Here is a 121,332-nt window from a genome sequence, read left to right as displayed (position 1 = left end):
GGGCGCAGACCCCCTGGCATCCCCATCCCACCCGAGCCGACAGCCCGCCTCCGCCACAGGGCAGGCGGGACGGCGGGGTGGCGGCCCACGGGGTGCCCGGAAGGGGTGGTGGGAACCGGCCGAGGCCGGAGCCGGCCAGCTCGTGGCCACGCCCCCCGCCGGGCCCGCCCTCGGCGCCTGGGGTCCCGGCTCCAGAACCACTTCCTGCGCCCCGGTGCGCGCTCCCGGGGAAGGGAAGGAGCAGGGCCGAGGGGCGGGAGGGCTGGGCTGGCACCGGCCTCCAGGATCGCAGCCTTCCGGCCCGACGCGCCCGGCCGTTCCGGACCCTTCTCCGGCCGTCACGGCGGACGGGCTGTGCGGAGGCCGCCGGTGCTGCAGAGAGGAGCATTCAGGCTGTGTGTGTGGTGCTGCCCGAGGTGCCACGCGTGTGCTGGGCACGGGCTGGGAGGCTGCGAGGCCGGAGGACCGAGCCTGCCCGCTACCCGCAGGCAGAACCCAGCCCGCGCCGAGGGCCGAGGCAGAACCCGCCGGAGGCGATCAGAGCGCGGGGGGAAAGCGGGTGATGCCGCAGCCCCGGGGGGAAAGGGAGAAAGAAAGGGCCTCACAGAGGCGGGTGGTGCTCGCCAAAGGGACTCAGAGCAGGAGCGCGCTCTCCAGGGACAAGGAAAGGGCCAAAGAGCTTGCCACTCCGTGGCCAGCTGGGGTTGGGTGGCTGACGGCCTGAGGAAGGATGTGCTGAGCGACGGACGGAGGAAAGGGGGTCCGAAGTCACGACTAAGAACCTTTAGACAGATAACAACCAAGTGTAATGCTTGGTCTTTGATTGAATCTTCCGGCAAACAAACTGAAAGATAGTTTGGGAGCAACTGGAGAAATTTGAATATGAACTGAGAATTAGACATGAGAAAGTGTTTTTGTTAGCTGTGATGATAGTATGGGAAAATTACTCTTTTTTAAAAAATATTTTTATTGATTTTTTTTTTAGAGAGAGAGAAAAAAAAATAAGTAAAACACTGATGTGAGAGCAGAACATCCATTGGCTGCCTCCTGCAACCCCTAACGGGGATCAAGCCAGCAACCTGGGCCTGGGCCCTGACCCCATGGCGGGGAATCAAAGGTTAGGGCAAACCGGTAACCTTTCAGTGCTCAGGATGACGCCCAACCAACTGAGCCACACCAGCCAGGGCGACTCTTTTCTTTAAGATGCATACTAAGCAGAAACCGGTTTGGCTCAGTGGATAGAGCGTCGGCCTGCGGACTCAGGGGTCCCAGGTTCGATTCCGGTCCAGGGCATGTACCTTGGTTGCAGGCACATCCCCAGTAAGGGGTGTGCAGGAGGCGGCTGATCATGTTTCTAACTCTCTGTCCCTTTCCCTTCCTCTCTGTAAAAAAAAATCAATAAAATGTATTTTAAAAAAATAAAAATAAAAAGATGCATACTGAAATACTCATGGAGGAACGTCATATCTGTAATTGGCTTTGGAATGCTTCACAAAACACTCGGTGCAGCACAGAGAAGACAGTCCCGGTGACAAGGCTGCCGAGAAGGGAGAAGGCTGTGTTGGGCGTGTTCTAAAGGCAGTGGGGCGTGTGGGGAGCTGTGGGCGGGTGAGCTATATCGGCACTGGGTCTACTTCGAGATGAGGAGGAATGGGGCCGGTGTTCTGGAAGATAGCTGGGACATCGCTGCCACAGTCCAGTCAGGAGCTGGTGAAGGCTGGGCCCCGAGAGAGGAGGAAAGTCCCAGGGGGCATTTCAGAGGCAAATTAAAGGACTGAGTGACTGCTTATCTGTGGGAGGGGGAGAGGAAGTAGGAAGAGTCCCAGATGACTCAGGGGTACCCTTGTCTCTCCCCAACAGCAGAGCCAGGCTGCCCTCCAGCTCTACCACCCCTCCACCCAATGCCAGCAGCAGGGCACGGAGGCCACAGGTGTCCCAAGTGAAGGTGGTGCCCTCTGAGAGCACATAGGCTTTGGCCAGAGCCACTGCAATGCAGGACTGTGCCAGTGCCCGAGGCCGCCCGAAGCCCACATCCATACAAGGAGCCCAGACAACTTCTCTCCACTCAGCAGGCCCCGAGGCCCCCTGCCCAGGCCCCACGGGGAGCGGGCCTGCTCAGAAAGGAGACTCGGCTGTTCCTAAAATACCTTTCACAGGTGCCCTGGGAGGCTAGGCCCCTGGATTCAGAACTGCCCCCTGCAGAGACCCTGGGGGGTGGCAGGGGAAAGGAGGGGAAGAAAGAGAAGGGCTGAGGAAAGTTGGGAGCGGGGTGAGGAGATAGAGGAGAGAATAGAGGAGGGTGGAGAACATGGGAGAGGTTGGGGAGATGAGATGGGAACAGAAACGTGGGGGACGTGTGGGGAGAAGGAAGGGGAGACTGGGATGGGAGAGAGAAGGGAATGGAAGGCTACACCTGCAGGAAGGCCATCTCGCTGGGGAGGGCAGGAGAGGTAATGGCTGCAATTTTATGTCAAGAGGTTGGGTCTGGCCGAAACCGGTTTAGCTCAGTGGATAGAGCGTCGGCCTGCGGACTGAAGGGTCCCGGGTTCGATTCCGGTCAAGGGCATGTACCTTGGTTGCGGGAACATCCCCAGTGGGGTTGTGCAAGAGGCAGCTGATCGATGTTTCTCTATCATAGATGTTTCTAACTCTCTATCCCTCTCTCTTCCTCTCTGTAAAAAGTCAATAAAATATATTTTTAAAAAAAAACAAGAGGTTGGGTCTGAATTAAATCTAGATTTAATCTAGAGTCCCCAATTTTGGATATGAGGAAGCATCGGTGCTTGATGGCAGTCCCCAAACTGCAAAATTAGATCAAAAGCTATGGCTCTGAGGCGGGTAGGGGGTTAGAGATCAACCAAAGGACTTGTATGCATGCATATTAGCATAACCAATGGACACAGACACTGGGGCAGTGGGAGTGGCCAGGGAGGGGCTCAATCTGGGAAAGAAGAGACCTATGTAATACTTTTAACAATAATAATAAAAATAAAAGCTATGGCTCTGCAGGTCATGCTGGTAGAAAGGTCCACGGACCTCCCGCCCCTCCCCCACCCTCCAACAGTCTCCCCAGAACGTCAGGGAGAGACCCTGATGAGCACCAGGGCTGAGAGCGGCCAAAGAGAAAGATACGCCACCCTGGCGCGGGACAGCACTGGTTGGGGGAGTCACTGCGGTGGTCAGTTCCGACTCCCCCAGCTCTTTGGGCAAGACTAGGTCACAGAGTGCCCCGTGGTACCCAGGAGAGCTTCATCCCTGCCCGCATCACCTTACATCCTTCAAGGAAAGTTAGGCTTGGAGAGATGAAGCCACTCGCTCAGAGGCCACCTGAAGGGAAGCGCCGGGGTCCGGACACAAACGCCGGTGCTGAGTGCTCCACGCACACCACTAGCAAGAAGCGCGAAGGCCAGAAGCCCTGGCAGAAGACAGGGGACTCTCTTAACTCTCACCCACCCTGAGCTCCGTCAGGCAGACGGAAAGCCACTCCTTCCTCACCTCCCAGGATGGTTGTGAGGATCTCGGAAGAAAGGATGGGATCACAGATGAGGCCTCGTGCACCTAGGCCCGGGTGAGCCCAAGTGGCCCTGGGTCTGGGAGAGGCCAAGCGTCCCTGGGTCCGGGAGAGACCATGTGTCCCTGGATCCAGGTGAGGCCTTGTGCAACTAAGCCCGGGTGAGGCCACGTGCCCCTGGGTCTGGGAGAGGCCAAGCGTCCCTGGGTACGGGTGAAGCCAGATCCTGGGTCCGGGTGAGGCCGTGCGCCCCTGGAACCATCCGGGTGAGGCTGGGTCCCAGGCCCGGGTGAGACCACGCGCCCCTTGGGTATGGGTGAGGCCACGTGCCCCTTAGTCCAGGTGATGCCGTGCCCCTGGGTTCGGCCGAGACCAAACCAGAGGGAGTCGGACCTCCATTACCACCATTTGTCCACCATCCAGAGCTGAGGGGTCAGTGCTGACATGTACACATAAGGAATTACTGGACATCGAAATTGGGTCTCAAAAGAACTGTTGGTCCAGGGGGAAGCTCGCTACAGATTGATTCATTTGCCTGTCAGCATAAATATTATTGCTCGTCTCACATTCAGTTCTTATTAGTATATATCTAGTGACATTTGATCTCGTTCATCTAGAGGAAATGATGAACAACATAGACTGAGGAACAAGAACAGAACCAGAAGCAAGGAGGCATCGATCGGACTATCGGGCCTCAGAGGGAGGATAGGGGAGGGTAGGGGGAGGGTGGGGGGAGGGGGAGAGTTCAACCAAAGGACCTGTATGCATGCATATAAGCCTATCCAACGGTTAAGTTCAACAGGGGATTGGGGCATGCGTGGGGAGAGGGGTGGGATGGGAATGGGGGGATGAGGACAAATATGTGACACCTTAATCAATAAAGAAAGTTAAAAAAAAAAAAAAAAAAAAAGAAAGGATGGGATCAGTTTCGTTACCTTAAGAATAAAAGCTTTCGTATCACGCTAAGTGAAATAAGTCAGTCAGAGAAAGACAAGTATCACATGATCTCGCTCATAGGTGGAATCTAATGAACAAAATAAACTGATGAACGGAGTGGATCCAGAGACATGGAACAGAGTGCGGGACCTCGGAGGGAAGGAGAGGGAGGGAGGGTGGGAGGGAAGTAATAATAAAAGAATAAAAGCTTTATCATACTCTGTTTCTATTTGTTTTTAATCCTTCAAGAGTGAGTGGAAGAGAGAGGGAAAGACAGAGAAATATCGATGTGAGAGAAACCCATCGATTGGTTGCCTCCTGCACATGCTGCCTTCTATCTCTTTTGTCAACATTCTGTAGTTTTTCAAGTACAGGTCTTTTACCTCCTTGTAACACTTATTGCTAAGTATCTTATTATTTTTGTTGAAATGGTAAATGGAATTGTTTTCTTAGTTTCTGAGAGTTCATTATTGGTGTATAAAAATGCCATTGATTTCTGGGTGTAGGTAGATAGGAGACTCGGCAGAATCCTATTTTCTTTACATTAGCCAGAAAACGGAGATTTAGAAAGTTGGGGAGGAGCCTGCAACCCAACGGAGGAAGGAACTTGCCCTTGACCGGGAATGGAACCCGGGACCCTTCAGTCCACAGACCTACGCTCTATCCACTGAGCCAAGCCTAGGGCTATCATACCCTGTTTTTAGACTCCTGGGAATTAAAATGATTTCGTTTCGAGAAATATCTAGACCCCACAGACCCCCTTAAGGCTGCCAAGGGTCCAGAGGGACAATCCGGCCCCCTTTGGCCCCGCCCACCCAGCGTGGCCTCAGCCCAGAGCCCCAGTTCACGCTCCAGTTCCAGCCCCTCCAGGCCCCGCCCCACCGCCGGGCTCTGTCCTCAGGGCTCCGCCTCCCTCCTCGCCCTTCTCCTTCCCATACTCCTTGGGCCCCCAGTCCCTGACTTCTGGCCCCTTGTTCTCCCCACCCTTGCCTGGCTCCTGTCCCAGCCGCCTCCCAGCCACCAGGGTCCATCTGGATGCCCCGCTGGTGTACTGCCAGGACCAGGAGCTCGGCTGCTGGCTGCTGTGTGGTTCTGGTCCAGGACCTGCTCAGGAGAATGGTGGTCTCCACTGAGAGTCACAGATCCAAACAACTAATGAACATGGAGAAATGAGAAAGAGGCGATGCTGGGGCAGGGTGGTTACCTCAGGCTTCTGTTCCTTGGGGCTGAGAGGAACAGCTCCTCTGCCTAACCAGGGACTGAGGAGGAATTCATTCATTCATTCATTCATTCATTCACTCATTCATCTGTTTACTGAAAGCCTAAACATGCCAGGCATTGGGACATACAGAGGTGAGTAAGCATGGCCCAGCCATGCTTACAATCTGTAGGCACCAATTTTAAAATGCAGTGCGGAGAACTATGACAAAGAGACGTCCTGGCTAGCTGGCACGGCTCAGTGGTTGAGCGTTGACCTATGAATCAGGAGGTTATGGTTCAATTCCTGGTCAGGGCACATGGCTGGGTTACAGACTCAATCCCCAGTGTGGGGCGTGCAGGAGGCAGCCAATCAATGATTCTCTCTCATCATTGATGTTTCTATCTCTCTCCTTCTCCCTTCCTCTCTGAAATCAATAAAATATATATATTTTTAAAAACACACAAAGAGGTCCTAACCGGTTTGGCTCAGTGGATAGAGCGTCGGCCTGAGGACTGAAAGGTCCCAGGTTCGATTCCGGTCAAGGGGCATGTGCCTTGGTTGTGGGCACATCCCCAGTGGGGGGTGTGCAGGAGACAGCTGATCGATGTTTCTCTCTCACCGATGTTTCTAACTCTCTATCCCTCTCTCTTCCTCTCTGTAAAAAATCAATAAAATATATTCACACACACACACACACACACACACACACACAAAGAGAAGTCCTAGATGCTGGGGGCCACTTAGCAGGGGTGGGGTGGGTGGGGATGCAGCAGGGCATTGCAGGCCTTGGGGGCATTCACTCAGGCTCTCCTCAACTGGTTGGACTCCTCCCCATGAATGTGGTTTTGTAGCTCAAGAAACTAGGGATGAGGAGATGAGGCAGGGTTTGAGTGGATGAGATCACACACGCACACAAACCCCTCACCTGGCAGCAGCCTTGACCCTCACTGCCCTGTGCTCTCTTCTGGAGACTGAATTCCCTCTAAACATTCCTATCTCCAGCTCCCTCTGCTTCCCAGCAGCTCCCCTCACCTGGCAGCCCAGGTCATGCTGTCACCCTGGGGTCAGCACATCCGCCAGTGCTCTGAAGTCCTTGAAGCAGGCATTGTACTCAGACCCCTCCTCTCCTTGGCCAGCAGCTGGAATAGTGGTGCCTCCTGCCCACATAGCTGGTCAATGGGGCCAGCTCTGGCTGATGGAGAGGGAGCAGGAGGTGAGAGAGGCAGGCAGAGGAGGTTAGGCCTGGGATGGGGAGAGTGAAGGCGGGAAAGAATTGGAGGGCTGGGCCTACCCTAAGAGGATAAGTGGAAGATTATGGGGGGTGGGGGTGTCTTCCGGAAGGCCAGAGGCAAAGGAAGATATGACTCCAAATGATTCAGGGAGTCCCCCACTTGTATCCCACCTCTCCCCAAACACTAACTCTTTGGCTCCCTCCTCCCAACTTCCAACTTTTCTTCCAGGGCCTGGGTAACAGGGCGGATCCCGGCAGGATAATTATAGGGTTTAGAATGTGGTGTGGAGAGGAAGGTAATTACAGTGAGGTCCTCTGGGGTGGGGGTGGGGGGTGGTCAGGGTTTGTGGGCAGAGACCTGGAAGAGGTCCATTCCACCAACAGACCACCCCTTCCCCTCCCCCCCCCCCCCCCCCCCCCCCCCCAGAACAGTCTCCCTCCCCACACCACACCCCCAGAGGCTTATGCTGGAGGGGGGGTGGGGGGAAGCAAGCCCTGTAGGGAAGCCCCTCTTCCCTCAGCTGCTTCTCAGTGACCCAGCCCATCCCCTCCTTGGAAAGACTTGCCATGCCTTGGACATGAGTCCACTGACGCTAAAAATAGGGTCTTTAGGAGGAAAAATGCAGAAGAGAGAAAACTAGGGATTCTGAGTTACTCCCCACTGAGCCCAGCTCTGCTGCACAGGCAGTGTGTGTGAGTGTGTGTGTGTGTGTGTGTGTGAGTGTGTGTGTGTGTGTGTGTGTGTGTGTGTGTGTGTGTGTGTGTGTGTGTGTGTGTCCTGTGTGGTAAGGGATAAGGAAAGCAGGTGTCCCGTCTTCTCACGGTGGTTCCCATTCTGGGGTCAGCTCTGAGAGTGGCCCAGGAGTCTCTGGTCTGAACCCTGGTGACTAGCGCCCAGGACCTGCAGTACCCCTTCCTGGGGATGTAATGGACCCTCTACCAGGGGCTACACAAGCCCCTCTTTCCTTCAGCAGCTCCTGAGAGCTCGTTCCCTCCCACTGAAACCCTCCGGCTTCTCGCCCGGCAGCTCGCACTCTTCAAACCTCAATGCCTCCCTTAGGTCCCGACCCACATTTTCTATGAACCAGTCAGGACCTTGAAGGAGGCGGGCCTGAAGGTTGCTTGGGTAACGCAGGAAGAGCGGCACCCCTGGCTAGAAGACAGTTGCCAGGGAGATCAGGACAGTGGGCGGGGCCCCAAACCCTGGTTGGCCTGTATTGGGATGAGGAAAGAGCTGAATGTTCAGATCTCTCCCAACTCCTTTTCCGCAAAGGCAGCAGGGCTCCCCTCGCGGGACTGGGTCTAGGGAGAGAGGAACAAGACTTAATGCATTATGATATAGAACTTTTTGGACTAGAAATCTAAAGTGAAAATATGTAAGGAATTCAAAACAAAAAGAAAAAAACAACAAAAAAAGGCTTTTAGTCCCATTCCAAGAAGTAGCAATTCCAGAATCCAACACCAGATGGCACTCTTCCCTACTCATTGGATTAAGTGCCGTCTTGGACCTCGGGGAGCAAACAGGAGGTGGAAATCTTTCTGTCTCAGAATTTGTGCCTGATTCCTGCTCTCTGGTATTTGGCAGGTACCCATGATTCCTCGTGACCATAAATACAGTTTTCTCTTTCCAACCCAGCTCTGACCAGATCCAGTCAGCAGGATTCATTCATTCTCTATTCAAAGCAGTTAAGAATAGACTATTTGGTGAAAAAAAAAAAAAAAAAAGTAAGGTGGTAAGTTGGGCTAACAGTAAAGACTAATGAATTCATTTGGAACCGTGTGTCGGGCAGTTCATCTGCGTAATCTTTTGGAATAGATACAATAGATACATCTTATAGGTGAGGAATCTGAAGCACAGAGCCAAGTTCACGCAGACAGAAAGAGGGGAGAACAGGAACTTGAATCCAGGCAGCCTACTTCTAGCAGCTTTGTGATTAACCCCCACAGGCACACAACGTGGAGCAGATGAGCTGGGAGGAGCATCCACTCTACACTTGGGAGTCAGGAATGGACTTCTCGAAGACGCGTCTAAAATCTCACCTGTACTGAGAACTGAGCAAAAAGTGAGTATGGCCAAGAGACTGTGTGTGTGCGTGCGAACAGGTGAGGTCGGAGCGGGCGTGGTTCTAGGAAGAGGAAGCAACTTGTACAAAGACTCAGGTGATCAAGAGAAAGAGGCTGGGTAGCTAAGTTAGTTAGAGGGTCCGTCATCACAATGTGCCAGGTTTCGGGTTTGATCCCCAGTCAGGGTGCATACAGGAGTCAACCAATGAGCACATAAATAAGTGGAACAACAAATCGCTGTCTCTCTCGCCCTCTCTCTCCTTTCCCACTTCCTCTCTCTCAAATTAGTGAATAAAAATTTTGCCCTAACCGGTTTGGCTCAGTGGATAGAGCATCCGCCTGTGGACTCAGGGGTCCCAGGTTCGGTTCCGGTGCCTTGGTTGCAGGCACGTCCCCAGTGGGGGGGGGAGGGGGCGGTACAAGAGGCAGCTGGTTGATGTTTCTCTCTCATCGATGTTTCTAACTCTCTCTCCCTCTCCCTTCCTCTCTGTAAAAAAATCAATAAAATATATATTTTTTAAAATTAATGAATAAAATTTTTAAAAAGAGAGAGACAAAGAAAATGAAGGCTACATCAGGTTTATGGACTGGATGATTGAATGTCATTCACTATAAATGAAAAACATCAAGAAGGGGACACATTTTAGGGAGAGGGAGAGGAGTTCTCTAGTTATGCCGCCTAACCTTTGAGCTACCTTGCGACTTCCAGATGGAGATTTGGCCAGGACTGTTCATCTAGTGTCCTGTCTAGTCTGTAAGTTCCCTAAGGAAAGGGACTATCTTACTTATCTTGGCATCTTTCACACCCAGACCACCAATTTATTCCTTCATCCCACTCCAGCTCCCCAGTCCAACTCTGTCCTTACACCTAGTGTTTCATCAAGACAACTTTAAGACACCGTATTGGGTTCTAATCCAGAGAGGAACCCAATGTCTCTCTATTCTGCCTGAGAAACCCAATAATGTCCTTCCATTGGTTCAGTACATGTTGTGTATGCCAGGAAACCAGCGAGATCCAGGCTCCTAAACATTTTCAATCCATTGGTTGTCTATTGACCTCCAGGACTTTAGAATCAAGAAATAAGCCGGGAGAAACTGAGGCCTGGGAAGAGGTACTGAGAACCAGAAGCTAAGCCCTTCGGGAGTCTTTCAGTACTTGGCAATCTTCCACTCTGCCCTCGGCTGTACCCAAGGTCACGCTGGAAGACGGACTGACTCCATATCTGGGGTTCCCTCTTTACAACTTGCTGTCCCTCCAACTCGGGCATCTGAGGGCAGATCTCTCTCTTGTTCTCGCCCCTAAAACGACTGGCCCCTGCTCAGATTTCTGAGACCCTGCAGATCCTCAAGTATAGCTGGGAATCCCGAGATGCAGATTCCTCTGCAAGCACAGTGGTCTTCGCCGCTGCGTCCTCCCATTCCTCCCCCAGGCCCTCCCTTCCTGCCTCTTCCAACCTGCTAATTACCTTATCCCTTTCAAGCCTCAATTTCAAGCTCATGACCTCTTCCCAGCCAAGTCTTCCTCTGGTCTCAGGGCTTCCTGACCACCTCTCCACCTTCTCAGATCGTCTCTGTCCCTTCAGCTCCTAGTCCCTCTGGCTAACCCCCACAGTCTACTCTAATCCCTCCATTTTCTCTTTCTGATTCCCTGATGCTCCCTTTCACGGCTTCTTCAAACATCTTCAGGCTCAGCTAGGGCTCCTCTGGACTCAGCCTCTCCCTCTCCTCCCCATGCTCCCCACGCTCCCCCTCAGGCTGACTCCTGTCACTGTGCAGTCTCTCCTTCCCCCAGGGGTCTGTCTTCTCATCCCTGCCTTCCCTGATCCTCTGGCTGGACCTCCTCGGGGGCCTCCCTGGTATCGCCAAGTCCCTGCCCCTCTCCCTCCACCACCTCTTTCCCAGGGTTCTGGCCCCTGTCCCTTCGGTTCCTCTGCCTCTGCTCCCATCTCTCTGCACACCTGACCTCTGAGGACTGGCTCTGTAGAGCTCCCTCTCTGCCCTGGCTAGCCAGACCTCCGTCCTCGCCTCTGCCTCTGGCTCTCCCCACTCTAACTCCCCCGTCTCTCTCCTCTGTCCCTCCAGCTAAGTCCCTGCTCCCCGTGTGTTCCCCCTCTGACTCCCTCCTCCCTTTTGTCTCTCTCTCCTCTTCCTCTGCCTTTTCTATTTCTGTCCCTCTGATCGGTTTCTTCCCCCTCTCTCTGGGTCTTCCCTTGGTCGCTGACTCTCTCTCTCTCTCCTCTCCTCTCCCGCACCCCAAGACCGCGGTCTCCCCATCTCTCTCCGGGCCCTCTCTCCCTCCCTCTCTCCCTTTTCCACGGCTCTCTCCGGCTCCCTCTCTCGCCTCGGATGACAGCGCGGCCTCTTTTGTTGGCTCCGCAGCCAATCGCGGCCGCTGACGACACGGGGGCCGGGGCTATAAAGGGCCTGGCCCGGGCTCGGGCCCCCCCAGCCTCCCGCCCCGGTCGCCCGCCCGCCCCGCCCGCGAGCCCGCCGCCCCCGGCCCCCCCGGGTCCCCCTCGGCCGGGCAGCCCCCAATCCCGCGCCGCCGGGACCCCCTCCTCCTCCCTCCCTTCTCCCTCCGCCCCCTCCCCGCGGGACTCCGGCGTCCCCGCCCCCCAGTCCTCCCTCCCCTCCCCTCCAGCATGGTGCTCGCGGCCCCGCTGCTGCTGGGCTTCCTGCTCCTCGCCCTGGAGCTGCGGCCCCGGGGGGAGGCGGCCGAGGGACCCGCGGTGGCGGCGGCGGAGGCGGCGGCGGCGGGGGTCGGGGGGGAGCGCTCGAGCCGGCCGGCCGCGTCCGCGGCGCCCGAGCCCGACGGCTGCCCGGTGTGCGTGTGGCGGCAGCACAGCCGCGAGCTGCGCCTGGAGAGCATCAAGTCGCAGATCCTGAGCAAACTGAGGCTCAAGGAGGCGCCCAACATCAGCCGCGAGGTGGTGAAGCAGCTGCTGCCCAAGGCGCCGCCGCTGCAGCAGATTCTGGACCTGCACGACTTCCAGGGGGACGCGCTGCAGCCCGAGGACTTCCTGGAGGAGGACGAGTACCACGCCACCACGGAGACTGTCATCAGCATGGCCCAGGAGAGTAAGTGGAGGGCGGGCGCAGCGGCGGGGCGAGCTGGCCCGGGCCCCGGGAAAGTGAGCGCCTCCTGCTCAGGAGCGGGGCGCTCCCGGCGGCTCCGGCCCGGAAGCCTTTTCTGCGAAAACTTGACGGACTGGGGGGCGGAGGCTGTTCCGTATAAGTTTTTCTAGCGGCGGAGGTGAGCGGCGGAGTGGTGTGCACGCCCCGTCCCTGGAGGGGGTGGGGCGGCGAGTCCCGAGGACTGCGGGGCAGCGCCTCCTACCCCCGGGGGTGCGGGGGAGACCCGCGCTGGCGGAGTCGGGAGAAGCGGGGCCCGCCCGCGGCGCCGGGGAAGGGACAGCTACCGAGTCCTGAAGAGCCGCGTGGAGAGGCTGGAGAGCGGAGTCGGGCGGCTCCCGGCCCCGCGGCCGAGGCAGGGCTGCAGGGCTCGCTGCCTTCCCGTGCCCCCGGCACCCACGCTGCACCGTTCCCACCCGGGGCTCCGCCACGCGCCCGCCGGGCTGCGGAGAGCCGAGTGCTCCTCCCCCCTCCCAGGGGTGAGACCCCAGAGCCCTGCCTCTCCCGGCGCGTAGCCCAGCGGGCACCCCCTCCACCAGGGCCCTGGCACCCGGTCCCCTAAGGGGCAGAAAAGTTGTGCCTTCTCGGTACTGCCTGTGCTCAGAGAACTCAGCCCCATGGCGCTGCGGTTCCCGGCACCCGTCCGGCTGCCCAGACCTTGGTGTTCCATCTCTATTCACCCGCCCCTACCCGCACCCGGACGTGAGGAGAGACAGGAAGACCTAAGGAGAAAAAGAAAGAAATACATGGGGAGGGGGGTGGACCCAGGCATCCAAGCCCCTGGCCGGAGGAAAGATGAACATGTTAATAGACTTGTGCTGCTTTGAAATTTTATGGCCTGGAAAATCCAGGCCAACACTCCCCCCAACATCCCCAAACTCCCCTGCTCTCCCTGGGGTCAGACGACTCCCTTTCCCCTCCCCCACTAAGGTCTCCCCCCCCCATTCTGCCCCCTCTGCCCCCCCCCTCCAGGGAACCAGGCCCTCTCTTAGAGGTTTGGCAAAGTACCCCCCTCACACACACACACACACACACACACACACACACACACACACAACTGTTTGGTTTTATGGCTCTGAACAGAAGAGGGGGAGATGTTTTATTGGCAGATGGGTCATAAAAAGCTGGGGGCTGAGGGGAGTCCTAGTGGCCCACTCCCCTGGGAGAGGCACAGGAACCCAGGTGTGCGTCCGGGAGGCAGAGCGCTGCGCACTGCCACCAGCTTTTCTGCAGACTAACTCCACAGTGCTGGGTCAGGGCCGTGAAGAAGAGAAAACTCAACGAACTAGGAAGTTCATTTTTCGGTGGGGTGCAGGTGGAGGCTTGGGATCTGATCTTGGGTTTCCCTCCGTCTTCCTTCTATTCTTAAAGCTTTTGCTTTATGGAAGCTAGGGTTAGGGTGAGGTTGACTGAGGGCAGCGATGGGGGTGGGGATTTGTGAAACGGACTTATGGAGGAATTCTGGAAAAGAGTTTGCTGGAAGATGAACAGGGAAAAGACCCTCTGGTCTCTGTGCAGTCGGACTGAGGATTTCCAGATGGGTGATAGAGCTGTGGGCTTCCCTTGCTCCTTTCTATCCCCAGCATCCCTTAACCAGTGGGCCTGAGTCCAGAGTTAGCCCTGGTAAAGGGGACGCGGGAAATGAAACGGCTAGGACTCTGTGCCTGGATTGGGAAGTGCAGGTTAGGCTGGGTCACGGGTGAAGAGAGAAGGGACACCCTCATGCCACCCCCAGGACGTGGATAACTAGGGACTGGGTCTCTGGCCAGGTGTTGTACGTCCCCTTTAAGAGCCAAGCTGAGCTCTTAAGAGAGGGAGGGGGAGTGGAGGGGAGGGGAGGGGAGGGAGAGAGGGGAAAAGGAAAAAGAGACTTTTATAGTCTAATCCCCAGGGACCCGCTTTAATAAGAGACTTGTGCTCTGCTAATCGGGGGAGGTGTTTGTCAGCAGAGATGGCCTCCGCTCCCCTCCCCCTCCTCCCCTCCCCCAGTCCTCAACCCTGGACCCCAGCCCCCACCTCTCCTAGGCTGCAGTGCCTGCCCTAGTTCCCTCCACCCTCTTAGGCTCTCCCACCCCAGCCTTCATCCTGGGAACCCAGCCCCCTTGCCCTTCTGAGAGCCAAGCCCAGCCCCTCAGTTTCTCTCTCCTCCCTACACCGAGAGGCCCGGGTCCTCAGCCCAACCTCCTGCCCCTAGGCCTTCCAGCCGGGGTTAGAAGAGTGTGTATGTGAGTGGGGGGGAGGGCGAGGTGGTGAGCAGTGAGGGGGTTGGGCTTTTGCTGAAAATAGTGCAATGACCTCTCTCCAGACCAGCACCGCCTACTAAACCTGACCTGCTGCCTGCCACCAACCCGATCAATCCAACACAGATGTGGCTCCTTCCCCTCCCCTTGGGAGCCGGGCCTGTGCGTGTGTTGGGGACTCTCTCAAGCCCCTTGTTTCCCTCCGTGGCTCTACCTGGTTCTCCTTTGTTCCTCCCAGTGTACCCTTCTGTCCTTTCTCTTCATCCCACTGGGTTCAGCTACCACCCTCCTTTTGCTTCTTAACCCCCACCTACTCCTTTAAATCCCCCCTTTTCTCCCAGGAGTCTCCAAACCCCAAGCTGATTTCTTCTTCCTCTACCATGATCTGCCCTTCTCTTCCTCCTCCCCTCTATTTCTCTGCCTGTCTCTTCTAAACTGCCTTCATCCCTAACAGTCTCTTCTATTATCTCCCTCACCATCTCCAGTCTCTCATCTTGTCCCCTTTCCTTTTCTTTCTCCACTCATTGTTTTAGTCCTGCCCCCTTGTAGTACCTGACTGTCCCCGCATCCACTGGGTGAGAAGTGTATGGTGATTCCCTGGGGTGGGGGTGGGGGGATTCTGCCTAGAGACTTAGGATGGAGCCCTGGGACCCAGTCCCCTATCTCTAAAGCCTTGGGTCAGCTTAGAAAACTAACAATAAACCAACATTTATTGAGAAGCTACTGCTTTTTTCACATTCTTTATTTAATACTCAGTACTCGTATGGAGCAAGGATTATTATCTGTATCACTGAGAAGTTTGGTGGGTAAGGTCAGATGCTGGTTAATGAGAAGTCAGGCAGTGATTAAACCCATTTCAGTTGTAGACAGAGGACAGTGTTTAGATGCCAGGAAGGACTTTGAGGCACTGGCCAGTATAATTTAAGATTGGGAGTTTAGGGAGTTCATTCAGCATGCATTTATTGAACACTGCCTGGTACTATGGAGGCACTAAAGCCACAATGAGCAAAACACACAGTATCAACACAGTGTTCACACTCATGGAGATTAGTACCTAATGGGGAAGACACACAGGAAAATAAGACAATCCTTATGCTGACATCAGGCACAGTATGCTATCTGGGTTCTTTGTCACTCCCCCCATCTCACCAGCAGCTCCCTTGCCCCAGCTCTCCTGATCTCTGAATTTCCACTTTGGAACCCTACCCCACTGCACCCCACAGCTCCAGCGGGAGAGTAACTGGGAGCACAACCAGTGCCCTGGGATCGCAGAGAAGAACCAAGGGGAAGGAAGCCGCAGAGGAACTTGGTGTCTTGTGTCCTGAATATATGAAGATCATTAAGCACTTTCCTCCCCATCTCACTTGGGCCCACCTTCTTCTGGGGTGGGGGAATGCTGGTGGGACCCCGACTGTAGATGCTAAGTCCTCCATGATTATGCAGAACTCAGAGACCTGGGCATGATACATATGGACGTGACTTCCTAATCATTCTTACATGGCTCTGGAAGTTCCTTCCCGATTCTTCCTCTCTGTCCATTTAGAGTGAGATGGCTATTTCTGCCCAATGAAAACATGACTTAAGGCATTTCCAACTGACTTAAGGGATTAGAAAGGGAACTGAGAGGAGCTGCAATGGAAGCAGAGGCAGATATTAAGAATCATCTTTTAGACCCAAGAAGAATCAATTTATGATCCAGGACAAGGGGAAATGGGCCAAAATGTAAAGTTTGGATGTTAACCTTTGCGAAGAGTTGCTGGCACTGGACAGGAAGCTCAGGGGAGAAAAGACTGATTACAGTTAATCTGGTGTGTTGAATATTATTTCTGATGCTTTGAGCAAGTAGGAGGAAACAACATAGAGATAGTATTCCCCTCTCAAAAGCTGAGGTAGGAATGGTGATGAGGATGAGGAAGCAGCTGAGAAAACTGGTTTCCAGGTTAATGGGAGAGTCAAATGCACAGGAGTGCCTGAGTAGTTTGTCTTCCAGGCATGTTAGCTCTAGTGTGAATGATGCCAGGAAGCCTAGATCTGATTGACTTCACGAAATAAATTTAGCCCATGCTCTCTATCTGGACCACGAGTTATCCACTCTCTGAGGCCATCTGTTTTGTTTTAGTGTGTGTGTGTGTGTGTGTGTGTGTGTGTGTGTGTGTGTGTGTGTGTGTTGGGGGGGAGGTGCTATGCCAGGTTCCCCGCCTGGCCACCAGACAAAACGGAGCAAAACTGGGACAAGGTGAGCTGAGAACAGCAGGTGTGAGGACAGAGGTTTGGCTTCTTCGAAGAGCATCAAAGGTTCAGAAGTTAGAGCCCTATATGTTGGGGAAAGTTGGAGAAAGAGAAGGCTACAGGTGGAAGAATCTCTAATAACCATCTTTGCAGGTTACTGGTAGAGGAGAACTATGCATTAGGGCAACTGGATTAGAGAATGGGTACAGATCAGTAAGACCTGATAGAGCAGTCATCTTACAGTGAAAAAGAGGAGGCACTGTTCTGGGTACCCGTGACACGGTAGTCAACAAGACAGACCTGGGAGAAGGGTGAAGAACTGGAAAACTCAGGCTGAGGAGTCCAAGTTGCCAGTGCCACCCAGGGCTGCTGACCTGCTCCACAAACACTTTCGCTAACCTTGTACCCCCTTTTCTCTCATCAGCGGACCCTGCGGTGCAGACAGATGGCAGCCCTCTCTGCTGTCATTTCCACTTCAGCCCCAAGGTGATGTTCACGAAGGTACTAAAGGCCCAGCTGTGGGTGTACCTACGGCCCGTGCCCCGCCCAGCCACAGTCTACCTGCAGATCTTGCGGCTGAAACCCCTAACTGGGGAAGGGACTCCTGGGGGAGGGGGGGGAGGCCGACGTCACATCCGTATCCGATCACTCAAGATTGAGCTGCACTCCCGCTCCGGCCACTGGCAGAGCATCGACTTCAAGCAAGTGCTACACAGCTGGTTTCGCCAGCCACAGAGCAACTGGGGCATCGAGATCAACGCCTTTGATCCCAGTGGCACAGACCTGGCTGTCACCTCTCTGGGGCCAGGAGCTGAGGGGCTGGTGAGCAGGGAGCCTGAGATGGTGGCGGATATGTGTAACCTGGCCCTGAGGAGGTGGGATGTTGGAAAAGGTAGACCAGGAATGTGAAGAGGGTTGGGGACTAGCATTATTTATCTGGGGCCAGAAGCTGATTCTAGAGGAGGAGTTTGGGAGGGAAGGGGCGTGGCAACTATCACTTTTCAGATATCCAAGCCAGGCCAACAGCTGAAAACTGGATTTGGGGTGAAGGTGTGAGTTAATGGGAGATCCGTGGGAACACAAAATGGACTCTTGATGAGGCCTCTGGCCAAGGGGCTGATGAGAGTTAGGTTGCCAAGGGAGGAATTAGGAAAGGTGAATTGAAGGAGAGATGGCTAGCTGGCAAGAAAAGCGGGCAGAAGACATTGGTTGGGGATGGGAGCAGTGGGAAAGCTGAGAAGTGGTCTCTGTTCTCATGCCCCTGTTGAGAGGCAGATGGGAAAGAACACGGAGTGCGAACCCTTCAGGACCCTGTCACATCTCTTTCTCCTCTCCCATCACAGCATCCTTTCATGGAGCTTCGAGTCCTAGAGAACACAAAGCGGTCCCGGCGGAACCTGGGCCTGGACTGCGATGAGCACTCGAGTGAGTCCCGCTGCTGCCGATATCCCCTCACAGTGGACTTTGAGGCTTTCGGCTGGGACTGGATCATCGCACCTAAACGCTACAAGGCCAACTACTGCTCGGGCCAGTGCGAGTACATGTTCATGCAAAAGTATCCGCACACCCACCTGGTGCAACAGGCTAATCCAAGAGGTTCTGCTGGGCCCTGCTGTACTCCCACCAAGATGTCCCCAATCAACATGCTCTACTTCAATGACAAGCAGCAGATTATCTACGGCAAGATCCCTGGCATGGTGGTGGATCGCTGTGGCTGCTCCTAAGGTGGGGGACAGAGGATGCCTCCTCCACAGGCCCTACCCCTAGATCCCAGCCCTGACCCCCTTCCCCCACAGGCCCTAGATCTCCCTCCACCTCTTCTCATGAGCATCACATCTTGTTCCCTGCCCAAGCAGTGTGCAATACAATAGAGGGAGGCAGGTGGGGACTGAAGGGTGAGGGGTTTGGGGGAAAAGAGGAAGAGGAGGGGACAGGTCAGGTGGGGAGTGTTTGAGGTTTGCAGGTGAGAAGGTTTGGCAAGAAGACAGAGAGGCATAGAGACAGAGGTAGAGCAGAGGGATAGAGACAGAGGAACACTAAGAGCAGCAGTGAGAAGGCAAAGGGATGGAGAGGCAGAAGAGACAGACTAGGCAGAGATAATGAGAAAGAGACTGAAAGGGAGTAATAAGAGAAAGCCCCATACCAAGCCTCCTTTCTTCCACTGGCAAGTTGAGGGGCTTGGTATGTTTGGGGGAGACCCCCTGACTACCATTTTCAGTAGGAAAGGAAATCAAAAATCCATTCTTAGTTCTTCCCTTTCTCTCTCTCTAGCAGTGGCCAGGGGAAAGGAAGTGAGGGCAGGAGCAAAAGTGAGGATTTTGGAATTTTATTTATTTATTTATTGTGACTTTTCATTTTTTGGTATTTGGCTTTACTGAACTAGAAGGGCCCCTGTTCACTGTGCCCCATTTGTCCCTTATTCCCTAAACCCTGTCCTCCCTCAATACCCACCTACTTAAGCACTTGTATAAAGCCTCCAGGGTTGGGAATGGGAGTCAAGGACAAGAGGGCTGACATATGGTGAAGCTTCCAATCCATAATCACCCTACTTAATTGACCTTCCTGAGCCAAAGGGGTGGAATTGAATTCCAGTGGTCACGGAAACAGTACGCGGTTAGGGTTTAGGAGCTGGGGGAGCCAGCCTTGAACATCCAGGATCTATATGAGAGCCACTAAACTAACCCTCAGGTCCACCCTCATAGTACTGAGTTCTTTACCCAGAGGGTGTGGCCAGTTTACGCCCCAACTCCCCCCAGCCAAGAGAGAGACCAAAGAGCCTGTGGAATGCCCTTGCTCCCAGCCTCTATCTTCAGGTCAATGAAAAGAAGAGGGGAGAGAGGTCTGGGAAGGGTTACGAGGGGTTAAAAAAGGAGTAGTGAGGAGGCTGATGGTTACAAGGCATCTGAATCCAAATTACTGCTCTGGGCTAAGGAATAGAGCCAGCAGGCCAAGGTGGAAGGGATTCTGGAGCGGGGGACACTTTAGTCCCTCAACCCCAAAGCTCAGGGTGGAAGGGGGGAGAATAAGGGAGCAGAGTGTCTATAATTATTTTTATGTTTTATTCTTGGAATCTAGCAGTACTGGCAGCAGGGATGGGGACAAAACAGTGGGTAAAAGCATCTGACAAGGCCAATTAGAGCAGAGGATGGGAAGGACGGAGACTCCCTGGTTTGTTTGGAAGGCTAGGAAGCAGGCAGGGATTGGTTACCACTCCAAGTCACTAGCTGGGCCTATTCATCCTCCCACAATCCTGACCCACCCTCCTCTGGACTCACTGTGCCTCAGTTTCTTCCCCTCGATGGAATGAAAAATAGCAGCACCCGCCACAGCCAAGAGATGAATTCTGAGCACTTACCACGGGCACTTTATGGACATAAAATACCTCTCGCTGTGGGACAGATAACCAGGGCACCAGAACAGTGGTGAAGAGATGTGAGGCTTAGAGGAGTCGCAGCTTCAGAGTACAAGTCCCCCTCTGCCTCCCAGCTGGACCGTGCCTGAGCCAAGGAGCTGAGAATCTCCTGATTCACACCCTATCCGTACCTCGCCACCAGACTTCTTGGCTCCAGGCAAGAGCCTAGGGGGTCAGGAGAGGAGGGGAAAGAACCTTCAGTAAAATTGTTATTCTTAAGTAGAGCCAGTAGTGATGGTTCTTGATACAAACGGTACTGAACAAAGTTAAGCCCAAGCTGGAGAGCTGACCAGGAAGGCCGTTTTTCCCCAAGAGCATGACTCTCCCACCTGGTCCAGCCAATGGAAGGGGCAAAGGTATGTGACCACCCTTGGGAAGGTAGTGTTGGTTGGTGAGCTTTAGTATCTTATTCCCATTCCTGTAGTGAAAAAGTGAGATACGGTGTTTCAGTATAGGAATGGGCAGGGGCTATTAAGCATTTCAACTCTCCTCCTCGCATACAGCAGCTATGCTAATCCCCAGCCTCGCCTCTCTGACTCTATTCTTTATCCTTCCTTGTGGCCCAATCTCGGAGAACCGGCAACACCATTCACTTTTTCTTGGTGGAAGGAGAGGAACAGAGAAGTGAAGAACAGAAGATGCCTTCTCCAAGGTCAAATGCCCATGCCTCTTGATCTTGGCACAGGGTGGGGGTTTGGCAATAGGTATCAGATGACTTCCCTCTACAAATTCTATAGAGTTGGGGCATCAGATTTGGGGACACTTAGAATATGCCCCTTTACCACCAAATAAAGACCATTGGGGGAGGGTCTTTCTCTTATGAACATAAACCTGTGAGTTGAAGTCTCCTTTCCCTGGTCCTTCCCACCTCCAAAAAGGCCGGGGGGCATAGCCCAGTGGCCTAGTGGGAACTAGCACCCCCCTCCCACCTTACGATGTGTGGACCTCACCAGTGCCCTCAGATCATAATTAGTGTAATTATTATTTACTTTGTGTATTTGTTACACTGTGTGCGTGATTGCCTTTGTTTGTTAAGGGTGTCTGAGGAGTATGGGGCCGATGGGCACTGGAATGCCGGGAAAGGACTTTTTCACTGAGATCAAGGATTCCTGGAGGGAACCATTGCAAAAAGGCCATCAGGCAGTTTTCAAGTTATGTGACAGAGGGCAAAGATGGCCATAGGGTGCTCTGAGTTTTGGGATGGTCACATGACACAATCCAGCACTTGAACCTGAAAAAATAAAAATAAAAGCAGTCAAAGAATTTAGAATTCAGTGATGAGCTCTTCTCCCTAACCAAGCGCCAACATTTATACCTCAGACCAGGAACAGAAGAGGATCTGAGGATGTAACCTTGTGTTCAAGAACTAAGAAGATGGCGGTCATGGAGCAAGGGAAAACGACTATGGTCCTCTGGGGTGATGGTTGGGACACGCAGCCCAAGGGAGGGGACCTAGAACAACAATTCTCTAGAGAGCTTTATCAAAATAGTCCCAAATATTACAAAACCCTCTCCCAGCTTCCTGAGAATGGAAGATCTAAAAGTGCTCTTGAGACCATCCTGCTAATGTTTATCCTATTCTGTAGTTCCCTGATCCTAGGCTTCCTCAACAAAGTTTTACCAAAATCCACAAACTAAGCTAACATGGCCATTCACCTTGCCAGTGTACCAAAAGTGGTTAAGCATCTCAAAAATGTCTCCCGTGAACCTAGAGCACACTTCCAAGGCATAAGAGTTGGGTGTAGCAAAGAAATCTTCCCTTACATTAAAAAAAAAAAAAAGGAAGAAAAGCTACTGCAATATCCATCTGATCCAGAATGGGGGGACAGGGCCATGGAAGGTTCAACATGCCACCATGCTTTCCCCTGTCTTGTTAGTTTTATCTATAGAATGACCCCACCTCAGACCAAACTACAAGACCGAGGTTGAAAGAGGAAGACAGGTTGAGAGAGAAAAGTGCTACACACTGTGTCCTCCCAAGGAGCTGCTGTATCCACACCTACCCCTAGCGTTTTACCTGAGCTAAAACTCTTTTCTCCCCCTGCTGCTGTTTCCTACTTTGAGGACATTCAGAAGAAACCGAAAGATGACTTTTATCCCCCAACATCCTCCAACCCAAAGCATGAGTAGCTAGCCTATACTCTACCTGTCCATTTGGGGATGTCAGGGGCCCCAAGCTAAGCACCGCAGGCAGTGGCATCTATTTACAGCTTCTGCTCTCTAGTGAGGCTGACATAGGGAAGTCTGCCCCAGGCAACAATGTCAGCTTTCCTACCAATGAGCTGGGGTAAGGGAGCAATTAGGACTCCTACCTCTTTCCACTCTCTGAAATTCCTAATAATGTACCTGCATATGTAGTGTACACACACATACACATACTCAACCTAATCCACTCAATCCCTTACTCTTTAGCTGGAATCTATTTAGGGAAAAGGAAATCTTCTCACTGTAAATAACCTAGTAAAATTAAGATTTAATATTTATTGAACAAATACTATGCAAACTATGGTAAACAGATTGTGCCGAGTACATATCAATTCTCACAGGGTTGCTGTTGGTACAGGGTCTGGAGAGAGTCACAATAATTAATTTGTCCAGGGTCTCAGAGTCAGTAGAGCTAGTGTGGTAGAACAAGGAATTACACCTAAGTAGTTGAGAAGGGATAAGAAATAAAGCTGGGAGCACCCTGGGCTCAAAGAGTTTGCAAAGGTGTGAATTCCACCATTATTTGGTAATTTCTTTGGAGTTTAAAAACAGGTGTGGAAATGTTGCAGGAGAGGCGGAGGTTAGTTTCTGATGGATTTCAATAATCAGGTGAGTGACACTGCCTCTCAGAGGCCCTCATACAACAGGGAAAACAGTGAAGTTCCTTCCTTCCCTTCATCTGTTTCTCATGTTAGACATGGAAACAGGGCTCAACATTAAGAAATCCTGCTCTATTCCCATCGTTCTATACCCCTCACCCCACAGAAGCTTCTAACCCTGAATCTTCAGGAGTTCCCAGGAGTTGGCGTGGGGGAAGGACAGTTTGGAGTGATGGTGGAGAAAAAGAGAATGATCCTTGGAGAACCATAAAAAGGTGCAGATTTACAGCTGAGGAAGCTAGTTCCCTCCACATCTTTTATAGACTCCCTCATTAAGAGCTTTCAGGTATGCAGAGAATGTCACAGCTTCAGGACAGAAAAAAAAAAAAAAAAAAGCCTCAGTCAGCTAGCCACACCTGGATCTTGGATCAGCTAGACTAGTGAGACTGGGGGATAGGAAGGAAAGGTACTTGGATCCCAGAGAAAGGATTGGAAGCCTGGGTGCCCATTAATGTCTTAAAAGGGGCTTACTATTTAAAGACTAAATTAGTGGAAAAGACTGGCATCTTGATCTATTCATGCTCAAAAAGTATGTGTGGAATGACTATGAGACAAGAGGAGGAGGATTTGGTCATCAGGCTTGGAGATGAGAGACTTCTGACCAATGTTAAGAACAGCTGCTAGAATGAGATGAAAAGGTTAGTAAAAAACCCACATTATCAAGGATTTGGGGAGAGTGAGTTGAATCAGGGAAAGAATGATTAGACTTCAGAAAGAGAAGGCTTAGTGCTTTTATGGAAGGTTAGAGAGGATAAGGAGGTAAAGTGGCCTCTCCCTGGAGGATAAAGAGGAAAAAGGACGCCTGTGAATATGAGAGAATGTAAATAGGCTAAAAGGGATGGACTGAGCCAGGCCGGTGTGGCTCAGTGGTTGAGCGTTGACCTATGAACCAGGAGGTAAAGAGATAAGGAGATATACGTAGAGAATAAGGAGATAAACACTGAAGGATCCATTGTTCCACTCCATTATCACCATATGCTCCACCCCTTTACCTATTACTAATTTTTACCATCCTTGGGTAGAAAACCCTTACTAAATCTATAACCTCTCTCAAGTTGCAAAACAGAACTAATTCTCTCTGGTTCTGTTTTCAGAGTAGAGAGGAAAAATTAGTCTCAAATCAGGGCCTGGAGAAAAGAAAAGGGAGGCAGACAGAAGAGGCCAGAGGGAAGGAAACATTTACAGAATTCCCTTTTGTTCACTTTCCCAAAGTCTCAGAATGGGGCAAAATGTACAACAAATGGTTAATCTTTGGATCTGCTCTCCTAGGCAGTTTTCCTAAAGTGTCTAAACTTAGATCTCTACCCTCCTCAGCAACCAAAAACACTTTGTGGGAAGAGATTCTTGGGAAGAGAGGATCAAATTATTAGCTATTCATCACAAAATAAGGCAGAGGGTTTCAGTAGAAATGGGAACAAGAAATTATACCACAGCAACACAGCATGATTATGGTACCAGTCTTCAGGTAAGGTGTCAAGCTCTTAAGTTTTATTACCAAACAAACAAAAACCAACCTTATGTAGGTCCAGAAATAAAGATTAAGAGGAGAAACCTTATACCAACACATCAGAAAAGATTAAATAGATCTCAATCTATGTGAAACCAAATGCAAACAAGCAGCCTGCTTAGGGAGAGCCAAACCTTTCTAAGTAGGAGGCCCAGCAAGTACAATGGATTTTAATAATATTTAAGAAATGTTACTGCCAAAGCTGCAATAGTATACGTCTGCAACAGAAGACAAACTAGCACAGGGTTTGATTAGAAAGTAGAAGCCTCCTGTCCACTGCTTATGTGCCCAATGATCTAGGCAATAATGCTTAACACCTCTGACATCCTGTCATGCTTTGATTCCCTACACTTTCTTCTAGCTCTGAGGGGTACCCAGCCCATTTCCTTTCCTGAACTGCCTACCAACAGGGTCCCATATATTGGCTTTGGTTGAAACCAGACAGTATCACACCAGATCACTTTTGAAAATAAGACCCTTCTGGACTCCATTCTATGAGACTACCAATCATTAGCCCTTGTATTTTACATCCTCTGCACCTCCTAAAACCCATGGTACTCTCCCTATTTCACCCCAATGGGTCACATGAACCTGGAGAAGCAAAGACTCAGGGTAAAACTTGGCCTCTTCATGAAGGATAAAGAGGTAAAAGGATGCCTGTGAACATGAGAGAATATAAATAGGCATAAAGGGATGGACTCAACCCAGCGGTATGGCTCAGTGGTTAAGTGTTGACCTATGAAACAGGAGATCATGGTTCAATTCCCAGTCAGGACATATGCCCCAGATGCAGGCTTGGTCCCCAGTAGGGACGTGCAGGGGGGCAGCCAATCAATGATTCTCTCTCATCACTGATGTTCCTATCTCTCTCTCCTCTCCCTTCCTCTCTGAATATATTGATGGACTCAATTCTTTTCCTTAACCTTTTTTCTAATGGGTAAAAGCATTATGGCTAATTCCCTATATCTGTCCCTGAAGATCCCCATATCTGATTGAATCTGGCTCTAAGAACTCAAAGCAGTACCTAATAAAACACATTGTTCTCTTTTCTAATGATTTTTATTAACAAGCAAAATAATAATTAAAAAAACAAAACACAACAACAACAATCTTAAAGTTGGAACAGCAGTAAGTCAAACTGCTACTTAGTTCTCGGATGTACCTGGGGTACATGCTCTCTCATTGTGAGGCAGCACCTAGGCACATGACTGGGTATTTAGGTACATATGTGACCAAGAAGAGTCAGAGATGGAAACCACTGAAGAACAGAAAGCATTAAGAGTTTCTCATCAGGCAATCCCAAAGCGCTCTGCTCTTTTCCTCTTCTTTGCCTGTAAGGAAAAAGCAAGAAGAGAAAAATTAGATTGCAAGACAACAGTGGCCTGGGTTCCTGGCTGCTTCATTCCAAATTCACATGGATTGTCACATGGTTGAAGAAGGAGGGAAGGCCCAGGCTTGAGCTTGGCAGCCAAAGATTTCATTTCTGAATTTCTCTTGTTATCCAGTTAGAGCTGGGGAGGTTCAGTGGAAAAGCAGGGTGAGAGGGGAGAAGATTATAAGGAGACGGGTCAAGAAGGAAAGAGGAGAAAAATAGTAGTAGAAAATGGAAAGATGCCTTAAGGAGAGAGGACCATTCAGCCTTGTAGCAAGTTAGCCTCGAAATAGTGGACTCTTAACAGGCTGGGGAAAGTCTTCTAGTCAATGGGGAGATAGGAGATTTCAGAGGACAAAGGGTTGACCAATGCTATTTGGTGGAGGTGAGGGGAATGCCCTTTTGGACAGTCAGGCCCCCATAGCAGCTATTCCTAGGCTTCCAAATACAAAGAGCATACAATCTTCAATACCAATGTAATAAATGGGGAGAGAAGGTGAGTCCCAAACATGGATCTCTTAAGGGAGGACACATTGGAGACAGGGCAAAAAATGGGGAGGGGGCGGAGGAAAGAAACACCTTTTTGTTCTAAGAGTGACACAAAACAGCACTGAATCTATCCTCATTCCAACCACTGCCCCCAGCAAAGGGGAGACTTCTTTTTCATTCCATTCACACAGGAGGTTTAATTTAGATTAAAAAGAAAGGCTAAGTGTATACAGGCCCAGACCATTCCACCTGGATTATTGACACAATTCTTTGGAATAAAAAAAAAAAGCCATCTGGTTCATGTAAACTCCATGAGCCTCAGAAGTTACTTCTTCCTTACATACACTGATTCTTCCAATAAACGCCAATATTCCTTGCCACCCAACAAAATCCTCATCAGCCTTATCTTGGAGAGGCCAAATGTACCAGCATAGTGAGCCTAACACAGTTTCCTTGGGAAAAAGGGAGTATTAAAACAAGGGAGTAGATTTAAAACAAGCCTAAGTTTATGGTTTATTTCTAGTTCCTCCTGGCAAATCAATAAGTAAGCAGATACTTACAATAGGTAATGATTTATTCTGAATTAGCATAAAAAACACAAATCCCTCTAGTTTTTTCCCAGTGAAGATGTAAATTGATCAGATTCCAAAATTTTCAGGGGGGGGGAGGGGGGAGAGAGAGAGAGAGAGAGAGAGAGAGAGAAAGAAATATGGATGAGAGAGAATCATTGATTGGCTGCCTCCTGCACATCCCCTACTGGATTGAGCTGGCAACCTGGGCATGTTCCCGACCAAGAATTGAACTGTGACTTCTTGGTTCATGCTCAACTACTGAGCACAGCAGCTAGGCAGTTTATTTTTATTATTCATAAAAAAAACACTAAAAAAAACTTCATAAGATTTTAAGTATATAAGTTAATAAATATTCAGAGGATATCTCCAGAGGTAGATGGAAAGAAAGAAGTAAATTTGGATTAAATGGTAGAAAGAACCTTCTAAACTCCTTTCCACCCAAATAATTTCTATAGTTCAAAACATATTTATTATTTCAGCTGTTCCTTATGTACACCTCAGGTGATACTTGGTCTCCATTACAGATATTATCATGTATCTGTAACAAGCAAAATAATAATTAAAATATTATTAAGAAAATTGACTATGAACCTTTCAATCAGCAAATCAGTATTGTCTGTCTATGTTCTGAGCAGTCTTCCAAAGCTTAAGGGTCAGTGAATGGGAGTTGTTATTCTAGGGGAAGCTGGAATGTGGATGAACTTAAGTCCTTTTTTTTTTTTTTGAACGTAAGTATTTAAAAAAAAATGTATTTTATTGATTTTTTACAGAGAGGAAAGGAGAGGGATAGAGAGTTAGAAACATCGATGAGAGAGAAACATCAATCAGCTGCCTCTTGCACACCCCCTACTGGGGATGTGCCCGCAACCAAGGTGCATGCCCTTGATCGGAATCGAACCTGGGACCCTTGAGTCCACAGGCCGACACTCTATCCACTGAGCCAAACCGGTTAGGGCTTGAACATAAGTCTTAAATAAAAAAGCCACTATCTCATTTTGAGAAACTATTTGTAAACAAAATGATAAGAAAAATAAATCTCATTTGAATCTATTGTCCTATTCCAGAGGGGAGTTAGGCACAACCATACTTGTGTCTGGGTTGGATATGGGCGTCATTAAATGATCAAAGAAATATGCTTGGCTGATTATCAGAGACATTGCTTACTGAATACTCTCAATATGACAGGTGTTATGTCAAGCATTCTACATAGAATCATCTATTTTTACATAGAAACATTTCATGCTTAAAATACCACTTCAAGGTAGGTATTACTCTCTCTACATCCCAGATGATGAAACGGACGTTAAAAAAAATATCATAACCTGGAGATTATTATGGTAAGTAAAATAAAACAGAGAAAGACAATATCACATGATCTCACTTATATGTAGAATCTAATGAGTAAAATAAACTGACGGGGTGTCGGGAGGAAAGTACCATATTTTGTAACAGCTATCAAGCAAAGGACAAAAGATCTTCTCATCTGAGCACTTAAGAAGTAGGCCAGGGAAATAATAGTGTTTCTCCACTCAGTTTGTTCATCCTCATTTCCCTTCAAGGGCTCTACGAAGCATTTATATATATTTTACCTCGGTATCCTCTGTGGTTCCTGTTCCAGCTGAACTTGTGACAATTCCAAATCGCTCCTTCCTCTTTTTCAGCTTCTCGTCATCTTCAGACTGTTCAGGGACAAAGAAAAGGGTTGAAACAAGCTAGCCTCCATTCACAAGGTAAATGGGAATAAAACTGTAACTTGTGGATCACAATATGCCAGCCAACCTTCTAAGAACTAAGGATTGCTCTGACTGGTTTGGAAGGATCACACAAACAGAAAAAAATAGATCAGAAAATGAATAAGCTAGTATACAGCATTTTGTCTCTAAAATGACTAAAAATTTAAGGCCTCAAAGATGGTGGATGACCCCAGCTGACAGAAAAAGGGTGATTGGAAGATCACAAAACAAATTGTGAACTTCAAGGCAGCCCTGGCCAGTGTGGCTCAGTTGGGTAAGTGTCCAGTGCCATTCCTGGTCAGCACATATACCCAGGTCAGGATGCAGGAGGGAAGCAACTGATTGATGTTTTTCTCTCACACTGATGTTTCTCTCTCTCTCTCTCTCTCCCCCCCTCCTCCTTTCCTCTCTCTAAAAATCAATAAAACTCACTAAAGAAACAAAACAAAAAACAAAACAACTTGGGGGCCGCTCGTGGCAATGGCACAAGCATGGTATCATTGATCCTGACTACTAAAGACCAGATTTCAGGAATGGCAAAAATGTTAGCAGTCTGTTGGTTCTGGCCAGTGTGGCTCAATTGGGTAGAGCGTCCCTGTGCACCAAGAGGTAGGGGATTTCGATTCTAGGTCAGAGCACGTTGGATCCTTAGTCTTGGTGTATATGGGAGGTAATTGATGTCTGTGTCTCTCTCTTTCTCTCCCCACTCCTCCCCCCTCCCTCCCTCAATTGAAAAACCATCTTTCAGTCCTGGGAGCCTTATATCTGTATAACAAAGATTCAAACTTTAAAACAAAGTACCTCCAAATGGCCTAGTGGTTTACTGTGGTACAATTATAACAGAAGTAAAGGAAAAGAAAGTCAACACTGACTATGAACCTTTCAAACCAATTAATGTATTATTGTATTTGTATGACAAATTCTATACAGAGGCTCTTACAGCACTACTTTCAGATGATAGCAAGTATGGCTTCATTGTAATAGATTATAGTGGTGTACTTTTTGGCACACTGCAAGGAAACACAAGAGAAGTCCTGCACATATTCACTGTGGATCTCCCTAAGAAACATGGTAAAGGAGGTCAGTTAGACATAATTATGTTCGGAAACTAGCTAAGACAGCTGGGCAGCTGTTTATTTCTGGGGACAAAGTGAATGTAGCTGGTCTCATTTTAGCTGATTCAGCTGACTTTATAATTTTTTTTTTTTTTAAATCCTCAAATAAGAACTAGAGAAGGATAAATCTCATTTCACAAAGAGACAGGATAAAAACATGAACTAATTTAGAGAATGCCCTTGCTAGAATGGTTTGCTAATAACTACAAAATTTGGAGCCTGACTGGTGTGGCACAGTTGGTTGAGCACTGTCCTGTGCACCAAAGGGTCATGGGTTCAATTCCTAGTCAGGGCACATATCCAGGTTGCGGTTTCAATCTCTGGTTAGGGTGAATGCAGGAGACAGCCAATCAATGTTTCTCTCTCACATTGATGTTTCTCTCTCTCTCTCTGTCTCTAAAAAAAAAAACAACACACATATCCTCGGGTGAGGATAACAAAAAAAATTTAGAGTTACATTGAAAAGTGTTACAGGCCCAGCCGGGTGTAGCTCAGTGGTTGAGCGTCGACCCAGGAACCAAGAGGCCACGGGTTTGATTCCTGGTCAGGGCATATGCCCAGGTTGCAGGCTCGATTCCCCAGTGGGGGGCGTGCAAGAGGCGGCCAATCAATGATTCTCTCTCATCGCTGATGTTCTCTCTCTCCCTCTCCCTTCCTCTCTGAAATCAATATATATATATTGATACAGGTAAGTCACAAGAACGATCCCAACTTGTGAAAAGTTTTGGTGGAATTGGAGGTATTTTGTGGTGCCTGTCGACATGGGTCCGGCAAAATGTGTTTCACCCCTTCTGCATCCAACCCAAGAAGCATACATGTAGTGGAATCCAACAGATTCCTTCCTTATAGTTGGAACATTTCCAGAACTTAATCCCTGAGCATTAGATATTAGAAAAAAAATTAAATAAAACCAGGCCCAACCCTACACTTTGGTTTATCAGCGCAGGAGCCTACAACTAGGTTCGTAAATGCCACTTTGGGCTAATTTAAACAAAAATCCTAATTACTCAACAAGATTTTATGATGAGCAAATAAAAATCTTTATGTGATTAGGTGAAAAAAACAACAACCAGAATCCCAGTTTTTACTTTTAAAAAATATATATATTTTATTGACTTTTTTACAGAGAGGAAGGGAGAGGGATAGAGTTAGAAACATCAATGAGAGAGAAACATCGATCAGCTGCCTCCTGCACACCTTCCACTGGGGATGTGTCCGCAACCAAGGTACATGCCCTTGACCGGAATTGAACCTGGGACCTTTCAGTCCGCAGGCCGATGCTCTGTCCACTGAACCAAATCGGTTAGGGCCCCAGTTTTTACTTTTCTCAATGGTGAAATTTGTTGTTCTTGTAATTTATAGAGAAGAATAAATTATTTTTTAAACATTCATACATAGAAACAAGTACTGTAAATCTTCAAAAGTTAACAGAAATGAGATTGTTAAAAAATAAAATAAGTAGGGCTTCAATATGCATAAGACAAGTAAAAACAAACTAGTAAATTTCTGCTGGAAAAATATTTGTCGTTTACAGAGCTAGGGTTAAACAAATTGAACAAGCAAAGCTGGATAGCTGCCCTGCTTTTGACTGAAGAGATGGCTCCTGTGATCTAGGAACAAAGTCGACTCCTTGGCTGGGGTGGACAATAGAGGTATTAAAAAATTCCTATGTTTCTGTAGGTCTCTGGATTGCCTTTCCTTTTGACTCTGTGGGTTTTGAGACACCCAGAGACACAGTGCCTACAGAAAGCAGGAATATGAATCCTTGGGGTTTTAAAAAATCCAGCTCAGGAGCACCACACAGAAGCTTTGTTCAAAAGTTTGTTTGAACGTTTTTAACTTGACCTTATGTTGGTTACCAAAGAAACTATCCTGGCCCATGGTGAGGGTGGGTATGTGAGGGTCTCTTGAGGTGTATAAGAGGATGAATTCTATGTCCAGATGTGCCAAGTTTGGGGGGAGGGGAACGAGACATCCAGAGAGCACACCTGAGTTTAGATGTTCAGTAATCCTAAGGCTGAGCTTTAAAATACTGGTGACTTGGGTTCGCAGAGAAGATGGAAAATGAGAAAATACCTGTTAAAATGGGATAAATAAAGTGGCAGGTCTGGGTCCTGATGGGAATATGTATGAGACTCTTACACTGAACAGTACTGGATGTTAACAGCAGCTCAGTCTTTAAACAGTTCTAGGAGAATGGCCAGCTCCAATTCTAATTTACTAAGCTGAAACATTCTCTCTAGTTACAGGGCAGGCATCATCAGTCTCTTGGATGCTTGGAAAATGTCCAGAGCATCTCTCTCTCTTAGAGAGATGACTGGTTCCTTGACTCACCTTACTTCAAAATCCTTTCAAACTATTCAGAGCTCTTTCAGCTTGAGAAACATGTTCATTTTTTCCTTTTTGCTGCATCTGCTTTCTGGTGAGTAAAAAGAAGCTAAGAAAAAGGTTGGTGGCTATGAAGGACTGAAAAATCCAACATGAGTTATCATTGGTTGATTATTATATGTGCCCTGCCTGCCTGACCGGTGATTGAATCCACAACCTTAAAGTATCAGGACAATGCTCTAATCAGCTGACCTACCTGGCCAGGGCTAGAACAGAATATTGCCTACATAGTGTTTTGTTGTTGTTAATCCTTCACCGTTTTTTCCTCAATGATTTTTTTTTAGAGAGAATGGAAGGGAGGGGGGAGAGACAGAGAGAGAGAAACATCGATGTAAGAGAGACACATCGATTGCTTGCCTCCCAGGGATTGAGCTTGCAACTGAGGTTTGTGCCCTTGAATGGAATCGGACCCATGATCCTTTATTCCTCAGGCCGAGGCTCTAACCACCGAGCAACTGGCTACGGCTTGCACATAGTTTTTCTGCCTTTTTCATTATAACCACCGGCAAAATCCATAGTGTGTGCATAACTTTTATAATCTAAGCTATTATAAAAGACTGAGCCAGGTCAGGCTGGTGAACCAGAGATCATGGTTAGATTTCCAGTCAGGTACATGACCGGTTTGCAGGCTCAGTCCCCAGTAGAGGGACGTCCAGGAGGCAGCAGATCAATGATTCTCTATGATCACTGATGCTTCTATCTCTTGTTCCCTCTCTCTTCCTCTCTGAAATCTCTCTCTATATATAAAAAGGTAATATGCAAATTAGGCCAGGACGCTGTAACAGTCACGACCAGCTGAGGAGGAGGGGCCTGGCGCAGGCACAGAGCCCGAGAGAACAACAGACAGGGCGGCCCGCACCGGGCCCTGGAGCCGGAGAGAACAACACGCAGGGGGGCTGGCCCCAGCCCTGCGGCCGCGGCGCTGGGCTGCTGGGGCTGGAGCAGCAGAGACACAAACGTGCTGGGGGGCCAGCCTCCAGGCCCAGCCCCAGCCCCGCAGCTGGGAACCAGGTTCGATTCTGATCAAGGGCATGTACCTAGGTTGCAGGCTCCTCCCTGGCTGGCGCCCAGGTCAGGGCTCACGCAGGAGGCAACCAACTGAAGTGTGCCTCTCACACTGATGTTTCTCTCTGTCTTTCCCTCTCTCTTCACACTCTAAAAATCAATGGGAAAATATCCTCATGTGAGGATAAAAAAAAAAAAAAAAGAAATATCATATCCTATGAAAGAGACATCTTGAAAATGCCTAAAGAAAGTTGTCATTTTTTCATGGTGAAGGGACTGGAGTCCATGTTGATGAAAACACCTTGGCGGCTGCAGCAGCTGGCAGTGGCAGCAGCTGCAGGATGATGGGGGTGGCACCTTCCCCTGATCAGCCCGGTTGTCTCCCGAATAGGCTGGGCTGAGGGACCCCCCCCCCCCAGTGCACAAATTTCATGCACCGGGCCTCTAGTCAATAAAACAACAACAATAATAACACAGATGCCCAGCATATGCCTTAAAAAAAAAAAAAAAAAAAGACTGAGTCAAATTTCAAGAAAAAAAGAAGTATCTTGTCTTGCCCTGGTCGATATGGATCAGTGGTTAGAGCGCTGACCCATGCAAGTACCTCGGTTGCAGGATTGATCCCTGGCCCCAGTTGGGGTTCGTGCGGGAGGTAACCAATTGATTTGTTGTCTCTCTCCTTGAGTTTTCGCTCTCTCTCCCTCTCTCCTCTCCCTACTTCCCTTCCACTCTCTCTAAAAATCAATGAAAAAAAATATACTCGGGAGGATTAACAACAACAAAATAGTAAAATAAGTACCTTGTCCTTAACTTTAATAATCATAAATTAAAATAATAATATAGTCACTAATATTTGAGTGACTATATTTTCTTTCTATAGCAATTTTAAAAATAGTAGGTACTACGACATATATAGCATGTACTTTGACTAAATTCGTTTTATAGATAAGAAAACTGAGGCTTAGCCCTAACCGGTTTAGCTCAGTGGATAGAGCGTCGGCCTGCGGTCTGAAGGGTCCCAGGTTCGATTCTGGTCAAGGGCATGTACATTGGTTGCGGGCACATCCCCAGTAGGGGGTGTGCAGGAGGCAGCTGATTGATGTTTCTCTCTCTTCGATGTTTCTAACTCTCTATCCCTCTCCCTTCCTCTCTGTAAAAAATCAATAAAATATATTTAAAAAAAGAAAACTGAGGCTTAGAGAGATTAAGTAACTTGCCCAAAGTCTCACAAATAGTTTTACATAGTAAATGGCAGAGCCAGGAATGAAACCCAGAACATTTTTACTCAAGAACCCACCTTTACTATATCCTCAGGTATCTGATATAAGCATTTCTTTGGGATAATAGAAGCAAATAAAAATCTTTATGTGAACAGGTGGAAAAAAACAACAATGGAAGAAGTGCTTAATTCCCAAAGGATAAAGATAAGGACCCTTAGCAAAATTGTAAACTACTTTAATGACTTCTATATTACTCAAATAACTTGGGTCAATGCTAGGATCCTATTCCCTTTTACCATACCAAATGCCTCAACTTTATAACTAATAGGGGATCTAAGGAATGGACTCCAGTTACTAACCTTTTTAAAAAAATTGATTTGAAAGAGAGAGGAAGAGGGGGAGGTAGAAACATCGATCTGATCAGTGCCTCCCATACACGCCCTGATTGAGGGATCAACTGGGGATCAAACCAGCAACCTGGGTATGTGCCCTGACCAGGAATTGAACCCATGACCCTTCAGTGTATGGGACAACACTTCAACCAACTCAGCCACACCAACCAGGGCTCGTTAGTAATCTTATATTAAAGATTTCTCAGTCAAATTTGTTTCTAATTCTGGCTAACTGGCTATTTCATCTGTTGAACTGCAATTAAAGAATTATGAACATAGGCCTCTCTACATTTTTCCTTACTTAAGTTACTAGGAAAAGTTTTGCCTACCATCACTAAAATAAAACTGAATAACTGGCATGGCTCAGCTGGTTGAGCATTGTCCTGTGCACCAAGTGTTCAATTTCGGGTCAGGGCACATGCCTGGGTTGTGGGCTCGATCCCCAGTAAGGGGTGTGCAAGAGGCAGCAGATCCATTGTTTTTTTTCCCCTTTCCCTTCCTCTCTAAAATCAATTTAAAAAAATATTTTTAAAAGTGAGTAAGGGATATAAATGGAAATTTCAAAATGAGAGACTCTAGCCCAGCCGGTGTGGCTCAGTGGTTGAGTGCCAACCTATGAACCAGTTGGTCATGGTTCGATTCCCAGTCAGGGCACATGCCCAGGTGGCGGGCTAGAGCCCCAGTCAGGGGTGTGCAGGAGGCAGCCAATCAATGATTCTCTCTCATCATTTATGTTTCTGTCTCTCTCTCCACTCTTCCTCTCTGAAGTCAATGAAAATATATTAAAAAATTTTTTTTAAATCTCCATTTCACTAAGTTTCCAGGCCAAGCAGAAAATAAAAGGAACATTCCATCTTCTTCTTGAAGAGAGGCAGGACTAGACCATATCTTGGTAAACTTACCACACTATGCACTTATTCCCATTCAATTCAATGCTAGTGGTACTTGAGCAAGTTCAAATTACAGAGAGGGAGATGCCACTCATGAAGCCCAGCCATTCTCTCAGCACAAACCCTAGGACCACTCCCTTCATAAATCTCATCACAAAGTCCATGTGGAACGTGTGAGACAACCTTTCTTCTCGTTCCCTATTTTGCTATATCCTGAAATGGGAATTTTGACTTCTAAATTAAATTTCCTGTTTCTTATTGAGCTCAAAGGTGAGGCAAGAACAAGGGAGGTAAAAGAACAGGGCGGGGAGGGGAGAAGGATACACTTCTTTAGCCACTGAGGATAGAATCAGAGATTTCCCCACAAGCTCTATTTTTAAATCACATCTTTGGTGCTTTTCCTGGAGATCCAAGCAAAACATCTGCTCTAAATCTACCAGGGGCTCTAGGTGAAAAAAACAACAATACAGATTCCCCCCACTTCCCACTCCCTACAAACAGCCTGCCTAGCCCTCACCCGCAGAAAGCAGTGAGGGTTTATTTTGTGCATGCCTGCTCTTTCCTCACCACCCAGAGGCCCTCAGCTCCCCTCCTAAAGCCTCTTTCCTTCTTGCCCTGCAGGGAAAGTGCACAACAGGCCCAGTAAATCAACACAGTTCTAATGATCTCTCTCACTTGACCCTTCTAGCGTGACGGTGTCGCATGGAGACAATCGTACAATAAACTTCACTCCATCTTTAGCTCCTTGCTGACAGGTTTTGATTCATGGGATGGTGAGACCCATCTGAGGGAAATTACCTTGATCAAAACGCATCTCTCTCTGCATTCATCAGGCCAATGCCCCCCAGGTCATGCTCAAGTGCACAAATGGGGTTATGCATCTGCAGGCAGCACTGACTCCTCTAGCTCATATGCATTGACAAACCCTTCTGTTCTTCACCCCCCTACCCCCAACCCTCTCCTGCAAACCCTCAACCACTAACTCTTTATTCTTCCCATGCATGCTCCTGTGTCAGAAGAATAGTGCTGGAATCTGAAATGCCCTTATTTCCTATTAAATGAAAACTCCTAAAAACATACAATTTGCATCCAGAATCAGAAAAGAAACCTCACTAACTAAACACAGGCATTGGATGTTCAGACTGATCAATATATGGATCAATATAGTTCATTTCCTCCATCCTGTCACTCAAGATTTAAATAGCAAGCCAAATGACTGATGCCATAATAATCCTATTTCCCCAAAATTGTCTTTTCTTTTTAAAAGCTCATTGATAAAAATGAAAAAGGGAATTGTGTAAAAGGAGAGCCCACCCTATACAATAAAAGGCCAGTGACCATAGTGGCATAACGATCAGAACGACCGACCCACCAGTAGCTATGAGGTGCATTGACCATCTCTCAGCCCCTCCCCCAAGCCCGCAGGCTCCTATCGATCGCTTGATGGCAAATAGGGAACCACGGGAACCTGGGGTGGCGGCAGGGCAGGACTGGGGACTGGTGAGTAGGGGAAACGGCCAACCTCTTGGTCCCTCCCCCTGGCCTGCAGGCTCCGATCATGGCAAAGGGGGAACCACAGGGAACCGGGGTGGGTGGCGGTGGGGCAGGACTGGGGACTGGCAAGCAGGCAGAAGGCAGACCTCTTGGTCCCTCCCACTGGCCCACAGGCTCTGATTTCTGCATGGCCAATGGGGAACCACAGGGAACCGGGATGGGCAGTGGCGGGTGGGGACTGGGGACTGGGGACTGGGGACTGGGGAGCAGGCGGAAGATGGCTCTGATCACAGGCTAGGCCTAGGGACCCTACCTGTGCATGATTTCGTGCGCTGGGCCTCTAGTACATACACGTACGTGTACGTACACACACACACACACACACACACACACACACACACACACACACACTAGAGGCCCGGTGCACGAAATTCGTGCACAGGGGTGTGTGTCCCTCAGCCCAGCCTGCACCCTCTCCAATCTGGGACCCCTCAAGGGATGTCCATCCGACTGCCCGTTTAGGCCCGATCCCGGTAGGATTGGGCCTAAACGGGCAGTCAGACATCCCTCTCACAATCCAGGACTGCTGGCTCCCAACTGTTCACCTGCCTGCCTTCCTGATTGCCCCTAACTGCTTCTGCCTGACAGCCTGATCACCCCCTAACCACTCCCCTGCCAGCCTGATTGATGCCTAACTGCTCCCCTGCCAGCCTGTTTGCCCCTAACTGCCCTCCCCTGCAGGCCTGCTCATCCCTAACTGCCCTCCCCTGAAGGCTTGGTCACCCCCAACTGCCCTCCCTTGCAGGCCTGGTCCCTCCCAACTGCCCTCCCCTGCTGGCCTGATTGCCCACAACTGCCCTCCCTTGCAGACCTGGTCCCTCCCAACTGCCCTCCCCTGCTGGCCATCTTGTTGCGGCCATCTTGTGTCCACATGGGGCAGCCATCTTGTGTTGGAGTGATGGTCAATTTGCATATTACTCTTTTATTAGATAGGATATGCAGAACTGGACAGAAAGCATGATTAATATTTAATAAAGCCAATATCCCCATGAATCACTATCATGGTATTTTCCATCATGAAATAAGACAGTTCCAAACTGAACCCTTCAGAAGACATCTTCAACTTTCCAAAAATTACTTTTGTCCTTGTTTCCCTTTTATATTTGCAAAATCCTCAGGCAATATACAGAAAAGAATACTTGCTGAGGGAAGACTGAGAAATTCAAGACACAAATACAAGTTACATGTGTAAATGTGCTCAGCACCTAGGAACTAACATATAGGTTAACTCAATAAATATTAGATATTAGTTTTATTGAAACATTCCTCCTGGTCCTTGAAACAAAGTGTGAGACTGCTAACAATCTGAAGCTAACAATGCCATACATTCATCTTCCTCATTAGAAGTGAAGTCACCAAAAGTTCGTAAGAATCAGACTCATTACCAAGGCAACAAGGAAATTTATTTTAGCTGCAAGGCAAATGAGTATTTGGGCAAATGACTAAATTTAGGGTTAAAGTGTGTCAGAACAGCCTGGTGGGCATGGCTCAGTGGTTGAGTATTGACCTATGAACCAGGAGGTCACGGTTCAATTCCCAGTCAGGGCACATGCCCAGGTTATGGGCTCGATCCCCAGTGTGGGACGTGCAAGAGGCAGCTGATCAACGATTCTCTCTCATCATTGAGGTTTTCTCTCTCTCTCTCTGAAATCAATTAAAAAAAAAAAAATTTTTTTTTTAAAGTGTGGCAGAACAGTAACCAAACAAAACCAGAGTTTTCTCTACCAAGTGCTATTAACCATCTTCTCTTTCTGGAAACCTAAAAAAAAATTTATGCTGCCAAGCTTCACTGATTTCATCATCTTTAATAATTAATGACTACAAAAAATAGGTATCTATATAAGGAAATATCTGAGGGAACTGAGCAAGGATCCAATATCTAACTTTGTGGACCCAATCCCAGGTACTCTAAAGCAGCGGCCGCTAACTTTTCGGACCTCACGGACCACCAGTGGTCCGCAGAACACCGGTTCGTGACTGCTGCTCTAAAGGCCTCTGAGGAATTACTTTCACTGAATTACCTGACATCAATTTCTATCAACAATTTCAATAACACTAAAATTGTAAAATTAATCCATTCATCTACTAGTCATTCCAATATCCACTGAGTATCTACTTTTGGTCAGGCACTGTATTGGCATTAGAAATAGAGATGAATAAACAAAGATCCTTAAACTCATGTGGCTTATGAATTCACAACTGAGTTATTGTAAAGATGTGTGCCACTGTTCATTATAGCACTGCATTTTGAGGACCCATGGGAAAATTTTCTTTCTGGTCCCCAGACCCAAAATAATTACGCTTTTGCTAAATAATTTGTTAGTTTTCACCTTCTGAACCCTGTGAATAACACAACTGTACAACTGTGTTTTCTTTCTGTTGACTATAAGTTTGAAGCCAACTGTGTGATCTCTCTCTGGGAAGTGATGTTGAAAATATTTCTTTTTTTAATATTCTGTTACAAAGGAGAGGTCAGCCCTGGCCAGTGTGGCTTAATTGATTGGAGTGTCATCCCCTGCACTGAAAGATTGCAGGTTCAATTCCCAGTCAGGGCACATGCCTATGGTTTGATCCCCAGTCGGGCGCATACAGGAGGCAACCGATCGATGTATCTCTTTCACATTGATGTTTCTCTCTCTCTCTCTCCTTCTCCCCCTCCTCTTTTCCTAAAATCAATTACAATCAATTTTTAAAAAAGGAAGGAGTGGCCAGAGAATTGTGGTGAAAGAGAAACATGAGATCCAGAGATGGAGATCCAACACCCAAATCCCAAGGTAGAGGCTTATCAGACAAGATGAATGAAATAAAGTTAGTTTCAGGGTGGTTGCTGTACCCTTAAGAACTTATTCTTCTCACCCTGGACCCTGGCCGCTGTGGCTCAGTTGGTTGGAGCGTTGTCCTGTGCACCAAAGATTCCCAGTCAGGGTGCATACGGGAGGCAACTGATGGATGTTTTTCTCTCTCTCTCTCTCCCCCCGCATCCCTCCTTCTCTAAAATAAACAATAAAAACGTATCCTTGGGTAAGGAATGGAAAAAAAAAAAAAAAAGAACTTATTCTTCTCTAAATATAATGACATTTAATTTAAAAATACCTTACTGTCTCAGGAGGAAAGAGAGGTACTAGGAAATAACTAGAAAATTTTAAATTAAGGGCTCTTGTCAATGGTTTCCATGGTATATACACTGTAGCCAGGAACTAAGACTCAAATAGAAGGCCAACTACAGTAACTGGCAGCCTGAATAGCATAGATGCACTTTCTAAAACGACTGCCTCTTTTAATGACAGAGTACCAAGGATAAGCTGCTCTCTACCCAAAATGGAATCCTACCTTTGTTATCTTCCAAACCAAACTTAGGTCTTCAAGATTCAAATTCAAGAGAACATTTTTCAAAACTTACTAATTTTAACCTGAATACAATAAATACTACTATTCAAAGCTTAGTGTTCTAGGGTTATTTGCTCTGCCAAAAGGAGTCCACTTTGATTTAATTAGCAATATCACCCCATGGACTGTGTGTTGAAAGCATTCACCTTCTTCTTCAATCTTATTACTAGTGCCACTCTGGATCATAAAGAGAAACTAGGAGAAACAAAACAGTGACCCAAATGTAACCCAGGCTTATTTAGGGAATTTGAAATCAGTAATTCCCAAAACACAAAGCAAGGGTATTTCTGAATTCAATTAAGAGACATACTCACTTATTCTTAGAGGAGACCAAAAGCATTAACCAAGCCAGGCATTTTTCCTGGTCAGTGCAACAAGCTCACTCACATCATGTGTAGGAAGCAGAATTTAAATCTAAAGAATTCAGTCAGGCCCGGTTTGGCTCAGTGGATAGAGCGTCAACCTGCAGACTGAAGGGTCCCAGGTTCAAGGGCATATGCCCGGGTTGCGGGCTTGATCCCCAGTTGGGGTGTACAGGAGGAAGCCAATCAATGATTCTCTCTCATTGATGTTTCTATCTCTCTCCCTTTCCCTTCCTCTCTGACATAAATTATATATATATGTATATATATATATACACACACACATACACACACACTTAAAAGAATTCAGTCAGAGTTATCTTTACAAGTAGGAAGGGGCATTTCAGGGAAGCTTAGGTACTGCTTTGAGTTGGAGCTGGCCATTCTCCTATAGCTGTTTAAATGACTGAGCTATTGTTCACATCCAACAATGTTCAATGTAAAAGTCTCATATAATACATTCCCATCAGGACCTAAACTCTGCCACTTTATTTATTCCAGAAGATTATTTTCTCAAAAAAATTTCCCCTGGAGTGATGGAAGAGAGGCTAATAGTGAACTAAGATAGTCACATTTTGCAAAAATAACAAATAACTGTCCCTTTTGTACATGAATTACCATACTATGTTAACAGTTCAACCTGATTTTCCAAAGGAATGTAAGGGAAGAATGAGGCAAAAAGGAAAAGAGGGAACCTTATGGTCACATCTTGACTCTCGCTGCCACATGACTGATGGCAAGATGAAAAGCAGAGCCTGAGGGCTTTCAGGAGATGGTAGATTAATAATGATATGGCCTTGACTTCCCAGAGGTAAAGGTTATGAAACACTCCAGGGTAAGCGAGCTTCCAATTTCATACTCTCAGGGTGAATGACAGCAACTGATGGTTTTTCTCTCAGAAACACTTCAATGCTTAAACACACAGCTGTCACCTCCCTGACCCCGTTTCTGAAATTCATCTGTACATGTTAACCCTTGAGCCTTATGCCAGCCAGACCACAGAACATGGGGTGGTCCTAAAAACCAGTACACAGAGCCCAAAAGAGGACTATAAAGGAAGGACAGGACTAGGAAAGGGTACAGTGTTCTAGCACAAACAGTACACAGTAAAGAGACATTCCAACTCTCCCCCACACATATACTTAATACACTTCCCCTAACAACCCCCTTACCTACTCTCAACAATCTTTCCACTGTGATAGTAGAATCAATTTTCTAGGTGTCAGAAACTTTAAAACTACACCAGAATAAGAGACCACCAGGAACTGTTATCTCCTGTCTTCAATGGATTTGAAGTTCCCAAACAGCTCAGAACCAAACACTCTTCCGAGTCACTAGCTCCTACCACTTTTTCTTTCTCTTATTCAAATCAAGCTTTTCCTCAACCCCCACTCCTCTTCAACCCCAGAGGAGGTCATCTGGGTCTTACAGTAATTGATTGTAGGACAAAGCAAGGCAGGTGGAGGAAATGAAGGCTTCACACTTGAGACCCCTGGAAACCACATTTCTATTAAAAGTCCCCACACCTCCCTTCCCTTGAAAGCCAAAAAGCTGTTGCTTTTAAGGATAAGTGATACACAATTTGGAAGAAATGTCAAGAAAGCTAAAAACGTTTGAGGGGAGGTAAATGTCTTGGCCAAAATATACAGAGAATGAAGGATGACAGTTACCTAAGAATTCACACATTTAGAATGAGCACTAGGAAAACAGATTCTTTTCACCTCTAATATTTTAAAATGCAGATTTCTGGCTTCACCCAAGCTAATAAATATGAATCTCAAAAGGAAGAGCTTAAGGAGCTGAATTTTAAAAAGGGCCCCCTGGGACTCTTATGTGCAGCTATAGTTGGTAACAATTGCAAATAGCTTTGAGTGTAGACCAACATTAAAAGAAAAATTCCTCACCAAGTCCAAAGAAAGCTGTTACCACAATCCAATTTCCCCCCAAAAGCAGCAGGGGCCTTCCTAAAATGTTTAAAATTCCTACAAACAGGATATCTCTGTGGCAGAGATGTGAAAGAAAAAGGAAAGTTAGAAAGGAATCACAGCTGGCTCTAAGGAACGCACTGTTAGGGTCGCCGAAGCTCTCAGCCCATTTGGTTTTCCAGATGACCTAATAAATTAATAATTCTTTACCCCTTTCAGACTCATGCGTTCCTCTTTTGGTGACCCTACCACACACCTGTCTTGCTGCTTTCTTAGAATTCAAATAGAGGAACAGAAAGACACTTTTAAACCAGAGGAGTTCAATAAAGGAAGAACATGCCAAAACAAGTTCAGGGAACAGCTCAGGTATGTGGGAGAAAAAAGATAGGCAATTATGTTGATGCACACAAAGGTATTTTTTACTACAGAACTGATACAGAGTTAAAAGAGAGAATGTCAATAAAGTGGAGAACAGATAAATGTTAAGGACCATGTGTTTCGCTTGTCATTTAGAGTGCTAAAGAGGGCCATCATATAAGGCCTCTCATCTTACATATAGTTCTGTTCATTTCCAGTTTTCTTTCCTCCTCAACTATTTCATATCTAAGCATGAGCATAATAGTAAAAATTCTATATAACTGCATCCCTCTACTCTATAACTTAATAAACTCCTCCCTCAATAAATACTTCCTAAAATCCAGACACTAAGCATTTCAAACAATCTCCTCAATAACACATATTCACTGCTAGGGACTTAAAAGATTAAATATTTGATATGAACTCCAAATGTGGAACAATCTGAAAGTACATTTCTATTTCTGTCCTAAGAATCTGCTCTGGGGATGAGAAGGTAGAGTTGGTTAAAATATTAATATTTTTAAAGGTTCTTTTGTTTTAAATATATTTTTATTGATTTCAGAGAGGAAGAGAGAGGGAGAGAGAGATAGAAACATCAATGATGAGAGAGAATCATTGATTGGCTGCCTCCTGCATGGCCCCTACTGGGTCAAGCCCACAACCTGGGCATGTGGCCTTGACCTGAATCGAACCTGGGACCCTTCAGTCCGCAGGCCAACGCTCTATCCACTGAGCCAAACCGGCTAGGGCTAAAATATTAATTTTTGAAAATGTGAGAAAAAAGCAGCAAAGGTACAGGAGGGGAGGAAAAAAGTTAACATTTTCTAGATCTTAAGATCTCAGATTTTATTTAAAAGAGGCTCTTTGCTAGTTTGCAAACATCACCCACCACCAAGTATCCCCCTATAAAATCTCCCAATCTGATACCTTGTCTCATCCCCATCTCCATCTCCAAAATACTGATTTTTTTCTGACCAACTTTGGCTATCAAGCATGAAAAGCAACTTTGCTATTTTGGTGAGTACATTAAGAAAAATGAATTATCATGTAATTATTAAACCTGAATTGAACTGACCCCATAAAAATAAAATATTACCTCTCCCAATCAATGTCAGCCCAAAGAACAGTATTAATGAAGTGTTAACCTCTCAAGTATTGAAATAAATCTTAAACATTCCTGTACTGGTACAGCTCTCACATCATGAGGAGCCCTTTGAACACCAAAATTCTCCCCTCCCAGCAAAAATAACACATACACACACAGATTAAAAAAAAAAAAAATAGCCCACATTTTTTCTCCCATGCAGATTTCGAAGGATGGACAGACGTGGATTCAGATAGTTCACAATTCACTGTAGCCAATAATATATATGAGTGATCAGACAGATATTGTTCTGCTTAGAAAAGCCAGGCCAACTCTGATCACCCCCAAATTAGACAAACAACTCGACAACCAATCATATATAATGTGATTGACAGGTGGATTTTAAAAATTATTCATCTTATATACTGAAGAGTACTTAAAAAAAAAAACCAACAACCCGACACGCAAAGGATAATCCCACCCCAAGAACTTGGCTGGCCAAAAACAGCGGAAGGATATTTAAAAGTAAAACAGACTCAACAAAACCCAGCATTCCCCTCCTTTCCCAGGCTATGTTTACTCTTGGAGCAAAGACTACAGGGGGACCAGAGAGAGGCATAAAACTTGTTTTTTATCAAAGTTATCAGTTCTGACATGTTAGAAGAAGGAATGCAAAGATATTAGTGGGGGTGGGTATTGAGCAGGGGAGATAGAAAAGAGTTGAGTTTTTTTTTATATGACTTCCTTATCTATTAATGCTTTGGGTTCAAACTAAATGAATGAAATCAGAGAGAGAAAAATCAAATGAAAAGGTACAAGATCCTAGTGGTCTCAACTATGTACCTTAGGCAAGAATAAGCCCTCTATAACAAACTTCTCAAAAATCCAATTTGTAGCCCTGGCTGGTGTAGCTCAATTAGTTGAGCATTGTCCAATGCACCTAAAGGCTGCGGGATTGGACCCTGGTAGGGGTGCGTATGGGAGGCAGCGGATTGATGTTTCTCTCTCACATCAATGTCCCTCCCTCCCTCCCTCCCTCCCTCCCTCCCTCCCTCCCTTTCCCCTCTCTCTCTTAAATCAATAAAAACGTATTTTTTAAAAAGAGCCAATTTATAGTAAACAGGGCAAACCACCAGCCATAAATGTTAACATAGCATCAAAAATTTCAACTTGCTTCCCCCAATTTTTGAAGCATTTCCTCTTAAAGTGTTCAATTTCTATTCCTAATATTTCATGTCCAATTTTTCTTCATAACTAGCTAGGTAAAAAGTGTGTGCTTGAAAGTTAAGGCACAGTGGCAGAGTAAAAGTTGTTGAGCAAAGAAAAACCTGACTCCCACTTCCCTAGTTAAAATTAGAATACGTTTTCAAGAGCCCTGGGCAGGGGAGAGAAAAATTCCATTCTGCTTCTTTGCTCTTCAAAATTCCTATAGCCAAGTGGTTTAACAGCAGTTGAATGGCACACATTATAATGACATCATTGATTGGACCCATAACAGAAGGGAGTGAGAAGAGAGGGTGGGAGGGGGAGGGAATGAAAAGGGAGGGAGGTGAAGATGTATTTGTGTTACAGACAAAAGACAAGTTCTGTTCCTCAGCAGGGACAAATGAAGAACCAGATGAGGGTATACTGAGGTCAGAAAGTTTCCCCCATTGTTTCCTCTTTAAATAGCCTCACCCCTAAAGGTGTATTCCAATGGTTGAATGGAGAAACAGCAGCATGAAAAATGCCAAATATTTATTTTCAAATTATTATGAACTAGAAGGGGATTTCAAGGACTGATTAAATTTTTTTTTAAATATATTTTATTGATTTTTTTTTTACAGAGAGGAAGGAGAGAGATAGAGAGCTAGAAACATCGATGAGAGAAACATCGACCAGCTGCCTCCTGCACACCCCCTACCGGGGATGTGCCCGCAACCAATGTACATGCCCTTGACCGGAATCGAACCTGGGACCTTTCAGTCTGCAGACCGACGCTCTATCCACCGAGCCAAATCAGTTTCGGCAGGACTGGTTAAATTTGGTTGGGCCTAAAATGCTCCAAGAAATACTGAAGACTATGTGAGGTTGGGTCTTGGTTTTTCCTAAAATTCATCCTTTCTGATAGCCACTCTCAATTGCTCTATCTATCATATATATAGCCCATTCTTATCTTCTTTTCTTGTAATTAATATGTTAAAAGAATACAAATAAAAACAAAAAACCTCACCCAAGGAGTGAGGATATTTTTTCCATTGATTTTTAGAGAGAATGGAAGGGAGGGGGTGTGGGAGGGGAGAGGCGAAAGAGAAACATCAATTGGTTACCTCCTGCACAGCGCCCCAACTGAGGGCAGGAATCAAATGGAACCTGCAACCCAAGTACATGCCTTGACTGGAAACTGAACCTGTGACCCTCTGGTGCGTAGGTCGATTGAGCCACACTGGCCAGAGCAAGAACACAATTTTTCAAACGGAGAAATCATTTTGGGAAAAATGATAATCTAGGATGAAGGGGGCCCTAGCTGGCTTGGCTCAGTGGATAGAGCATCGACCTTCAGACTGCAGAGTGGTTCAATTCTGATCAAGGACACATACCTTGGTTGTAGGCTTGATTCCCGCCCTGGAAGGGTGTGTGTGGGAGACAACCAATAGATGCGTTTGCTCTCACGTCGGGGTTTCTGTCTCCCCCTCCCTTCCACTCTCTAAAAATCAATGGAAAAATATCCTCAGGTGAGGATTAACAACAAGAAAAAAAGGATAAAAGGGAGGGAGGGATTCCTTCAAAAGCCCTTGATCAATGAAATACAATAACTAAGAGGATCACACAAGTTTTTTCCATCTACAATCTATCTGCATTTTTGTTCTTTTTTTTTTTCCCTAATTCTTATCTGAGGATGTTTTTATTGATTTTACAGAGAGTAAGAGAAACACTGATGTGAGAAACATCGATTAGTTGCCTCTCGTATATACCCTGACCAGGGATCAAACCCACAAGCTAGGTTATGTGCCCTGACCAGCAATTGAACCCCAAACCTTTTTTGGTGTACAGGACAACACTCCAAACAACTGAAACACCTGGCCAGGGCTCTTGGTTCTTAGATTAACACTCAACCATCGAGCCACATGGCTGGGCGAGCTTTCTTGGTGTTGTGGGGTCCTATGAGAAAGGGGAATAGAGAATTAGTGTATTTGGATGAATAGAAGAACCCAAGCCTACTCTGCAGGCTACTCTCCCAACTTATCCTGAGATCTAAATCTTCAACCACTTACCCCTTTAAAAAATATTCTATCAAACACCTCACCATAGCTTATAGTTCCTCAGGTTCTTAGTGAGTTACAGGTTGGCAATGTCCTATGCATAGCCCCACGGTCTGCCTTTGGAAAAGATTTGTACACCCATACCTAACAAATCCCAATTATAGGCTCTCTGAGAAGGCTGGTGGTCAACTTCTAAATCCACAGCATGAACTTCCTTCTCTCCACATCCCAATGGCTAATCTCTATGCCAAAGCCCACTGCTGAAGGGGAGGAACAAACAAATATTTCTTCATTTATTTCAGATGGTGGAAAGGAATCTAGATATAATCAAATAAGCCTTCTAAAAGAGAGTGAATGGAGACCAGACTGCCATTGGTTAGCCACAATGGAATTTGAATACTAGTAGAAGACATAAGTGCCCTCCTGTACTTGGAACTGACTCATTGTCCCAGCTTCCTCTTTTAGTGACAAGCTCATCAAAAATAAGGCAGTGGTTAGAGCATCGGCCCACAGACTGAAGGGTCTCAGGTTTGATTCCCTTGAAGGGCAGGTATCTCAGTTGCAGGCTCAATCCCTGGCCTCCACTCAGTTGCAGGCTCAATCCCTGTCCTCCAATTGGGGCTGGTGCAGGAGGCAACCAATGAGAGAGTGTGAGAGTGAGAGTGAGAGAGTGAGAGAGAGAGTGAGTGAGTGAGGGGGGGGAGACTCCCCCGCCCTCCCACTCTCAAAAAAAAAAAAAAAAAGTCAATGGAAAAAATATCCTCAGGTGCGGATTAACAAAACACAAGGTAGGTCTAATATCTCTCTCACTTTGAAGTGGTTTATTCCCAACCAATGGGTGAATAAAAATATGTAATTATATGAAAGGCTCATAAAACTAATCACCGCAGCCACCCAAGAATTTTCTAGCTCCCAGCCTCATCAATAAGAAGTGGTCAGTGGAGGGATAGTTTGTTTTCAACCTTTATATTCTGACACTGTGTAACTTAAGACAACATTATCAGGGAAGAAACGAGCAGAAATCACAAATCTGAGGAAAGCATCCTTCAGGGTTTATAAGCCTTAAGATAAATCATTAGCATAGTTACCTAGATCTGAAAAGCTATAAGTAGGGAAAACCCAGTTAATATTCTAGTAGAGAAGTAAGGAAAACTTATTAAGATTAACAGGGATACAAGATGTTTATATTTTCTACTACTATCAATGAATAAGCAGCACAGCTGGTATGGTTCAGTGGATTGAGCGTCTTCCCATGCAGGGAGGTCACCAGTTCAATTCCCGGCACATGTCCAGGTTTCTACCCAATCCAGGTGGGGGGCATGCAGGAGGCAGCTGATCGATGTTTCTCTCTCATCTCTCTAATGGATGTTTCTATATCCCTCTCTCTCTCAAATCAATAATAAAATAATTTTAAAAAAAGATGTAGCAACACATGCTTTTCTACTTAGTGCCTGGGCTTTTTATTTTTTAAATATATTTTTATTGATTTCAGAAAGGAAGGGAGAGGAAGAGAGATAGAAAAATCAATGAGAAGAATCACTGACCAGCTGCCTACTGCACACCCCCCGAACCCGCAACCAGGGCATGTGCCCTTAACCGGAATCGAACTTGGGACCCTTCAGTCCATAGGTCGACACTCTATCCACTGAGCCAAACCAGCTAGGGCTGGGCTTTTTTTTTTTTTTTTAAAGATACTTAACCCAGCTGGATTTCCTGTAACCTCCTAGACCTAAAGTATCAAGTTTTACTTTCCCAAATGTGCTAATAACAAAACAAAACAATCAACTCAAATAAGCTACTTCAGTTAACACTGTAACTCTAGGCCCAGACTTAAGTTTTTACCAAAACTGATGTCCAATGACTGATATACAAGGTGGGGCAAAAGTAGGTTTACAGTTGTTCGCATGGAAAATGTTTAATTAATGTTTCAAATATTCACAATTGTAAACCTACTTCTGTCCCCACCTATACTAGGTGTACCGGTTAATAATGCGGATTTTTTTCAATATGGAGTTACCCATCCTATATAAAAAAAGCGTAATATGCTAAGTGTCAGACCGATAGGTCGACCGTTTGGTCAACTGTTCACTCAACTGTTTGACCAGTCGCTATTTCATGCACTGACCACCAGGGGGAAGACACAATGACCGGTAGGTTAGCTTCCTGCTGGGGTCTGGCTGATCAGGACTGGGCGAGAGGGCCAGACATTGGACATGCCCTGGAGCCCTCCTGGGCCAGCCAGGCTTGATCAGCCCAATTGCTGGTCAAGCCAAGGGACCCCACCCATGCACAAATTTGTGCACCAGGCCTCGAGCATGTTGATATATATGTGATTTGATATGCATGTTATTTTGTTGTATTGACAACAAGCTTCAAAACTTCATATGTCAAATTTTCTGAAGGTGTTAACATCATAGATATTTTTACACTTAAAAATGTCGAATTTCATGCCAAAAAAAGAGAGCATTTGTGGGAAGTTTTAAATTCATTACTTTATTTTGAAGAAAAATGCTGCTGAATACTTCGGGAAGCTTATAGTGAACATGCTCCATTTCAAGATACTTGTGAATGCTGGTTTAAACGCTTTGAAAGTGATGAAAGACAAAGGACGTCCAGGTCAACCGAAAAAGTTTGAAGACCAACAATTACAAGCATTATTGGATGAAAATGCATTTCAAACTCAAAAACAACTTGCAGAAAGATTAAACGTTGCTCAGCAAACAATTTCCGATCATTTACAAGCAATGGGAAAGATTTTCAAGGAAGGAAAATGGGTACCACATCAACTGAACGAAAGACGGAAAACCGAAAAGTCATCAGTAAAATGTTGCTTCAACGGCACGAAAGACTTTTTTGCATCAAATTGTAACTGGCGATGAAAAGTAAATTTATTTTGAGAATCCCAAACGCACAAAATCATGGGTTGATCCAGGTCAACCATCAACATTGACTGCAAGGCCAAACTGCTTCAGAAAGAAGACAATGCTCTGTGTTTGGTGGGATCAGGAAGGTGTGGTGTATTATGAGCTTCTAAAACAAGGTGAAACCATTAATACTGACAGCTACTGACAACAAATAATCAATTTGAACCACGCTTTGATGGTGAAATGACCAGAATGTGCCAGAAGACACAGATAAGTAATTTTGCTTCATGATGATGCACCATCACACACTTCAAGACCAGTTAAAGACACCTTAAAAGATCTTGCCTGGGAAGTATTAACCCTCCTGCTGTATTCACCAGACCTTGCTCCTTCAGATTACCACTTGTTCCGATCGATGGCACACGCACTTTCGGAGCAGCACTTCAAAACATACGAAGAAGTAGAAAATTTGGCCTCTGAATGGTTTGCCTCAAAACAAGAAAAGTTCTATTGTAACGGTATCCACAAATTACCTGAAGGATGGGGGAAATGTGTAGCTAGCGATGGATATTACTTTGAATAAAGCACTTTTGATGTTTCTCTTAAAATTATCGTGTTTTCTACGTTTACAAAATCCGCCATTATTAACTGGTACACCTAGTACTATCAAGTGATCTGACTTCCCATCTATTCCTTCTATCCATCTCTCATTCCTTTCAGAGATGAGTTTCTTATGTGCCAGGCAAGTCCTGTCCTTCACCAATAGGACTAACCCAAACACTATTTCTCTTGGGAGGCATGACAAAGTGACAGAAAACAACAAAAACAACCAGTAGAGCCCAAGACTAAAAACCTAGCTGGTGATCAATCAGAACCAATCAGGCAGAGGTTATTTATCTGGGTTCTGTTTTGTTTGAGGGGTGGGAGGTTTCTAAGCCCATAGTCACCATGAGACTTATATAAGAAAAGGCATGCCATTCTATCCTCAAATAGCCCAAAGAGTTGGAGGGACAATTTACAACCTCTTGTGTAAAAAATGTCTATAAATGCCAGTGCCATTCTTTGCCCTGTCACTTCCCATTATCCTAAACCAACAGGATTCTATTCACTGAGACTTAAGCTAGAAACATGAATGGACAGGCCTTTCTTGGGCAGGCAAAAGAGGTTTTGTGTATAGTATACTAATGGAATATATGAACAGTTATACAAAAGTCAGCCTAGGAAGAATAGCTGAGATTCGGTGCCCTCAAATTTATAATATGGTCAAGCTATAAATCTAAAATATGAAGAGATGATTATGAGAGTTAAAAAAGAAATCAGTCATAAGTACTATTAATCCAGGGTTCACTTCCTCTTACATGCTTTCCCTTTTTATCATATATAATGGTCTGCAGCAAAATCTACTGAAGAGAAATCAGCAAGCAATTGAGGCCTTAACCTGGATCAAGTAAACACAAACCCTGTGCAATGGAGATGACAGGAGGTGGGTTTCTCATTCTACTTTTAGGACATTAGGATGAAGAAGAGGCATCTCCACACCACCTACTAACTTACCAGTATTGGCATCATCTCTACGTGAAAGAGATCTGTGCCTGAAGAACTGTAAAACTTAAACAGGTGTCTAAATTATGTAGGAGGATGTTATATAGAATCCAGGACCCTAAAATAAGGTGGACAGAATGCTGATCTGGCTGTTCCATAAAAATAAACTTAATCATGTCACTACCTTGGCCAACCAACCAAATACTAGGTAGAAAATAAGCTCTGTGATAAAGAACAGTTATGCAGAAGACTGAAAAAGGCAATTCTCACTGAGAATCTATCCAGTTTGCAATTTCAGGCTTTGGATATAGGACACTAAGTTCTAGGAAACAAGTTACTTGAAAAAAAGAACACTTTCTTTTATCTTACTCATTTTCCTCAAATTTCTCTTTCTATAGATTCAGTCTAAAACTGTTTATAGTATAGCCTGGTCATAATGGCTCAGTGGTTAAAGATCCACCTATGAACTAGGTCAGGGTTCGATTCCTAGGCAGGGCACATGCCCAGGTTGTGGGCTCCATCCCCAGTGTGGGGCACGTGCAGGAGGCAGCTAATCAATGATTCTCTCTCATCATTGATGTTTCTATTTCTCTCTCCCTTTCCCTTCCTCTCTGAAATCAATAAAAATATATTAAAAATAATTAAAAATAAAACTATTTATATTCTACAAGTACTGAAAAATTTTGGGCTACAAAAACAGGGATTCAATTTATGTGGTGATAAAGGAGTTCTATGCTACTTCCAAGTGTAAAAGCTGTGTGGGAGATATAAACTAGACTTGAGTAGTTTAATACCCATGTGGCTATTCTATTAAAAATTCAGTTCCTCAGTTACACTAGCTACATTTCAAGTGGTCAATACCACATGTTGCTAATCACTTCTATATTAGATAACAGATTATTAAGTAGGACAATATTCTATAGAATATTTCTATCATCACAGGAAGTTCTATTGGACAATAGTAGTCTAGACAGCAAAATATCAACATTTCTAGGACATTTTAGTGGTTTATGGGGAAAATTAGAGCAAACTGTTAAAATGAGGATGATTATGAAAATCAGGATTTATGATCAATGTATATGGAACTTACACTCAAAGACATCTCAAAAAGTCGCAAACCGCTGAAACCGGTTTGGCTCAGTGGATGGAGCGTCGGCCTGTGGACTCAAGGGTCCCAGGTTCGATTCCGGTCAAGGGCATGTACCTTGGTTGCGGGCACATCCCCAGTAGGGGGTGTGCAGGAAGCAGCTGATCGATGTTTCTCTCTCATCGATGTTTCTAACTCTCTATCCCTCTCTCTTCCTCTCTGTAAAAAAATCAATAAAATATATTAAAAAAAAAAAAGTCACAAACCTCCAAGCAAAGGTCCCTGGGAGAAATCATATACTCTAGAACAGTGCTATTCAAAATGTGGTCTGCATCCTGGTGCTGGTCCCCAAACTGTTTGTGACAACTCTGCAGTTAAATCCAGAAATGGGGAGTGTTTAGAAACTTCCAGAGTAATTTAACATTGCTGTGACATTTTAATTTTATTGTATTTTATAAAAGTACCACTCTGCAATAAACTGGAAATTTAAAAAAGCTAGTGTTTGCCCTGGCTGGTAGCTCAGTGGTTGGAACACCACCCCACACACAGAAGGGTTGAGGGTTTGATTCCTGGTCAAGGAAAAAAAAAAGGCTAGTCTTTGCCATAGAACTTGAGAGAAACACTACTCTAGAACATATGTGTGACAATGAATGTGATTAGAGAACAGAGCTCATATAGTCAGAGTTCTGCCAATTACCACTATCTGATTATAACCCTTCAGAGATTTAAAATGAAAACTGAAATCTTACCAGTGATCAAAAACCACAGAAGTTAACTGATTCAATTAGTCATAAAGCCAGTTGGCCAATAGAACTGAACTAAGAAGGAAGAAAATAAACAAACAACAACAAAACAAAAAAAAGGGGAAGAAAACTAATATTTATTGAGGTTGTCAAATATTTATTGAGGTTGTCAAAGTGTCACTATGTGTTAGGTAATTTCAAATATACTATTTACTCTTCACAGTGTCAGGTATTACTCCCATTTTTAAAAAAATTTTTTGTTTTGGTTAATCCTAACCTGAGGATAATTTTTTCTTTTTTGAGACTATTTTTTTCCATTGACTTTTAGAGAGAGTGGAAGGGAGGGAGTGGAAGGGAGGGAGGGAGGGAGGAAGGAAGGGAAAGAGACGGGGGGGAAGCGGGGGGGAAGAGGGAAGGAGGAAGGGGGGGGGAGAGAGAGAGAGAGAGAGAGAGAGAGAGAGAGAGAGAGAGAGAGAAATATCGATGTGGGAGAGACACATCGGTTGCCTGGTTGCCTTCTGCATGTGCCCCAACCAGGCAGGAGATTGAACCTGCAACCCAGGTACATGCCCTTGACTGGGAATCGAATCTGCAACCCTTCAGTGAACGGGCTGGTGCTCTAACCATTGAGATACCGGCCAGGGCATTACTACCATTTTTATAGATGAGGATCAAATAAGTTTAATATTTTGCTCAAAGTCACAAAATCAACTAAGGTATCTCCTTCATGTTCTACTCATGGACTGGCAAAATCAGGTCAAATATAGAGAAAGATTGTAAGGAAAAGAAAAGCTGATGTCCCTGTAATGAAATGCTATCAAAATAACTCAGGTGACCCGGCCGGTGTGGCTCAGTGGTTGTGTGTTGACTTATGAACCAGGAGGTCACAGTTCGATTCCAGGTCAGGGCACAGGCCTGGGTTGCAGGCTTGATCCCCAGTAGGGTGCATGCAGGAGGCAGAGCCAATCAATAATTCTCTCTCATGACTGATGTTTCTCTCTCTCTCTCCCTCTCCCTCCTCTCTGAAATCAATAAAAAATATATATATAAAAAAACAAAGCAACTCAGGCAAACAGTATATGTGAGGGACAAATTCCTCTCAGGAATATGTCCATGTGAGCTGAGTAGTAGGAGGTACAATGTTCAATTTAATTCATTTTGATGGAACATACACACACACATAATTCCCTAGAAGAGCGAAGTTATTGCTGAGATTCTCAGATACCTAGCCCTCATATACAAAAGGAGATAGATGAGATCCAGGGCCACACAGCCAAAGCATCCTTCCCCGTGGCCATCTAGCAAAACACAAATGACTTTGGGTTTATAATAATTCTTCCCAATTAAGCTGCATGTGGTTTAATAATCACATACTCTGACTTCCTCTCAACTCCTAAATTGTAAAAATTTCACACAAACCAGCAAATACTCCTATTGAACACCTATGGTTTCAGCATCAAGCTGAGCACACAGAGCTGATGTTGTATTTCTGGTAAACACAAAAAATGTAACTTGAAGGAAGGAAAGATGTAAGCAAGATTATGAGTCCTCCCTGTGCCGCCCCCCCCCCCGCGCCCCCCCCCCTCCAGGCCCACCACAGGCACAAGTGTTTACTTCTCAGTTTCAGTTTTTTTCCTGAGCAAAAATATAACCGGTCAGGTCAATTTTTTCCTATGGATTTCCAAAGAGCTCAATATTTCCATACTCAAATGGGAAAGAATAATTTTTTTATTTTTTTAAAATATATTTTGTTGATTTTCTTACAGAGAGGAAGAAAGAGGGATAGAGAGTTTGAAACATCGATGAGAGAGAAACATTGATCAGCTGCCTCCCCCCGCCCCGCCCCCCCAAGGATGTGCCCGCAACCAAGGTACATGCCCCTGCCTAGAATCGAACCTGGGACCCAAACCAGTCAGGGCAAGAATAATTTTTTAAAAATGTTTTCTTTCGACAACCAAGAGAAATACAGAGCATGCTCAAACAGCCTAAGTAGAAGCTATGAAAACAATCTGGGGGGCGGCGGGGGTGGGGGGAACGACCAATTAGCTTTGTGAAACAATTTCTGTAATACAATCAATAGTCAGTGAGAGGAGATGAGAGTCAAAGAACTGTGTGAAACAAAGTGTTACATTCTTAGCCTGGTAGTCCCCAAGCTGCTCTAACATTGCAAAAACAGTACTTTACCTTTCTGGAGATTGAAGAGACATTCAAACCAAATCTTTGAGCTCTTTCCTTTAGCTTGTCCAGGTTAACCTACAAAAACAAGGGGGGGAAACAAACACCAACAAAAAACCAACCTATATTTTAAAAAATCAAAACAGAAAATACAGAAGGCAGAAACTATGGTCTAATGATAAAAGTTAAATAAGCCTACATCAAAGTAACCTATGTGCCAAATTAGGACACAAAGCAGCACCCGTCCATGCCACTAATTATTAAAAGGCTTCTTTTGGAATGCAGTGACAGAGTAGCCCTACTTCCTTCATTCATCAAAGGTGGCAAGAACCTCAGGAGGGTTTAAGATCAAAGTAGGACAAACACTGCTTGAAAAAGCAAACAAATGTCTAAATCATCACCTCCTAACAAGTCCTTCATTCACAGTCCAAAATCATTAATTCCTATAGTCTCTGCAAATAGTTCTTAACTCTACCTCTTAGCAAAAAGGTATCATCACTGCACATGTACTTTCTTCAGAAGAAAAATCTACCACCAGTACCCTATTCAATTTTCTTGGAAGCCTTGATATATCAAGATTATCATAGGAATATTTAGGACATTTTCTTTCTTTTTAGGTAGATGAAGGATATTTTGAATGATTAATGCATGTAATTGCTGAGGCCACTATGTACAGGTAAGAGAGGTGGAGATCGATTTCTTGATCTCTTCCCCCTTGGACAGTCTTAATGATTTCCTCCCTCTTAGCCTGGAGCCATTCTTCATGGAGCTTGAGTGCTTCCTTGGTCTTAGAACTGTGGGCCTCAGCCTGGTCAGCCAGAAGTTTGTTGTGAGTCTTGTCTGCCTTCCTTCAGCTCATGAATGTGTTCCATAAGAATTCGCTTATTTCTGAACATGTTACCTCTTTCAGGCACAGGCTGTGATACATGTGGTGGCCAATCTTAGATTCACATTCTAAGCAGCTGGAGAAGAATTCTCATCCTCCTCATCCAGGCTACCTTCTCAGCCATTCAAGCACTGGCAGTGCCCTTTGGTTTACCTCACCCATATGCCTGCCCTTCTTGCAGGCCAAGGTGTTTTTCAGGGATCAAGCTTGGGGAATGGACAAGCACAGGCTTCCAGATGATCAGTCCATCTTTGATCAACTTCCAGATCTGCTGGTGGGAGTTGGCATTGGCGATTTCATTAGTCTCACTGGGGTCCAACCCAACCTTCTTTTTGCTACAGAAAAGGACACTGCAGCCAAGCCTCTTCTGAAGCCTGAGCAATACTCATGTATGTGGCCACAGCAGTAAAAGTATTTTAGAAATTTTCATTACTACTACTACTAAAAATAATGAACTGTAACCACAAAAGCAGAATTCCATAAAGCTGAACATATTTCTTTTTTTATAGTAAACACTTTTAAAATTTTATTTATTTTTATTATATTTTAAATTCTCACCCAAGAATATGTTTTATTGATTTTAGAGAGAGAAAAAGGGAGACTGAGAGGAAGAAACATCAATGTGAGAGAGAAACATCAACTGGTTGCCTCCCGTACGTGCCAACCAGGGATTGAACCGGCAACCTGGGTATGTGCCCTGACCGGGAATCAAACTTGGACTTTCCTGTGTACAGGACAACACTCCAACCAACTGAGCTAAGGACAAACTGAACATATTTCACCACATCACTTATTTTCATTTTCTAATCATGCCTACTAGTCACAATGGCCCAGAAGTGTCTTATTCTACTAGTCTTTATTCTGATTTTACATTTACTAGGAGTGTTGACAAATACCAGTATCTATAAATAGAACTCATTAAGTTGCTTTCACAGATTTTCTTGTGGTAATTAAGAATTAGACATTATCAAAGCCACTGGACAAGACCTAAAACTGCAGTACCATAAAACAAAGAGTTACATGGGCTGTCCTCTAACGAAATCTATTCATTTTTTCAAGAGGAGTGGTAGGAAGGGGGATGTCTATAGTATTTTTGAAGACATGGCAATTTTCCTGACCTCTTGGTACCTCTAACAATTCTCTTTATTCAGGACATAAAACATTACTGAAAACAGTTCCAAGCTCATATGATTTCAGTTTCCTTTGACCTGGGGAAGAGGAGAAGTCTCTCTAACTTTTATACTAACTGTACAGAGTTAAGCTTTAGCTCTCAAGGTATAAAATAAGATTTCTTACCATAGGCTTGGTGTCAGATGACAGGCCTAAAAAAAGAAAGAGTTTTATTTAATATTTAAAAAAGTCATAAAGGAAGCTCACAGTATTCAAATCAAGTCAGACAGCATAGAAATAATATAAATGACAAATCTCCTTTATTAGAAGTAAAAGGCAGATTGCATCTAAAGATCATATATGCATTACATCTAGAAATCATATCTGTATAGCCACTTTGGAAACAGTTTGGCGGTTCCTCAGAAAGTTAAAGCATAGTTAGTTTGCCATATGACTTAGCAATTCCATGCCTAGGTATATACACAAAAGACATGAAAACATGTATCTATCCAAAAACTTGTAAATGGATGTTCACAGCATTATCCACAGTAGCCAAAATGTGAAAACAACCCAAATGTTAATCAACTGATGAATGATTAGATAAAATATGGTATATCCATACAATGGAATATTACCCAACAATAAAAAGAAACAAACTACTGATAAATGCTACAACATCTGAATACATTATGCTAAGTGAAAGAATTCAGTCACAAATAACCACAAATTATATGATTCCACTTATATGAAGGCAAATTTTTATATACATAGGAAAAAATCAGTGGCTGCTTGGGGGGACAAGATGGGAAACAACTGATAATGAGTACAGGGTTTTGTTTTTGGGTGATAGATATGTCCTAAAATTAGACTGATGATAGTTGCACAACCCCGTGAATATAAAGAAACCAATGAATTATATATTTTAAATGAATGAATTGTACGGTATATGAATTATATCTATCAATAAAGCTGTTAAAAATGAGAAAGAAATTCATATCTGGAAAAAAGAGCAGAGCTATCATCATGAGTTAAAATTATGGTCTCTTTTTAAAAAATATACTTTCTTATTGATTTCAGAGAGGAAGAGAGAGGGAGAGGTAGAAACATCAATGAGAGAGAATCACTGATCGGCTGCTTCCTGCACGCCACACTGGGGATGGAGCCCACAACCTGGGCATGTGCCCTGACCAGGAATGGAACCATGACCTCCTGGGACCTCCTGGTTCATAGGTTGACACTCAACCACTGAGACACACCAGCTGGGCAAAATTATGGCCTCTTTAAGACAATGTTCTGTCTGGAAATTATAACTAAGAAGCAAGTAGTAAACTGGTCTACAGAATCAAACCTGATCTAGTCAATAATCACCGACTTAAAACTTTTCAAATTTTTATTTTAAGCAATCTCAATTTTGTCATTGGTTCCATAACTCTCCAATGTAAACATTTATGTATGGATTCAACTTTTACCATAACCCATGTGCTAGGAACTCTTAGAGTTTTTATGTTCTCACTTATAACACTATAACTCCTTTCAAATGTTCTGTTCAAATATTTTAATTGATTTTCTTAACAACAGAGAAAGGGAGAGGGGAGACAGAAACATTGATGAGAGAGAAACATCGATTGGCTGCCTCCTGCAAGCCCACAATCCGGGCATGTGCCCTGACTGGGAATCAAACCAGTGACCTGGAACTGGTGACCTCCTGGTTCGTGGGTCAACACTTAACTACTGAGCAACACCAGCCGGCTGTTCTGTTCTTTAGAGTTACTCTGTAATTCTAGGATGTCAGAGTTATGGTAACACTGTAAATGTTATCTATACATTATTTTTACTGGTCAGGTTTACTTTTCAGACTGTATTCATCTTAACTTTTTTCTTTCTTCAAATTTCACCATCTAATGTCTTAAATAATTTTGTTGTACTATCATCAATCCTATTATCTTTCTCTTGACATAACTAAAAGCTAGAAAATAACTTATTTCTAAAACACATACCGATAGTGGCCAGAATTTTTCTGGTCTTTTAAAAAGCACAGCAATGTAAGATTTTTGGAGGACATTTTCTTAACAAACTTAAAACTACAAACAAGTCACTAGGAAGACCAGACTGGATTAGATTACATTTAAATTTTACAGGGATTACGTCCTTTTAAAAAAACAATAACCTGCCCTAGCTGGTTTGGCTCAATGGACAGAGCATCAGCCTGCAGACTGAAGGGTCCTGGGTTCGATAATGGTCAAGGGCACATGCCTGGGACTGTGGGCTTGATCTCCAGTGGGGGGGTGCAGGAGGCAGCCTATCGGTGATTCTCTCTCATCATTGATGTTTCTATCTCTCTTTCCCTCTCCCTTCCTCTCTGAAATCAATAAAATATATAAATATTTTTAAAAAACCAATAACCTTTATTTCCCAATTTATTACAAAATGTATATTCATTGTAGAAATTTTTTTCATTGTGGAAATTTTAAAAACAGACAAGATGTAGTCACTCAAAATTCTACCAGAGACAATGAGTATTAACAATTTAGTATATTTCCTTCTTTTTTCCTAACCATACATGCACTAGGAAATGACAATCTACTGCAGATTTTATAACTTGCTTTTTTCACTTAATATCTTCCTGACAAATATTCTTCAATATCATTTTTAACATCTGCATGGCCTTCCACTATACCATGGTACAAATTTATTTAACCAATTCTCTACTGTATGTCACACTGCTTTCAGTTACTGATTACTACAAATAATGCATGATAATCTTTGTGGCTAAATCTTTAAGTATATCCAAGATTATTTCCTTGTAAATTCCTAGAAGTAAGATTATTGAGGTAAAAGAGACTCTCCCTTTACCACTACACTAGGCAGAATAACAATGGACAGGTACATAACAATTATATACTGATTTGAGACAACAGAATAAGTGAGGTACTAGAAACTTCTCTGAAAATGTCCAAGAAAAGAAAAACAAATGTTGGTACTTCTTCCTATTCTCTTCAGTACCTTCTCTAAATTGCCCAGGAAGGCTTACGTATAGTTTTACCTAAAGCAAAGAGGTAAATGTTACAACCTCTTAAAGGCTTCTAAAGCTAACAAGCTTACCTTAATTTGGAGAAATAAAATCTGTGTGCCAGAAAAGTAAGAATAGAGAGATAACTTTCTCAGAAGAGTTTCTGTATGCTTACCTTTTGAGGGAACTGAAGAAATTCCAAATCTGTAGAAAGAAAAACAAGCTAAATTTTAGGGAGCTGTTCACACTCCTGGTCTCCGTGTCAAGTGTACATATGGCACTTCTTGCTTGTGATCTCAAGCCTTGCAATCATTAGCTAATTCTAACAACTCCATGAAAGAAGTTCCGTTTACTCTTTTTCTCACCAAGAGTCCAAATAATAAGCTAAAAGGAAGCCTTATCAGTAGCAGTCAGTTCCTAACTTTTACCTATTACAAAAATCCTGCTTGATAATAAAACCCATCTATAGCTACTACATCCAAATCAACAGAGTTCTGAATAGAGCCAAAAGAGTTTCTTTTCAGCAAGGCCTATATCCTCCTTAAAGTCAACAATTATATTTAAAATCTCAGCCCCTCACCTTCGTACTATCACTATCTTAGGTCCAAAAGGCTGGGGACACTCACCTAGCTGCCCGGGCAGCTTTCTTACTCTCCAAACTCACAGGTACATTGAATCTTTCAGCTCTCTTCTGCATTCTCTAAGTGATAATGGATAAAAGAAGGGGAAAAGAAAATTTTAATTTCTGGTTTTCTTCTCTTAAGAGAAAAGTTGTTTAGGTGTATCTTTAGAATATGAGGAGTAACTTCTTAAGATCTAAACTGAGAATACTGACCATCTTAGAGGATATCAGGTTATATCCATCTGAGGGCTTAACTCAATAGCCGTTTACAGAAAGCAAACACAAAAAGACTATTATTACATCCATGCCCTCAAAAACTAAAGAAATAAAATAAAACCCACAATCTGCATGAAGCCAAGAAGACAAAAAGCTGTGTCTAGTTGACCTTTGAAAAGGGATCAAAGGAACAACTTGGTTCCAACAGTGGTGGTACGCTTTCAGTTAGAAATGAGGCAGTATATCCTATGCCACCTTTACTTTAAAGGTATAAAAAAGAAAACAGATCTCGACTGGAACCTAGTTTCAGAGATCTTAAGACAGAATCCCACAGAAATTTCAATCTCACCAGCTAGTGAGTTGTAACCTAGGGGTGACATCTTCCCTTACTTTTCATCTCTCCCAAGGTACAATTCTCCCAAGCTCCGATCCTAGCTTGTAAACATCATAAAGAGAAATACCACTAAGACCACAGGTGCAGTGTTATATACAAAAAGACTATGGTTTCAACGGTGACTATGCCAGCCCAAATATTTTCTCAAGTGTAGTTGGTGGGAAAATATGTCAATACCAAATCTGTCAATACTGATTTTCTGCCTATGAGTAAAAATTTTAAAGTGATAATACAGACAGAATAAAGGGTAAGACACAGAAAGATATATGTATAGAGGGCCTGCTCTTCTCCCAGGGAAAATACCTACCTCAGTCTGTGGTATTTCAGATGTAATTTTTACCACTTTCTTTTCTGCTGCCCTGGAAAAAGAGGAAAGAATTTTTTAAAATGAGAAAACGGACATTCTAAACCAAAACTTTAGAATAGTGTAAGAATTTTCCTGAATCATCTCTTCTGTCCCATATCTTTCTACCACCTCTTCTTAACCCAAAAAACCATAAAACACATTAGAAAATTCCTTGAACTGTCATCTACTGATAAGAGTTCAAATAACAGACCAAGCTACTTTGCTAAAGTATAAGAAAGTTATCAGGAAAGAAGTCTGGTTAAATATATTGGGCTGAAGGGAAATACTCAAAGGATACGGGAAACCATTTTATTTACTTTTAGTAAATAAAACCATTTTAAATTTACTTCTGGACTACTAACTAGTCCTCTAACCCTCATTTAAATATCAGCTTTCAATTTTCATCACTGAAACAATTAATGTGTGCTCTACAAGCTCTGGTTTCTTTCTTTTATAAATCCCTTATTTCTCCCATGGGGACTATAGCTTCAGCTGAAATAGTCAAAATGGGACAAATAAAAATGCCAAAAGGAGTGGGAAGAAAAAAGGCTAAGGGGAGTTTGAATTAGGAAAACATGGTAAGTTACTAGTCAAAAGGCTAAGAGAAAACAAAAGAGGAGGACCATAGGGGCGGGAGACAAAGTTCGGAAGTACCCAGGATAAATGGAAGGGAATTAACCTTCCACCAAACGACTCCCATAAAACTGTGGGTCATAACCAGTCTCATTAAGGTCCCTCATTTAGAGACATGGGCGGCTTTTGTTCCAATATCCCAGACACTTTTCCCATTTGATGCCCTGAAAGGTAGTAATGGCTTAATGGCATTTTCAGAGGAAGCAATTCTGGAACAGGAACTTACTCTCTCCTACATCCTTTTGTTGGAGGTCCCTGAACTGACAGATAAGCAATAGGTGCCCCCTGCTGACCATAACTAAGTCCTACAATATTTAACTGACGTGACTATGAAAAGAGAAGAAAACATCAAACTAGAAAGAGGAATATTTTTGGAGACACTCAAACCAAAGATGAAGTAGGGGATCTCCTATTGAATATTCCAGGGATCTAAATTAGCCCTAAATATTCTGACTTTTAAAGAAATTTTTTAATTCTTCCCATTTCCTGGTCACTCTTCCTTCCTCATCACTGTCTTGTTCAGGCAAAAAGGGACACTGAAGTTTAATGTTTTCCTTCAAGTCCAATGCCATTAAGAAAGCAGTCCTCTCCACCAACCCCAGGCTAATGACTTTCTTCACATTCCTGTCTTAAAGCACAATCACTGCAGTTAACCTCATAGCAGAAATGGAACCACAGAGAGGAAGCCTCCTTCTGTTCCATTCTAACTCTCTCAGACACAATTAAGCACAAGCAATAACAACACATCACATTCTGGGAATCAAGGGAAATTTCGTCTCTTAACTGAGAAATTTTTGACACACAGTCACATACAAAACACTGTCTAAACTATAGGGACTCAGACCCTCTCTGAACTGTACATATTTTTAAAAATATATTTTTTTATTGATTTCAAGGAGGAAAGGAGAAGGAGAGAGAGAGAGAAACATCAATAATGAGAGAGAATCATTGACTGGCTGCCTCCTGCATGACCCCTAGTAGGGGGCCAAGCCCAAAACCGGGGCATGTGTACTGACCGGAAAGGGAACCGTGACTGCCTGGTTCATAGGTGGACGCTCAACCACTGAGCCACGCCAGCTGGGCATGTACTGTACATATTTTAGTCTAACCATTACTTCCCTCCAAAAAACAAAATCACTACTATCCCCCACAATCAATTTCCCTGTGTAGAAATTAAAACCCTTTAAACAAATTACAGCCCTGGCTGGTTTGGCTCAGTGGATAGAGCGTCGGCCTGCAGACTGAAGGGTCCCAGGTTCAGTTCGTCAAGGGCATGTACCTTGGTTGTGGGCACATCCCCAGTAGGGGGTGTGCAGGAAGCAGCTGATCGATGTTTCTTTCTCATCAATGTTTCTAACTCTCTATCCCTCTCCCTTCCTCTCTGTAAAAAAATCAATAAAATATATTTTAAAAATTAAAAATTAAAAAACACACCAAATTACACATTTTACAATATCCTAAGAATAATGAACTTTTACAAATTTTCAAACTTCATTTTTAAAAATATTTATTTATTGATTTTTTTAGAGAGAGAGAGAGAGAGAGAGCGCGCGAAACATTGATCAGCTGCCGTCTGCACGTTCCCTATCCCCTTACTGGGGACAGAGCCCACAACTTGTGCATGTGCCCTGACAGGGAGTCAAACAGGCAACCTTTTGATGAAGGGCAGTGGTCGGCAAACTGCGGCTCGTGAGCCACATGCGGCTCTTTGGCCCCTTGAGTGTGGCTCTTCCACAAAATACCACATGCGGGCGCGCACATACAGTGTGATTGAAACTTCGTGGCCCATGCGCAGAAGTCTGTTTTCAGCTCTCAAAAGAAATTTCAATCATCGTACTGTTGATATTTGGCTCTGTTGACTAATGAGTTTGCCGACCACTGGTGCAGGGGATGACGTCCAACCGAGCCACACCAACCAGATCCAAATTTCATTATTTTTAACCACACAAGCCAATTATCACTGTATTTACACCTGATATTCCTTCTTGCCCAGAAGTCCCCAAAACATCTCAATTTTTTAAAAAAATATATTTTATTGATTTTTTACAGAGAGGAAGAGAGAGGGATAGAGAGTGAGAAACATCGATGAGAGAGAAACATCGATCAGCTGCCTCTTGTACACCCCCTACTGGGGATGTGCCCGCAACCAAGGTACATGCCCTTGACCGGAATCGAACCTGGGACCCTTCAGTCCGCAGGCCAACGCTCTATTCACTGAGCCAAACCGGTTTCGGCAAAACATCTCAATTTTAAAGCTATCCCATAAAACATTTTCTTAAAACATTATATCTAAACACAAGCCTCTATGATGGAAGATAACTAAAAGGTTTTCAAAAGCAGTAATATTTGAAAAAATCTAATAAAACATTACATGCACATCCCCTGTAATGCAGCAACTCCAGGGATATATTCTATGAACATACTTGCATAAATATAAAAACAGTTGCATAACGACATGTAGCACTGCATTTTTTGCTATTATGAATAATCTTAATGTCCATCAACAGACTAGTGAAATTACTGTTTATCCCTGGAATGGAATGCTATTAGTTGCTAGAAAGAATAAGGCTCTAAGCTGATAACTACTGAATCTGAATAAATGGGTTCTTGAGTCTATTATACTATTCTTGTAACTTTTACATATATTTGCAATTTGCCATAACAACAAACTTAAAAAAAGAGACCTACCACTTACTAGGATAATTATTCATATTTCAGGACTGATGTGAAGATTAAATGTATATATGTATAACACTTAGAACCTTACTTAGTATGTAATTAACATTTATGTAAGAACACTATTATTATATAAAGATTTCCAGATGTGGACACCAAAAGCAGTCCTGAGAGGGAAGTTCATAGCACTACAGGCCTACCTCAAAAAAAAAGAAAAAAGAAAAGAGAAACATTAATAATAAACTATTTAACCCTACAACTTAAAGAATTAGAAAGAAAACAACAAGAAAAGCCCAGAGTAAGTAGAAGGAAGGAAATAACAAAGAAAGAGAATTACAGCCAATATCCCTGATGAATATAAATGCTAAAATCCTCAACAAAATATTAGCAAATCGGATCCAGCAATATATTAAAAAGATCATACACCATGGCCAAGTGGGATTTATTCCAGGGATGCAAGGCTGGTACAATATTCGCAAATCAATGAACATGATACATAACATAAACAAATTGAAAGACAAAAATCAGCCGAAAACCGTTTGGCTCAGTGGATAGAGCGTCCGCCTGCGGACTGAAGGGTCCCAGGTTCAATTCCGATCAAGGGCATGTACCTTGGTTGCAGGCACATCTGTGTAGGAGGCAGCTGATCGATGTTTCTCTCACATCGATGTTTCTGACTCTCTCTCTCCCTTCCTCTCTGTAAAAAATCAATAAAATATATATATTTTTAAAAAGACAAAAATCACATGATCATAACAAGAGACACAGAAAAAGTATTCGACAAAATCCAACACCCATTTTTTAAAAAACACATTTTTATTGATTTCAGAGAGGAAGGGAGAGGGGGAGAGAGACAGAAATATCAATGATGAGAGAATCATTGATTGGCTGCCTCCTGCACACCCCCTACTAGGGATTGAGCCCACAACCCTGGCATGTGCCCTTGACCGGAATCGAACCCAGTACCCTTAAGTCTGCAGACTAACGCTCTATCCACTGAGCCAGACCGGCTAGGGCCCAACACACATTTTTGATAAAAACTCTCAGCAAAGTAGAAATAGAGGGAGCATATCTCAACATGATAAAGGCCATATGTAACAAACCTATATTGAACATCATACTCAAATGGCAAAAACTAAAATCATTTCCCCTAAGAACAGTAAGAAGATAGGGATGTCCGCTTTCAACACTCTTAATCAACATAGTACTGGAAGTCCTAGCCACAGCGATCAAACAAGAAGAAGAAATCAAAGGTATCCAAATTGGAAAGGAGGAAGTAAAACTTTAATTATTCACAGATGACATGATATTATACATAGAAAACCTAATGACTCCACCAAAAAATGACTACATTTAATAAATGAATTTGGCAATGTAGCAGATACAAAATCAACACCCAAAAATCGATGGCCTTTTTTATATACCAATAATGAATTCTCAGAAAGAGAAATTAAAAAACAATCCCATTTACCACTGCACCAAAAAAATATATAATAATAATAATAATAATAAGATACTTAGGAATAAACTTAACCAAGGAGGTAAAAGACTTGTACTCAGAATACTACAGGACATTGAAAAACAAGATAGAAGAAGATATAAACAAGTGGAAGAATATTCCTTGTTCATGGATTGGTAGAATCAACATCATTAAAATGTCCATACTACCCAAAGCAATCAACAGATTCAATGCAATCCCTATTAAAATATCAACAGCATATTTCACAGATCTAGAACAATTACTCCAAAATTTATATGGAACCAAAAAAGAACCCGAACTGCTACAGCAATTTTGAGAAAGCAGAACAAAGTTGGAGGAATCACAATACCAGATATCAAATTATACTACAAAGCCACCATGATCAAAACTGCCTGGTACTGGCGTAAGAACAGGCATATTGATGGATGGAACAGAACAGAGACCCAAGAAATTGACCCAAGCCATTACGCTCAATTAATATTTGACAAAGGAGGCAAGAGCATACAATGGAGTCAAGAGAGTCTCTTCAATAAATGGTGTTGTGAAAATTAGACAGATACATGCAAAAATATGAAACTAGACCACCAACTTAGCCCATATACAAGAATAAACTTAAATGGATAAAAGACCTAAATTTAAGTCGGGAAATCATAAAAATCCTAGAAGAAACGATAGGAAGCAAAATCTCAGACATCTCTTGTAGCAATATGTTTACGGATTCATCTTCTAGGGCAGTGGTCGACAAACTGCGGCTCGCGAGCCACATGCGGCTCTTTGGCCCCTTGAGGTGGCTCTTCCACAAAATACCATGGCCTGCGTGAGTCTATTTTGAAGAAGTGGCGTTAGAAGAAGTTTAAGTTTAAAATATTTGGCTCTCAAAAGAAATTTCAATCGTTGTACTGTTGATATTTGGCTCTGTTGACTAATGAGTTTGCTGACCACTGTTCTAGGGCAAAGGAAACTAAGGAGAAAATAAACAAATGGGACTATGTCAAAATAAAAAACGTCTGCACAGCAAAAGAAAACATCAACAAAATGAGAAGGGAGCCCACTGTATGGGAGAACGTATTTGGCAATGCCATCTGATAAAAGAGTTAATATCCAAAATATATAAGGAACTCATACAATTTAACAAAAGGAAGACAAACAATCCAATTAAAAAATGGACAAAGGACCTAAATAGACACTTTTTGAAAGAGGACCTACAGAAGGCCAAGAGACATAAAAAATGCTCAGAGTCACTAATCATCAGAGAGATGCAAATTAAAATGACAATGAGGTATCACCTGACACCTGTCAGAATGGCTACCATCAACAAATCAACAAATGACAAGTGCTGGTAAGGATGTGGAGAACCCTAGTACACTGCTGGTGGGAATGCAGACTGATGTAGCCATTATGGAAAACAGTATGGAGTTTCCTCAAAAAATTAAATATGGAACTGCCATTTGATCCAGTGATCCCACTTCTAGGAATATATCCTAAGAAACCTGAAACACCAATCAGAAAGAATGTATGCACCCCTATGTTCATAGCAGCACAATTTGCAATAGCTAAGATCTGGAAACACCCAAGTGCCCATCAGTAGATGAGTGGATAAAAAAGCTGTGGTACATTAACACCATGGAATACTGTGCAGCAGTAAAAAAGAAGAATCTCTTACCCTTTGAGACAGTCTGGAGAGACCTGGAGAGTATCACGCTAAGTGAAATAAGTCAGTCAGAGAAAGACAAGTATCACATGATCTCACTCATATGTGGAATCTATGAACAAAATAAACTGATGAACAGAGTGGATCCAGAGACATGGAAGCATGGAACAGAGTGCAGAATCTCAGAGGGAAGGCGCAGAAGGGTGGGTGGGTGGGAGGTAATCAACCAAAGACCTTATATGCATATATGCATAACCCATGGGTGGGGTGAGCTGTAAGGGGTCAATGAGGGGAAAAAAGAGGACATACGTAATACTTTCAACAATAAAGATTTAAAAAAAAGAAAAAAGGAAACATTACCTGAGATAACTGTTCCAAAAAAAAATCTCCAGGTGTGAAAAAAAAAAAATCAAGAAATCAACAATATGCACAGTGTGTAACCATATGTATCTGTATATACACATACCATGTAATATATTACAAAAGAATATATTGAAAACCTCTAGGAAATCAGATGGGGTTGAAAACAAGGGGTACTTGAGTGTATGTACTGTTTGACTTTTAATTAGTCTATATTTTGCATTTTATAGTTAAATGCATTAACACAGCTATGAGGAACAAAAATGTTAAAAAGGACTCAACTGTTCTTAATGTGCTAGAGAATAAGATGGCCAGACATTTGTAGAAAGAACCCCAAATAAAAAATGTTTATGATAACATAGTGGGATAGTTTAAATAAATCAAGATCTACTTTCCACTCTAGTATTTTGTCCTCCCCTCCTCTACTGTAAATCAAAACGGTAGAGAATAGTGTACCTGAGAGGCAAAATCTCTGCTGAGCACTCTCCTTCCTTACAAAAGTCCTTATATGCAGAGAATTTGTATAATTCGCTATACAGAAAGAGAACTATCTATTATGGCGATACAACAAAGGCTAGGAGACCTAAACTTTGAGCTTAAAGTCTCCTGGTCCTAATTACCTATTATATAAAGCAGAGACAAACTACTTTGCTTCACTGAGACCATATACTTGAAATGAAATAGACTCTACTGAAAATGTATGATCTACTGAGAAATGAAAAAGCCAACAAGAACACATAAAAGTTAAACAAAATGAAACACTAATATCCCACCCCCAAATCCAGAATTGTCTGCTCTGTACTCAAATTACAAAAAGAGATAGTTACACATCAACAGTTTTTTCAGGGGGTTCTTCCTCTTTAACAGGCAGTTCTATGGGCTTTGGTTCTTCTTCCTAAAACCAAATGAAACAGGATATTTAATATAAATCAAGAGTAAAATCCTATCAGTAGAAGAATATGAAAACTCTAAAATGAACCAGTCTTTCAGAATCTTCATTTCCCCACTACACTCCCTTAAACAAGTTAGTATTTAAGCCCTCTAATGACTGATGTTAAGCAATATTGCCAAGGCAGCGACACATTGTCAGGTCAGTGACTAACCTTATTCTCTCCAACTCACCTCTGTTTCATCTCCTAGTACGTCTTCTTCATTTGCCTCCTCTTCAGCTAAAGAATATTAAAATATTCAGGTCAAGCCATGCTACAAAACCATATTGATCACTTCACTCAGGCTAAAATTATAATCATTTTGCTTTCCCAAAATGCAATTCAATAATGAAGGCAGAACTAATGCTGGTAAAATTGCTCCACAAAGAAGATAAAACTGTTTTCTCCACCTAACATTAATACGAAGTTGAAGTCCAGCTGAACTGAAGAACTAAATGTGATGAGGTCAAATTTAAATATTAAGTAATATGGGAGAATACCTTTAAGATTTAGTGGTAGGGAGTAATTTCTAAAATTAAAAACAACAACAAAAAGCAGCAGCAGCAGCAAGCCCTAACTGTGTTGCTCAGTGGTTGAGCATTGACCTAGGAACCAGGAGGTCTCATTTTGATTCCAGGTCAGGGCACATGCTGGGTGACAGGTTTGATCCCCAGTGGGGGCATGTAGAAGGCAACCGACAGATGATTCTTTCTCATCATTGATGTTTCTATCTCTCTCTTCCTCTCCCTTCCTCTCTAAAGTCAACACAAACATATATATTAAACACACACACAAAAAAAAAACAAAAGCAAAAATGGTATGAGAAAGCCCTGGCTGGTGTGGCTCAGTTGGTTGAAGCATCGCCCTGGGTACGGAAAAGTAACGGTTCGATTCCCTGTCAGGGAACATGGGAGGCGACCAATCAATGTATCTCTCTCACATCGATGTCTGTCTGTCTGTCTGTCTGTCTCTGTCTCTCTCTCTCTCCCCCCAACCTCCTACCCTAAAATCATTTCTTTTTAAATGTAATATGAAAAAATTGCAGATTTTTTCAAAACTAAGGAAAAACACCATGGAAAAGGAAACAAATAACATAGATATTAGTCTAAAACCAACAAGGGAATAGTTACTAGAATATAAAAGAAATGGCTTGCAAACTAACTAGTGAATGGTACAAACCCTTAAAGAATAATAAACATTGCCGAAACCGGTTTGGCTCAGTGGATAGAGCGTCGGCCTGCGGACTCAAGGGTCCCGGGTTCGATTCCGGTCAAGGGCATGTGCCTTGGTTGCAGGCACATCCCCCCAGTAGGGGGTGTGCGAGAGGCAGCTGATAGATGTTTCTCTCTCATCGATGTTTCTGGCTCTCTATCCCTCTCTCTTCCTCTCTGTAAAAAATCAATAAAATATATTTAAAAAAAAAAAAAAAAAAAAAAAAAGAATAATAAACAAAGGAGAAACTCAAAGAACCATGAACACAGAAATGTGTAAACTCTTAAAATTAGGCTACTTGATAAGATAGTGCAAAGTTTAGGTCTGTGAAAGTGATACAAGAACCATCATGTACTCTATAGATTTATAGGGCAATTCTAGAAAGTAATTTGGCAGTGCTTAGTCATATTAAGTATACATCATAACTATATATTAATTAGCAACCCATTCCTGGGTATATAACCCAGAAAGACTCTTACACAGGAATGTGAAGGAACATGAAAGAAGTAGTTCAGGAGGCAATAGAGGTGTCTATCACTGGGTGAATTAAAATGTGGTGGATTCTATACATCATAGACCACTATATAGGAATTGGAATTAATAGACTAGATGACAACACAGCCATAAGCCAAACAAATACATCTTTAAAACAACACAGTACTGCCTGGCCAGCATGGCTCAGGGGTTTGGCGTCGACCAGGAGGTCATGGTTAGATCACGTGTGGGGCGTGCAGGAGGCAGCCAATCAATGATTCTCTCTGATCGTTGATGTTTTCATCTCTCTCTCCCTCTCCCTTCTTCTCTGAAATAAACAGTGAATATCCAAAGTTACCTAGTAAATTTCTGGCACAAAAGGAATTAGAATTCAAATATTCTAATTCTCAGGTTAATGATATTGTTTTACCATACTTCCTTTTAAATAATTTGCTGAAATAAAATTACAATGTATTTAAAAAGTGGGAGGGAGTGGGGTTTTTTGCATTATAACCACTGTTCTGGATAACCAAGAGTTTTCTTGATATAGTTAATTAACAGCTTACATTACCAGCAACCTAAAGGAAAAGAAGAAATCTTCCATATGGCAGAGCCTAAAAATTAATACCCTCAATCATACCTCTCTTTGCCTCCACAAAGTACTCACCATGCTCTTCAAGATAGGCCTGGAGCCTGTTGATGAGATCTTGTTTTATTCCCTTGGTCTCCAAACCACGAGCAAGACATTCCTGCTTTAGTTCAGCAAGCTGAGAAAAAAATAAAACTTTTCCTTAGTTTACAGAATGAATCTGGCCAAAAAAAAAAAAGTTAGTTGATCCTTGAACAACACGGAGTTAGAGGCCCTGACACCCATGCAATCAAGTATCTGCGTATAACTTGAATTCCTCAAAAGCATAACTACTAATAGCCTACTGTTGATTGGAAGCCTACCAATAACATAAACAGTCGATCAACAAATTTATGGTATATTATTATATACTATACTCTTACAATACAGTAAGCTAAAGAAAATGTTAAGCCGAAACCGGTTTGGCTCAGTGGATAGAGCGTCGGCCTGCGGACTGAAGGGTCCCAGGTTCGATTCCGGTCAAGGGCATGTACCTTGGTTGCGGGCACATCCCCAGTAGGAGGTGTGCAGGAGGCAGCTGGTCGATGTTTCTCTCTCATCGATGTTTCTCTATCATCGATGTTTCTAGCTATCTATCCCTCTCCCTTCCTCTCTGTAAAAATCAATAAAATATATTTAAAAAAAAAAAGAAAATGTTAAGAAAGCATAAAAGAAATTACATTTACCATACTGTATTTATTGAAACAAAACAAAAAACTCAAGTATAAGTGGATCTGAACAGTTTAAACCCATATTGTTAAGGATCAACTGCAGATCTCACAAAAAAGAAAAAGAAAAGCAAGTTCAATCCCAAACAATTGCTCTTAATCCCACCACGCCTCTAGATCCACAAGAAGACTTTTCTAACATATGGTACAGATAAATACCCTACTTTAATAAAATTATTATATACTTATGCAACTATTTATTATTACAAATCTTTAGCATTTCTGAGAAGAGAAAAAGGTCTAGTTTCCCCAAAAAATGACTGTACCAGCTAGTTAATTGAAATAATTAATCTTTAAGTATAAAATCTAGTTATCTACAAAAGGAGATTCTTCTGTTATCCCAGATCCTTTACTGAAATCTACCATAAATAGGTGTTCCAGTCTGACCACTTGTAGAATTAGGTAAATGTGTTAGCCAGCTTAATATCAACAATGAATCAATTAAAAGATCTATGTCAAGCCCTGGCTGGTTTGGTTCAGTGGACATAGCATCGGCCTATGGACTGAAGTCGTGGGTTCAATTCTAGCACAGGGCATGTACCTCGGCTGCAGGCTCGATACCCGGCCCCAATCGGGGAACCTGGGGGAGGCAACCAATCCATGTCTCTCTCTTACAATGATGTTTCTCTCGGTCTTTCCTCCTCCCTTCCACTCTTTCTAAATGGATTAACAACAACAAAAAAGATCTATATTAGCCGAAACCGGTTTGGCTCAGTGAATAGAGCGTCGGCCTGCGGACTCAAGGGTCCCAGGTTCGGTTCCGGTCAAGGGCATGTGCCTTGGTTGCAGGCACATCCCCAGTGGGGGGTGTGCAGGAGGCAGCTGATCGATGTTTCTAACTCTCTATTTCTCTCTCTTCCTCTCTGTAAAATATCAATGAAATATATTAAAAAAAAAAAAGATCTATATTAAAATGAGAAAAAAAATCTAATTGTATTCCACATTTCTGATGCAGATTTTTAAAATCAGTAACTTGACTAAAGACATAACAGGTATGCTTATCAACTTTGCAGGCAATAGAAAGGAGAAGAATTTATGGATTACTGATAGAACTAAGCTGAGGGAAGGGGGAGCTCTTCAGGGAGAACAATGAGCCAAAAAAAGGGTTCCATTTAGAAGAAATAAGATACACCTATCAAGTACTACAATTATATTCAAAACTTAAACTGTTCAAACACCAGATGAGTTCTTTTTAATTTTTGAGGAAACTCCATACTGTTCTCCATAGTGGTTGCACCAGTCTACATTCCCACCAGCAGTGCACGAGGGTTCCTTTATCTCTGCATCCTTGCCAGCACTTGTTTGTTGATTTGTTGATGATAGCCATTCTGACAGGTGTGAGATGGTACCGCATTGTCGTTTTGATTTGCATCTCTTGGATAATTAGTGACTTTGAGCATGTTTTCATGTCTCTTGGCCTTCTGTCTTCTTTCGAAAAGATTCTATTTAGGTCCATTGCCCATTTTTTATTGATCACTTATCTTCCTTTTATTAAGTTGTATAAGTTCCCTGAAGATGTTGGAGATTAAACCTTTATCAGTGATAACATTTGCAAATACGTTCTCCCATACAGTGGGCTTTCTTGTTGTTTTGTTGATGGTTTCTTTTGCTGTGAAAAAGCTTTGTATTTTGATGTAGTCCCATTTGTTTTTCTCTTTAGCTTCCATTTCCCTAGGAGCGGTATCGGTGAAGAAATTGTTTCGGGAAATGTCTGAGATTTCTCTGCCTGTGGATTCTAGTATTTTTATGGTTTCCCGTCTTATGTTTAAGTCCTTTATCCATTTTGAGTTTATTTTTGTGTATGGTGTAAGTTGGTGACCTAGTTTCATTTTTTTGCATTTATCTGTCCAATTTTCCCAACACCATTTATTGAAGAAACTGTCTTGACTCCATTGTATGTTCATGCCTCCTTTGTCAAATATTGAGCATAGTGGTTTGGGTCGATATCTGGGTTCTCTATTCTATTCCATTGGTCTATATGTCTGTTCTTGTGCCAGTACCAGGCTGTTTTGAGAACACTGGCCTTGTAATACAGCTTGAAATCTGGTATTGAGATCCCACCTACTTTGTTGTTCTTTCTCAGGATTGCTGTGGCTATTCGGGATATTTTTTTATTCCAGATGAATTTTTGGAGTTCTTTCTAGGTCTGCGAAATATTCTGTTGGTATCTTAATGGGGATTGTGTTGAATCTATAGATTGCTTTGGGTAGTATGGACGTTTTAATGATGTTGTTTCTACCAATCCATGAACATGGTATATTCTTCCATTTGTTTATGTCTTCCTCTATCTCTTTTTTCAACGTCCTGTAGTTTTCCGAGTAAGTCTTTTACCTCCTTAGTTTATTCCTAGGTATCTTATTTTTGTTGCAATGGTAAATGGGATTTTTTTTTTTTTTTTTAGTTTCTTTCTGTGAGTTCATTATTGGTGTATAAAAAAAGCCATCGATTTTTGGGTGCTAATTTCATATCATGCTACATTGCTGGATTCATTTATTAAGTCTAGTAGTTTTTTTATGGAGTCTTTGGGGTTTTCTATGTACAATATCATGTCATGTCATCTGCAAATAATGACAGTTTTACTTCTTCTTTTCCAATTTGGATCCCTTTTATTTCTTCTTGTCTGATCACTATGGCTAGCACTTCCAGTACTATGTTGAACAGGAGTGGTGAAAGTGGGCATCCCTATCTTGTTCCTGTTTTTAGGGGAAATGGTTTTAGTTTTTGCTCATTGAGTATGATGTTGGCTGTAGGTTTGTCATATATGGCCTTTATCATGTTGAGATATGTTCCCTCTATTCCCATTTTCCTGAGAGTTTTTATCAAAAACTAGAGGCCTGGTGCACAAAATTCGTGCATGGGTAGGGTCCCTAGGCCTGGCCAGCGATCAGGGCAGATCAGGGCCTTCCGGCTGCTGGCTGGGGCCTTTGTTTCGTGCCGCCCCTAGTGGTCAGCGCACGTCATAGCAAGCAATCAAACTTCTGGTCTCCCGAACTCCTGAAGGGACACTTTGCATATTAGCCATATATATATGTGTGTGTGTGTGTGTGTGTGTGTGTATACACATGGGTGTTGGATTTTGTCAAATGCTTTCTCTGCGTCTATTGATATGATCATGTGACTTTTGTCTTTCAATTTGTTTATGTGATCTATCACGTTTATTGATTTGTGAATATTGTACCAGTCTTGCATCCCTGGAATAAATCCCACTTGATCATGGTGTATGAACTTTTTAATATATTGCTGGATGCAATTTGCTAATATTTTGTTGAAGATTTTAGTGTCTATGTTCATCAGGGATATTGGCCTGTAATTCTCTTTCTTTGTAGTGTCTTTATCTGGCTTTGGAATTAGGATAATGCTGGCCTCATAAAAAGTTTGGAAGTATTCCTTCCTGTTGGATTTTCTGAAATAGTTTGAGGAGTATAAGTGTTAGCTCTTCTTTGAATGTTTGGAAAAACTCCCCTGTGAAGCCATCTGGACCTGGGCTTTTGTTTAGTGGGAGTTTTTTTTATTACTGCTTCTATTTCATCAGTTACTGGCCTATTCAGGGTTTTTGATTCTTCCTGATTCAGTCTTAGGAGATTGTATTTTTCTAGGAATTTGTCTATTTCATCCACATTGTCCAGATTCTTGTATTATTATTTATTAATGTATTATTTTCTTTTTTTAAAATGTTAATTGATTTCAAAGAGGAAGAGAGAGGGACAGAGTGATAGAAACATCAATGATGACAGAGAATCATTGATTGGCTGCCCACTGCATGCCCCACACCGGGGATCGAGCCCGCAACCCAGGCCATGTGTCCTGACCGGGAATCGAACTATGACCTCCTGCTTCATAGGTCGGACGCTCTACCACTGAGCCATGCTGGCCAGGCAATGTATTATTTTCCATATGAACTGTAAACCTACTTTTGCCCCACCCTGTCTGTGGAGAAGTGTCCTACTCAACAAACCAACAGCACTCTCTATTGAGAAATGTTAGGTAATCAACCATTAAAAGTGTGTAATGGCTGCATAGTCAGTCTTAATAGCCTCTGAAGCCAGACTACCTGGATTCAAACTCTAGCTTTACCACTAACAGCTGTGTAAATTTAGGTGCATAACTTAACCTCTCTGTGCCTCAGTTTCTCATGAAATGAGGAAAATGCAACAGTATCTATACCAAAAGGTTGTTATGAAGATTAAACCAGTGAGTATTTGTAAAGCATTTGGAATAGTGCTTGGCACCTAGTAAGCACTTTATAATGTTAGACACTGGACGGAGGTTTAGACAAAATTAGACTGAATCATTGTTTCTCAGATTTCTGAATTTCACAGATATTTTTAAATAGGTAGATAGGTATGCCAATGTTTTATAATATTCCAACCAGGTCATGGACTGATACTTTTGCGAAAGACAATAAAAACCAATTACTAGAAAAACAATCATATGCTTCAATGTAGTAGCAGTGATGTCAAATTGCTATAAAAGTTTCTAAAAGCTTACTCAATTTATCACTAACCAGTAACAAACATTTCATGGACAAGCACTGGCCTGTGGACCATACTTGAATAGTATTAATCTAGAATCTAAATTCTAAGTGATCTCTAAGGTCCCTTTCTTAAGTAAGAATCTTGATCTGTCCCGCCTTGGTACTTTGATTTCCTTTCAGCTTTCTGAAGAACAAGTCTTCTGATTTTGGTTACACTTTCTAAAGTTTTTTGTTTTGTTATATAAATACTAGAGACACAGTGCATGAATTCGTGCACAGGTGGGGTCCCTCAGCCTGGCCAGGGATCGAGGCCTATTGGGGGGCCAGCCGGTGGGGGGAGGGGCCGTGGGAGGTTGGCCGGTGGGGGGAGGCGGGGGGGGGTCAGGGGGTGAGGAGAGGGACTGCGGGAGGTTGGCTTGCTGGCAGGGGGTGGGGGGAGGGACCGTGGGAGGTCAGCCAGCCAGCCTCCCGATCAGGGTTGATTGGGGGGGCTGGCTGGCCGGGGGGAGAGGCCACGAGAGGTTGGCTGCGGGAGCGCACTGACCACCAGGGGCAGCTCCTGCATTGAGTGTCTGCCCCCTCGTGGTCAGGCTTTTATATATATATAGATTTTATAAATATAGATTATGTTCACAATAGAATAGTTATAAAATTCTGAAAGGTATAGAGGAAAGTAAGTCTTCTGCAACACTGAGAGATCACATTTTAAATATGTGTGTGTGTGTGTGTGTGTGTGTGTGTGTGTATTTAGACAGTGTTGGTTGGTTGTCTATAATGCAATACAGCTTCTTTATTTCCTGTAACTCCTAACCTCCCCAGAAGCCTCAATTCCTTTTTTCTCCCTGATTTTGGTAAATATTCAGGCAATTCAAAGTTCAACTTTCTAGTAGAATTGTTTCCCCCTTTTCCTTCCTTCCCAAAATTGTGCCTAGGCAAATGTTTACAAAAATTTCCAGATGAGAGGGAAATGTACAGTTAGAGAAGGTTTTTGCATAAGATGCTGATCTAGACTTGGAGCTAACAGATTGGTACAAACAGTTGTTTACATGGATAGTATCTGCTGACCATTGATCTTACTTTTGCCTTGATCACTGAATCTCAGCCCCCCAACCTCACCCCCAAATAGCTCCCAGTTCCTAACCCCAAGGTCTCTGGCTCATGCAGCAGTCTTCTCAGCACCTCCATGTCCCCTCTTTGGTCAAATGAAATGTTACATATCATTTTTACATATTGTATTATTTTAGTTATTATATGGTGGGTTCTGCTCACACACTAGGACATAACTCATAATATCAAATCTTACCCATTTTTATATGCAATTGACTTTAAAACATTTTAAAAAGGTATATTGAGTGAATTGTATGGTATGTGAATTGTATCTCAATAAGACTACTTTTAAAAACCAAGTTATAGAACACTTTATACAGGATACTAACTTTAATGTTAATGTAAAAAAAATAATGTGCATACACACACACCCCACTCCATGTGATGTATATACACAAGATGCCTGACAAGAAACAGATAAATTAATACTGAGAAGAAGCTTGTTGAGGACAAGTGTAGGAAGGAAACACTTTACCATATACCTTTTTGTACCTTTAGAATTGTGAACTTGTACATAAATGACCTATTCAAACATTAATTTATATATTTTTCAGTATCAATAAGGCATTTTCCATTCTATCAACCTCCAGAGAAAAGACCAATCAATAGCGCACATAATACATTTAACATTAATCATTTATTGCCCTGTGATTTCTTCTGTTTACTAATCTTGAATTTTGATTCAAATCTTTTTCATCTGTTATCTCTTGATATGGTTTGTAAACTCTTTGAGGGCAGAGACATTTCATATCATTTATAATATTTCATACAACAGGAATTCGTATTTATTTTTAAGTACTAATACATGTCAGACAAAGAGCTAAACTTTGAATATTATTTCCTCATTTAATCCTTACAATAAACGTAAGTAGTTGGTATTATGATCCCATTTTATAAAGAAAATGAGGCTTAAAGAGATTTAATAATTTGCTTAAAAATCATGTAGCTAGAAAATAGTGGAGCCAATATGCCAGCTCAGGTCTCTGATTTAAGCCCAATCTTAACTACCAAGATGCTGACATTGCTCTCATGTACATGCTCTATCCCTCTCCATTGTCCTCTTACTTCTCATCAGCCTCCTTGCTACTCTTCTTCCATTCAACCTGTAAATACCAATATTCACTAAGATTCCTTCTTTGGCCTTCTCATTCCACTTGTATCAAAGGTTTTCTTACTTCCCAGAATCAAATCACTGGCAAATCCTGTCGGCTCTACCTTCAAAATATATCTAGGATCTAATCCCTTCTGGCCTTTTAAAATACAGATTATTGTAAAAACTCTACAGTCCCTGCACCTTATTATAGTTTATTCTTAACAAGGTAGTCAGTGATTTTTTGAAAATATAAGTCAGAACATGTCATTCCTCTATTCAAAAATCTTCTATTGGTTTCCTATCTCTAAGACTATAAGCCAGATCCTAACAATCACCTATAAGGTCCTCTTACACTATGCATAAGGCTCACTCCTTCAAGTCTCTGCTTAAACATCCTATTCTCAATGAGGCCTACCCTAGTCACCCTATTATAAATTACAATACCCTTCTTCCCATTGTACTTCCTATCCTTCTTTCCTATTTTTCACTATAGACTTTACCTCTATTTGATACTATACATTTTACTTTATTGTGCCTTCCCCAGCAAAACATAAGCTCCACAACAGGAAGAATTTTGTCTACTTTGTTCATTACTGTATCTCCAGCACCCGTTAGCTGGCATATGGTAGGCACCCCATAAATATTTTTTTGAGTAAGTCCCAAACCTTTATTACCAGCTTTCAACTCTTGAGCAGGAGACTCACATTTCCAACTGATTACCAGGCATCTCTCTCCTTTTTTTTTTTTTTTTTTTTTTTTTGTTAATCCTCACAAGAAGATATTTTTTCCATTGCTTTTCAGAGTGGAAGGGAGGGAGAAAGGGGGAGAGAGAATATCAATGTAAGAGAGACACATTGACTGGTTGCCTACCACACACGAACCCGACTGGGAGCGGGGAGCAAACTCAAAACCCAGATACATGCCCTTGACCCGGAATCGAACCTTCGACCCCTTGGTGCAAAGGCTGACATTCTAACCACTTAGAAGCATCAGCCAGAGCATGTATTTTTTCTTCTTCTTTATTTTGTTTTGTTATGATTACCAAACATCTCCAAGTGCATGTCTCAAAGATACTTAAGCCCAAAACTGAACTTATCTTCTCTACTGCACAAAACTGGCTTCTTCTCTTCTTACCAAACTAGACTAAAGGTATCACTACTCAAATCTTGGAGTCATCTTTCATTCCTCCCACATCTAACTGATCTATAAATACTTACAATTTTATATCCCAAATTTCTTTTAAATTTATTCCCTTCCAAGTAGCCATTACCTTATTTCAGGTCTTACTAAATTTATTCACTTAACAAATAGTTACTGAGTACCCCCTGCATGTAAACCATTAGTTTAGGTACAGGGAAATAATCATAAGCAAAACGGATAGAGTTTTTGTCCACATGAAGCTTACAACCTAGTAAGGAAACAAGGCAATCAATGATCATATACGTAATACTTAACTGATTAATTTTTTTAAAAAGTATAGAGTACTATGAAGGCATTTAAAAAGTAGTCTGTCAATGTGTGGGTAGAGAGAACCTATCCTACACCTAAGGGTTCCTTGGGTAAATGATGTTTGACTACTGAAGGGCAACTAGCAGTTAATTAGATGAAGATGTGGGGAACAGGGGGTGGCAGCAGCACTACAGCGAAAAGCATGTGTAAAGATTCTGGGTTCTGAGGTAAGGAGAGGCAGTAGTGCACAGCGATTAAGAATATAAATTTTGGAGATAGACTGCCTGGATTTGATCCCACCAATCATTAGCTGTGGAAGTTATAACCTAGGGCAAGTTATTCAGTTAATTTCTCTGAGCTTCCATGTTTTCCTGATTTTAAAATGGGGATAGCCCTGGCAGGTGTGGCTCAGTTGGTTGAGCGTTGTCCCACACACCCACCCTCACTGAGAGGTTGCTGGTTCGATTCCTGGTCAGGGCACATGCCAAAGTTGTAGGCTTGATCCCCAGTGAGGAGGCCTGCAGGAGGCAGCCCGTGGATATTTCTCTCTCTCTTTTCCTCACACTTTCTCTCTCTCTCAAATCAATAAAAACTTTTTTTTTAAATGGGGATAACAGGCATTTCCTTTCCAGGGTTATTGTGAAAATTAAATCAGTTAATGTATGTAAACAACTTTGACCAGTGCTTGCCACATAGTAAATGCTATTGTTAAATGTTAGCACTTAATGAACACGTTCATTCTGAGGAATGAAATAAAATAAAGACACTGTGGTTGGAGAGTGAGAAACTAAGCTGGATAAATTGGTAGGTATAAAGGTAAAAGATTTTAGCAGGGGAGTGAATAATATAATAGAAATATAACTGGTGAAATTTCTCCCTCTCAGATCTCATCCTCCACACTGCCAAAAGAACACACATGGATCACATCAGTTCCTTCTTTAAAAATTTCCAAAGGCTCTCCACTTTCTACCTACATGACAAAAACCAAATGCCATACACAACTTAAAAGGCCCTTTTCATTATCACTTCAATCTACCATTGTAGTCACACAATTCATCTAGTTCCCTTTACAAACAATCTTAAGCCACCAACATATATGCACTTTATGCTTCAAAATTACATCTGACTTTTTCAACACTCCTGCACTTGTAGACCCTTCTCATTCTCTCCTCTGCAGTAGTCTCTTTTCTCACTATTGATTGGGAATTTGGTACTATTATAGTTCAAAGCATTTTCACCCACAATTCAATCTCTATAACTGTGTTAGAATGATGGCATTTCTACAAAATCTTTAGAATTCTGCAGATGATGTGGACTTACCTACCAATTCAAATATTCTTCCTCTTGTATTAAAGCTTGTTCCTTTCCTCTGAGGGCCCCCTCCAAAAGCCCCAAATTTCTTTATAAAAATGGAAAGACTTAAAAAAAAAAAAAGATATAACCCTAAGTCAACCCAAGTCAGGATTACTCCATCAAGATCAACAGTGGAACCAAACATTAACTGTCCTAGAAGTCAGAATTAAAGGCATGGGTTCTTAACCAGAGGTCCATGGACTCCTCAGGGCTACATGGTAATTTTATGAAGCCCCTCAAATCGCATGCAAAGTATGTGTACATGCCTTTTTCTGGGGAGAGGGTCCATACCTTTCATCAGAGTTTCAAAGATATCTGTGACCTCCAAAAGGTTAAGAAGTGCTCTAGAGAAAAAGCAAAGACAAGCAAATGTGATTAAAAGAGTGAATCCTTTTTACTTTTTAGGCTGTCAGGGGTGCCTCATGATCTCTTAGACTATAATACCTGAAATAAGGTCAGAGGACATTATCCAATCAAAATAAAAGTTAATAAGGTCCAAACAAATACAGCTTCTATGGAAGGAGGAACTCCATATACAAAACCAAATCCATAAAGGTAAGTCACAAGGCTGGTGCCTTACTCCAAGGGTTTCAAAATGGTACTAATATTTTATCTTCCATTAAATTTCCTCTTATCTCATTTATTGAAACATTCCTTTTCTGTGTGTTATACATACATAATAGTATAGTAACATAATTTACAGAAGTGTACATATAATGGAAGTGGTTGCTCAATTTGTCTTACTTGTGGTAATATGAAACCACAGATATAATCTACACATTTCAGTACCACCAAGTTAGTAGTAACTCCAGAATAACACAAAATACCCACTAGTACAGTTTAGAATCCAAGAGTAAGAAATCTTTCAGCTTTCACAAAAAAAAGCTAATCAATATCAACTAAAAAGTGACTAAAAGGACCTCTCCCTACCCTTACTCTCCTTACTTTTGTTTGTTTTTAAGCTAAACAAGCTTTAAAGGGTTAGTTTTCAGCTTCAGCTAAGTCAGTTTGGTTTGTCCAAGATTCCCAGGACGATGTGACCAAAACATTTAATGGGAAAACTACTTGTGAAACCACAAACGGTCAACTAATCAAGATATTCTCATAATTTATCCTAAAAGAAATTACTCTTTTCTTCCATGAATATAAATGTGAGAAGGCTACCAAGATTCCCAAGGCACATCTTAGAACAGGTGATTGAGAGTGTCACCAAGTGGTGATACCAAGAGATGCAGGGTCCATCCCCGACAAGAAATGGGACAGAGATAACCCTAACCCTGAAAATGTTTTTCCAAAACATTACAGCTACAAGCGAGTAGTCTGTCTGGCGGTAAGTAGGGAGCGGGGAGGGGGGGGGGGGGTGGCTGGCCAGGGGAGAATCGCGTGAGAGAACTCGAAAAACTTTTAAATCCGAGCTACCTGTGCCTTTACTAACTCTAAAGATCTCCCAAACCCCAGGTTTCTATGGGGAGACCAGTATTCTGAAGCCCCTCCTCAGGTTTCAAAGCCGGCCCCCCTCCCGGGAGGGCGTAACACCATCTTTAAAATAAGGGGGTTTTCTGGATCACATTTGGGACCTAAATAGGTAGAAATACACAAAGATGCCAACATATCCTAACGGGAATCCGCTTGGGACAACGGGGAGGAAAGCATCAACCCAGGGAAGAAAAAGGGGTGCAGGGTGCGGCATGGGGCAGAGAGGTGGGACCACTGACGTAATGCAGCTCTGACGAAAAACGAGGAGAGAACTGGTTGAAGGCACTTCCACAACCCGGTGGGGAAATGACGGACGATACAACAACGAAGAAGAGAGCCGAAATAACAATACAGATACAATAAAACCGTGAGGAGCTTGGGAAATTAGGACAGGCGTAGTGAGGAAGAACTACGGAGGGAGCCGGTAAAAAGTGGAAAAGCCTACAAAGAGAACACTTAGGAAAGAGCACAAGCCACTCCCAGAACTCAGTCCCCAGAAAAAGTCTAAGTCAGCCCTTGCCCTCCTTCACAGTACCTTCAGTTTATGCAGCTCCACCGTCTCTGCCGCCATCTTGTTACCCCTCCACTCCGCTAGGCCCCCACTCGCGGCCTCCGCTTCCAGCAGCTCCCGCCCAGGCGCGGACAACCAGGGTCAACCAATCACTGCCACTCTTACTATCACCTCATACCATCAGCTCTTCCCATTAGTCAATAGCTGCCGTCCTCTCACTCCTACAGCCAGCTTTCCCCACCTCTCAGAAGGTGGGGCAGGGAGAGGGGCGGGTTCTGCTCCTTCCAAACGACGGAAACGGCGGCCAATTGGGCGTCTTCGTTGCAGACCCCCAGCCAATGGATGGTGGCAGCGCTAACCCGTTCCACCAATAAGGAGACAGCAGATAAGCGTGGGCGGCTGCTTCCTGGAGACCACAGGTATAGAAGGGAGAGCTGCGCCCCTCGCCGATCGGCTTGCAGGTAGGGTTTTACGAGAGACTGGAAAGGGGTGCTCTGCAAAAATGGTGGAAGGCAAACAGTGATGGGAGGCGAAAGCGGGGGCGGGGGTTGGAGCGGCGGTGAGTTAAATACCGAGAGAGAACCAGAGGGGAGCCGACGCACGAGAAAGGGAAGCTGGGAAAAGCATCGGGCAGGTTCAGTATTAGGGTTTAGGGAATTTTAGGTAGAGAGGTGCTTCCTAACTAGACATCAACTTTAGACCAGCACGATTTTAAGGAGCCGAGTTCAGACGATCTGAGCCGCCTTTGGATTTGGGGTTAGGAATCCAACTGGAGGCTCTCAACTTAGGTTCCTTCCTAGCTCAACCCAAAACCCTGGGTAAATTCTTCCAATGCCCCACGTTTGAGAGAAGGAATTGGGATGTTGGCTGCTTACATGCCAAGGGGATGAGAGGACGGGCAAGCCCCAGAGTAAAAGTGAGGATTGGAAGTAGCTTTACCCCCTCACGCCTCCTTAGTGAAGCCTTGTTTCCCATTACCTGCTTCTGGAATTATGGGTGTATGTAACCTCTTCAGGCTTCCTTATTAACAACTTAAGGAAAATAAAGTGAAATACTGCTGTTTCCCTTGCTCCTTGAAGTAGGTGCCCAAGCCTAGACTTACTCCTTCAAGCTGAAGTCTAAGAATCAAAGATTACCATGTGTCTCTAAGATGTAGAGAGGACTCTTCTTGCCTTTTAAGTATTTTACCTCCCAAGTCTTCAGTTTTTCTTTGTGCATGATGGGGATGTTCTTTCATTCCCAATACAGTTCAGGGGATTTGAGCTATTCAGGAGACAATGTGGGGGCAAAAAAATCAAAGAGGGGTTGAGAGGAACTAGAGGTGGACTCCTGCCTGATCCGCCACTGTGGTAGGATGAATGTGGGAGTAGCACACAGCGAAGTAAACCCCAACACTCGAGTGATGAATAGCCGGGGCATCTGGCTGGCCTACATCATCTTGGTAGGACTGCTGCATGTGGTGCTACTCAGCATCCCCTTCTTCAGCATTCCTGTTGTCTGGACCCTGACCAACGTCATCCATAACTTGGTGAGCGCTAAACCACACCCTTATACCCACCCCAGGCCTTTCCCAAACAAAATAAAACCCCCAATTATTTGGGGATATGCCTTCCTTTGGGGATCTTAATCCTTGGGCTAAAGGACCATATTCTGCCCCTTCAAACTGCTCCCTTCTCTCCTCCCAGGCCATGTATGTCTTCCTACATACAGTGAAAGGGACACCCTTTGAGACCCCTGACCAAGGAAAGTCTCGGCTACTGACACACTGGGAACAGATGGACTACGGGCTCCAATTTACCTCTTCCCGCAAATTCCTCAGCATCTCTCCTATTGTACTGTGAGTCCAGTGGGAGATATGGGAAATGCTCCAAGAGCCAGGTACAGAGGCCCACAGGGGAACTTAAAAAAAGCAGAGTAATCACTTAGACTCTTTGAAGATATTATGGTATACTAGGTCTAAATCTAGGGAGTGCAGTAAAAAGTAGAAAGCAATAATCAAGCATTCCTTGCTGCCTCCTTGGTGGTAGGAGAACGGAGATGGGACTGAGAAAACCAAGTAAAACCAACTGATTTTACATTTCCAAAAGATGTGACTAACTCAAGGCAGAACTGATGTAAATCTGTGAAAACTGGCTTTGGGGAGTGGAAGCACAGAGGACTTAACAGTGATACAGGCTGAAACTGCTTCAGCTGTCATTTGCCACATGTCATTAACAATTATTAAACACACAAACTAACTTAAAAATCTCCAGTTAAAGGTGCTGATTATCTCCCTGACCCCTAGGATATTTTCAAATATCCTAGGACTACATGCAATAAAACTGGTCATTTAAAATAGAAGAGAAAGTCACTGGAAAGGCCAGCTTCACTCAACCTATTTTTTTTCTTCCAGCTACCTCCTAGCCAGCTTCTACACCAAGTATGATGCTGCTCACTTCCTGATCAACACAACCTCATTGCTCAGCGTACTGCTGCCTAAATTGCCCCAATTCCATGGGGTTCGTCTCTTTGGCATCAATAAATACTGAGGGATGGGACTGGGGACAACATTGGAACAAAAGGCTGTAACATCTTTCCCTTCTCCATACTGTCTTCCTTTTCTTGGAAGCCTGAAAACTATACAACTGTTCCAAAACTCCCAGGACGAGAACAGATTGGAAAATGGGGCTCCCTGGGAGTAGCCCTGCTAGGAGCAGGCTTCTTTGAATCAGGAAAGGCAAATGAGGTAAGGGACAAATCACTCTCCTCCACAGGAGGCCATGTTTGGGCAGCTTGTTTGATTTTTCCATGTCTTCCACCCCCACTACCTTCCAGCTCTGTTTTGCTGTGATTTCCCTCATAATAAAGGTCATTTTTCTTTTTTTTCAGATATGGCTACTCTTTGGTCAGCAGGGAGGGTAGGGAGATGTCCTCATAAGGCTGGGGAAGAAAGATGGAACAGTGACTTAATACACAAAACTTCTCTAAGGTATTTTTTATCCCCTCTCCTTCGGTTCAGGAGGTGCCCTTCACTCCCAGCTAACACTTAGAGAAAGGATTCTCAAATGAGAAAAAGGACACTATCTATAAAGGCAAAGAAGAAAGGGAAGAAACAGGTTGCCAGTTACATATTTATAGAAAGATAATCCCCTGGCTTTAAATAGTTATGTACATACAAATATCAACAAACTTAAAAAAATACAAACCCTTGGATCATAAGGGGGCTACCAGGAGCCCCTTTATTCTTTCCCCTCACTCAAGGGCAGAGGGCATGAGTCTGATTTTTTTTTTAATTATTAGTTTGGCCATCCCTGCAGCAACAAGCATGAAGTTGGGCAGTTACCCACAAGGTGACAGTCACAGGAAAAATTCAGAGTTCCCACTCTCTGAACTCTATCTCCTATAATTAGAGTTACATGCTTTCTTGTTCTGTCTTTTAACTTGGGCTAACTAGTATATTCAGGAGAGAGCCCTGAAATGGGTCAAGAAATAAGATAGACTCATAGTTTAAAAAGAGGGGGAAAGTCATCTGCTGTAGAAGCAAAAGACAAGACAAAGGCATACAGACCCTAGGGAAATACCCAGTTCCACACTCCTCTGGGAGATATTGTCCAGCCCAGGTCCATGCCCTAGGTTCTTTGCTGTAGCCACCCCCTATTTCTTTGGTATTCTCAGAAGACAAGATCCAGTTCCTGGGTACTGGTGGAGGAGGGAGAATGGTTCTAGGGCTTCCTACAAGTACTGAGTGAACAATTTGAGTTTAAAGTTTCCCTTTTTAAAATATTTAAAAATAAATCAAACTCCATCCTGTGCTGTACACAGCCCTTTTGACTCCCTGACATTGATTTGAGGAAAGAAGAAAACAAGTGTCAACGTTGGAAGGGCCTCCTCACTTTCTTCCGCCTCTTCGGTTTGGCTTCTCCCTTGGGTACTGTGCTGTTGGGCTTGGAAGCTGCGGTGGCCCCAGGGCCAGGGTGAGCTGCAAAGAAGTTCCCATTGGACATCTGTCCCGGGGGTACTTGAAAGATCCGGTTCAAGAAATCCTGAAGGTCAGCAGGAGGGGCATCTGGAGTGGCTCTGAAAGGAAAACAGAAGAATAATGAGGCAAGAGAGATTAAAAGTCAAACATAAGTAACTATGTTAAAGATATATTGAGTCAGTTACCAAACTTCTTAAAGGGTAAGACATCTAGGTGTCCTAAGCACCATATTCAGAACTACAATAATGGATAGATTATTGAAAGAAATACCACCTACCTCTGTCGCCCACTGGTGCCTGGTATCCGAGAACCAAATGAGATGTGATAGGGGACTTTATGAGTATCTGGGGAGATTCCTACTCGCTGACATCCAGCCCACTCTGCACACATGAAAAGAATTAGCTAATACATCATATAAGCATATATGAGCCCATATTTCTACAGAACAGAAGTGTACCTGTGATGTCATACACCTTTCCATCCATCAGTGCAAAGTAGGTGATCTTGAGGCCCCACATACTTGACTCTGCCCAAAAGTCTCCTTCTTCAGCAGGATGCAGCCTATTACACTCAGCACAATATCTGGCACTCTTAGGTTCCCGGTCCATTTCAAACCTCCTGCAACCCAACAGAAGGACAATTCCTTAATAATTTGTCAAGCCTGTGACATTTCTGTAGTCTCATTATTACGTGTTATTACATATGCCTTTGCACACCCTTCTCTCAATCTTCTATCTTAAAGGTAAAAAATGTCTTCTTTTTTTTAATATACTTTTATTGATTTCAGAGAGGAAGGGAGAGGAAGAGATAGAAACATCAATGATGAGAAAGAATCGTTAATTGGCTGCCTCCTCCACGCCCCACACGGGATCAAGCCCACAACCCAGGCATGTGCCCTGACCAGGAATTAAACTGTGACCTCCTGGTTCATAGGTCAATGCTCAACCATTGAGCCACACCCACTGGGCTCTTTTTTTTCTTACTAATTAGAATCCCCAATCTCTTTGCAATATGACAGAGTGAAAACCCAAGGGTTCTTTTACCATTTCTATCCCACAACTACCAATAATACAAAGGTCTTTGGCTACCTAACCCCTAAGCTGTGGCTGTTACATTCCTATTTCATACCTGTGCTTTCCCTGGCATCGACTGCACATCATAGTATTCATTGCCTCTTTGAGGTCATCCTGCAGCTTGGACAGAAACTCATTCACTGACCGGCTCAGCTCATTCTCTGCCATTCGTTTCCTAAGAGAAGAAAGGCTTTGTAAATCAGCGGGTATTGAGCAAGGGATAAAAGGAGACAGATCTATTGGCCTCCTAAAGGCCTTTGGCCTACTAGAAAGACAAGCAATTTTCTCCACCTTAGAGGGCATTCACCCACAACTCCAGGGACCTCTGCTATTGAAGATTATTCATTTACACCACCTGACAATTTCCTATCTCCAACTTACATCTCATATTCCTTCCGCCTTTCAGGATTGCTGACAATGTCCCAAGCTGCCCGCAAAACCTTGAAGGCCTCCTCAGCCCGGGGATGATGATTTTTGTCAGGATGAACCTACCAAGACAAAAAAAGATTTCATCACAAATCCATTCCAAACCTCTCCCCATCTTGGGTCAAAACATTATGTTAAGTGGTAGCCCTGGCCAGTGTGGTTGGGCATCATCCCATGCACCAAAAGGTTGCTGATTCAATTCCCAGTCAAGGGTACATGCCAGGGTCGTGGGCTCAGTCCCCAGTAGGCAGCATGCAGGAGGCAGCTGATCAATGTTAGCTGTCACACTGATGTTTCTTCCTCTCTTTCTCCCTTCCTCTCTAAAAAAAAATCAATAAAATATTTAAAAAACACACACACAACTCATGTCAAATGGTTCTTTTTCACTTTCTTTTGGAGAGTCAATATAGTTTTAAAATTAAATTCTTTATTGTTTAATGTATTACATATGTCTCCTTTTTCCCCCATTGACCTCTCCCCAGCCGCTCCCCACCCCCCCCCCCCCAGCACATACCCTCACCCAGCTACTATCTGTCCATTGGTTATGCTTATATGCATGCATATAAGTCCTTTGGTTGATCTCTTGCCCCTCTTCCCCTACCTTCCCTCTGAGGTTTGACAGTCTGTTCGATGCTTCTGTGACTCTGCATCTATTTTTGTTCATCAGTTTATGTTGTTCATTATATTCCACAAATGAGTGAGATCATGTGATATTTATCTTTCTCCGACTGGTTTATTTCGCATAGCATAATGCTCTCTAGGTCCATCCATGCTGTTACAAATGATAAGAGTTCTTTCTTTTTTACAGCAGTGTGGTAATTCCATTGTGTAGATGTACCACAGTTTTTTAGTCCACTCATCTGCTGATGGGCACTTAGGCCGTTTCCAAATCTTAACTATTGTAAATTGTGCTGCTATGAACATAGGGGTGCATATGTCCTTTCTGATTGGTGTTTCTGATTTCTTGGGATATATTCCTAGAAGTGGGATTACTGGTTCAAAAGGGAGTTCCATTTTTAATTTTTTGAGGAAACTCCATACTGTTTTCCACAGTGGCTGCACCAGTCTGCATTCCCACCAGCAGTGCACAAGGGTTCCTTTTTCTCCACATCCTCGCCAGCACTTGTTTGTTAATTTGTTGAGGATAGCCATTCTGAGAGGTGTGAGATGGTGCCTCATTGTCGTTTTGACTTGCATCTCTCAGATGATTAGTGACTTTGAGCATGTTTTCATATGTCTCTTGGCCTTCTGTATGTCCACTTTCAAAAAAATGTCTATTTAGGACAAGCATGTCAAACTCAAAGGCTAACACAGGCCAAATAAACAAGGTTTAAGTTTATGTGGGCTGCAAAAAAATAGAAGCTTCAATTTTCATAGAAACGTGCTGAATACAAAGGGCTGAAATAAATGAGTAATCATTAACATAAAATAGGATATTGTTAATAATTAATATTTTTTCTTGAACATTAATTTACCAGACAATAACTGCACAAATTAATAAGCGTAACACAAATAAACCTATTTTTCTTGTTCTCTGAAAGCGAAATATTTCCTGTTGCGCACACCAAACAAGTCAGTACAAAACTAATGATGTGGCAATCGGCTGCTAAAATATTCGCTGCTAGTATTAGTGGAGAGAAATGGTGTGCCTGTGTATAAGGGAAATGAATGCAACACGATTATAATAGTCATTAGCAAACATTGTAGTTCATTAATAATTATGTATAACGAGATATTATAAAAATTAAGTTATGAAGTTTTAAAAATACTTGTGGGCCGAAAGTTTGACATGCTTGGTTTAGGATCTTTGCCCAGACTTTTATTGGATTATCTTCCTTTTGTTAAGTTGTATGAGTTCCCTGTAATTTTTGGAGATTAAAATTTTATCAGATGTAATATTGGCAAATATGTTCTCCCATACAGTGAGCTCTTGTTGTTTTGTTGATGGTTTCTTTTGCTGTGCAGAAGCTTTTTATTTTGATGTAGTTGCACTTATCTTCTGTTTCCATTGTCCTAGGAACTGTATCAGCAGATATTGCTACAACATATGTCTGATATTTTGCTGCCTATGGATTCTTCTAAGATTTTTATGGTTTCCTGTCTTACCTTTAAGTCCTTTATCCATTTTAAGTCCTTTATCCATAGTTTAACTTTTTTTACATGTATCTGTCCAATTTTCCCAACACCATTTATTAAAGAGACTGCCTTGACTCCATTTTATTGCTCTTGCCTCCTTTGTCAAATATTAATTGAGCGTAATGGCTTGGGTCGACTTCTGGGTTCTCTGTTCTGTTCCATTGATCTATATGTCTGTTCTTGTGCCAGTACCAGGCAGTTATGAGAACAGTGGCCTTGTAATACAGCTTGATATCTGGTATTGTGATCCCTCAACTTTGTTCTTCTTTCTCAGGATTGCTGCGGCTATTAGGGGTCTTTTTTTATTCCAGATGAATTTTTGGAGAGTTCTTTCTAGGTCTGTGAAATATGCCGTCGGTATTTTAATGGGGATTGCATTGAATCTATAGATTGCGTTGGGTAGTATGGACATTTTAATGATGTTGATTCTACCAATCCAATGAACACAGTATATTCTTCCATTTGTTTATATCTTCCTCTATCTCTTTTTTCAATGACCCGTAGTTTTCCGAGTACAGGTCTTTTAACTCCTTAAGTAAGTTTATTCCTAGGTATCTTAATTTTTTTGTTGCAATGGTAAATGGGATTTTTTGTTTGTTTGTTTCTCTTTCTGTGAGTTCATTATTGGTGTATAAAAAAACCATAGATTTCTGGGTATTAATTTTGTATCCTGCTACATTGCCAAATTCATTTATTAAGTCTAGTAATTTTTTGATGGAGTCTTGGGGTTTTCTGTGTATAATATTATGTCATCTGCAAATAATGACAGTTTTACTTCTTCTTTTCCAATTTGGATGCCTTTTATTTCTTCTTCTTGACTGATCGCTATGGCTAGCACTTCCAATACTATGTTGAACAGGAGTGATGAAAGTGGGCATCCCTGTCTTGTTCCTGTTTCTGACAGGGCTTTAAGTGGGGGTGGTGCTGTATTGCTTTCCGGGACTGATAGGCCCCTCTTCAACCCAGTCCCTGAGGGCTCTTTGGGGCTATTCAGAGTCTTTGTTTCCTTTGTAAAACTCAAGATGTAGGCCAGGTATGGCAGTATTAGCTGTCTTGAGGCTGCTGGCAGGGGCTGGCTCTTCAGGAGAAAAATGGTTTGGAGAGGCACAAATGTCTCAGTGCTGGATTCCTGGTCACCTCTCTCTGCTCTGCTTTCCTCCACAGCTTCTCCCCAGACCCCACAAATCACCTATCTGCAGCGCAGCCTCAGGTGAATGTTTGTAATTGAAGGTCCTATGAACTGGTTTTAGCAAATAAAAGCGAAGACAAACAAAGGCAAAACATCCAAGAGACTGTGAGTTTCTCTACCCACCCTTCCCTCATCCCTGGCACCACGCTGCTTAGGCAGCTCTTCAGGCCACCTTTCTGGGCGCAGCCTCTCTCAGCCGTGGACTTAGATCTAGATTCCCCACCTGCTAACACCCTGTGGACTTCCTTTCCACAGTCGGATATTACGCCTGTCCCCAAGGGACACGGCCTTGGTGCAGTGCAGCTTCCTCCTGATCCTCAGCCTGGTGGTCGCATGTCTCTCTCCAGCCCAGATTCCCTGATCCTACAGTTCTCCAGGTGTCCTCTGCCCCTCTCGGCTGCAAACTGTCTCATCAGCTGTGACTAATTCACCAATTCCGGCTCTCCAATTTAGTTGCTGCTTCTATCTGCTCCAGGACAAGCACAGGACACGTCTGCCTATTTGGCCCCCATTTTCTCCTCTCAATATAGCTTAATAATTAATTGCTCTAGCTCTGCAGAGAGATCTCTGTTCAAGTCACAGCTCTGTTGTTACAGAAAACCAGAGAAGAACCAAGCAACACTTAGAGAGATGGAGTTACATTTATTACGCGCGGGCCCAGAGGAAAATGTCTCTCAAATTCTCGATCCCAACATGGAGGAACTTTCCCTATTTATATGCTTTTACCTCCTTTGTCTCCCAAATATGGGGTGTTTCCGGCCCCCTTTGCAAGTTCTTAAAGAGCCCCTATGTGCTGGGGCCTTGAGACCTCAACCAAAGGCCTGGCCTGAGCGTCCCTGGGTCCGGGTGAGACCATGCGTCCCTGGATCCGGATGAGGCCTCGTGCACCTAGGCCCGGGTGAGCCCAAGTGGCCCTGGGTCTGGGAGAGGCCAAGCGTGTCTGGGTCCGGGTGAGACCATGTGTCCCTGGATCCGGATGAGGCCTCGTGCACCTAGGCCCGGGTGAGGCCACGTGCCCCTGGGTCTGGGAAAGGCTAAGCGTCCCTGGGTCCGGGTGAGACCATGTGTCCCTGGATCTGGGTGAGGCCTCGTGCACCTAGGCCCGGGTGAGCCCAAGTGGCCCTGGTTCTGGGAGTGGCCAAACGTTCCTGGGGCTGGGTGAGACCATGTGTCCCTGGATCCGGGTGAGGCCTCGTGCACCTAGGCCCGGGTGAGCCCAAGTGGCCCTGGGTCTGGGAGAGGCCAAGCGTTCCTGGGTCCGTGAGAGACCATGTGTCCCTGGATCCGGGTGAGGCCTCGTGCACCTAGGCCCGGGTGAGCCCAAGTGGCCCTGGGTCTGGGAGAGGCCAAGCATCCCTGGGTCCGGGTGAGACCATGTGTTCCAGGATCCGGGTGAGGCCTCGTGCACCTAGGCCCGGGTGAGCCCAAGTGGCCCTGGGTCTGGGAGAGGCTAAGCGTCCCTGGGTCCGGGTGAGACCATGCGTCCCTGGATCCGGATGAGGCCTCGTGCACCTAGGCCCGGGTGAGCCCAAGTGGCCCTGGGTCTGGGAGAGGCCAAGCGTCCCTGGGTCCGGGAGAGACCATGTGTCCCTGGATCCGGGTGAGGCCTCGTGCACCTAGGCCCGGGTGAGCCCAAGTGGCCCTGGGTCTGGGAGAGGCCAAGCATCCCTGGGTCCGGGTGAGACCATGTGTTCCAGGATCCGGGTGAGGCCTCGTGCACCTAGGCCCGGGTGAGCCCAAGTGGCCCTGGGTCTGGGAGAGGCTAAGCGTCCCTGGGTCCGGGTGAGACCATGCGTCCCTGGATCCGGATGAGGCCTCGTGCACCTAGGCCCGGGTGAGCCCAAGTGGCCCTGGGTCTGGGAGAGGCCAAGCGTCCCTGGGTCCGGGAGAGACCATGTGTCCCTGGATCCAGGTGAGGCCTTGTGCAACTAAGCCCGGGTGAGGCCACGTGCCCCTGGGTCTGGGAGAGGCCAAGCGTCCCTGGGTACGGGTGAAGCCAGATCCTGGGTCCGGGTGAGGCCGTGCGCCCCTGGATCCATCCGGGTGAGGCTGGGTCCCAGGCCCGGGTGAGACCACGCGCCCCTTGGGTATGGGTGAGGCCACGTGCCCCTTAGTCCAGGTGACGCCGTGCCCCTGGGTTCGGCCGAGACCAAACCAGAGGGAGTCGGACCTCCATTACCACCATTTGTCCACCATCCAGAGCTGAGGGGTCAGTGCTGACATGTACACATAAGGAACTACTGGACATCGAAATTGGGTCTCAAAAGAACTGTTGGTCCAGGGGGAAGCTCGCTACAGATTGATTCATTTGCCTGTCAGCATAAATATTATTGCTCGTCTCACATTCAGTTCTTATTAGTATATATCTAGTGACATATGATCTCGTTCATCTAGAGGAAATGATGAACAACATAGACTGAGGAACAAGAACAGAACCAGAAGCAAGGAGGCATCGATCGGACTATCGGGCCTCAGAGGGAGGATAGGGGAGGGTAGGGGGAGGGTGGGGGAGGGAGAGAGTTCAACCAAAGGACCTGTATGCATGCATATAAGCCTATCCAACGGTTAAGTTCAACAGGGGATTGGGGCATGCGTGGGGAGAGGGGTGGGATGGGAATGGGGGGACGAGGACAAATATGTGACACCTTAATCAATAAAGAAATTAAAAAAAAAAAAAAAAAAAAAAAAAAAAACAAAGGCCTGGCCTGGTGCCAGCACTGATAACTTTGTCCAGGGAAGGTTTAATGGCCTCTCTGAAGTGGGAGTAGTCTTATTTTCCTTATTATTTAAGCAAGCAAGCATTTACAGAAGCCAAATAGCAGGGTTAAAATTTCAAACAGCAGTTTTTATATAAGATGGATGCTTCACTGTCACTATTAGCTACATGACCTAGAATATTTTATCTATCATGGATTGTTGAGAGTATTAAATGAGAATACTTGTGAAGTACAGAATCTGTATTAGGATGATCCACCATCCCAGTGCTCCTGGGATTGTCCCAGTGTTAGCACTGAAGTTCATGTCTCAGGAAAGCCCTCAATCTCAGGCAAACAGGGATGGTTGGTCACCTACCTAGCACATATATACTAATCCCTCACATTTTAACTTTATTGTCAGTTATAAGAGTTCCAAAGATGTAACATTCTCACTTTTCTAACTAGAAAATTCTCATATCTACTCAAAACTTCCTACAATAGTTTGCCTTTCTGTCCCAAAATGAAATAGCATGTTATGATACAGGCTTTTTATCCCCTTTTCAGCCTTTCTCCAAAACAAATAACTTCTCTTCCTACTGCTTATTATTCCCATCCTCGTTCCTCCAAAATAGACATAAAGCTAGTCTCTTGACTGATGCCAAATAAGCAGAATGCTGTTAAATCTCCCATATTCCAGACTTATAGAACAGCCTTGCAATCATGGTCACTCTAGGGCAGGCGTCCTCAAACTACGGCCCGCGGGCCACATGCGGGTGTTTTTGCCGTTTTGTTTTTTTACTTCAAAATAAGATATGTGCAGTGTGCATAGGAATTTGTTCATAGTTTTTTTTAAACTATAGTCCGGCCCTCCAACGGTCTGAGGGACAGTGAACTGGCCCCCCATTTAAAAAGTTTGAGGACACCTGCTCTAGGGCCTAATATGGGCAGTGAGAGATTCTATAAAAGAACCTCACTGACACTCTGACCGAGAACAAGGGGGAACTCTGGGGTGTGAGGCAGGGTGTTGAGGACAGGGTAACTTATCATCATCTCTACTCCAAAGAAGTAAGTTGAAAATGATATTTTTTTAGAAGAATGATATTCCACAAAAGAGGATATCTGCTAAAAAAAAGACATGAAGGTGAGAAAAGAGCTCTACTATTAGTAACTATTTGAGTGTATGCACTTGTTCCCCACTCTAAGAATATCCCAGGCTATCAACTAAGGGGCATGCATTTCCCACCAAACTAATTTAGTCCTCTTGTAAGTTGCAGGTCTGGTACTTTATTGTGCCTTGAATGGTTAATGGAAACCATGGTTGCCCATTCCTTTGGTGTCATGCAACTGTTGAGGTAATCTGCACACTGTGATATTGTACCAGTCTAGTTCCATACATTCTGTCAAACAGGCCACCTGTGCAATTTACACACATTATTTATAATATAGTTTCACTTGTACAGAAATAGAAACAATCATCTAAAAATAGCAATCTAATATTAACTTCTAATAGCAATTTGATTGCATGCTTGTATTAAATCATTTCCCTCAAGCATGTGGTGTCACAACTCCCACCTATTAACTCCCTTTTTATTAATAAAAGCAACCATATTTTCATATATGACATACATTTGCACATATTTCTGACTTATATCCCATTTTTTTTCCCTTTCCCACTCTGGGTTGCTGGTCTTTTTTTTTCTTTTTTAAGATATTTTTATTGATTTCAGGGAGGGAGGGAGAGGGAGAGAGAGAAACATCGAGGATGAGAGAGAATCATGGATCGGCTGCCTCCTGCACGCCCCACACTGGGGATCGAGCCCAAAACCTGGGCATGTGACCTGACCTGGAATCTAACCGTGACCTCCTGGTTCACAGGTCGATGCTCAACCACTGAGCCACGCTGGCCGGGCTGGGTTGCTGGTCTTGAAATAGCTTTTCTTTCACCTGGTCCTGGAATAATCACTCACAAGCACTCCCTGAACTGTCCCACACTAGGTCCACACTTGCGTTTCTGGGACAGATGGCTGAATTTCCCTACATTCAGAAACACCCCTCATTTGTTCAGGGAGAGGAACTGACAAGCTTTCTGACTAGGCCTTTTCTCCACCCTAGCAGAGGGACTTCATCTCAACATTTCAAAGTGAGTGAGTCCAATCCTGCCATATATACTAGTTCATTTATTTTCATTAAGAAAAAGAATCTCGCCGAAACCGGTTTGGCTCAGTGGATAGAGCGTCGGCCTGTGGACTGAAGGGTCCCAGGTTCGATTCCGGTCAAGGCATGTACCGTGGTTGGGGGCACATCCCCAGTAGGGGGTGTGCAGGAGGCAGCTGGTCGGATGTTTCTCTCTCATCGATGTTTCTAGCTCTCTGTCCCTCTCCCTTCCTCTCTGTGAAAACATCAATAAAATATATTTAAAAAAAAAAAAAAGAAAGAAAAAGAATCTCACCCAGCTGGTGTGGCTCACGGGTTGACCATCGACCTACAACCAGGAGATCACAGTTTGATTCCGGTCAGGGCACATGCCGGGTTGTGGGCTCGACCCCAAGTTGGGGGCATGCAGGAGGCAGCCGATTGATGATTCTCTCTCATCAATGAGGTTTCTATTGCTCTCTCCCTCTATCTGAAATCAATAAAAACATATTTAAAAATAAAAAAGTCTTTATGACTCTTTTCTAAGAATTAAAGTTACTCTTCAGCTTAAAGTTGATTTTCTTCTCTGCCTTCCCTTTATTCTACTCTCCCTAAAATTAGAAAATAAAATATAGGCACAAGAGGGATAGGAAACAGGGGGGAAGGATACTCACCATTACTGCCAACTGCCTATAGGCCTTCTTCATTTCAACATCTGATGCTGTGGCTTCAACCCCCAACACGTGGAAAGGGTTTAGCTCATCTTCAGGAATCCCAGCCATGGTCAAGAGTCGGGTCACTTCCTCTTCAGGCTGGCAATAGCGACCACTAGCTACAGGTGCATTCTCTTGTCTGTTAGTCCTCTGTTTGACCCAAGGCAACTCCAGCCAACCCCATTGAACCATTCTTACCATTTGCTGCCATGGCCTGCTATCTCTCAGCACAATCAGACAACGCTGTAAGGTGGGAGAATCCAGCCAAGAGAAGAGCCAGGTGGCTTTAGCTCTCCAGCCTAACCGGTCACCCAGTCTCACAAGAAACTGCCAGCCCAACTGCAGACAGCCCAACAAGAGGGCCAGAGCCCGGAGCAGCAAAGCACCCAGTAGCCTAAGAAAACGGGTGAACAGCCCTGCCCCATAGCAAAACCCCTGGTTCAGAAACTGGAACATTACCTGGGCCCAGCCACCCAGTCGCCCTGCCCAGACTCCTGCCCAGTCTCGAAAAAGGTCCAAATCACTGCCTTTCAGCTGCCTGCATGCATAGATGAGATGGCCACAAGTTTCCACATACTCTCCCACCAATACCAACAGTTCGATCAGCCACCAGAAACCTGCTTGTCCAAGCTGACACAGTTCTTCTGCTCCCCATAATCCCAAGCGTCTGCGCTTATCTGCTTGACTTCGTTTCCTGCCCAGCCGATGTCGACCAGGAGACCTGGGATCCCTGCGTCCACCCTCCCAAGTATCGTCCTTGGCTGAAACACGATGCCGCTGTCTCCGGGGTGGAGGTTTCTTTCCACTGGGCACACGTGAAAAATCACTGGGGAACTTGGGTTCCTCATCATCATATTCCTCTTCCAACTCTTCATGTTCTCCTAAAGCTGGAGACATACAATGGTGGCAAAAGTTGCTAGAAGAGTTATCTCCTCCCCCAGAGTAAGGCTCTTCAGGGATTCCAGGGGTTCCCTGGCAGTTGCAAGCAGATGGAATGGAAAGAAAAGAAGGGTTTTCATCCTCCTGGTGCCCAGCCTCATTCTCTCTTGAGAGTTCCTGGTCCACTCCTGACTCTTCTTCTGAAGATGCCTCACTCTGATCAGGGTTCTCTCCATTTCTAGGGGGCCCTGGACCCCTTGGGGGGCCATGGCTTGGATCCCACCAGTGGGCTGGGTTTGGAGGCTGTGTGTACTTCGGACTAGAGTGCTTTGTGAGGCAGCGGGTACCATTAGGAGCAGGCCTCGCTGAGTCCCTGAGTCCTGAGAATGAAAGTATTTCAGGGTCCAGAGAGGATCCTAAAGTCCTGAGGGAGGCACCACCACTGTGGTGGGCTCCACACAACGGTCTTTCTCCGGGGTGCTTCTGGGCCATGACCCCCTGGCTTCCTGAAGATTTTAGGTCACAGCCATCATGGTAAGTTCTGATGCCTGTAACAAAGTATCAAGTTGGGTCAAGGATAGGTCCAAGAAAGGGGTTTAATTGAGGATATATATAGTATATAGAATGCACCCACCTCCCTTACATTCCCAAGTTCTTTGGGGGCATTTATTACCTCTAGCAATAAGCCAATACTACTTTAACCAGAACACCACTCCCTGCCCCCTCCTCCAACTCCACTTAAGTTTTTCTTCTCTCCCCTGAAAGATACAGCTCTGAATCCGGAGAAGAGGGAGGTACCGCAAAGGTTGTGGTCCGGGGATCACTCTAGGGAAAAACGGAAAGAGGATCGGAAAGGAGGGCTGTAGGCTGCCTGAAAAGGGTGGGGACCCTGCAGCCCTTAAAGAAAACCTGGAGGCGGAGCTTGTGGTTGCCCCTAAGACAGACAACCAGGGAACCGAGTCTGGGTAGACGGGGAGAAGGTAACGTACCGAAGAGCGGCGGTAACTCCTCCCCCTCGAGCTGCTGGGCCCAGATCCAAGGGAGCTAAGAGAGCGGCTCCCCGGGCTCCGCCTCCCGCTCAAGCTCTGCTTCCGCCTTCTGTCCCCGCCGCAAACGCCGACCTACGCCTATTTTCACTTCCGGGGTCACCACAGAAGACAGGAAGGAAAAGAAAAAGCGGTTGGCTGAAGCGCGAGCCAGTCTAGCGAGCGGCGTGTCAAATCAGAGGGGGCGGTCCTTGGGGGAAACGCGGGTACCGCCCCTTAAAGGGCCCTCTGCTGCGGCCCTCCGCGTGCTGAAGTAGAAACCCTGCAAGTTGCACCCCTGGAAGCGAAGCAAGTGGGTGCTGCAGCAGTGCCTGCGTTCTGGGGACAGATTCTTAGGGTTCCTCTGGCTGGATTTTTGGGCTTTTCCGAGACTGGGAGATAGAGGACAGCCTCTGAGCCATAGTTTGTTTCCCTTGCAGACAAAACTAGGGAGCATAGAGGGGCCACCGCCCTGACCCCTTCCTTGCTGGCTGAGGACAGAGGCTCTTTTGTATCATGTCCTCTCCAAGAGAAGACACCCCGGGCCAGCCCCCGCCCTGGTCCCCCTAGCACTGCCCCTTCTTTCCCAGCAACCCTCGGCCTCCCCGGCTTCTGACCCAGCTGGCGAACCGCCCCGTGTAACTGCAGCTACCACGGCCCGGATCCGCCCCTCTGGACACAGCTCCAGGCTCCCTCACGGAGCGGGGCCCGGAGACCACGAGCGCAGCAGGACCTGAGCGGAGAGCCAAAAACAGTGCACTCAGCCGCAGGCTGCTTTACATCTCATTTGCATACCGAGCGGTTCGGTGGACGTAGACAAGCGACCCCTCCCCCACGCAGACCCGGCTCGGGTCCCCTCTCTGTCGGTCCCTTCCTTTGCACACGCCTCTCTTGTTAGACCTCCTTTCAGGCTTCGCCTTACTCCGCAAGCTTGTCCACCCATGAACCCCTCGCCGGCGGCCCCAGAGCAGCAAGAGCCTCTGCCCCAAACCCCCAGTCCCGACCACCCGGTTCTCCAGAAGACAATACTCCAATTCTCTGGGAAGTGGAAGAAACCAAGGCAAAGCTAGGGGGGCGCTGAGACCCCACCTGGGGCTCTGAAAGCTTCCACTTGTCGAGTCATCGCCTAAGTATTCAGAGACTTTTCCGCAAACCTCTTGTGCACCCAGGACCCTTCCCTGCTGTGGTTGGAGGGGGGGTCTCTGGTCCCAGCCTCAAGCAGTAGGTAAACTGTGTTCCCCCACACACAAGGGAAAGAGTTGGAGGGGCCCGCCCCGTGATGTCACCCCCCCCCCCGCCCTATAGCCTTCCTCCACCCCCACCCCCCCCACCCCCCCAGCTGGTTGCTTTTAGTTCACGGGGCTTGGGCTACGACTTGCAAGAGTTTAGGGGGCAACGAACTGAATGGCCTTGGGGGTACCGACGCCCGACAGCCGCCGGGACACCTAGGACCTCCGGGCAGGGATGCAGCTGGGGGTCTAGGGAAGCACTTCTACCCCCTTCCTCTCCTCAGCCCTGGCAGGGTGGTGAGTAGTTAACACCCCCTCCCAAACCTCTCCTTGTTTAGGGTCCCTAGGCTTCCAAGAGAATTGAGGAGAGGAACCCCAGGGATTCCCCAAACCAACCCTTCCAGCCTGTTAGGACCTTGATGTCCAAAAGAAGACAGCTGAAGGAATGTGGCTGCATCCACCCCACCCCACTCCCACAGTGCCCCCAATGCCAGCCCCTCCTTGGTGTTCTCCTCCCAGGAACCGAGTGCAAATCCCACTGTCAGCCCTGAGTCCCCCGGGGAAAGGGAGGGACAGGAAAAGTCCCTGTGTCCTGAGGGGAGGAGCAAGAGGCTACCAGAACCTATCTGTGGGCAAGGTGCCTGCTTATTCCTTGGGGGTCGTTGGGGCCGGACTGGCTGGAGGCCCCTCCCCCAACAGCTCCATCTCCCAAGAAGCAGAGACTTGAAACCGTGGCAAATGTGGATTCCTTGCCCCAAACTCTTTTGGTTCCTGCCCCTCCCCCTCTCCCCTGGGGTTGGAGCAGCCGTCCAAAGACCCCACCCTTCTCTCCTCTTTCTCCTCCTTCTCCCCCTTTTATTAACCCCAGTGTGGTAATATTGAGTCCCAGCTGCAGATGGGGCAAGCTTTCTTTTTTCAGCTCGAAAAGGTTGCTGTAGTCCCATTAGTGCCCCTGGACTCCTCCTTCCACAGATCTTAAGACTTCCTACTCCTCCCATCCCACCCTGGAAAGTTAGGGGGCAAAAAAAGGTCCGTCACCTTATAAGATTTCCATTTACGTTTTAGTTAGTGCACCTTGCTGCACAGGGTGGTAAAGAGACAGCTGGCTCCCCTCGACCCAATCCCGTACATTTCTTTAGTTACCCCAGTAGGGCCATGCTCCCTCCTGAAACTGGGCTTTCTTCAAATGAAATAGAGGTACAAAGTCCTCAAAATTCATGGACACCTGAGTTGCTGCCCCCTACTCCCTTGCAGGTTTTCCAAACCCCTCGGGACATTCGTGGATGGATGAGAGGAGCTGACATGGACCTCCCCCTCTTGTGACCACCTTCTCTTCCTGCCATGGAGGAAGCTTTGCTGCCCCTGGCCATGACCTCTGACCCCAGACCCTTTAATCAACAACTCCCAGAGCCTCCAGACCCGAGATGTGTCTTGGAACCCCAGGACAATCCTGAACTGGCACCTGCCCTGGTGTGTGCTCTTTGCTGCTGCTTTGGAATCATCTACTGCTGCTTCGGTGAGGGCAGAGCCAGGGTTCTGGGGGGCAGCTGCCCAAGACTGTCACCCTCAAGGATGCTGTTAACGTTCTCCTTTGCTCCTGGGCTACCTCTAGCACTCTATCAGGGAATGCCTACCTTCAGTATGGCCCATGCTGCTCTTGCCAGCTCTTATTTATGCCCCTCAATGCCCTCCACCTGTGACCCCTGGCACTCTCGCTGGCCTTCCCCATGCCTTCTACCTCAAAACTCCATTCCCAAATTATCATCCATGCTTAAGGCTTCTTCACCCTTCCCCAATAACCTGAATCAGCTTATGCCGATTGCTTCCCATCTACCATTCCTAGAAGGACTAGACCTTTTTTCTATACTTACTCCCCTTAATGCATCCATCTTACCTCCTTATTACCCTCCCATCCCCTCACAGTTTCTGAAAAGTCTCTGCCCTCCCTGATAGTATTCCTTTCTGCCTCTTGTCTTGAGATCCCTGGGTGTGCTGCTCCTGTCTTCTGCTCTTCTGCTTACCATCAGAGTCATCCCTATGGACTCCTCTTACCCCTTCCTGCCTCTCAGAGCCCTGCCTCCCTTCCCAGGCTACCGCTGCTTCAAGGCAGTGATGTTTCTCTCCGGCCTGCTATCAGGAGCTCTGGTGATCTTTCTGCTATGCCACAAGGAGCGAGTGCTAGAGACACAGCTGAGCCTGGAGGTGAGCGCGGGCATTGCGCTGGGCATCGGACTCCTCTGCGGCCTGGTCACCATGCTGGTTCGCAGTGTTGGGCTCTTCCTGACTGGTCTCCTGCTAGGCCTAACCCTGGGTGCCGGGGCCCTGCTGGGCACCGAACCCATCTACCAGCCACCTTCAGCCTGGGTGCCGGCTGGGGGGCTAGTGGGGCTGGCACTGCTGGGAGCCCTGCTCACGCTTCGGTGGCCACGTCCATTCACCATTCTGGGCACAGCCCTGCTGGGTGCTGCGGTGCTGGTGGCCTGCGCTGACTATTTCCTGGAAGGGCTGGCACTGGGCAGTCGGCTGGGCCAACGCTTGCAGGCACTTCCAGCCTTGCCTCCTCTCTGCTGGTATAGCTGGGTCTTGCTGGGAACTTGGCCAGCCCTGGGGGCCCTTGGGGCCCTGGCCCAGTGGAAGCTCATGGATGAGGAACATGGAGGCCACGCCAATGGTGAGTTAGTGCCATGGTACAGAAGCAGCCAGCCTGTGCCTTCTCATGTCCCCAGGTCCCAGACTTGAGGAGGGGAAGGGGCGGGGAAATACACTTGAGAGGAGAGAGGAGGTGTCTAGGGAGAATGGGGCAGGACATTGAAAGGAAGTTAGGGTTGGAGGACCCAAAAGTCTGGGTAAGAATGAGAAGAAAAATTGTCAGGGGGGATGGGGAAGTTATTTATTGGACACTGTTTATGGAAAATAATGAAGATCTCAGGAAAGTCCAGGAGGAGAGAGTAGGAAGACTCCAAAGAAGGGTTTCTTCTAGAAGAATTGGGGGAAGAAAGTGGGCAGGGGAAGACAAGGTTTGATAGAGCCAGAACAAGATCAAATGGATTTCTCTAGAGTGTGAGGGTGTTTGGGGGCGGGATTTGGGGTCTAAGAGGCCTCCCTCAGTCTGTATTGCCCCCTCCCAAGCAGTGGTCTTGAGCCACCAGCGAAGGCATCTCCAGCTCCTTCGGATCCGTCAGCAAGAGGCCAAGTGGCACCGGACCTCCCCTGGGGTGGGGCTCTGTGAGGGCAGCTACCGGAGGCAGCTCCCCACCAACGCCCGGAGCCCTGCTGACAGTTTGGCTCCAGTGAGTGGTGGGGAGGGGGCGTTCTGGGGGATGGGGCAGAGGGTACATGGGGATAGTCAGGGTGGGACGGGGACTGACCCAGGCCCTTCCTTCTGTCCTCTCTGCCCTGTGCCCCTCCAGAGTTATCTCCAGAGCCTTCGAGATCGCCAACTGGGACCAGGCAGCCAGGCCACAGCCCCCCACACCATCCTGGACCTGGATTCTGACTATGGTTCCACTATACCCCTCACCACACCTTCTGGTTCCACCCAGACCTGACCCTAAACCTCCACTGATACCCCCATTCCCCTAGCAAGGGCCTGGGAGCACCAGGTGGGCAGGACCGAGCCCACAGGACTCACACACAACCTTCCCCACCTCTTAGACCTGGGGATGGAATCTGTGCTCCAACCTAGACCAGACCTGTAGGGAGAGGTTTCAGAGACAGATACAGAGGAATCTTGGGGAGGGGAGAGGAATGGACGTATGAGTAGCTACGTCTGTCCAATAATAGAGGTGCCCTGCTCCCTAAAGTAACTGACTCCTAATTCCCTCCAAATCAAGGGGGGGGGGGGGCGCTTACCCAGATAGCCTTTTATATACCTGCCTCAGTGTGCCACAAAATGGTAAAATAAGGGGTTTTGTTTCTGTAGGAACTGTAGAAAACCAGGAAGCCTCCTAAAGCACTTGATAGCTATTTTTTTAAATGTGTTTTTATTGATTTTTAGAGAGAGAGAGGAATGGAGAAGGGATAGTGAGATAGAAACATCGATGAGAAAGAAGCATCGATCGGCTGCCTTCTGCACAACCCCTACTAGGAATCAAGCCCACAGTTGGGACATGTGCCCTGACCTGAAATCAAACCAGCAACCTCTTGGTTCATAGGTTGATGCTTAACCATAGAGCCATACTGGCTGGGCACTTGATAGCTTTTTGATGGGGAGAAGGGCACAGAGGAGCTCCAGGATCCCCCAATCCCCAGGCCCCTCATTAGGGGATAGTTGGGTTCCTGATTAGCCTTTCCCCCCAGGCCCCATAGGCTCAGCCCCCTCCTCCTACCTCAGATGGGGGTATTGTCCTCCGTGGTGCTTCCCTTTCTCTTCTTGATGTGGGGAAGAACATGGGGCAGTGCCTGGCTCAGCCCCCGCCTCCCCCAAAAGCTGGCTTCTTGCTCCAAGGAGGGAGCCTTGGCCTACACGCCAGAGTGTTGCCCTTTGCCCAGAGGAGCCTGGTCTTCGGGGCTGTATGGGAGACAAGTGCCTTCTCTGCCTTTCTGTGTAGGTGATGCTAATTTCTTCCCTAACCAGAACTTGGTCCCCGCCACTAATCCATTCTAACTCTCCCCACTGTGATTCTCCCCCTCCAAGTCAGTTCCCTGATTCCCCAGATGGCATGAAGGAAGATATCATGAAGGAAGATATGTCCCTTCCCTAGGCAGCAAGGCTATGATGAGAGGGAGGGAGAACATGTGAATAAAGTGGCATTAATTAAACACTGAATCAGGGAGTCTGGCCTCAATTGTTGCTGCTCTTTTGTTTCTTTGCATCCCAAAACAAAGTTAGCCATACTGACGAGTTCTCTGTCCACTGAAAATCTGATAAGGACTCCCTTAGCAGACTGGACTACTGTAGGAGCTACACACACACACAGCCAGAGGAAGAGTTGTTCAGTCCTCTCTTATGAACATGGAGTTAGCCTTTATTAAGCACAAATGTGCCTGACCCTGCCAGGCACTTCACATATAGTATTTCATTTAATGCAACAACCCTGCAGGATTGGTGTTAACCTTATTTCGCAGATGGGAACTCTGAAGCTCAACAAGGTTAATTAACGTGCTCAAGTCATAAACAAGCCAATGTTATCCTCAAGGATTCCAAAACCCTTGCTCATTTTACTGGCCATGCTGCTGTGGTTTTTTTGAGCTTCATCTAGGAAGGACAGGACCCAAGTATTCAGCTTCCCAGCTGTTGCCTCCTGTCAGGCCTGATTGACACCTTCTCTCTACCACTGTTTTCCAGAGAGTAGGTAATGCAGTTAGAAGTGCTATCTAGGATGAGAAGAAATGGATAGAGTTGGGGGCTGACCCAGAGCACAGGGGAGTGGAGGCTAGAGCTGGGACATTTAGAGGTCTGAGGTCGATGGTCCATGTCCCTGCTGCAGCACCTGCAGTCCAGTGAGGAGACATTTGGTTGAGGTCTTAGGCCTCTGGAAGGATGACATCACCAGGGATTGTGTCTCTGGGTGAGTGGTCAGAGTTCAAGGTGGTGTCTATGGACAAGGAAGTGGTAGCCCAGGTCGTTCCTGTGACTGAGTGGTCAGGGCCTGTGGCTAAGGGAGTGGTGCCTCCACCTGATGGGGTAGTGTCTGGGGCTTGGGGACGACAGTGCATCCAGTTGTGGGCGACATCTCTGGGATAGCCCTTCTCTACTCGAAGCTGCTGGTTGAGGTGCCAATACTGTTTGCCCTTGAAGAAGTAGACGTGGCCATCCTGCCAACTCATAGCCGCTGAAAGCCGGTCTGGCACGCCTGTAAACAACCTCTTGATTGGTTTGGGGTAGTGGCTGAAGTCAGTTCGGGCCAGCTCATCCCACTGCCAGTATCCAGAGCCCTAGGTATGGGGTGGGTAAGGAAAAAGAGGAGCGTGAGGAGACAGCTTAGGGACCCCAGATATCTACCCTCAGTCCACAGCATCTGCAAAACTCCCTTTGGAAACAAGTCTTAGCTTCTCCGTGTGAAGTAGCCCACCCATCCTAAGAAGGGATTTGCCCTTGATTTGAAGTATGTACCTTAAAGAGGAACACCTTTTGGTTGACTGGCCAATAGAGAGCTGCATCCAGGTTGGGTTCTACCCTATTCAGCTTCTTGGGGAAGCCAGGCGATAACTTGAAATTAACGTAGCGCCACACCTTGTCTCCTGGGAACATATAAGAACAAGTCACCTCTGTCTTCAGTTGATAGTTTTGGTTCCTCCTTTGCACCCTCTCAGAAACTTCTCATCTCTCCCTCCCTTTTACGGTTTCTTTGATGGTAGGCCCTCTCAGATAAGACACATAAACTAGTCCCTTTACCCTTAAAGAAGTAAATCCATTGTGTTCGAGGAGAGTAGACAGCAGCATCCAGGTTTCCTGGGAGTCCCTCCCAAAGAGCAGATGCTTGGAATAAGGGACCCAGCCCTGAATCTGTCACAGTCCACACGTAGCTCCCCTTGAAGGCATAGGTCTTCCCACGGGGCCCTGAGAGCAAAGATGGGTCAACAAATTAAAAAGACAGGGGTCAAATAAATACTTCCAGTCATCTCAGGCAGGCTGATCATTTTCCCTTCTCCCACAGCCTGATTCCTCAAAAATTCATCCAACTTTAGTTCAGTAAGATTAAGGAGGTAGAGAAGGAGGACCCAGAGTTCAGCCTCTCCTTTGTTGTTCAGAGCAATTGAGGTCTGGTCCACTTAGCGAAACTAAAGCCCTGCATATAACTGCTTCCCCTTGGGGGAACTCACTTTCCATCCCAGTGGCTTCCAAGTTATTCTTCCATGCAGGTATAATACCTTCTCTAATAGACATTCCAGTTAATATACACTGAGTGGCCAGATTATTATGATCCCTGAACTCATAATAATCTGGCCACTCAGTGTGTGTGTGTGTGTGTGTGTGTGTGTGTGTGTGTGTGTGTGTGTAGAGGCCTGGTGCATGAATTTGTGCATGGGTGGGGTCCAGCCAGCCTAGCCAGGGGGAGGGGACATGGGCATTTGGCCGGTCTGCCTGCTGGTTGAACTCCTGGTCAAGGGGACAATTTGCATATTAGCCTTTTATTATATAGGATGTACACTGAGTGGCCAGATTATTATGCATTCAGAGATCATTATAATCTGGCCACTCAGTGTAGTTTTCTCCATCTTGCTATATTTCCAGGTGTGTCTTAGTGGCCCTTACAGCAACTGAGGTAAATGCCTACCTGGCCCATCTTTAATTTGGCTCTGAACCCTCCCTCCCCATGCCACATGCCTCTTTCTATGACCACTAACTCCTGCCTGCTCATGCTGTGATCCCACATCATTCCCATTTGTCCAGGTCTCAAGGTCAGCAGACTGCCGTCACTGCTTGCCTATAGCCTGGAGGGAAAGGGCCTCACCCAACATTATGGCATCCAGTTCACCACTGCAGGGATCTGGCATAGGACTGGGTTCTGTGGGCACCTGGGGTACAATGAGGGGTTCTGTCACTTCTTCCTCATCCTCTGTCTCAGGGTTCTTCTTGCCTGCAAGGTAATATAATGCTGCTCAGAGAGAGAACTTGTAACTCCTGGCCTTCTCACTCCTCTGTAAGTTTGGCTCAGAGGCCCCATAGAGATGGGGAAAGGGAATCCTAGAGAGTTTCCCTTGGTGGGAGGCAAGATCATATTGATATTAGCAGGAGCATGTTCTGGTTTAGGAGGAAGAAGGTTTGTTGAAATATTCATTCTTCATCCCCAAGAATGGGTCTGAGGGGAGAGAGGCCCCAAAGCAAGATTAGATGTGGAAGTGTCAGAAAAACAGTTCCTGAAAATAGAAGTCTGAACAACTGGGCAGGAGGAAGAGAAATAAGCTAAGCCATTTCCCTCAATGGAGGTTAGAACTGCCTCTTCAATGCTGAAGATGCTTATCAGACTGGCCTTCATGATCACTAGGGGAAGGACTACCATAGAGAGCCTGGATCCCTGCCACATCATCTGGGTGCAGCTTGAAGTGGGGCCGGTAGCCAGAGTAGACAGGGGCCATGAGGGCTTGGGTATATCGGGAGTGCCCAAGCCCCAGGGCATGGCCCAGTTCGTGGGCTGCAATGATGCGAAGGTTCACCCCCTGGTAGGTCCTCTCAGTCCAGCGCTCATCTTCATCAAAGTGCACGCTGCCCAGCTCTGGAATGTCGGCATGGGCCAAGACCCTCCCTGGACAAAGGCAAAAGGTGGATAGGGAAGAGGTCAGAGCTCCTGTAATAAACTCCAATTACTCCATTCCCATAAAATTCCCCCATCTTTGGTCACTGTCTCTTGGATACCTCACTCTCTTCTTTCGGATTCCCCTGTCATCCCCCAGTTCTTACAGGGATGCCCATCACTCTGCTACGTTCCCTCCCAACCACTCTCTCCTCTCTGGCCCAGTCCTCTCTGGGTTGTGCCTTGAGCAGGGTCCAAGGGAGGTGATCAGCTGCTCCCCAAGGGAATGTCAGAAGGTGGTTAGAGAGTGTAGGGGTAGATGGGCATAGGGGTCAGCCTAAACATTAAGGTTCCAGAGTCCGTGGCTCAAGGAGACAGAGGTAATCTCAGAGGTCTGTTTGGTGAGAGCCAAGAGCTGGTACCTACCAGGCCCATCAAAGTTATTAGAGCAGTACGGGCTTTGGCGGCCATGAAAGGAGAGGCGGATGTCAGCCCCGCCAGCCTGCACCTCCCGGAAGGTCAGGGGGGCTACATTGCTCCAGTACTGGAAGGCTTGACGCAGGGCTGCACGGGCCGTGCGGGCTGGGAGGGTGGAAGGCAGGTTCAAGATGCGGAAGGTCAGGTGCTTCTTTCTCCAGCGGCCTGGTTATTGGACCAGGAAATAGATTAGAAACACAAATCCTTCTGCCAACCAGAGAGCTCTGCTGACGTTGTGCATTCACTCAGCAAAGCTATGCAACAACCCTCCAGCCACGTGATGATCAATCAGGTAACCACCAGGTTACCTACCACCCATCCAACACTGAGCTAGTCCAGGCTGTCCATGCCACCTCTGCCTATCCCCCCTCTCCCAGGCTCAGGCCTCACCCAGCAGCAGGTATTTAAGGGTCTTCTGGTTGAAGGGGTCCTCCAGACCACAACGGGGCTGGCTCATGCGGGCCCTTGTGGCTTCATCCAGCTGACCTGAGACTGGAAGCTCAGATGCTTCCTGAAAAGCTCTGAAAAGAGGGAGAAGGATAGGCCTAGCAAGGTAGGGGAATCTGGGATGACTGGGCCTCTGAGGAAAGCTCTTTGGCTCCCTGCTGCCCAAAGTGATAGCTGAGAATCTCTGAAGCTGATGGGTTTACTCCCGCATCCAGTTCTCATAAATTGGACTTTCTCTTCTGTTCCAACCTTACCTCCCCATCTCCAGTCTCTTATTTGGGTAAGGTTCTCCTCGGTGTAGCCTTCCCCTCAACCCCCACTGCCATCTAACTTGCTCTGGAGACATGTCCTGATCCCCTGCTCTGAAGACTCACCCACCTCTGCTCCCACCTGAGGACCTGTCCTCTCTCAGACTTCTCCCCTCCTGGCTGGATACCACTCCCAGCCCAGCCTGCTCTGGGGCAATTTCATCCATCAGGCACTGCAGGTACAGTGGCTTTTCAAGGGATTGTGAACAGATGTGAGAGCAAAAAGAAGAATGATCCGTTGGATCCAAAATATAAAAAGAAAACTTCAAAATAGAAATAAATGATGAATTAAATGTCTACAAAAAGGCAACAGCATGTCGACAACTCAACCCCAACTCAACTCAGTTCATACTTTTGCATATAAATTATGCTTAATGTGGGCTGTGACTCAATATTAGTATTTGAATACAATGTGGAGCATCCAAAGGAGTGTTTAGAGCCTCAGAAGATTCAATGACTGCTTCTCATCTTTGAATCCCCATCTCACCCCATGCCCACCACCCTGACAGTGATAACCACCCATTCCCTAGATACCAACATGGATTTGGGTCAGGCAGAGGTGGGTTTAGGGAGAGGAAGGGACAAGGAGAGGGAAAGACCTTGCCACCTCAACCCTGTAGACATGCGCTTTAGGATCTCTCACCTCAGAGCCTCCATGATATCTTCTAGCCTGAAGTTATCAGGTCCTTCTAGAGGCTTCTGTAGGTACCCATATTGCAGAAGGTAATCCTATGATAGAGGCAGGGGTTAGCAGGATAAAAAAGGGGGTTCGTCTCAGGGTAAAGCCTCTAAGTGACCTAACAGAACCATGTGGATAGGAGGGGACAGGCATAGAAGATTAAAGGAGAGGCACCTTAGGAAAGGGGCTCCGGTGGAAGAAGAGGAAGATGGGCAGGGATAGAGAAAGGCAGGCAGGTTGACGGTCAGGAGGGAGGCTTGGATGGGCTATGGAACAGTACCCTAATTCCTCCCCTGGCTGAGGTCCTTCCTGCCCAGGGGACTCACCACTGCTGCCTCCTTCTCTGCAGGCCCCAGGGCCCGGCCTGTGACTGTCATGGGAAGTAGGAAGCCCAGCCACAGCGGCCGCCAGTTCATGGTCCCACCACACAGGAGCTCCAGAGGCTGACTGTGGCCCCTGACCTGGAATTTCTGGGAGCCTGAGGGAGCAAAGATGGGGGGTAGGGGGACTCTTGCCTCCAGTTCTTTTCACTTTTTAGTCTCTGGTCCTCTTTATAGGGAAACTGGGGGGAGTGGCAGTGGGAGGTGACTCAGCCCAGAGATATGTTGTAATTCACCATTAACCCCTGCCCTGCCAGAGGGCAGAGTCAAGAAGATCCCCCAACCAGGCCCCAGAGTGTTCTGCTGCAGCTAGGAAGACTTTTCATACTGTCCGGGGGCGGAGGGGAGCACTTTAGAAGGATGAGAAGCAGAATCTCTGCAGAGACTAGGGATAGGGACCACAGTCATCCCCTGGAGCTGGATATTCCTATGCCCCAGCAACCTGGGGCAGCAAACTTCTCATCTTCAACCTTCATGTCTCCCTGTCTACTCTGAAATGGGGCTGGGCGGGGAGGGGATGGTGAAGCTAAGAGGTAGAAAGCAGCTTAGGTGCTTGGATTTCAGGTGAAGGAATCAAGGATGAGGTCTTATTTTTTTTTTTTTTGCCCCCAAGACCAAGTTGGAAATTGATGTTTGTTTGTTTTTTAACTATATTTTTATTATTTCAGACAAGAAGTGAGAGGGAGAGAGAGAGATAGAAACATCAATGATGAGAGAGAATCACTGATCGGCTGCCTCCTGCAGGCCCCCCACTGGGGATCGAGCCCGCAATCTGGGTTTGTGCCCTTGACCAGAATTGAACCTGGGATCCTTCAGTCTGCAAGCCAACGCAATATCCAGCGAGCCAAACCGGCTAGGGCCCAAGTTTGAAATGTAAATGCTCTTGAAGCCGACTTGTGTCTGCTTTCATAAAAAGTCATGATTTCAAAAATGTAATGAGCTTGGTATGGAGGTAGGGTTAACAAGGGCACAAAGAAGTAAAGGGCAGGAGACTGCGCAGGGAGCTCACAGAGAGGGTCAGGGCAATCCACGTACCTGAAATGAGGGGAACCCGGTGCCCATCCTAAGGGTCATGGGGCTGTGGAAAGGTTCGCTGAGAAGGCAGACTTTTTTTGTAATTTATCTTTATTGTTGAAAGTATTACAGATGTCCTCCTTGCTTTTTTCTTGTTTGTTTCCCCTCCTCCCTGCACCTGTCCCTCCCAAGCCTTCGCCACACTATTGCCTGTGTTCATGGGCCATGCATATAAGTTCCCCAGTTAATTTCTCCTCCCCCAGCCTTGAGAAGGCAAATTTTGGAGGCTGCCTAAGAGCTGGATGGGGTGAAAGGGTACTGAGGGACAGGGACAGAGAGGAAGAGAGAGGACTCAAGGGTCCCAGGTTCGATTCCGGTCAAGGGCATGTACCTTGGTTGCGGGCACATCCCCAGTAGGGGGTGTGCAAGAGGCAGCTGATGGATGTTTCTCTCTCATCGATGTTTCTGACTCTCTATCCCTCTCTCTTCCTCTCTGTCCTTGAGTAAAAGTATAGAGCTGACCCTAACCGGTTTGGCTCAGTGGATAGAGCATCAGCCTTCGGACTCAAGGGTCCCAGGTTCGATTCTGGTCAAGGGCATGTACCTTGGTTGCGGGCACATCCCCAGTGGGGAGTGTGCAGGAGGCAACTGATCGATGTTTCTAATTCTCTATCCCTTTCCCTTCCTCTCTGTAAAAAATCAATAAGTCCCGGGTTCGGGTGAGGCCACTCGCACCTAGGTCTGGGTGAGGCCACGCGCCCCTGGGTCTGGGAGAGGCCACGCGCCCCTGGGTCCGGGTGAGGCCACGTGCCCCTGGGTCTGGGTGAAGCTGGATCCCGGGTCCAGGTGAGGCTGGGTCCCGGGTTCGGGTGAGGCCGCGTGCACCTAGGTCTGGGTGAGGCCACGCGCCCCTGGGTCGGGGAGAGGCCACGCGCCCCTGGGTCCGGGGGAGGCCACGTGCCCCTGGGTCTGGGTGAAGCTGGATCCCGGGTCTGGGTGAGGCCGTGTGCCCCTGGATCCAGGTGAGGCTGGGCCCCGGGCCCGGGTGAGGCCACGCACCCCTGGGTCCGGTTGAGGCCGTGTGCCCCTGGATCCGGGTGAGGCCACACGCCCCTGGGTCCGGGTGAGGCCACGCGCCTCTGGGTCCGGGTGAAGCCGGATCCTGGGTCCGGGTGAGGCCGTGTGCCCCTGGATCCGGGTGAGGCTGGGTCCCGGGCCCAGGTGAGGCCACGCGCCCCCTGGGTCTGGGTGAGGCCACATGCCCCTGAGTCCGGCCGAGACCAAACCAGAGGGAGTCGGACCTACGTTACCACCATTTGTCCACCATCCAGAGCTGAGGGGTCAGTGCTGACATGTAAACATAAGGAACTGGTGGACATTGAAATTGGGTCTCAAAAGAACTGTTGGTCCAGAAAGAAACTCACTACAGACTGATTCATTTGCCTGTCAGCATAACTATTATTGCTCGTCTCACATTCAGTTCTTATAAGTATATCTCTAGTGACACATGATCTCGCTCATCTAGGGGAAATGATGAACAACATAGACTGAGGAACAAGAACAGAACCAGAAACAAGGAGGCATTGATCGGACTATCGGGCCTCAGAGGGAGGATAGGGGAGGGTGGGGGGAGGGGGAAGAGATCAACCAAAGGACTTGTGTGCATGCATATGAGCCTATCAAATGGTTAAGTTCAACAGGGGGTTGGGGCATCCATGGGGAGGGGTGTGGGATGGGAATGGGGAGATGAGGACAAATATGTGACACCTTAATCAATAAAGAAATTTTAAATAAATAAATAAATAGCCAAAACCGGTTTGGCTCAGTGGATAAATCAAAATAAAAATCAAATCAATAAAATATATTTTTAAAAAATAAAAGTGTAGAGCTGAGAAAAGCCAGCTGTGCTCAGTAAGTGCTGAGGGTCTGTACTACTTCATTCACACGGAGTCCCTAGTGCCTACCCCAGGCGAGCTTAATCCTTCAGGTGGTGCTTAATAAATCTTTGTCAAATAAATGATCAGGGTGGGAACCAGAGTTTAGAAAGTCCTGAATGCTATATAAGGAAGAGAGGGAAAGGAGAGGGAAAGTTACATTTTAGAAGCCTACTTTGTGTTAGTTGATTTCTATTATCTCATTTAATTCTCACAACCCTCTTATGAGAGAAGAATAATTCTGGCCATTTTTTAGACGAGAAAATGGAGAGCCAAAAAAAGAAACATGACTAAGGACATGGAGCTCCTAATTGGTCTGGCCTGTATTTGAACCCTACTGCTGACTCCATAACACATGTACACTGACTCTTAGAGCGAGAGAGAGAGAGAGAGAAACATCAGTGTGACAGAGATACATTGATTAGTTGCCTCCCGCCTGTGCCCCAATCTGGGATCAAACCTACAACCTAAGCTTGTGCCCTGACCGGGTTCAAACCCGTGATCTTCCAGTGCATGGGATGACGCTCCAACCAACTGAGCCAAACCAGCCAGGGCTAGAACTTGGTTCCTTAAATGGTTAGGAGCCAGGGAAGGCTCCACTGGCATTTATGCTTTACACAACATTTACGCAAATGTACCATGCAAATGTACAGGGAAGTAGTGATAGGAATGTGGGGAACGGTTACTAAACTCACGTTCTCAGTAGGACTCCAATTTTGAGCCCTTCCCCACACCCCAGCCTGAAAGGCAGATAGACTACAGTGGAACACTTAACACCCCAGGATGGAGGTGGGGGATACTCCTGACACATATTGTTGCCCTCATGGATGCTGGTCACCTTCATCCACCCAGCACTCAACTGGGTAACAATCAGGTGACTAAGTCCCACATGGCCAGTGACCAGCAAGGGAGGACAGAGAGCGTCTGGCTGATGAGTCACAGAGGCCATGACTGTGGAAAGGTTGATGAGCCCACCACTGAGGTTGATGCCCCCAGGAAATGATGGAATTGGGGAACCGGCTCATGCTCAGCCCCCCTACAGGGCTCTTTCTCCACCCTGCCCATCTGTCCCTCTTTTCCACACCCCACCCCTCAGTCCCTCTGCTTTTGTGAACAAGACATGAACCAATTGAAAATGATAATAGTGCTCGCTTCGGCAGCACATATACTGAAATTGGAACGATACAGAGAAGATTAGCATGGCCCTTGCGCAAGGATGACATGCAAATTCGTGAAGCGTTCCATATTGTTGAGGCAGCTGATCGATGTTTCTCTCTCATCGATGTTTCTAACTCTCTGTCCCTCTCCCTTCCTCTCTGTAAAAAAATCAATTAAAAAAAAAGAAAATTATAATATTTTTCTGATTAAAGATTTTTTGTGTGTGTTTTTCTGAATAAAGGTTATTCATTGCTCACTGTAGTAAATTTGGAAAATATCAAAATAAACAAGGAAGAAAATGAAAACCACCAGTAAATTCTATACAGAAGAGAACTACTAGTAACTTTGATGCAGTTACTTGGAACAGTGACCCTGAGTTTGGCTCCAGCTCTGCCTGCCCAGGCTCAGCCCCTGGAAACTGGCTGCGGAGGAAGAGAAAGCAATAGAAAGTAGTAAGGATAATGGGGGAGGGGCAGGAGCAGAGGGTGGTGGAAGCGAGAGGAGAATACAGACAAGGAGGATACAAGGAAAAGGAGTAAAGTTAAGATGAATGTGGTAGCAGATTACTCCCCCAGGCACCTCATACAAGAAAAAAAATCCTCGGGATGTTTAGGACTTCGTGTGTTAGTGAGAGAGATGGTGGTTATCATGAAAGGTGACAGAGTGGGCACTCTGGCCTCCGAAGACCCTGGGGGATAGAACCACATTCTAGATACTAAGAATCCAGGAGAGAATTGAGGGAAATAGTGAAAGCTGCCAGATAATTTATTTGTTTATTTATTTAAATCGCAGCAACAATTCTGAGGGCTGGTATTATCACCTTTTTGTAGAAAAGAAAAAAAAAAGTCTCTAATCGGTTGTTTTGGGTCACACAGCAAGAAGCAGCAGAGCCTCAGGCTCAAGCTATGACCTTTGTACCCCACCCCCACCCCCAGTCCCCCCTCTCTGGGGGGCACCCAAACAAAAGCCCCTAGAGCCAGGGGCTGCAGGCAGGGCCTAAGTACAAGGACTGCATGACTAAGTCTGTTCCCATAATGGCGTCATGACCGCCCTCTGCCAGCCCCCACCCCCTGAGCCAGGCTGACCCAGCTCTTTTTCCCTCTGAATGTGTCATCTCTCACTGGGGGGGCTGGGGGAATGTGTGTGAAAGGGTCACAACATGTAGTCTGTCTGCCCCCAAAAGAGAACTTGATTCCATGAGAGAAAGAACTCCTGGGTTCTTTGGCTGGCTTGCTCCCTTCCTGCAATCTGGTTTCCCTGGAATGTGTAGAGAAATATTTTTAATTATGTATGTTAAACTGTCACAGGAGGGATTGGGTTAGAATCTTAGAGTATGTTCTAATGATCAGAGGCTATGGGGCTGTGGGTGGAGGGCAAAGGTTTGTAGAGATCTCTAAGCCCAAGAGAAGCCAACCTCTACACTGTCACCCACCCCCTCTGATAGACGCCCTTACTGGAATGGGGTGGCCTGAAGGGCTACATCCTGGTTTTTAAAGGCCAAGTCTGGGTCCTGACACGGGAAACTGGATGTGAGAAAAAGCTAAGTTGTAACTAAGTTAAGGCCAGTGTGCTCGTGATCAAGAGATGCTGGTTTTCTCCTCAGGGAGTCAGGATAAAGGGAACTTCCCCTGGCTGAATGGGACTGAGTTCTCTCCAAGCCACTTACTCTGGAAACCTCCTTTTTTAAGAAGAACCCCGCCCACATACATGCACTTCTTTAATTAGTCATGAGTTCCTAGAAGCCAGATGGGAAGTCACGGCTGGGATTGTGCACCGCTGGAACTGGTTAGTGACCAGGGAAGTGGGAGGAGTTTGGGGATGGCTCAGGCCTGGGTCAGCACATTCTGTTCTGAGGATACACCAAACTTGGTTGAGCACCCCATTAAGGACATTTTCTGGGGGCCCTGCCTTGAACGGGTTCAATTGAAAGAACATCAGACCCAATTCTTAAGTTCTTTGGTTCTTGTCAAAGCGTGAAGAGGGCCAAGATCTGCTTCCCTTCTCCAATTCACAGAAAAGGGTGTTATCCCACAAGACTCCCCTGGAGATTGCTGTAGGCTTCTGCTGGTGGTCCCGTAACCCAGCAGAGTGCGAAAGGGATGCATGAAGGAATAAATTTTAGCCTCAGAAACAAGGAAGGGAATAAAGAAATAAGGAGTTTAAGTGTCCTTTCAGCATCTGGGATGATAGGGAAATGGTGGTTACAAGGCATTTTTGCTCCTTCTGGGAATGACAGCCTTTTCTTTAAAAAAAAAAAAAAAAAAACTGGCCCTGACCGGTTTGGCTCAGTAGATAGAGCATCGACCTGTGGACTGAGAGGTCCCGGGTTTGGTTCCGGTTGGGGGCATGTACCTTGGTTGCGGGCACATCCCCAGTGGGAGATGTGCAGGAGGCAGCTGATTGATGTTTCTCTCTCATCGATGTTTCTAGCTCTCTATCCCTCTCCCTTCCTCTCTGTAAAAAATCAATAAAATATATTTAAATAAAACAAAACTGATCTTTATTGCTTTTCCCAAGGGAAGTGGAATGTGGGGAGAACTTTGGCCTTGTGTCCTCACTCCATGACCCCAGGAAACAGATCTGTCCTAATATTTGGGGACCGTCATGGGCCTGGAAAGTCCATCTTTGGCTCTTTTTTTTGTTGGCAAAAGCATTTGGTAGGGGGTTGGCAGTGGAAGAAGTTCGGCACTGACTTCCACCTTTGAAAAGGGTAATAACTAGATAAGGGGAGGGGGACCTGGAAGAGACTCAATTCTGTTTCTGCCAGGCCAGCAATGAAGAGAGGGCTATTGGGATGAGAAGGCTGCCCTTGATGGGGAGCTCTATAGGGGGTGGGTTTGCCTTTGTATCTCCTGTTTTGCCCCTAACTTACCTAAAAAGGATTGTGGGTGTTCACCAGTGTGGTTTTGCTTTTGTTCTTTTATTGGTTTCGTTCATTGACAATGAGGGAAGAGCTGACATTGTGTACAAGTGTATCCTCACAAAGGGAGGAAGAGCTAAAAGATTTTAAAGTGCCAGAGGGGCACAATTCCCGTTTGAGTTTGAGCTGCATGCAGTTTTGGCATAATGAGCACCACCCCTCAGCTATGAAAAAAGTTTCTGAAATGGGAAAGAGGAAAAGACAGCTAAGGTAGAAGACCATTGATCCTAAGACCGTATTCTTAGATTTTTTTTATCCAGAAGCTAATCTTAAGGATGTGTGTGTTTGCCTATTGCTCATTTTTGTAAGACCCATTAGAGAGAGAGAGAGAGAGAGAGAGAGAGAGAGAGCAGGAGCACGCGCAGGCGCGCGCACTTTATTACAGGAGTGATACTCTGTTGTAAAAAAATAATAAATAAATGAGATAACTATCCTCCTGCTTTCAAAAAGGAAGTGCCAGATATTGATGGGATCAGAGCACACTGGGAGGAAAGAGTTAAGAGATCTTTGAAGACCAAGAGCTGAAACAGGTGAAAAATAATCCAGTTGATCACTGGCCACAAAGCAAGGCTGACCATTGACCAGAACGGGTGGTCAATAACATCAGAAATAACTGATCAGCAAGGGTGTTAATGGTGATACCCAGTGGCAAAAAGGGAATAAAAAAAGCAAGTGAAAAAGGCAATCAGAATGGGGAGCTGAAGGAGCACGGAAAACCAAACCCAGCTTGGGTTAAGGTCATTTGTTGAGGGCAAATCAAAAGAGTTCTACTTTTGGCTAGCTGACAGAGTGAATCAGTACAGTACTGGCAAAAGTTGTATTCATCCACCATTCATTGCTTCACTAATTGAATCTGCCAGTGCTTCTTAAGCTTTTCTGAGAAAATTCCTCAGGTAGATTATGAAAACGTATGCTCAGAGGGTAGATGTGAGTATATAACTGTGATGGTCACTTCTTTCAGGTACTTGTCCATCTCACAATGATTACTCCTTCTCTAGGAAATCTAACATTTCCTCTCCTCCTCTCAGCCAATTACATTACCTGCACTCAGCCAATTACTCATTTTGGAGTATAACTTCCATCGCTTCTACTGTTTAACATCTTCTTTGATCTCCAAGGGAGAACAAAATTCATTCCTTATCTGTTTTGAGAGACAGCAATATTGACCACAAATTGTACCCTCTGAATCCCAGATTCTCTAGCTTCCTCAATTTGTAAGTCAGTGATGGCGAAACTATGACACGCGTGTCAGCACTGACACGCGTAGCCATTTCTGATGACACGCGGCCGCTGAGGCGGCCGAATGCCGAGGATGAAATATTTGTTGCTCCTGAGGATGAAACATTTGCGAAATAATGTTTTTTCCTCAAAGTGACACACTACCCGAGTAATGCTCAGTTTTTTGGCGAAGTTTGACACACCAAGCTCAAAAGGTTGCCCATCACTGGACTAGGTTATAGTTGCAGAGGGGAGGGAGATCTAGGCACCCTCTCCTGGGTTATCTCAAAACAAGTTGGAGTTGAGGGACAAGATCATTTGCAAATATTGGCCCCTCGTAGTACCACCTAGTGGACAATAAGAAACTAACACATGGGCTCTGAGCCCATGAGGGTAAATGGCCAGTCCTAAAATAACTCACTTCTAGATCCCTAGAATCTTTGCTATTTATACATTAGAAGGGAATCATCTGCAATAAGGAAAGAAATTCCAAATAAATCGTAATATAGCTTCAGGAGTA

The 121,332-nt window shown here is 45.3% G+C and overlaps 6 protein-coding genes, 1 non-coding gene and 1 pseudogene across 11 annotated transcripts; 4 read left to right on the top strand and 4 right to left on the bottom strand.

The window, feature by feature from the left end:
• Positions 1 to 11,585: 11,585 nt before the first annotated feature.
• GDF11 (growth differentiation factor 11) lies at positions 11,586 to 18,432 on the top strand. Its single transcript, XM_028156493.2, has 3 exons — positions 11,586 to 12,021; positions 16,969 to 17,366; positions 17,888 to 18,432. The coding sequence occupies exons 1-3, from the start codon at positions 11,586 to 11,588 to the stop codon at positions 18,266 to 18,268; spliced, it is 1,215 nt and encodes a 404-aa protein (XP_028012294.2). The 3' UTR covers positions 18,269 to 18,432.
• Positions 18,433 to 24,286: 5,854 nt separating this feature from the next.
• On the bottom strand, positions 24,287 to 84,773 carry SARNP (SAP domain containing ribonucleoprotein). The gene is made up of 11 exons (XM_008148596.3): positions 84,668 to 84,773; positions 72,492 to 72,591; positions 70,332 to 70,378; positions 70,037 to 70,104; positions 62,371 to 62,422; positions 61,458 to 61,531; positions 61,007 to 61,035; positions 58,008 to 58,033; positions 55,835 to 55,903; positions 28,350 to 28,439; positions 24,287 to 25,658 (listed from the first exon to the last, which is right to left on the bottom strand). Exons 1-11 carry the CDS (start codon positions 84,701 to 84,703, stop codon positions 25,617 to 25,619), a joined length of 633 nt encoding a protein of 210 aa, XP_008146818.1. The 5' UTR covers positions 84,704 to 84,773; the 3' UTR covers positions 24,287 to 25,616.
• Positions 55,922 to 57,486, bottom strand: LOC103292527 (60S ribosomal protein L19-like; annotated as a pseudogene).
• A 261-nt stretch (positions 84,774 to 85,034) lies between the features above and the next one.
• On the top strand, positions 85,035 to 90,141 carry ORMDL2 (ORMDL sphingolipid biosynthesis regulator 2). 4 transcript variants are annotated; one of them, XR_008556597.1, is made up of 6 exons: positions 85,035 to 85,104; positions 85,997 to 86,171; positions 86,329 to 86,480; positions 87,036 to 87,368; positions 87,512 to 87,611; positions 90,081 to 90,141. XR_008556597.1 is itself a non-coding variant. In XM_028156179.2 (4 exons), the coding sequence occupies exons 2-4, from the start codon at positions 85,998 to 86,000 to the stop codon at positions 87,169 to 87,171; spliced, it is 462 nt and encodes a 153-aa protein (XP_028011980.2). In that variant the 5' UTR covers positions 85,035 to 85,104; position 85,997; the 3' UTR covers positions 87,172 to 87,510. The 4 variants fall into 4 exon arrangements, 1 of the variants encoding a protein (XP_028011980.2); XR_008556596.1 differs by lacking the exon at positions 90,081 to 90,141 and adding an exon at positions 88,445 to 88,521; XR_008556598.1 differs by lacking the exon at positions 87,512 to 87,611 and having other exon boundaries at positions 90,081 to 90,136.
• DNAJC14 (DnaJ heat shock protein family (Hsp40) member C14) lies at positions 87,740 to 100,906 on the bottom strand. Of its 2 annotated transcripts, XM_008148598.3 has the most exons (7): positions 100,836 to 100,906; positions 98,929 to 100,394; positions 90,056 to 90,162; positions 89,730 to 89,849; positions 89,059 to 89,219; positions 88,879 to 88,981; positions 87,740 to 88,699 (listed from the first exon to the last, which is right to left on the bottom strand). In XM_008148598.3, the coding sequence occupies exons 2-7, from the start codon at positions 100,336 to 100,338 to the stop codon at positions 88,492 to 88,494; spliced, it is 2,109 nt and encodes a 702-aa protein (XP_008146820.2). In that variant the 5' UTR covers positions 100,339 to 100,394; positions 100,836 to 100,906; the 3' UTR covers positions 87,740 to 88,491. The 2 variants fall into 2 exon arrangements, with proteins under 2 accessions (XP_008146820.2, XP_054574960.1); XM_054718985.1 differs by lacking the exon at positions 88,879 to 88,981 and having other exon boundaries at positions 88,555 to 88,699.
• Positions 100,907 to 103,403: 2,497 nt separating this feature from the next.
• LOC103292400 (transmembrane protein 198-like) lies at positions 103,404 to 106,854 on the top strand. The gene is made up of 4 exons (XM_028156175.2): positions 103,404 to 103,616; positions 104,190 to 104,771; positions 105,230 to 105,390; positions 105,511 to 106,854. The coding sequence occupies exons 1-4, from the start codon at positions 103,442 to 103,444 to the stop codon at positions 105,646 to 105,648; spliced, it is 1,056 nt and encodes a 351-aa protein (XP_028011976.1). The 5' UTR covers positions 103,404 to 103,441; the 3' UTR covers positions 105,649 to 106,854.
• A 190-nt stretch (positions 106,855 to 107,044) lies between these two features.
• Positions 107,045 to 112,703, bottom strand: MMP19 (matrix metallopeptidase 19). Its single transcript, XM_028156174.2, has 9 exons — positions 112,515 to 112,703; positions 112,153 to 112,238; positions 111,145 to 111,275; positions 110,704 to 110,919; positions 110,044 to 110,289; positions 109,498 to 109,623; positions 108,438 to 108,602; positions 108,156 to 108,283; positions 107,045 to 107,977 (listed from the first exon to the last, which is right to left on the bottom strand). Exons 1-9 carry the CDS (start codon positions 112,602 to 112,604, stop codon positions 107,567 to 107,569), a joined length of 1,599 nt encoding a protein of 532 aa, XP_028011975.2. The 5' UTR covers positions 112,605 to 112,703; the 3' UTR covers positions 107,045 to 107,566.
• Positions 112,704 to 116,660: 3,957 nt separating this feature from the next.
• On the top strand, positions 116,661 to 116,767 carry LOC114234173 (U6 spliceosomal RNA). Its single transcript, XR_003620377.2, has one exon. It is a non-coding gene; the product is annotated as a U6 spliceosomal RNA (small nuclear RNA).
• Positions 116,768 to 121,332: the final 4,565 nt, after the last annotated feature.

Source organism: Eptesicus fuscus, chromosome 7 (assembly GCF_027574615.1).
Source record: "Eptesicus fuscus isolate TK198812 chromosome 7, DD_ASM_mEF_20220401, whole genome shotgun sequence".
NCBI lineage: Eukaryota > Metazoa > Chordata > Mammalia > Chiroptera > Vespertilionidae > Eptesicus > Eptesicus fuscus.
Note: the sequence above shows the minus strand (reverse complement) of the source record. Positions and strands in the feature narration are given on the sequence as shown.

Bases quoted from the DNA above. Each gene is read 5' to 3' on its own strand.
- ORMDL2 (XM_028156179.2), top strand. From the start codon at position 85,998: ATGAATGTGGGAGTAGCACACAGCGAAGTAAACCCCAACACTCGAGTG. The intron at 86,172-86,328 runs GTGAGCGCTAAA...CTCTCCTCCCAG, and splicing joins CCAACGTCATCCATAACTTG to GCCATGTATGTCTTCCTACA. The intron at 86,481-87,035 runs GTGAGTCCAGTG...TTTTTCTTCCAG, and splicing joins AGCATCTCTCCTATTGTACT to CTACCTCCTAGCCAGCTTCT.
- DNAJC14 (XM_008148598.3), bottom strand. From the start codon at position 100,338: ATGGCCCAGAAGCACCCCGGAGAAAGACCGTTGTGTGGAGCCCACCAC. The intron at 90,163-98,928 runs GTGAGTATCCTT...TTGTCTTGGTAG, and splicing joins ATAGGCAGTTGGCAGTAATG to GTTCATCCTGACAAAAATCA. The intron at 88,700-88,878 runs GTAGGTGGTATT...TTTTCCTTTCAG, and splicing joins GGCACCAGTGGGCGACAGAG to AGCCACTCCAGATGCCCCTC.
- LOC103292400 (XM_028156175.2), top strand. From the start codon at position 103,442: ATGGAGGAAGCTTTGCTGCCCCTGGCCATGACCTCTGACCCCAGACCC. The intron at 104,772-105,229 runs GTGAGTTAGTGC...CCCCCTCCCAAG, and splicing joins ACATGGAGGCCACGCCAATG to CAGTGGTCTTGAGCCACCAG. The intron at 105,391-105,510 runs GTGAGTGGTGGG...GTGCCCCTCCAG, and splicing joins CTGCTGACAGTTTGGCTCCA to AGTTATCTCCAGAGCCTTCG.
- SARNP (XM_008148596.3), bottom strand. From the start codon at position 84,703: ATGGCGGCAGAGACGGTGGAGCTGCATAAACTGAAG. The intron at 70,105-70,331 runs GTGAGTTGGAGA...ATTTGGTTTTAG, and splicing joins TACTAGGAGATGAAACAGAG to GAAGAAGAACCAAAGCCCAT. The intron at 28,440-55,834 runs GTAAAGTACTGT...GTCCCTGAACAG, and splicing joins TCTCTTCAATCTCCAGAAAG to TCTGAAGATGACGAGAAGCT.
- MMP19 (XM_028156174.2), bottom strand. From the start codon at position 112,604: ATGAACTGGCGGCCGCTGTGGCTGGGCTTCCTACTTCCCATGACAGTC. The intron at 110,290-110,703 runs GTAGGTACCAGC...GCCTTTGTCCAG, and splicing joins TAATAACTTTGATGGGCCTG to GGAGGGTCTTGGCCCATGCC. The intron at 109,624-110,043 runs GTAGTCCTTCCC...ATTACCTTGCAG, and splicing joins AGGGATCCAGGCTCTCTATG to GCAAGAAGAACCCTGAGACA.
- GDF11 (XM_028156493.2), top strand. From the start codon at position 11,586: ATGGTGCTCGCGGCCCCGCTGCTGCTGGGCTTCCTGCTCCTCGCCCTG. The intron at 12,022-16,968 runs GTAAGTGGAGGG...TTCTCTCATCAG, and splicing joins CATCAGCATGGCCCAGGAGA to CGGACCCTGCGGTGCAGACA. The intron at 17,367-17,887 runs GTGAGCAGGGAG...CTCCCATCACAG, and splicing joins GGCCAGGAGCTGAGGGGCTG to CATCCTTTCATGGAGCTTCG.